The sequence below is a fragment of the Lacerta agilis genome, chromosome 2, assembly GCF_009819535.1.
Source record: "Lacerta agilis isolate rLacAgi1 chromosome 2, rLacAgi1.pri, whole genome shotgun sequence".
Classification (NCBI taxonomy): domain Eukaryota; kingdom Metazoa; phylum Chordata; class Lepidosauria; order Squamata; family Lacertidae; genus Lacerta; species Lacerta agilis.
In genome coordinates, this window is record NC_046313.1 from 81,650,533 (window position 1) to 81,770,126 (window position 119,594).

A 119,594-nucleotide genomic window follows, 5' to 3' on the forward strand; every position below is an offset into this window, starting at 1 on the left:
TGGCTAGCAAATGTCATGGGTAACTAAGACAGATATTTAATGGTATAGTTGTTGTTTTACGTAATAATTTTATGAAGCGTTGAAGATTTTGTTGCATATTGCCATGTATGTTAGCACCCTATGAGTTAATGACTTGTAAATAAAAATCTACATTTGCAGAAGAAGAAGAAGAAAATACACATGGTTGCAGCAGTTCAGATCCAGGTAGGAATAATTGCACAGAAAGCTAGTGCATTAAGAGGGGTGGGGTGGGGATTCTTGCCTACCGACATGCAAGTTTTTGACTTGGAAAGTTTCTGCCATGGAGGATCTTTTATTCATACATTTGCCACCTGCATTCTGATGCAGTACAGTCTAGGGAATGTTGCATGATGCACTTTTCTTTATGAATGTGCAGGTCACCCCTCTCATATCCCCAGCTGGTGGGGCAGGCATCCAGACAGGTGGAAGAACAGTATCAGGGCTGGTTTCTGTAAACTGGGAAAACACCCGAAAACACTTAGGAAAAGGGTTTTTAAATTACAACCCTCCCCTGAAGCCAGCTGGAGTCAGCAGCTAAGTATGAACATGACCCTCATGTTGCTTCAAAAATTTGTCAGGAGAAACCAGCACTCACTGCTGGAACAGAGTTCAAAAGCAAACAAGTCCCCCCGCTTTCCCCCCTCTCCACCCTGGGTCTATTAGATCAGTGGTTTTCAACTAGAGTGCCTTGAATGATGGTCAGGGGTGCTGCAGGCAACACTGGCCTCTGCCCCTCTTTTATTCCCTCCCTTCCTCTGATGCCCTCTCGCGTCTCTGCCTCCCAAAGGCTTGCACAGCTGTTGTTGCAGCAGTCCTGGCTACAAGCTCCCCAGGCAAATGGTGCCTCTGGGGCTGCCCTGTGGGGCAGTGTTGTGTGAGGATGCACCTTTCTTTGGGACAGGGGACAGGGGAAGCAGCTCAGAGACCAGGGGCAGCAGCTGCGGCTGCCCAGAGGACTCCCAAAGGAGAGGGGAGAAGAGAGGAGGCTGAGGGCACACTCCACAAGGGAGGGTGTTTGAAAAAGGGTGAGAGTCTGCCAGCTCTGCAGGCAAGGGGTGACATCACTGGGCTCCTGAGCCCCACAGGGGTGCCGCAGAAAGAATGCAGTTGGTCAAGGGAGCCATAGACCCAAAAAGGTTGAAAACCTCTGTATTAGATTGTGAGGCAGAATGTCCCATCATAATTTAAAAAAAACTGTAGGAAGAATGCATAGCATTTTATTTTATTTTAAATAGCCCTACTTGCCATATGTCTGGGTTTTCCCAGACATTTTGCCGATTCAGCAAAAATCTGCCCAGAAGCCTTTTTGCAACCTGATTCCTGGATGTGTCCGGGAAAACCCAGATGTATGGCAACCCTAGGAATGCACCACTGCAGCCCTTCTGCTCAAGGCAGGCCCTGGTCCCAGAGTAACAAGCACAGCACTGTCTGAAATGTTTTTGTTTAAACAAGTTCACACTTAGAAGCTTTAAACAATACTGAATGCTTAAAAGATACCATGTTTAATTTATTGGTTTCCCCCCTCTTTGGGTCTAGCCTTCTGTAGATAAAATTCAGTGCCACAAGCCTCTCTTTCAGGTTTGGCAGCACTTGTTTAATTCTTATTTCCCCAGGCTCTATGTCTCCATTTAGATTTTGGCGGAAGATGGATCTACAGATTGCATTCTTGTAGGGAGATCCAGATTAGCAGCAGACTTTGTACCCAATGCATATTTAAGATATAAATATGGTAGAGTTTGGAAATAGTTATTTCACATATTTTGGAAGTGATATAAAAATAGCATTGGAGGATGGCAACACATTTCTTACAGTCATTTGCCATGTGAGGAATCTGCGGAGGGGGGCATATTTTCCCCTATAGGTGAACCAACTCTTTTTATAAAGGTTTTTCCCTAAAAGAATTACAACAGACTCACCATGCCTTGTGAACAACTGCAAAACTATCACGCTATTTGATAGAAATCCTAAATACAGCTGGTAAGCACCCTTTCCCTTAAGCCCAGACCAATAAATATTACGGTAAATAGTAACAAGCTTTGCACTGTTTCAAAGTCCAGAGGATACCAAATCTTACAGAACCTTGTGAATTGTCCTTAAAACACAGAGGGGTAGTTTAACAAATACAGTATGTAGTTTAGCACATGGGGAAAATGTTTAAATTCCTTTTAATCTAAAAAAGCCAAATGCTAAATATAAAGCTTTCTTTATATTTATTTAAAGGAAATGCAACACACACACACACACACACACACACACACACAATCACTCAAACTTACCTACCGGTAGTTATATTTTACCTGGTTGAAGTGGATAATGGGTTTCAGAACATGTGCAGAGTTCCTTGCATGAAAGGTGATATGAATGTGAGAGCATGTTTTGATTCTTAATTTGGGGTGATTACAAGGAGACAAATATTGGGGTGCTTTCCTGTCTTTAGGGGAATCAGAGATTAGTAACAGCCAACCTCTTAATTCAGATGAATGGTTGCTTGAACCAATGGTGAGAGAAGTCCCATCACTGATGCAAATGGTCTAAGGTAGCGAATCAGAACTGAATCTGGTTCCATCTTCTTAATGATTCTGAACTTACACAACTAACTAGCTGAGACCAGCTAGATTACTATGATAAAGGGATTATGATGATAATGTGTACTGGAAAAAGTCATCTAGGAGATGCGTCTGTTCAGGAGTTCAACAGCTATAAAAGAATCATAGACACAGGTAGTGCCATTGGATTACAATAGAATAGAGAAGGTTTGGCACATTTCTCATTTGTCTTCTTTAGCAATACGGGAATTGCTTCCACCACTAATGCAAACCTGGTAGACTAGATCATGTATTACATTCTGACTTGCCAAGTCAAGCTCCATGTTCCTTGTGTGTGATGGGGGGCAGTTACCTGAAGCCTCCACACATCTTTTTATCATGCTGTTAAAACCTAAGTGGACTAATATTTGGGGCCTTGTCAAGCAAGAGTTCTAGGGAGTCAACATTAATAACTGGTTGTGCCAGATGGGAACATGAATCCTTTGTTTGTTTGTTTGTTCATACATTCATACATACCCCACCTATTCCCCTGAAGGGACCCAACCTTCTCAATGGGATCCAGATGAGCATCACAATACTGTCTTGAAGCAATCTTCTCAAAAGGATCCTTTGGATGAGACGCCCCATTTTGCAATGGAACAAAATGCCCACCGATATCACTGCCTACCATGATCCACGTTAGGAGAACACATTCTCGGCTTCCCTTGCTTCTTCTCCTCCATTAAGATAATGTACCGGTACTTTCAGTATCCTGCTTTAAAGTGTGGCTGGGACTTGTCTGCATCTCTGTAAACTGCATGTCTTATTCCTCCTGCTAAAAAGCTTGTCATACCACTTTCATAATGAGGGAACTAAGTCTGCCTGACTTTGTAGGCATTACACTTTCTTCCCTCAAACAATTTCTTTATCCTCCTGTGACCACTTACTTTCACTCCTGGTCTTCATTCAACTCATGAAGTAAAGAGATTGAAATACCCTTTTAAAAATGTGCCACGTTGATGGCAGTGTTTGAAGTCTCATGACTGATGCCCTTTTAAAGCAGGCACCTCCGGCTTATTTAATTATTCATGTTAGTTTTAGCGCTGTTCCTATAAAGCCCTTGAGTGAAAAGACAGTGATAATGGAAGTGCCTTCACCTACTTACCAGCCCACCAACCAGACAGCAGCAGCACTTTTCTCTTTTACTTTTCTTTTTCTTTCATTTGTCAAAACAAAATAAAAAATAAAAAAATCCTTCCAGTAGCACCTTAGAGACCAACTAAGTTTGTTCTTGGTATGAGCTTTCGTGTGCATGCACACTTCTTCAGATACACTGAAACAGAAGTCACCAGACCCTTATATATAGTGAGAGAGTGAGGAGGGGTATTACTCAGAAGGGTGGTGGGAATGGGTGATTGGCTGATGGGTGTGGAAAACCTGTTGATGATTGTTAACGACTGCAAAGGAAAAAGCAAGGGGTGAGATGGCTAAAGATGGCTTTGTCATGAGATAATCCAATGTCTTTGTTTCTTTCATTTGTGTTACTTCCACAGCAGTCCCATGGTTTTGACATTTCTGAAGCACTCAGGTAATTATGGTAACCCTTTTCCGGAAGGTGGATCCACTCAACTTTCCTGGTTTTCTACCATCTATCGATCTTTCTAGCTACACTATCATCTATCCACCCATCCATCCATCCATCAATATCCCTCTTCCGAAAAAAAAAAAAAAACCAATGAAAACAGTTTGAAAATCTGAGTAACACCATTTTGGACACTTCATTTTCTGCTAAGGTGGTTAACTAGTGGGTTATCTTAAATCCACCTTGGAGACATAATTTTAGTTAGAACAAGAGGACATAACTTACAAGTGCTTCCCTGAAACAGGGAAAACCATATATCTGTTTCACACATGTGAACTGCAATGCCATGCCATTTTTATTCCTGGTTTTTCTATTCTGAATACTATTGTTGCTTTCATTACAAAATGCTGTTGGGAGACAGAGTTTCAGCTGGGGCCAAGGTCTAGGCACAAGTTGAAGAGTGCATGGTTGGGTGAGCAGAGGTAAAATATTGAGGTGGTGGTGAAGAATGTATCAGGAGTGCAGGTGTGGATGCCATTCTGAACGTTGTTCTTCGGTAGAAGCTTCCTGTAAGTAACTAACACACAAAATAAGAAATGGTGACAAACAGAACAGTCTGGGCTCAAACCTATCTGCAGGGAGTTTGTGTAGAGGAGAATTGTGTTTTTAATGTACCCTACCTGCCACCCCAGCCTATTCTGCCACCTCGCCCCCACCTCAATTTGCTGCATGTGTAAGCCAGGCCTAGACAGAGTAGGCACAAAACTTCCAGGGTACTTGGTGGGAGGGATGGAGAACAACAGAGAGAGGAGGCTGAAAAGTATGCCAGTGAACAACAAACTGAGAAAAGATCCAAAGTTCAGAAGAAGCTCTGGACGTGCAGTGATGGCAAACTCTGAAGGCTCCACAAGAGCAGGCAAGAGAGTAAACAAGAAGTGGAGGCAGAACTTGTCCTAGCTAGGTTTGCAATGACAAGACATTCTCAAGGTGAATGTAGACAGCACATTCTACGGATATACGGATAAAGGGCAGTATACAAATTTAAATAATAATAATACAAGAAATACTTGAGTGCAACTCATATATGTTAACAGTGTTTTGGAAGACTCATTGCAATGCCCATGTTTTGTCCCTTCTGTGTTAGTACATGCCTTTTTGGTAGTTGCATTAGAATATACAATAAGCAGCTGACATTTCTTCTTCCCTTCTCCCCTCTCCCCAGTCATGAAGTCCCTGCATTTTCATGGGCAAGTTGCTTTCACAGACTAGCCAAATTCAGTGCTGCTGTTAAAATAAAATTAGGCAAATCCATATGTGCTAGGACTAAGAAAATAAACAACTGTTCAAGGGGTGTGTGTGTGTGTGTCACACGGAACTGTCAGTACTGTGTTCAGACTACCAGTGGCATGTGATCACATATATTAGGCCTAAATGCTTTCACTGACAGGACAAGGTAAAGTGGTACCTCTGGTTACGAATGGAATCCGTTCCGGAGGTCCGTTCGTAACTGGAGGTGCCATTAGTGAAAGTGTGCCTTCCACTGTGCGTGCGCTTCTGGCGCACAATTTTCACTCACATTCCAGGGCAAAGTTCACAACTGGGAGCAGCTACGTCTGGGTTACCGGAGCTCGTAACCCACAGCGTGTGCAACCAGAGGTACCATTGTATTGTAAATCCCTCTTGAGTGACTCACACCAACCTCCTTTCTTACTCCTACCCTGATTGCTACCACAGGCTGTGAGTCACGGGAGGAGAGCTGCATGAGGTACTAGAATTTCAGGAAGGAACTATGAAATTATGCAAATACTCCATCTATAGGTAGTATGTTTACCCCAGGATCATTACTAGAAGCATGGAATTAAATGGTGTCAAGTCACCACTATTAAGCACCCAGCTCTTTGCTCATAACATGAGCAGAATATTAATCTGAAGATGGCGCCAGGGTGGAAAAACATTTGTGTGGCATTTGACAGTTCCATGTCATGACAACCACAGCTTCTGCCTGGGAAGGGGGTGGGGCGTGTAAGAAACCTCTTTAAGCACTCATTCATGTAATGAATTAATGACACACAGCCAAACCAGATCTAATGAAATAAACTCTTTATTGCTGCACACATGCTTATATATTAAGCTTTTAAATATATTATTATATTGCCATTCTGAAAAGCTTTACATTCTCTTTATTTTTAAGAAGTAGCAGAGGGCAGAACCAATGTAAACAAAGGAAACAAATTACATTTAAATTGTCTTGCAATATAACTACAACCAATAGCCAAGAAAAACAAGTTCAATAAATATTAGAAATCCATTAATTTCATTTTTTTTTATTTAAATAGGCTATTTTTCACTTGTAAGTGTGGCTCCTAGTATCTGTTTCCTCTTGCAAAGGGCAAGAATCTAAATACTACCAGACAGTTAGTTGGGAGTGATGGGACAATTCACCAAGGAGCTGAACTCAGAAATGCAGCTACAAAACTCATTCAGACTGGCAATCCATTCTTAATTTCTCCAGCATATTTAACAGTCTGGGCAAACCTTTGTTACTAGGCAAGAAAACAAAGGCCACCCTGACACTCTTTCACTGGCTCTACAATTAAAAGAAAGAGTCGGAAGTCATTTCACCGGAAGCACCCAGGTGCCATGCTTCTTGACAATTAACTAATTATATTTCATATTTACTTTACCAGACCCTTGAAAGAAGAAATATTTGTGTGCCTTTAAAAAAAAAGCTTTCTGTGCTTCTGGTTTGTTTTTGCCCCAATAATTCAGTACTGTATTGGCATAAACTCTAAAAGGTTAAACCTCATTTGTTTGCTAAATTCAGCAGATAGCCAACTGAATCCTTTTTCATGATAACAGGAAGACTACGGAACAGAATGAAATCAGCAGCTCAATAATAAAGTTGTGTCCCTTTCAATATGATGCCCTTTTATTCTGTGAGGTGCCCTTCCAAGTTGTTGCCATAACATGACAGAGAGAAATTAAGCCTAGCCAATCCAGGTCCCAAACACTCCAGCATCAAACTTAACTTCTGTGCCTACTTTTGGTAAAAAGTAGGGAAAATAATATCTTGGCCAGGTTTTTAGTTTGCTGCCCCTGCATAACAGAACTGTTCCACATGATTTTGAACAAGTACCATTCTTTTAAGAGATTCTTTCCTTGGCACAAAATCAGGAGTCAGAAGTGTCAAAATTCTACATCAAGTTAGTTTCATTTGTCAAATACTGCATGGACCCTTACTGTAGATTTGTGACGGCTCAAAGGGGACTTGTTTAGAGACTGGGATGGCTGTGTATTCCGAAGCAGAGACTGAAATAAGTCAGAGTTTAAGTGCCTCATTTAAGAGCCTGCAAGGGAATAACATCACATGAATATGGATGATATATATGCCTTGAGACAGAGCCAAGAACACCAAAAACTCAGTCCTGCTACTGTACCTCTCTGGGGACATGAACTACAGGTGTAGAATCTGGGACACCCCCATCCTACCATTTCCTATTCTATCACAAAACATTTAAGGGAAGATGAATCTCCAGTGTGGCAGGCAGTAACTTCTGGTAAGCCCTGACTCTGCTTACATGGTTATATGATGTCATCTATCTTGCTCAAGTCAAGAAACCAGAAAGGAAAATGGGAAAAGACCCAATGTAAGTTTCTCACTTCACACCAGTCAATGGAAAGTGAAAAAAAAAGTTCTTGACCTCACTTTGATTGTGAATACTTATCAGTGGAAAGCTGAAGGCCCAGTATTACATCAGCCAGAGCAACTGCATCTACTAATGCAATTGTATTCATGCTGAATAGTATTTGTATATATAATTATCATCCTCACATAGCCAAGATAATCCAAAGTGGGCCTCCTTGTCATATTTATATTTATACAGCACATAATTCTTAAGGTTATGTGGTACAGAGCCACTGCATTATGTTAGCTAGGAAAGTTTCCATGTTAGGCAACACACCCCTTTCCCCACCTCCTCCCAAAATGTTCTCCAATTGCCAAAGTCTCAAAGTAGCGTTTACTAGGAAGATTTTAAGAGGAGTTTGTGTTAAAAAACCTACTAACTTGTGGCAGCCTTAAAGGGCATGCCTTGATAAGCTTTGTTATAAGCAGATGTTTCACTCAATTCATTAGTTTAGTGATGATGGGATGAGCACTATGCAAGCCCAGATTGTAGCTGCCTCCAACTCCTGCTATTTCTAAAGGGAGGGGCAGGGGGAGAGGACACACTACACACACTCGAGTAGTGGTGAAACACTGCTTTTCTTGTCTGTACACCAACATGCATATACCAGAATAATGTGATTCACAGACCCTAATTTTGCAACGTGTTGATCACGCTATTTGGATCTATGCCAATATGATGTCAAGTGCGTTGGCACTGGGTGGTCAGGGGGTGGAGATGGTTGCATGACAGTTCTACCCCACCCCACCCCATACCACTACCTGAATAGGGCAATAATTTATGCTTCCGTGAGAAGGGGGGAAATGCTGCATGCCACACATACACTCACATACTCCAAACCAGGATTTGAAGACTTTGCGAACCACCTGAACTAAACTTCCAAGCCCAACAATATCTATAAAATGTCACAACTATGCTTGAAGTAGAACAGACACATGACTAAAGTTCCTGCTAAATGTCAACATTTGAGCATCCTCTACAAAAGTAACATGTAAAGAGTAGGTGGCCAAGTGTGTTTGCACTCGAGACAAAAGTCAAGCCACGCAATTTCGTAAAGTACTACTGTATTCCAGTAAGTACTGCAGAAATGGGGAATAAAAAACAGATGGGACACCTGAATTGAACAGGAGCTTGCTGAATAATAAGGCATCTGGGTTAGAAAGCCAAGGTTCTGCTCTGACCCCACTGTGCAAATCTGGAAGATAAGGCTGCAGGATGAATAAACACAGCCATTTCTGCAAGGCAAGCAGCAGGCAAATGCAGATGTTACTGCACAAGCACAACACTCCTGTAGCCCTGTAGAAGTAAAAGTGCCTATCTCCCTAATTATCCTATAAAATATGGATCATGAAAGGCAGTCTGATTCATTCCTTAACCAGCAACTGCCTTGAATTTAATCTGCTTGCAGGAAGGTGTTGTGTGCCAATGTTCTTGCAGGCTGCACCAATTTTCACTAGGCATCGCTGGCCTGCAACATCTGGCAGCCTCACAATATGCCAATTAATACATTCATTAAATTTGGTTTGCAGATCACCCGTCAGCACTATCATGTACAAGCAACAATGTTTTCAAATCTGAGCTGCTTCCGGGGACCTGGTTCTCAGGAGAAGAAAGGTAGATCAGTATGCAATTGTCAGAATGTTAAGTTAGAAACTGAAATTATGCATAAAAGGGGGAAGCAGCTACAAAACCCAGGGAACGATGGGAGGGAACTCTGAGCTGATCTACTGTGAAGTCACACAGGGTGATGTCCCAGATTAGCATTCAAGTCCTATGCTGGCCAGAAGATTATCCAGAGCTTCCAATTTCTGATTGGCTTCTTCAATTGCACTGTATGTTTGCACGTTGCTGGTTATGTGGAAACGGATGTCGTCAACAAGAGGGATTGAGTCTGTCTCCTGCCGTTCTTCAACTGCCTCAGCATTCTCCTTCACTGCCACAGCAAACTCCTCAAACTCCACTAGCTGGATTGGAAAGAGAAGCGGTGAAGGAAATTGGCAGACTGATAAGCACATTAGATTCCCCAGCATAATGATGTCATTTGGAATTTTAAACAGCGGTAGTAGTACAGAAGAAATTCTGATTCAGTGTGTACAATTATGCATCATATGGACATGAGTCACCAAAAAAAAAAAAAAAAGATTCACACTGAAAGTATAATATTAAATTTCAGAATAGCAGGAAGAAGAATCACTCTATTGTAACACCACACAAAAGAGACCACCTTTTCCATAAGGAGGCCTAATTCAGTTCAATATTTTGATGAAGAACTGGCAAGCAAGAAAAGCATCTCTCTTAAAAAAATGCAGACCTAGGTGTGGGATGCAACTTTGCCATTAAAAAATGGCAGTACAATTATCTGAAACCTAAAAACAAAACAAAAACATGTTTACTACGTAAAGGCTTTCTGTTCGGAACCAGCCATCCCTCTTGCTCCCTCCATCCCATCATTTACTGAACATTTACTGATCATTTAACCTCAGAAACAAAAAGTTACCCAACACAAGGTCACTCTAGAACTGGTGTTTTAGCCATTACATAGCACCCACTTAATCTAAGCAAGCTTAGTCAACTTATTCACTAGCTGTCCCAACCCCAACGCCTTTGTGTGCTCAGACATTTAACAAAGCTTCTCATACCCTGTAAAGCAGGAACAGGGATTTGTAACAATTTTTCACAGAAGCAAAAAAGGCTGATGACGTAGGATACTCACCAAAGGCTACAAAAAGCATGGTTCCACAGGCCTATGCCTCTATATTCCAATATAAATTCTTCATCTAAAAAAATTATTGGTACTAGCACAGCGAAGGTGCAGGAAAAACAGAATCCTTCTTAACAGCGGTGCAGTTAAATTGCAAGTCCTGATTTTTGTTTGGCTAACAAAGGGCTCCCCACTAAGAACCACTTCCTGCTTGTTTTCACTGGGAAAAAATGGGAGAGGAACTTTTGTATAAGAGGATCTGTTAAGAAATCATTTTCTTCAATGTGCTTTCACAGTCAAGAAAGAATTTCACATCTTTCTCAAAGCCTGTTAAGAATGTTGCAACTTGTGTGGGTGTGTGAATTAGAGCCATTAAAAAAAATAATCAGTGAATTGCCCAGGCTCCCAAATGCCCAGCAGAGGCAGGACTGAACCTGTGTTCATGGGACTGTAGTATGGGACTGTCAATACTACAACTGGTCAAGCAGGAGAGGAGATGGAAAGAAGGCAGCACTCTTGCTCTTCTCCTGGGGTAAACATTGGCATAAATGCATGTTATTACTGTCCAGTTAAAGCACAATTTAGATTTCTGCACCAATTTAGTTGGGAGATATTTCAAATAATCCTTGCCTAAGCATTTCTTGGGGAGACGGCATGATATAATATGGGATTAAAGTAGCAGGATGTATGTACTCTGCACATAACTGAGGTCTGCATGTAGCAGTTAATGCTTAAGGTACAACCTGGTGGGGTTGTGGGACAAACTGATCTTTGTAACCAAGATTCAGTACAAGAAGATATGGCTTGTACTATTAGGCCAATGCTCCTCCATGGAAACTTACAGTAAAGTCATTTAACAGTAAAGCAAAGAAGAAATAGACTGAATCTGCTACAGTTGATACCTATCAACAGAAAGTTGATATGTATGAGAACTTTCTCTAAAATGCAAACCGTGCCACCATATTTTAGGACTACTTAGGATACTGAGCTCTTTCGTGTGTTACGTCTGCACCTGAAAATCCTCATATTTCAAATAAACTAACCAAGCAACTAGTTCAGGCAAGCAGATGATCCACAGTCCTCCACATAAACAGCCCTTGCTGTTCTACAGGCACTCTCTTCTACAGAGAACATGATGCCTTGTTTTTAAGAAATGTGGGCAACTATACATACATCAGTCTTAAAAGGCCTTGAGAGAGATGAACACTGGTTACTTGTTGGCTGCTGCATACAACCCATCCCTAGGGAAAACTCCCCTCCTTACCTTCTCAATGATCTTTGCCATGTACTCCGTGCACTGGTCCTCCAGCCGGGTCAGCTGGAAGAGTTTTGCGATCTTCCAGATGCTGACAACACTTTCCTCATCGAGAACCTGGGCCAAAGTCCTCCCACAAAGACGCTTCAACCCAGGTAACAGGTACATGTCTGCGACGCAAAGCACTTCGTAGGCATTATCAGGAGACAGCTGCCGTGACAAAAGGGCATCCATCAAAATGGGCTCGGTATCAAAACTAAAACCCTACCTGGAAATCACATCTGACTGCAACAGTGACACTCATTTATATGATTAAATGCAATTTATTTATATTCTGCCTGAAGACTTGAAGTTCATAACTAGTTTAAAAGTCTAGGCGCAAGCACAACCAAATCAAATACTCACAGACAAGACTTAGCTTTGCCAGCTCAAACCCATACCAGTGAAAATATTTTACAACACCACTTCTGAAAAATTCTCAGGCCTGGATAAATCTTCAGTTTCAGGTCAGTCACCAAGTGCAGCACCGTCTGGATATCATATGATATATCCTGACAATGCACAGAAGTCATCACTAAGATGCTCTAAGATACCTTGGGTATCTAAATATTTCTTATTTTCACAATAATTCATTTTGGTATACTTGCTTTTTTTAATGGATCTTTTCAGTAAGCACCCGTATAAATATAGGTTTTTAAATTATCATCATCATCATTTTGCGCCCCCTTGCCTTGGCAGGGGAACAGGGGAACCACCTGCATTAAATCCAGTGCTGGGTCATCTTTAGTAATTATTTCCACAAATGCCTGTGTGTGCCTTATGTTGGGATGTGCCATTCACAGAGCTTTTGCTGAAGGAGTATTTTGTGAGCTGGATGCAGCAGGAATCCTTTACCACTACACCACACCACTCGGATCATTTCTGAAAGTTGTACAGATGCACCATACCAACAGAGTCTTTAGACATGCATGCTTCCAGCAGGATCATTTTTTAAAAGTGCTCTCAAATTGGACCACTGCTTGTTTTGCTTAAAGATCAAAGGCAAGTGACTTAAGAGACCTTGTTCATATGCTTCACAAAGCCAGTTAACTATGGTTTAATGCCTGTAAGTTCCTATTTCACTGCTCTTGGCCACACCATACTGGAAGCAACAAACCACAAGTCTTGGGCTTGTTGTCGTGTCAGTAGAACCTGAGCTCATGATTTGTTTTGAGGAAACATGTGGACACAGCCAGTGTGCAATGGTGCAATAGATAATACTCCTCTCCTCCATCCTCCATTAGCTCCTTGGCCCCTGCAAGCTGCTAAGCCCCATGCCACGTACACCGATCACCCTCTTTCAAAAAATTTAGGCCCAGGCAATTTTTCTTAATATTTACTGCAAGTTCACTGCTATGGTTTGAATTGCCTGGCTTTGACATTTCTTCCCCCCAGACACTTTAAGCCACTCATCCAAGCACAAGGCAGTCCCGAAACATAACACCAAGACAAATCTGACTTTGCCATTCCTCTTTGCCTCGTCAGTTCAAATCCTTGATGTTCATTTAATTGGGAGCATGTGTCAGCAACATGAGATTCTTTAACTACAGGGGATTGGACTAGATGACCCCCAGGGTCCCTTCCAGCTTTACAATTCTAAAATTCCATGATTCTAGGAGTGCCATTGCAAGTAGTTTTGCTGCTGTTTGAAAGTGAAAGCAGCAATGCTCTAGTGGATTCTCTGCAAAGATTTGCTGGACTTTAGTTACATAGAACTGAAGAAACTAAAGAGACAAGGCATGTACTTTTGTAAGCCAAGAAAATCTTTAGAAAAAAAGAACTGAAGAAACTAAACTAAATTATTCTTCTTTGTAAAGAACACTACAGTAAACTGGCACAGCACAGTTAACTGGCCATTACAGCCAAGAGCCTTGCTATTTCCACTGCCATACACAAATATGGAAACTCATTATGTTATGTCAATGCTAACCCAGGGCATTCTGCTGCCTGAAGAACAGCTTAAACACTTCTTTCTTTCTGCATCCTTCAGACACCAAACTATGGCCTCATCTCTTCTCTACCACTACCACCTATAGTGTGTTGCTTCACTCTGCTTAAAAGCAGAGCCAGCCCCAATTGTTGTAGGTATTATGAAGTCTGGTGTTAACAAGCTAAACATTGTACCGGGCTCAGAGGGGAAGATCTCCCTATTTGTTTCTTCAAAAAGGTGTTTGGAGAAAATCATGAATGTCTGATACACAGGTCTATTGCTTTTGCCCATTTTACTGCTATTCCAAGGATAAAGAGTTTGCATTGTTCAGGTCCCCCCTCAGTCACAGCATTTTCAAACTTCTTCACATGGCAAACATTTACCAGAGATGTGTCTTTAAAAAAAAAAAAAAAGAAATAACTGATTTAGGAGGAAGAGGAGGACTAAAACCAAAGTCAGAGGGAAGTGAACCTAAGGAGAGTACAGATGTACAGGCCACATTTTAGGTGTACCTAAAATGGTGTACACATAACTTGTGTACCTTTTAAAAAAAGAATTGTTTCAAGGTGGCCAACCATGAAACAAAAACATCAACAGATGGCACAAAACGAAGAGCCACTGAAAACAAAGACATGCCGGGGGAAGCAGATAGCATAAAAAGGAAAGGCAGGTGTCATTAAATGCCTAACAGAGCAAGAAAGGCTTAAGAGATAATAGCAAAAAGTGCCAGAAACAAATCAAGAGGTAATCCTAGAATGTGTGTGTCACCCCTGACAAAGCAATCTCTCTCCAGCCACCTAACCTCAGAAGGCAGGGAGCAGCCAGGAAAGGGTCTCAGACAGGCAAGGAAATTCACTGCTGGGCGAGTTCATGTGGAGAATGTTGCTTCAGATGCCCCAGTCCCAGGTTGTGCTGAACTTTATAGGTAAAAATGAGCCCAGTAACCAAGGAAGAGGCAATACAGCTCTTTCGGCAGTGGCATAAAATGCTCATGACACCCTGTCCCTCGTTATTACTATTCACACTTCTATCATACCCTTTTTACAAGGAGCAGATGTAACACCAGTTTTTAAACCAGCAGAAGTTTCTGGACATTTTTGGAGGGCATTCCCATGAACACTAGCCTGGGCATTACTGTGGGAAAATACAGAAACAAAAAGAGATCCCACTTCTAAGTGGAGTATATAGGGAGACAGATTCATACCTCTGAGCAGTGAATCTACAGTAGTGAATATGTGAGACTGGTCTGGATGGGCTTGCATGTCCCTGGAAGGAGCAATTCTTTACGTTGGGTCTACACCTGGATCACCTAGAGGTCCAGGTGCCTCGGTGGCTAGGGGTGTTGGTTTGCCAGCTGTTTCTCACTGGTTTGCCAGCTACAGCCAACTTTCGTGACAGAGATGTTGGCCACTGTACTCCATGCTCTGGTAACTTCCAGACTGGATTATTGCACTCTACAAGCAGCTGCCCTTGAAGACCACTTGGAAACTTCAGCTAGCCCAAGTGCGTCAGCCACATCACTGGCTAGGGTCGCATTTGGAACTTGTAGAACCCTGTCTTAAAACAGCTGCATTAGTTGCCACTTCATTTTCAGGCCAAAATCAAGGTGCTCATGTCAGTGTTTAAACCCCCAAATGTCTTAGGCCCCAAATATCAGAAATGCCACCTCCTTTCCTACAAACTCTCTTGGGCCCTCTTGGTCGTTCCACTGCCTTCAGAAGTTCAGAAGGGGTGGGGAACTGGAGAGGGCATTCTCTGTGTCAGCCGCTAAATTGTGGAATACCCGCCTCACAGTGGTGTTTCTGGTGCCCTCGCTATGCAGTTTTCATCATATGCTGATGAAGATGCACCTCTGACCTTTGACACTTGATATATGTATTTGTAGGACCCATCCTATTTGCTTTAAACTGTTTTTAGTATTTTGTTTTAAACTGTTGTGACCTGCCCTGGGACGTTATGGTGAAGGGGAAGTAATTAATAAAAATAACATCTGAAACGCAAAGAAGTTCCGTAGTAATCCATACCCAAATTTTGGAATTACTCAAGAACAGGAACGCTTGTGCTAAGTGTCATGATTTTTAAAAGAAACTTCCCTAGCAAGGGACTGTGTGTGTGTGTGTGTGCGTGTGTCAAGAAGAAGATAATTGTTTCAAGAGTTCCTTAGCTAACTAAAAGAAAACAAGGACAGATGGCTTGGTTGGCAGCTTTGCTTCTTGCCCTGCAGGACAACAGATCAAGGGGGGGGGGGGGGAAGAGATTCATGGTCTCAGAGAGTATTCTGCACAGCAAAGTATGCTTTCACTACATTCTATCCTTTAGCATCTCGTTTCCCTACAGTGTGAAATGCCTTCCAGATGCAATGAGATTTAGGGGTAAGACTCTGACAACAACTAGCTGAAACTAGCTCTCAGTTTCTCCCCCCCACCCACCCAAGTGCAACATGTAAGTATTCTAAGGCAGGAGTGGGGAACCTATAGCCTTCAGTCACACTCCCACAAGTCCCAGCCAGCACAACCAATGGGGTCCAGAAACATCTGGTCCCCCAGCCCTGCTCTCTAAATGAACAGCACACAAAACAAAGCAAATGGCAGCTCTGAGAGAGTCAGCCAATGTATAATTCTGCTGGAGGAGAGGGAAAGCTGCAGCTATTTTTCAGTTCTGAAAGTGCTCTTGCTTTCCAGTTTGCTGCGTTTCTGAGCTCAGAGCAGTGAGCTGGAGCTTGCTCACTGCATGACAGGGATTCAATTTCCTTGGGAATGAGATTACCACCTCCCACTTCACCTGTCAGTCCTGTAGATGACGGGAGACTGCAGCCAAAATGCATATGCACTTCTCAGGATATTAACAAGACATTTGACAAGCCTTTCTTTCAGTGATGGCTTCATCCCCCAAACCATTCTTGCTGAGTGTTGCTGCTGCCGTGTTCATTTTCCCACAGATTTGCCACTAACTTGCTTAGACAGCACTACAACAGACTGCTGATGTTGACAGCGGCAACACTTTTGCTCCACAGTGACCAAAAATTCTGTGTCAACTTTTGGTCGACAGGCAAATGCCTGTAACCATTTTGACAGCATGGACACCACCCTGAAGTTTTGCATCTCCTACATTTGCAGACCCTCTGGTTACTCAAAACACAACACACACTCAACAATTCCTTAAACACCCTATGCCAAGTCCTGTGCAACAAATGCAGGATTTACACACTCCAGTATTCAATCTAGATTAGGACTTCTGGGAAAAGTGCAACCACGCCTTTTGTTCTGAATGAGACAAGCAGCAGTACAAACAGGAGAAAACAGTGCATCTCTAGCCAATTCACTGTGTATTGGCACTGCCCCCTAGTGGCAGATTGACCGCCCTGTCACAGCATTCCTCAGATGAGTGAGTGCTCCCAGTTGGCATCAGAAAAAATGTACCACATGCCAGTCAGTATGAGAGACATGTTGACTTAAGAGGATATATTTTTATCCATGGTGGTTGTTTCTTGTCATTTACGGATGGCTGCACTGCAGTCTTGTAAATAGAAGTTCACGTCTAAACTCAAATAAAATGCAAGCATTTGGGGGGGGAGGGACGTAAGACCCACTAGAAAAGGCAAGAAAATGGGGAAAATGTTTACTGAACCAGCAAGGAACTGCTGCATGGCTTTTTATGGTGATGTATTAATATGCAGTGAAAGATCCAGGGTAAGCTGAATAGCTGTTGGCTACAGCATGGTGCTGATAACACCATGGTTGCAGGTTCGGCCTCCATATGGGACAGCTGCATATTCCTGCATTGCAGGGGGTTGGACTAGATGATCCTCAGGGTCCCTTTCCAACTCTATGATTCTATGATTTCACAGGAAAAGATAGGGTTCTTTTATCCCATGGTTGGGACATTTGCGGGTTAACAGGCTTCATTAAATAAGCTTAATACTCTGTTCCCACCACACAGTGGCAATTCTGGCACTTTTCTCCCAGGATCACAGAAGTCCTTGCTAGAACCAACGTTCTAGAAAAGGGCTGTGCTTAAAAAGGGTGAAAACTGAAAACTCACCTCTGTGTCATCACTGTAGATGTAATAGAGGACCCTGATGAAGATTTCCTCTGAAATGTCATGGAGGGTAACTACAGGGATGCTAGGTTGGGTCTGCAGCTCCTCGCTTTCAGAGAAGTGATCCTCTAGGAGTGCTTTGAAATAGTCACTGCGGCCACAGAAAAATGCCTGCAAGAAGAGAAGAAAGCAGGAATCTCCCTGGCTCAGCATTGCCCTGCACACCAGGAGAGCAACCAGATATGAATGATTTCTATTGACCCTCCTAGCTTTCTAAGGTTTATTTATTACATTTACATCCTGCTCTACCTCCCAAGGGAGTCCAAGGCAGCTCACAAATCAGTGATATAATACAGCTTAAGAAACCCATACATTTAAAGCATGTAGAAACATACAGGCGATTCTCAACTTATGCAGCTGCACATGTGCTCAGACTGCTGGTCCCAGCATAGCAGGTACTGGCAGTTCACACTAGCTCATTTAGTAGACCTGGGAACGTGAAAAAGCATGCAGTGAGCTTCTCATTTTCAGGTGGAGGCTCTGAAATTGTCGTCCTCGGTGTCACATAGCACTGCAGCCATGTGGCTGAGAAAAGCAATCAGGCAGAAACATTTAATACCAATCACCTCCAAGAGACAGTGGTACAGTTCGTACCAGGGACTAAATCCCACAAAACTCAGTGCGACTTACTTCTGAGTAGGCAGGCAAGGGATTATGTTGTATATGTTGTGTACTAGACAATCAGCATGCTCATGAATTGCACTGAGGACTTCCTTATAATCCCTGCTCTGCCCCCCCCCCACGTAGTTTTACAAATCTGTCTGGTTTTAGAAATATACCTTGGTATGTGCCAAATTGGAAGATGCAAGCAAAAAAGCTGCCCTAGTAAATTAAGTCAATATGAATACATACCTTGTGACACAAGAAATTGTATTCTGCCACCCGGAAACAAACGTCAGGACAGCTGCTAAAGTTGTCAGTGCTGTCAAAAGGCAACTCTCCAAAACCTACCTACACATAAACACACAGGGGGGGAAAATATTTGTTATGACACCTTCTGTATTAGGACCCCTTTTAAAATAAATACCTATCACCAGACAGAAACATTCCTCCATATTTAAGCAATAAATCCTAAAGTATTCTCACAAGGCATTAACCAAGCTTTGTAAGACTGAGGATGCATTCGGACAACCACCTCTACTTTTTTTTAAAAAGCTTTAAATTTCATTTCAGTGAATCTAGCAAATAAAGCCATCAGTAATAACAACTTCAAAACATTAAGAGCTGCAGAGCAGGATGTAAACAATAATTTGGATAAGAAGATGAATATACAGAAGTTTACAATATCCAAATCTCTTAAATCTGCAGAACTTTAGTTCTGCCAACCTGCATCCTGATTCCAGGATTTATTACATTAAGAGATAAAGTAAAGGGCATAAAAATTAACACATGACAAGTCCTTAAGTAGAAAATTAAACACATTTATACCTATTTTCATAATAGGTAGAGCTGTAATAACTATAGATCGGGGATTGGGGAGAGAAAAGATGGCTTTGGGATTTCAGTGTATAATTTGACCATCATGGCGTTTTGCTATCGATGGGGTCTGAAAAACAAATCAGGCTAACATAGTAAAATGCAGAGAACTGAGATTACAAAGATTTGTTTTTAAAGAATAGTAAGTGAACTGTAGGACTGGGATGTTTACATTTAGTCTTAGGAGATTCGTTCCCAAATATTACAGATATACACAGCTGCTGTCACGTTATTCACTGAACAAAAATTGTGGGACAAACAGCAGCTTTGTCTTCTTGTTCCTGTTGTTTTAGACAGTGAAGATTAACGCACAAACCAAAACTAATGATTAATGACTAATCTTGAGGAAACATGATAATCTGGGCATGTACCAAAGCCTCCTGAAAGAAAGCTGGGCGGGTAAATATGCCAAATTTCGATATTCAATATTTCGGCAAAGAGTGGAAAAACAAACTTCTTTTTTATAAAGTGCTAAAAACAACTATAATCCTGTAACAGAGAATATTCTACCTGTTGTTGTCTTTTTTAGGAAAAAACATCACAGGAGGTTGACTATTTGGGGGAAGGCGCACATGCACAAGGGCCGCCTCTCTATATGAACTGACGCAGACCCTGCAATCATCATCTGAGGCCCTTCTTCATGGGCCCCTCGGCGAGTGGTCCAGAGGGTGGCAACATGAGAACAAGACTTTTCCGTGGTGGCTCTCCACTTTTGGGGTGCTCTCCTTAGGGAGCCTCAGGTGCCAGGAGAAAATGTTTGTTTGTGGGAGGGGGGGTTATTGGTTTTTTTTTATTCTGTAGTTTGTGTTCTCGTTTTGTATTTTTATGCTGTCGACCACCCTGTAGTCTTTGGGTGAAGGGTGATATATAAATTTAATAAATAGTAAGAGTAATGATGCGTTACCAATTTTTTGACCACATTGAGGGTGAGCGTGCAGGAACCTATGTTCCTTTTCTTACCCCCTCCCTTATGGAGCCCAAATTCTACCAGTAGTTCTTAACCATAATTAACCGTCACGTCATTAACCAACGTTTTGTTAAGTGACATTAACCATAGTTAAGGCTCACCAGGGTTCTGCATGACCCAGGTTCTGAAGCCAGTTTCAAACCGCACTTCGGCTTTTGGGCAGGTGGCAGGGAAGAGAAGAGGTGAATTTGGGTTCTGAAAGGGAGAGGGTAGGTGAAGGGAACCCATGATTCTGCAGTGCAGTCCCAATTTGCCTTAACTATATTTAACTACATTAGCTGCGTTACATGTATAGTTGTCCTGAAACCAGGAAGATAAAACAAAACTGTTCAAGGCAACAAGAATGAAAATGTGTTTTAGAACAAGCAGTGAAATGGGCAGGTTTGCTTCACTATATACTTCTGAGGTGGGAGCAGGAAAAAACAGGGACAATTTTTTTCCTATGCTTGGCATTTTCCACTCCCTACCAGCAAATGTTTGGAGGGGGTAGAGAAGATTCCCTCCATTTATGGCCAGTGGCAGCAGCACAGAGGTAACTTGGCATGTGCCAAAGAGACAACCCAGTAGAAGAGAGCTCCCTTTCCTTGGTGTGAATTTATAGCATGGAATTGTCTTAAGCACAGGAAAGCAGGAGGTTTTAAATAAACTGTTCAGATTTATATTAGTTTACTTTAGTTACAAATTCAATAAAGGGACTGAACCCATGTAAAATGATTTATTTTTTTTGAAAAAGGGTTCTACATATAATTCACACATATGCACACAGAAAAACTGAGAATTAAAACATCGATCAGTGCAGTCCACATGCAGTGATAGGGTATCTGTTCATGGGCTTCACCACAGTGGCAAATGGACACGCTTGGGTTATCTGTCACAAATCTTAAACAGAAACCAGGCATTTTCCCCATGGGCACGTATCCATCCGATTCCGAGCACAGGTACGTTCCGAGCCCCTCCAAGCCAAAGGCCCAAAGGCAGAAAGCCCAGCCAGCAGCCAAACGAAGCCTCAAGCGGTGGTTCCCACAGCGCAGCGACCCGGCAAAGGGATACAGCAGCAAGGAAACCACACTGCTGGGAAGCGCTGAAGCAAAGGTGAGTCCCCAGGCAACGCGGCCGATTTTATCGGCACAAGGCATGTAAGCTCCGCCCCCCAGTGATTCTCAGACTCCTTATTGGTGAGCAACGCAGCCAAGCAACGCAGCTGAGGAGCCTCCCTGGCCGGCAGGGAGGGAGAGGAGCGGCTTCCTTTGAAATCCGGGAAATTTATGGGATATCTAACAATCCGGGATAGCAGCAGGAAACGGTGCTGGAATAAGGGAATTTCCCGCAAAAAAAGGGAAGGTTGACAGCTATGCACTGGACTCAACTCATGTCTACATTTGGGTGTCCAAAATTTTCCCTGTGGGTCATTCTGAAATTCGAGAACGTGCAACAGAAAGCCTAAGCACAAGAGCACTTCCTGCTTCCATGACCTGCACCATGTTGCAATGGGCAAAGTGCCAAGCCATAAAAAGCAACCATGTTGCACCAGGGAACCATAAATCAGGATGATCTGGCACTCAGAATCCAAAATATCCAAGAATCTCATTCCTAACACCAAAGCAAGTAGAACCAGAAGATAAAGATACATGCAGCACACCCTTATTTCCCCCACCTCACTGTTTTCATATCATTAGAGGCCAGAAACACTTTCCCATGAAAATAACACCTTTTGACCAAAAGTTGAGGACTTCTACAATAAAATGATCTGAGCAGTGCTATTAATTACCGGTAATGACCAGCTTATATGTCACCACACTTCATGTTCTGGTCATAGGTGCTCCTGAAAGTTGAGATAGTCAGGATAGTTTAGCCACACTCTTACAGAAGACCAACAATGGAACAGGCCAAATCGAGAGTATTCCTTCATGGAGAGACTCACAAAGAAGAGCGAAGAAGGCAAATGGCTGCTTCAGGACCAAACAAGGCATGGCATTTGCCACCTCCCTTTCACACTACCAAATATAGGAGAATAACAGGCTGTAAGAGAGTGGAATAGCCCAGACATAGCAAGGCAGACCACCCCGGTCTTTATTATTGTTGTTGTTGTTGTTGTTGTTGTTGTTGTTGTTAGGGGAACCTCTCTCACACACTTTCAGTTATGTGCCGAAAGTACAGAGGAGCATGGAAGCTCCCATGCAGATATTCCGCGCAACTATCTCCTCTTTCACACAGCAACGTGGATGCCTGAGAGGGAGCTGAAAGAAGTAGATGTAAGGGAATCCAGCAAGATTGGTGCCCTGACACCATGGAAGCAGGAGCTGTCAACGTTCAACACTAGCAGAGTGGCTGTTGCACAATCTAAAGAGAGCAAGGCAGAACAAAAATGCAGAAGTGCAGGACTCCTGGGGGCTTAACTGGAAGAACCCTGCAAGAAGAGGGAGGGAAAAACATATACTTCCTACCCTGAGTTCGGCTGGCAGGGCGCAGTCTGCTAGCAGAGCCAGGTCTTCCTGTAGCCGTGAGTTACCTGGGGGCTCAATCGTCAGCACCTTCACACAGGTCCCTGGCTTGGAAGAAACTGGAAGAGGCAAAAAAAATAATTCCAAAGTATAGAATCCTGAAGACTGTATGGGACATCCTCTTGGGAATGTGATGGATAAAGTTATCTGGGGATATTTTTAAAATTCAAGGATGACCCACACCTCTTATATGCAAATGTTAGGCAAATAAATGAAGCATTAAAAAAAATTATGGAAGAGACTGCTAAGCATTATGTTTTCCTCCTTCTTTGAAAAGCTCTGGCTACAGAAAAACAAGTAGAATTTCCCCCCACAAAACTCATGCTCATGACTGCTTCCGTTACTGCTTTCACAGAGCAGTAGGCTTTCCTTTGTAAGAGATTTGCATGCATTTTGAGATTTAGATTCATGACTACACTGCTGGGGGGGGGGAGGGGAGGGGGGAATCATGCCTACTAGTTGGCCGAAAAGGCATCTTGAGAGCCAAAGGGAAGTTCTTATTTGCCATCTTCCCTACATAGACATCTTCCCCACAAGACCACAGAGTATGCACATGCTCTGCCAAATTAATATCTGTGATCAGGCACCAATGCACACACCACCAATACCACAGCTAAAGATCGGGGGAGGGGGGTTAATCAGTGCCCAACAGCATGTAGCGATTCAACTGGACATGTGCATTTAAAAAATGGCAAACTCTATTGATATCACCCATCACACATTCGTACATTAAACAGATTACATGTGGTAGGCAGACAAACAAGAACAGTTCTCTTCAGCAGCATTCACACCCCCATGAAGATGCTGGTATTAAATGACACATCTTGATATGGTTAATGAATATGAAACTGCTTCCAGATCGGAAGTGGGAGAGTCAATGGCTGCCCTCCAGATGTTGCTGGACTGCAGCTCCCATCAGCTCAACCAGCATGTCAAATAGTCAGGGATTATGGGAGATGAAGTCCAACAACGCCTGGAAGCCCTCAGGTTCCTCGTATCCCTGTTCCACAGTGACCTCTTTGGGGCTGTTCATGGACATGTGAAAATAGTTTCAGAGAAAAACACTGTAACACATCTGACCTGGTAATTGCCATGCAACCACTTAGTCATTTCTGGAATAAGCCTTTAAACAGAATTCCTCTATCTATGCTAGGGATCCAATATCTACAGGGAGCAGAGAGAGAGAAATCAGGCAGCTTATCATCATTTAGCATGATTTTTGGGAAGGACACTGTTCACTCCCAATCTCTCTCCTACATAGTAAAACCACAACAAAACATTGGTGTGCACTGGTTAAACATGCAAGTTGTAAAAACTCTGGCTACAATTTTACGTCAGCCCTCACTATGGGGGCCTTGAAAAAGCCACTGCCTTCAGCTCTGTAGTGCAGTGGCTCACACTGACCCACTTTTCGGGGTTGTTCCAAGGACTGCAGAAGGAATGTAAAACAAGAGTGCCCTAAATTCTCAAAAAGGCTATGTAAATGCCAAGTAGGATTACTACTATAGTGAGCTTTTCTTCAGAAAGGGGAAAGAATACTTGAACACCCTCCTAGCATAAGGACAACAAATAAAATAAAAAAATGTCAAGTGGTGCTGCTCATTCCCAAACTCTGGGTGGCTTAGGGTTGGATGGGCCTTCATAAATGCTGAGGGGATCAAATACTCTTAGGAAAGAAAGGATTGCTTTACTGTATGAGCACTGAGCCACTTCACTGCACTGCATGAAAACAAGTTGGCACTTGATGTAATGGTCCAAAGGGGTGGGGGAGAAATACACCACAAAATCTATGTTGGGAGAGATCAGAATGGAGCCTGTACCTGCCCTGTACCTGAATGTCCTAAAGGAAGCCTGTCTCACAAATATGGAAATAATGGCCCAATTTGAACACAAAACTAAAGCATGGGTCAGCATAAAATCCAAGAGCAGGAAGGATCTATTGGGACGCTCAGACATTCCCCTACCCTTGCCTTCTCACTTTTCCTGCATGGTTTGGAGAATGAGTTTCATCAGAATTTAGTTTCCCTTTCTAGGGAACCTGACTTGGCAATATGAATGAATGAATGAGAAATAATGGTTTAAAACAAGCTCTGGTTAGTTTCGAAACAAGCCAACTTCAAACTATACAGTTAATGAAACTGGCTTGCTTAAACTAACCAGAATTTGCTTTAAACCATAATTTTGCTGTTGTGTATGAACTGGAAACCATAGTATAACACAACTGTAGTTTCATAAACCATGGTTTGAAGCTGGCTTGTTTTAAAGACTAACCAGAGCTTGTTTTAAAGAACAATCTCTAGCTCATAACAGCAAGCCATGTTTTGTGGAAAGTGAAACTAAGCTCTGCTTAAATCCACCTCTTTGCTATGAGAGAGGGAAGGGAGCATACAAGTATGAGGCTCCTGACTGCTTTTTCCTTGTTCATTTTAACACAGCCATCATCTGTGTTCATCATCTATGAACATTTCCTTGTTGTTCATATTACATAAGAATTAAAGTAAGGGAATATACATCAATAACTGTTGATGAAGAAGTGGTCATTTAGTGCATGTCTGGGCACTTGTTGGCATGTACACATATATACCATAGCTCCTTACTTTAAGTGCTGCCTACATATTATTAGTCTCCAAAGCCTTGCTGTATGAAGAAGGAGCACCTGAATAGCTTGGTACAGTAAAGCAAGCTGCTGTGATCAATACTAAATCATTAACAAGTAGTATGTATTTATGATGCCATATTGATTTCAGCTTGTGATTATTACACAGTGTTATGTGTCTCCTCCTCCTACACCCAGCTCACATGGTCTTTATTTTAGGGAATGTTATTTATATCTTTTGTTAATACAGAGAACTTGTTTATAATAATATGAACAAAACTGCTATTTCAGCACCTTTGGTATTAAGTGGTTTATCGTGGAAAGAGGTTTTGTAACCAAGAGCTGAAAACTCATGCCATGATAAACAGTCTCAATCATGTTCTTTTAGCATCTTGTCACAGGAGCCCGTGCGGCTTCGTTTTCAAGTAATGAGTTTCTTTATCAGAATTGTTTAGGTTAGCTAACCTGGGTTTAAATAACATGAAATAGTTTGGGAGGATTCTTCCCTTACTGCTCTTTATTCTTATTCTTTTGGTTTATTCTTTTGGTTTGACCTTTGTAACTTTCTGAGTTTCTATTATCAATTTCCCTCTGAGGAAACGGACTCTTATCCAGTGAAACGAGGAAGAGCCAGCAACTCGTTAGGGTTTTAGTTCTGAGGGTTTTCATTTGAGTAGTATATATATATTTTTGTCTAATTCCACTTAGTTGTTTAGGGGCCCTCACCCCATTTTTTGGAGTTGTTTTCAGTTAAGTTTTGGGTTATATCTTTACTATACCTTTACCTCGTTTTAGGGATTAGTCACGGCTGAGTATTTTACACTTTTTTCCTTGGTTATTACATCCCGTGATTGTCTTTCTGTTTTTTCGCTATGATAAACTAGTTAGCAATATACAAAACGTCTTCATTGGTTTACACTTGGGAGTTCAGCAAGAAAAGGAGGTTACTCCTGAGCTGGCTAAGTAAGCGTGACTCAATGAAACTTGTCTCCAAATCTCAGGTGACTCACATTGCCATAAGAAATTGCCGCTCTTGACATTTTGCAGATTACACAGGGATGTCATCATACCACAACACTGAGTGGTGGGTGAAAGAATACTGCCACAGTACAATATCTTTCTTCCCAACCCTCCTGCCCCAAATTAACGAGTTGTATATGCCTCAGAATTGTGATTCTAAACAGGCAATATAATGCCTTTCAACAGATACACCATTACTGTCAGCAGATAGTGAAATTATACCTTTTGGCACTTGAAACTTTTCTCCAACATATGAAGGTGGTGGATAGGAGGAAAGACTGTTTCTTTCTCACTCTTTCCTTCACATGAGAGAGTATCAACTTCTCAACAGGAATCTCAGGAAATGGCAATTCCCTGCCCCTCCTTTGTTAATTGTGAGGAGCTACATCAGGATTACGTTATGGTAGAAGACAGAAGAGGAAGGGAGATAGATTAGATCTGCTGGCACAGAGTCACTAGATCAGGCATAGGCAAACTCGGCCCTCCAGATGTTTTGAGACTACAGATGATTCTATGAAGTGTCTGGATGAGCATTAAAAATTGGAAAGCAGCTGAAGAGTGTGGACACTCAAGCAACATGTGTTTAATGGTAAAACACATACTGTACTGGGATCATTTGTATTTAGCAAATACTGCCAAGTATGATCCCATGTCCACTTCTAAACTGAGTCTAAACTGAGTAAACTGCCTGAAGTTCTTGGGGGATACATCTGACTATGAATTAACTTAATTTTGCAAGAATGGAAGGGAAAATCAAGGGGCTCTAGTTTCTATAGGATGTTAATTCCCATTGAAGGCAGCCCTGTTTAGGGAAGTTTTTAATGTTTAATGTTTTAGTGGGTTTTTAATATTCTGTTGGGAGCCACCCAGAGTGGCTGGGGGAACCCAGCCAGATCAGCAGGGTATAAATAATAAAATCTGGCTGACCACTGTGGAAAGTATGCTGTAGTGCTAGATGGACTATTGGCCTGACGAAGCATGTTCTTAAGACGGATGCAAAGAGACTGAAATGAATGCCTGTGTGCCTAGTGGCAAGTCTGGTTCCTTTACAAATGGAAGTTAACATCCTCTCCTTATGTTTTGCAATGGTAACAGGCTCAACGCGAACCAAGTAAGGCTCAGCACCTTTTCAGTCATCAATTTAACAGATTACCTAGCATGCCCGCCTGCCTGTGTGTGTTTATGTTTGTGTGTGTGTGTGTGTATTGGGAACAGATTTCTCCCCTACTTGGTGGGTGCATGCAATTTGTTTATTGTAGTTTTAACTTGTAGAATCTGTTTCAGGTACATTCACAGAACCGTTCCAAAGGGAAACTGGCAGTCTGGTGCCAATTTAAACTCCGAAGCCAAAAGCATATACAATTTTCTTTCAAAGAGGACTGAGTCAGCCTATATTTCCTATCCAGGAGACACTAAGAAGCAGCAAGACTGTCTTTTCTGGAAGAGGAAAAAGAACATTGTCAGAGGGCTGTATATGGAGATGCATTTGTTTGAAGTTTCTAGCTCATTTAGAAGATAGCAATTTTCTGCTTGAAGTGCTTAGATAACACAGATGAAGTGCAAGCTGAAGAACAGAACAGCTGAGCGAGGCAGCCTCTTCCTCTCAAGACCGCCCCCCTCCAGATGTGTTGTCTATGGCATAGAGAGTTTTTAAAAGACCAATTTGTGTCATGTGTTTTGGTAAAGCACTTTATCACAAGTTTCTGGGAAATGGACCACTATGATGGGCTGCATCTTTCAATCTATGACAGCAATATTGCACTAATTAAGATTTCGGAACAGATGTAATACAAATGTGAGCATGGTCAGTCAAAAGTAAACAGCTTTTTGTGACAGCAGTGTCAGTAAGATCAACTCACATCTATAAAGTGTCAAGAAAATTGACAAGACAGAAGCAACAATTAACATTCATTTAGCACCAACAATGGTCCAGAGTCCAGACGCATGAAAGCAAGGGACTTGTGCCTCTAGGACAACAGTCCAAATGCTTCCTTCTTCCCCAGTGGGAAAAGTGGGAAGCTGAATGGAGTATAGTATATTTTGTAGTTTTTGCAACATGGCAGGGTCAAAGCTTAAGTTTTACCAGTACTAATGGCAGCAGTGGCAGAAGATGATGTCAAGAGGGGATTGTCAATAAAGGATGCTCTAGCACCTTCAGTTTTGAAGACAGCAGCATATAGAAGCAAGCTAAACTGTTCCTTTCATCACTTAAGGGTTTCTCACAAATGGTGAGAAGCAGAGTACAAAATAATCCTAAAGAAGTGTAAATTTATGATCTGCCCGGCCAACTATTTAAATTCTGATGTCTAGTATGAGTGCTGTGAAACAAACAACAGACTCAGCCTTTCAAAGTGTCCAAGAGAGAAAGCAACTTCCACTGGTGCAATGGACCTTGGTGTGTGTGTGTGTGTGTGTGTGTGTGTGTGTCAGGGATAACACCAGGTGGTAGTCTTAGCACACAACCAAGGCAGCAAAGCAACTTGTGTTAACCACCAGACTTTTTCCATCCGTGAAGAAATCATAACTATGCATTTCTGGGAATAAGAGTTTACAGTATTAGCATCAATCAGCTTAACCTCAAATAAAAGAACTGAAAAACTATGTAATTAGAGATGTTGAAATATAATCAAGCATTAACACAAATATAGCTAAATTAGTTATTCATTATCTATTTAAGGTGATGAGAGCATGGTTTTTATTAAACTATGCACATGGGATATGAAATTCTACTATTTTTAACACACTTGCAGAAAACATACAGGGTGTTCTGTGAAATATCTATCTGCATCTATCATGCATTACTGCAATATATTATTGTTTGATATCTAAACAGTTAATGTTACAAAACAAACAAGCAACCTATATATTGTATTTAAGCCTGGGAGGGAGCTCTTCAAGTATCCAATTCAAGATTAATCATATCTGGTTTAGAGACGTACTTTTTGCTTGCCTCATTTTCTGCAACCTATATCATCCAGTTTAGAAATGGCCCGGAGCCCCACTAAATATTTAAGGTTGATTTCTAGTCTGTTCTTCCTCAATTCATGATCCCAGGCTGGGTTACAGCAATAAAATACATTTAAAACCATGGCCATGTCAAATAATGTACCATTTCGGAATATAGCACTACAAAGATGGATACCTAAGCCATTTACAAGTGAGTTGCTTATTATTCCAAGTATTTATATTCCAGATCATGGAAATGGTCCTTAGGCAGGTAATATTCAAGTAGCAGATTGCTGGACCATACCCATGTGTCCCTGTTATGACATATCACAACTCTTTCTAGAAAACAAGAATGCTGCAAAGGCTTATGCTAAAAGCACAGTAACTTGATGTACAATGGAGACAGAACTTTGTCACCAAATCAAGGGCACATGAATCACCTTAGCTCTCCTTAGTCACTACGCCTACATCCAAGAAGCCTGAAGACCTTGCCCGTGCTAGTGCAAGACCTACACAGTTTCTAAAAACAACAGACTTGGCCTGTTATTTACGCTTTGATTACTTCCCAGATAGACCTCTGCAGTACAGCATGTGTGTCAGGGTTGTGTAGAAGACTCCCACAAGTCAATGCACTTGCCAGGCTGGCTGTGTCCAAGTAGTCTTTATTATTTACATATGTACAAAAACAGAGCTCAGTTCTCATGCATCCGACCCCTCACTCTCAGTTGCCAGCAGTACAGACTTATGGGACCGCCTCCAGCAGAGCAGTCTGAGTAAGGCAACACACTTACACTGCTCCCTTCTTTTCCACTCCCTCCGTTCTGTTGCAGAGGGTGCGGTCACCACCTCTCCATCCGGTCACATCTCCATCCCATCCGTTCCTGAGCTACTCCACCTGACTGTCTGTCTTCCCTTAACCCTTTCTCTTCCCTCTCTCCTTGTTCCAGCCTACTGCTTTCCACAGTCCCTTCATCGCTCCACTCTGCCCCCTCCCTCTGCTCCAGGCCTCTTTCTGACAGCCCCGTGACAATGTGGGACATTGAAGACGATCCTAGATGGCCTAAGACCAAATAACTATTAAGAACAATTACTTTGTAGCCAGCATGGGCTTTAAAATCAACTTGGAAGTCCCTTTTCGCTGTACCACTTAAAAATATTCACTGGGTAACTTACAGAAGGCAGGACATTTTCTGTGGGTGCTACAAATCTAGAATACCTCAATCAGGAAATCTTTTCACTATGTGTTTCAAGACATTTTTGTTTGGTTGGGCTTTCACTGTGTAATTTTAGATCTTGCTCTTGACTGATTTTACCAACTTGGAGATCCATCTTGGCTGCAAATCCTGGAAGACCTGCTCCCTGCCTTGCAGGCCTTTTCCCACCTGGCCTGGGAGGGCAGGGAAGACTGACTCCAGCTACAAAAGCTAGGGCTGCTGAAAAGGCCAGAGACCATCTTGGCTGTCTCTTAGTATAAGTCATCAAGCCTGAGCTTTCACACCTGCCAACCACCATGGGCAGGACTGGCAGCAATAGCAGCAGGTATGTTCTAAGCATATACCGGTAATTGTATTTTATATTTTATTCTCTAGCTAATTATGCAGTTTTAAATATGCATATTATATTTGACTTCCTATAGTAATGTTTTCTTTTGAAATGTTTAAGTTTTGAAATGTGGAACAGTCTCCCTTGGGAGGTTGTGGACTCTCCTTCCTTGGAGGTTTTAAGCAGAGGTTGGATGGCCATCTGTCACGGATGCTTTAGCTGAGATTCTGGTATCGCAGGGGGTTGGACTAGATGACCCTTGAATCCCTTCCAAATATTCATATATTCTATAATTTTTTTGTTAACTTCACTGCACTAAATGTGTATTCTGTAGTTGAATTATTTTGTAATATTTCATTTTGAAATCTTTAAGATAATATTTTAGTTTCCTGTTAATTACATTGCTTTGAATGTATACTTGATATTTCGTTGACTCTCTTCATTTATGCTTTATTCTGGATTGTTTTATTTGATGTTTTAATCTGTTGTAAACCACTTTGATAATTTTTTCTTTAAATTATAAAGCAGTATAGAAATGGAAAGAAAATAATAATAATACCATGTTAAAGAATATTTCATATTGTTAATTGCTTATCTGCATGGTGTATTGTGATTGTTTTGAGCACTTCAGGAGAAGAGCGGAACAGAAACAAGTTGTTACTAGAATATTTAGCTAATTAATATAAGCTGTTCAGAAAAAAAAGGCAGATTTCCACTTTCTTATATAAAGTGCCAGTCTGAGCAATCTGGACCTTACCAAATTCGTGCACCTTTTTACACTTGGTTTCCAAGTCTTCGATGAGATCCTGGAGCCGACATTGTTTTGCCAATCTTTTGCAGTCGCTCACATATTCTACATCTAGGTCTAAACGGCCTGGCAAAAGAAAAGAAAAGAAAGCCAATGACCCTTTCAATTCTCCCTATTATTTAGTCACCAACATGTAAAATTCATCCTTACATCCACAGCTGCAATTTATGTTTCAGCACCCCCCTGTGACTTAAGGAAGGATTGCATTTATATTTTTGAGAACATCACTTGTACAACTAGTACAGCAACTTCTTTTGAGCCTTAATGTATGATGCTTTTCAGATATTCTTATTTTTTTTTTACCTTTTGCATCTTTATTATTTTAGACTGCAAACCACCTTGAATGGATTAGCAGTATAAAATTGTAGTAAGGGTGACATCCAATGTTAGCGATACCGGTATAGGCCTATTAAAGTCAATGGACTTGAGACCATTAATTGCAATGAGTCTACAAAGAATATGACAGAGATGCATGCCGCCCTAAGTAAACAAATAGACTATGGATACACAACTTGGTTGACCATCATCCAAATAAATAAAATATGGATGCACATGTCTACATATGACAAAGCCAAGAAATGTTACATACAAGTTTATCAATTCTGATAACTACAATAATGTAGCTATTATTTCAATTGGTATGCCACTTTCCCACATACATTTGCCCAAAGCAATGAGCAAATGTATAGAAGGCTAATCCAGAATCCCTTCTATAGGTTTAATCCACGTGTCCCACATGTTAAATAAAGATGCATGTGTCACTTTCCGTATCCTTCTGTAGTTCAAGGTACTCCTGTCTTATAAAAGCAAAAAGAGGAGCAACTTCAACAGCCAAATTCATACATATTCCTGTGCACAAATATCCAGAAACGTATGGCCATTGTCTAGTGAAGGATAAGGACCTTTGTTCACTAAAAACAAACAAAAATAAGACAAATTTTATTCTTTGCTATTTCTTTGGTAGCTCCAACCCAGAGTTGTGCTCTGGAATTGGGAGGAACCCTATTGGCATATGCAAATGGAGGTAGAAAAACATGTTAGCAAACAAATCTTCTAGACAGCAGAATCCTTTGCACGTCTACTCTAGAGTAAGTCTCACTGAATTCAAGAAAGACTTATTCCCAAACAAGTGTCTTTATTCCCAAACAAGCCTTAAAGTTTCAAGTAACTATTGCTGAAATAAAGAGGATTAATGCCATAGCGCTTTTAGACTTAAAAGTAACTAGAACAGTGCAGCATGCCAGGAATATGCCCAGACACAAAGTTGTGTCACTCATGACTAGCAATGCCAGTGCCCTTATTGCATTTGATACAGCACTTGCAAAACAAACAAACAAAGCCATCAGCTGGGTGGTGGGAGACAACATTTTCAGGCAATAAAATACTGTTGCTTGGGTGGGTGAGTGGCTAACCCCAAAGCAAAAACACAATGGTAGAGCAAAGAACCTGAACCCCCCATAATCTCACTCTAGCAAGGTCCAACACAACTTGTGCAGCTCCATGCCTCTCCATCAATGCTGTTATTCTATGCCCCAGTATCTAATGCCTTCCATCAGTATAGTCCTTGCAAGAGAGAGAGAAAAAGTACGTCACCCCAGCCATTTCTGACAAGCTGAGTTTTGAAATAATTATGCAAAGTATATAGATATATGCAAGATGTTATTCTGAATCCAAATGCAGCAATTGTAAACACTACAATGCAGCACATGCCCACATTTACCTGTATAGAGGTACTGGAGAAGGGAACCAAAGGCAGCTGGGTTGATCTATATAACGAATGAAAGTGGTTATTTACAGATGTTGCATTTTGCCATGGCTTGAACTACACAGTGACATAAGTGAGAAAGAAGCTAGAACAGCAGTAGCTAAGGTGTTTTGGACTACAACTCCCATCAGCCCCAGCCTGTCAGGTCAATGATCAGAAGTCCACAACAACTTCTGGAGGACACCCCATTGGCTATATTGAAACTAGAAGGTAATGAGGGCCCATGAGATTCTGCAGTAGTGCTAACTCTGGAGAGGCAAGCAACAAAAAGAGCAATATTTTAGCTGTAGCTCCCTTTTCCTCAATGCCAGCTCTCGATTCACACCATGTGACAACATTAAATAATGTCACTCAAAAAGTAATTAACATGTGGAACTGACCACAAGTTGTGATAACCACTTATATAGTTAGCTTAAAAAAAACAAACACCTGTTTTGTGAGAAGTTGAATAGCTTGTGTGTTACGTTTACCAGTAGGAACAGTCAGGGTCGATTCAATAGTCACAATGAAATCTCAATACAATGTTCCAGATCAACATTGATGAGATAATCCAAGTAAAACTGTTTTAAAGAAGCTTTAAACATCAGGCTTGGTACTCGTGTAGCAGAATAAAGTAGCAGAATGGACTGTACCATTCAGACTGCAAGTAGGAGAAGCCCATCTTGAGTGTTCCAAATTTAACAAAATTCACTACAAGTGAAAAAGAAAAAGAAAAAAAAAGGAGAATAGCAGTGAGAGGACTAGCCCAGAACCACTTCCTCTCAATGAGCCAATTCAGGGAGTTAGTTGCTTTTTATGGTTTTTTTTAGTTAGTTGATTTTTTATGCTTTTTTAATGTATTTGAAATGACATCCTCACCCACAGTCTTAAGTGGTACAGTCCACTCTACTGTCTCATTCTGATGCATGTGTAAATCAGGGTCTAGACTTAGCACCTGAAACCTTAAAGCAAGCACCAACTGCAGACACTATTCTAGTTAAAACAAAGCTTGAGTCTTCTCACCAATGGATGCTTTAGTGCGATGATATTCTTCCCCTTCCACTTGGTTTCAAACATTTCTGCAAAATATGCACTCCGGGCACCAAGAATGCAGCGATGGGCACAGAAAGACTTCCCATGCACAATGAATACAATGTCACTCTGGTAGCCCTGTTCCAGAAGTCTGCAAGGAGAATGAGAACAACAAGTCTGAAAAAACCGGACTGGAGGACTCAGCAACTGCGAGCATCTTGTTCCTTCAAAATCAAGGTTCTAAAATAATTCTCTATTATTTATTTATTGGTTCCTTTCTTACAAAGATAACTCAAAGTGACTTACAACATATAAACAAAGAAAAACATACATTAAAACCAGCACAAAGAAAAACAATGAAAAAATGAAATGACAATCCTGTTCTTTAAAAAGGCAGAATCTGAACCACTCAAGGAGGCCACAGGAAATTATGATTCAACGCCATGGAGAAAAAGTAATGTTTTTGCCTGATGCCTAAAGCTATATAATAATGGCACCAAGTGAGCCTCCCTGGGGACATGTGTGCGTACAATCCATAAACAGGATTGCACACACACACATATATTAAGTAGTCTTATTTACTTCTGCCACTTACGCAGTAGATTGTGATTAATCAGTTTTTATCATGCATTCCATATGAGAAGTTTTTTCAGTGGGGAGGGAATTTTATATATATATATATATATATATATATATATATATATATATATATATATGTGTGTGTGTGTGTGTGTGTGTGTGTGTAAACTTTCAATGTACTATGAACTAACAGTGGCTTGGCAGACTTGTCATCATCACAAGCAAGCCTCCATAAGACAAGAACATAATAGATCTTTTGAATCTCCTTGAACAAAACAAGCAAGAGGGGTCAGTCATCCAAGGAGTGGGCGTGGCAGTCCAATGGAAACAGATGCATTTTAATGCTTAACAGCCTGCAATGAAGGCATCCCTTCTCTCTTTACCGTTGAAGGAAGACATCATAGTAGTCTCTCTTCATGCACTTTGCTGTGATCTGCTTGTACTCCTTTAACACCCGCCGAATAGCATCACTCAGGGCCCCATATAAACAACGCTCGCCATCAAAGGTATTTGCTTCACATTTGGCACCTGTAAACCAATACCAACTGGCATTTAGGTTTGAAGCCATATTACAAGAGACATATCATTTACATATGTGATATTGTCTTTCTTTGCAGAACAGAACTAAGAACTGCTTCTACTAAACAACTGAAGCAACCTTCATCCCTCATTACAAGTACTTTCATATGTTCTTCTGGTCTAAAGCAGAGCTCATGAAGTAAAATTAACATTCAACCATAATATCCAGTCTCTTAATTTCTGCCTTGGGACAACTGTAAGACTACTCAGTTTAAAAAAAAAATAGCTGCATGAAGCTGCATACATTCTACAATATTTTACAGAAAACGTTTCTGCTACACCCACACCACTGCGATCCAGTGTGCTACACTATGGCTGGATTGTGGTTAGAGTGCTGGATGAGGAGCAGGGTTCATATCCACACTCAGGCATGAAGCTTGCTGGGTGACCTTGGGACAGTCATTGTCTCTGAGTCTACCGGTACTTCCCAGGATTGATGAGAAGATAAAACTGAGGAGGAGAACCATGAACACCACCTTGCGCTCCTTGGAGAAAAGTTATTATAATTTAAAAACAGAGAAAAGAATCTCTTTTAAAGTACACTGTAAATATTTTGTAAAATACAAGTTAGAAACAAGCTAAAAAGCTTCCCAGAAAAAATTAAAACAACTTTTCGATTGTGTGTTTAACTACAGTTAGGAATATAAACTTTTTTGTCCAAAATCAATATAATTCTCTCTTAAGTCTGTGCCTGCATTGGTTGGAATATACCCATTTCTAATAGAGCCTGCATGTAGCTACTGTTCACATTCAACATTACCCCACCAAAGCATGATTTGGATTTCTTATCCCTAGAAGGATTATTATTTGCTTTAGCTGTAAGCTATGAATTATGATCTAATACAGTAGACGCTCGGGTTACGGACGTAATCCATGACAGAGGCATGTCCGCAACCCACAGCGTTCGTATCCCGCAGTACCGCATCTGCGCAAGCGCATGACGCAATTCGGCGCAAGCGCTGAAACCCGGAAATAACCCATTCCAGTACTTCCGGGTTCAGCGCGGAGCGCAACCTGAAAAAACATAACCTGCAGCGGCCGTAACATGAGGTATGACTATACCAAATTTGGAATGCTGTTCCTATGGAAATCTGAAAGGCTCCCACGTTCCTGATGTTTTGTCACCTGGTGAAAATGTATTTGCTTCACCAAGTGTTTATAAAGACTTAATCTGATTCAGTCTGGGTCATCTTATGATTTTATAATTGTACAATTTTGTTATTTTTAATGATTGTATTGTATAGCACCTCAAAAATAATTGTGTTGGTAGTTTATAAATACAGGTATTCTGATAAATAAAGTTAGAAACCATACTTTTGTTTCATTTCTCTGACCGGATTTATATTCTTTGTACCTGTTAAACAACAGACCTAACATTGATTAAATGAAATCAATGTATTTTGATGGTGTGGGTGAGAGAACTAAGCTTATCTCACCCTACATCAGAGTTCTCCAAACTGTGTGTCGCAACACATTAGTGTGTCGGGTGCAGTGTGTAGGCGAGTCACACGAATGCTCCCCACGGTGCTCCCAGGGCTGGAAAGGGGTTAGTTTAACCTCTGGTTTACTAGTAAAACTGAATTACTGTGTTGTGAAATCTTGCATGTCTTAAAAGTGTACCACCAACATGAAAAGTTTGGAAAGCTCTGCCCTACATTATTGCCTTTGTCCTTTTAGCCAAGTTACTAAGAAACAGCGCAACAATGCCCTTGGGAGCTGGGTAGTTCAAGAATGGATGCTGGCAGACTTCTTACTTGGTAACCTAGATAGATCTGCAAGCGAAAGCACATATTCCTGGTGATAACTGTTCCTACTAGTCACTCAGTAAATGGTGGCAGCTACTGCTTCAGTGTATTACAGGTGAATTTATTCCTTCTAGTAAAGCCAAACACTAAATCCGTTTATTTTTGCCCTGTTGGGTGCTATGATGAGAACAGAAATATTAAATGTACCAACAAGGAGCCTTGACTTTTGCTTTTTTAGTAAAAAATGAGCTTAATAATAATAATAATAATAATAATTTTATTATTTATATCCCACCAATATGGCTGGGTTTCCTCAGCCACTCTGGGTGGCTTACAGCATATATAAAATGTAGTAAAACATAAAATGGACATTTACTTTTATGTGCATTTTATTAAACAAAATGGCAACAAGCAGACTAGATTAAAAGTAGCAGCTCTTCACATTGGCTAAGATCCAATGTTAATGTCACTCTAGTGCTAGTACTGTAAACTTTTAAAAAACTGAGCCCTGTACTAACACCATTACCATGAGAGGAAAAGTTTCCCTTGCAAAATAAGATTTTAGCTGTTTGATTAGCATAACAAGTCAAAAGCAGCTATGCAGTTTCCCATCAGAGCAGGATTATACAGTGTAGCTTCAGTGACAATTCTAGAGACACACAGGTGACCATATATATTGGGCACACAGTCTCCAGGAGAAGAAGAAGAGGAGAAGGAGGAGTTTGGATTTGATATCCCGCTTTATCACTACCCTAAGGACTCTCAAAGCGCCTAACAATCTCCTTTCCCTTCCTCCCCCACAACACTCTGTGAGATGAGTGAGGCTGAGAGACTTCAGAGAAGTATGACTAGCCCAAGGTCACCGAACAGCTGCATGTGGAGGAGCAGGGAATCAAACCCGGTTCACCAGATTACGAGTCCACCGCTCTTAACCACTACACCACACTGGTCCTCAGAAGCATATCAGTTTTTCTTACCATTGGCTAAAAGATACCGTACGAGCTCTTCATGTCCACAGAGACAAGCATAATACCTGTTAACACAAGGAAGGAGTTAAGAAAGAGACACTTAGAAATGAAAACTTCTAAGTTTTGCTGATTCAATGTATCAAGGCCTTCAAAAGTCCTCCCACAGCACCAACTTTGCAATCTAATTAAGATCCTAAAATCACAATAGGTTGGGACAGCGAATGTGTTGCCCTCCAGTTGTTGTTGGAGTGCAAACTCACAGCAGCCCCAGCAGCATGGATAATGGTTGGGATGATGGGAGTTGTAGTCCAACGTCATCTGGAGGGCACCACGCTGGCTCCACCCATGGTGTTAATTCCTTACAATAAATTGATCCAGTCTTCTCCATAGCATTCTCATTTCTTTCTGTTGTGACAAGGAGAATAAGAGTCTTTTCCCACTCCTTTTCTACTGATGAGATATGCACTTGCTTCGTGTGCAAGCAGAACAAAGAAATGTGGACTAGGGCTAGGCAGATGAAGGGGTGGGACCATCCAAACAATGCTGCCTTGGTTTTCAGTGCTCCCATCAAGTTCTATGGGACAACATTGAGAGAGAGGTGAAATCTGCACAACAGCCTCAACACTGTATGATAGCCTTACCAACAAGAACTTTAGGGTACATGCTTATTATTTCTATTGCAAGTATCTACATCCTGCTCTATTAGTCAAGACTTTCAGAGCAGTTTCCATTAGCGAGATAAAGGCAGCAGTAACTCTCATGTAAAACCCAATCCCAGATTTTTAAAAACTTCTAAAAGCTGACACTAAAAGGTGTGGGTGAATAAAAAGTCTTCCATCTGTCACTGTAAAGACAGACTAGTTAGTGCTAGGTGGGCCTCCCTGGAGACAGCAAAATGAAAAATATCCCTTTCCCAATTCCCACCCACCTCACTTCAGAAGGCAATAGAACTCCAGCAATGATCACAGGTGATAGGAAAGTTCATGCAGGAAAAGTAACCTAGGTCCTAAGATGCTTAGGGATTTCAACAAAAAATCCAGTACTTTGAATTTTATGTGGAAATAGATCAGCAGCCAGTGCAATCAAATAAAGGCTGACATGACAACATCCCAAGGACACATTGTACAACTCCAGGGATTCCCATTCTATACTTTCTTTTATGACAGACATAGCATGGTGCTGATGAACATATATTGGGGACAAACAAGAGTCTATTGTCTTCATGTCCTGTTTGCAAACTTCCCAGAACATTATGGCTAACCAGAGCTAGACAAGATGGGCCAAGGGTGCAATTGGAGCAGGTCTCTTCTTAGCATGCTAGTAAAATGGTTGCCACAAATTATCCCAAAAGCAGTGGCAGGCATTCAGCTGCCTTTCAGAATATTGTTCTGAATGAGGAAAATTATTTCCAACAGCAGGCCTTGTCAACAAAAGACAGCATGGGCACACTGAAAACTTGAGAGAATGGGGAGCACACTGTAGGAGAAGGATATAAGAAACAATGTTTTCTTTTTTGAACACAACAACAACAGAAGTAAAATGAGGAACCGCTGCAATGCCTGAAAGCATTTCTTTAAATCCTGTATAAGTTACCAAACAGCATGTATGTCTCAAGGCCAAAGCACTCACAAAGGGGTACTGTCCCATTTATCCCGGACATTGATTTCAACATCTCTCTGTTCAAGAAGGTATCTGAAAGACAAACAAGGGCACAGCTTTAGCACTTAAGAATTAATCTAACTCACTTCAGCTACAGCTTCATAAATTATCTGGTTTTAAAGCCCCTTTCCCTATTATTATTTATTGTTTTCATTTATTAGATTAGACTGCCCTTCATCATAATATCTCGGGGCGGTTCACAGAATACAGTACTCGAGTTTGGGAGTGCCCATGCAACCTTTAAAAGAAGGGACACAAAATAGCAATGCTATTTCCACCCACTTTACATTTATTCTCCTTTACCCCCACCACTGATTTTTAAGTCTGTGTAATTTCCTAAATATCAGAAGAAACCAACATGCTGCCCTCCATGTGTTTTTGGATTCCCCCTCCCATCAGCCCTGGCCATTTGAGGAATGATGGACAGTTTAGTCTAACATCTGGAGGCATCACATTGGCTACTCCTGCTCTACATTACAGTAGCACACACCTCCCCTCTTTTTTTCTTTTTTTTCTTTAAAAAGTTAGTGACAAATATCCCCACCAATTCTATGGGGGCACAACAGTGCATATGCAGATTATCAGAAGCACAGAAAACACAAAGAAAAATAGTTTGTGTTTCTATTTTGCTTTCTGGAAAGGCCCTAAAGAAGCAGAGTTAGTATGGTGCAATGGTTAAGAGTACTGGACTAGGACTGGGGATAAAGTCAGTCCCTGTCTCTGACTTTAGACTATCTCATAGGGTGGTTGCAAAAATAAAATAAAAGGCAAGGGGGAGGGTAGAATGAATTTAAATATAAATGACATTTTTAAATCATGAGCAAAAATTAGCCATTATTTAAAAATCTTAAAACAACTGGTTGATGTTCTCCAAGTATGTTGCTACTGTTGTCCTTTTTGTGATTCTGCTTGCAAATTTTGTTGCAACTGAAGGCTATAAGTGTTGTGATTTTTACTAGCTCTTAAGATTGACACTGAAATTGATGGATTAAACATTAGGAAGAACTTCCTGACAGTAAGAGCTGTTCGACAGTGGAATTTGCTGCCAAGGAGTGTGGTGGAGTCTCCTTCTTTGGAGGTCTTTAAGCAGAGGCTTGACAGCCATCTGTCAGGAATGCTTTGATGGTGTTTCCTGCTTGGCAGGGGGTTGGACTGGATGGCCCTTGTGGTCTCTTCCAACTCTATGATTCTATGGATAGCATCACTTATGGTGATTATGCAGATCACAATGAATTTGAATTGATATAATATTGTGATCAACAGTACTTTTCTGGCTGTTACTACATCTTAATGCAGTGAATCAGGAAATTAATTAATATATTTTTTATATACGATTGGTATATATTTATTCTTGTATTCATGAATTACTGTCATGTTAACTGTTTTGTCTTTGTAATGATGTGTTTTGTGACAGTGCTTGTATTCTGTTGAGTCACGCTGGGCACACGTGTGTGGAATAGTTTAAATTTTACAACATCTTCAGTTTTAAAAAGGAGAAAATGTGTTTATAAAGCCTTAAAATACCATTTGCCTTTTTGTGCACCTGTTTCTTTTTGGTCCTGCTCTCAGGGGATATCTAAAGTAGTCAGCTGTTTCAGGATAGGAAGCTGAGCTGATAGGCAGAAGAGGCAAAAGTTGTTTTCCTTTTTAAAAACACAGCAAGAACTTGGGGCCTCCCATTAGGGACATGAAGCAACACAGTAGCAGCCATTCTATTGCCAAATATGAGTAGCTTGGGGAGGGAAGGTTGGCAAATACAGGCAGGTGAAAAGAATTTCTGAAAAGAATTTTGCTTCTTGTTTATCTGCCTCCTAACTTTTTCTCTGCCACAATAATCTCCAATGTTCCCAGACCTACGACTCAACTTTTAACCAAAACATGCATTTGGAAACCATTTTTTTAACAACAACAAAAAAAACACCACTTATTTGTATGATGGTATTGGTGCTGCTGCAACATGTTAGATGAGGCTGCGACAGTCGTGGGTTCCAACCCACCAGTTGAAGACCAAAGAGCTGCCACACCCAACAGAAATCTTTAAGTTGTCCAGTCCATGCTCGTTCCCTATTCCCCTCACAGATCTGTGACCTTCTCCCTCCAAAATATCCCTGGTTGTGCCCAATATTCTCCATTCTATTTTTTTCAGCCCCAGGCAGTACTCCCCCTATGCCCCACGTTTGCTTTCTAAATGTAGTGTGTGCCAGAAATCTGCCTTGCCTAGAACTTCGAAGCTCCTATCTGGAAGTCTCTTCTCCCTTTAAGCCTAGATTGGTGGAGAAGACATTATCTGGGGTTACCGAAGGCACTTTGTACATGCCCAGAGCCCTCTCACCCATGTTATTGCTTTCATGTGTGCAAACAAGCCCAGAAGCTTGTTCTAAACAGCTTCCCAGTTTTACCTCTCAGGCAGGCCTTTTTGCTGCTGTCTAGAAGAGACATATAAACATCCTAAACACATACAACAAACTTCGAGGAAAGCTAGGAAAAAAAATAGACGACGAGTTTACCTTAAGTCCCAGTGCAGCCCTTAAACCTCCACCTGCCATTCAGGTGCTTCCCCAAACCGGAAACTCAAGGGACAGCCCCCTATTAAGCTCCCTAACCCCAACCTCTGCCAAGGCGCAGCACCGATGGGGTGTGTGGCCCTCTCCCGGCCCCGGGGGTCCCCCCACCCCATAACTTGGGCAAGGGCCTCACCGCACTCGGAAAACATCGCCCTTCTTGCAACTGGTGAAGAGGTCGCTGGTGTCCATAGCCCGCCGGAAAGCGCCGCATTGACCCGGCCTAGGGGAGCGAAGGCGGCTTCAGCGGGAGCAGGCCGAGGCTCAGGAGGAGGAGCAGGAGCAGGGCAGCCCAGCGGCGCCGGATGTAAACACGGCGCCGGAGAGGCTGCTCCACACCAACGAGGAGGCCGGACCCGCTCCCCGCCCTTTCCTGGGGGACCCGGCGGCGCGCAGGCCCGCCCACCTCGCCTGGGTCAGCCTAGAATACCGGGCAGCGGCGGCGGTGGCGGCGTTCAAGGGGGTTGCGGCTGCGGAAAGCCGGCGTCATGCCTGTGCAGCTTTAATTCCCCCCGCCGCCTGAAAGCCCCGGACGGGCGAGCAGCAGCTGCCGCTTCTCCAGGCGCCGCGCGCTCTTCTCCTCCTCCTCCTCCTCCTGCGCCCCGTTTACACGAGAGCCCGCATCGGTTCGTTCTGTGATTCGCCCGCGATTAGATGCCGCCACCTCCTCCTCTCCCCGGTGCCAAGCGAGGATTAGCATATATATATTTATATATAAATATTTATATATAATTTTCAAAAGGGTTAGGGCTTCGCGTTTTTAAAAAGTTCGGGCTCCTCCAGCGCTCCCCGTGCCGCTTGCAAATCTGTGGCCCGGAAGCCTCGGTCGGAGCAAAGGGGACGAGCGAGGCTGAAGCGGACAATTCCTTTGTCCGCTCGGGGAAGGGAGCTTCCTGGTTTCTTCTGACGCCGTGTTCTTCTCGTGGTGGTCTCTCCCCAGAGGAATTGAAAGAAAATATATTAAAAAATGTCAGGAGACCGGGAGGAATAAACCCCCAGTATCTCTCGTTGCAGGGCCGCAAACAAGTAGGAGAAGCAGAAAAGGGAGGCATCCATCCATTCGCTTTCCTACTCAAGTTTTTATTGTATGGAATGGAAGGAAGACTGTTCGGTTCAATTCTCTTCGTCTCCAAAATAAGAAATGTTGTCGAGCTAGAAAAGACGCAGAAAAGGGCGACGGAAGTGATCAAGGAGCTGGTTCAATTCCTTTATGGAGACAGGTTATCAACGGTTTAGGTTGTTGTTGGGTGTTTTTTTTTTTTAACCACATTATCCTTTTCTCTATCTCCAATGCAGGCTCCCACCCTTTTTTGTTGAATCCGTGTGTACACAACCCAGAGCTATCTTGTAGTTAGGATCCTGAGAAATACCGCAGCTTGATGTGTTTCCCGAAAGACAATCTTAAAACCGCATGCACTTCGCAGTTAAACCGAGGTGTGTACATTTGGGACGCCCATTGCTTACCCGCAGATGACAGCTTCACAAATAGTTGTGGAGGCGACGGCTTCGTTGCATTTTTTTTTCTCAGATATTTTTTATTGATTTTACAGATCATAGATACAAAAAATTGTTTGCACAAACTATACCTTGAAAAATAAACTTGAAAAAATAAAAGTCATATCACAAATAGTCTTGCTGGATCTTGAGTCTTGGACTTCCCTTCTTTCTTGTTATGCCTTCTTTATATCACATCATTATTTACACGTTTTTTATTACATTACCTCATACCTTGCTCCCCCTTCTACACCTCTTTCCCTTTCACCCTTTACAACTTATGAAATCCCAACTTCCATTTGATCTCTTCTTTGTCATTTCATTAACTTATTTGACTTGTTAAGTCTTCTTTTTTCTGTTTCTTTATACGCCTTGAGTTAAATGTCAAAATTTCGCAATTTACAAACCTTGTCTAGATAGTCAACATATTTTCCCCATTCTTTCTTAAACGTTTCCTCCCCCTGTTGTCTGACTCTCATGGTTAGTTTAGCGACTTCCATGTATTCGGTGACTTTTTGCTGCCACTGCTGCGTCGTTGGTATTGTTTTTTGCTTCCAAACCTGAGCCAGCAAAAGTCTCGCCGCAGTTGTAGCGTATAGGAAGAACTTTTGGTCAGTACTCTGGATCTCATGACCTACCATGCCTAGAAGGAATGCTTCTGGTAGTTTTTTAAAAGTATATTTTAGTATTTTTTTAAGTTCATTATAGATATTTTCCCAAAACTGTTTTATTGGGTCGCATGTCCACCATAAATGATAGAACTCCCCGTCCTTTACCTCACATTTCCAACAGGTTTTACTGCCTGTTTTATATAGTTTCTTTAATTTTATCGGTGTGAGGTGCCAGCGGTACATCATTTTATAGAAATTTTCTTTCAATGATGTACATGCTGTAAATTTCCAATTTACGTTCCAGAGTTTGATCCATTTTGAAAGTTCAATATTGTGACCGATGTCCATAGCCCACCTTGTCATTACACACTTGACCTCCTCATCTTTCAGATTCCATTCTAACAGATAATCATAAGCCTTAGAAAGTATTTTGGTGTTGTTTTGAATAACCTCTTTTTCTATCCATGACCTGTCTGGTTTAAAACCTTTCATTTTCTTATCTTGCACGAAAACACTGTTCAGTTGGTGATACTCCAGCCAACTTGTTATTTTTCCTTTAATTTCTTCATATGGTTTTATTTTTAGGATGTTCCCTTCCATCACCAGAAGGTCTCGATATGTTAACCAATTTATTTCCATATTTGGTTTTTTAATTGTAAAGGCTTCCTGTGATGACAGCCAGCCTGGTGTTTTGCCTTCAAACCAGTCTTTATATCGGCTCCACACTTGGTATAATGGTTTTCTGATTGTATGGTTCAGGAAGCTTTTATGAACCTCAACCTTATTATACCAAAGGTAGGCGTGCCACCCATATCTGTTATCCACCCCTTCTAGATCGAGTAGGTCAGTATTCTTTAGCCTAAACCAATCACCCAGCCAGTCAATGCACGCCGCTTCGTAGTAAATTTTAAGGTCAGGTACCGAGAATCCCCCTCTGGTCTTTTTATCTGTTAGAAGTCTATATGCAATTCTCGGCTTTTTACCTTGCCAAATGAATTTCGAAATTATTTTCTGCCATTCTTTAAAGCATTTCTGGTTGGTTATAATTGGAATGTTTTGAAAAAGAAAGAGTATCTTTGGAAGGATTGACATCTTGATAGCCGCTATCCTTCCCAGGAAGGATAAATTCAGCCTTCCCCAAGTTTCCAACTTTCTTTTGATTTCCTTCCAGAGCACTTCGTAGTTATCTTTAAACAAATTTAAGTTCCTTGTTGATAGCCAAATGCCGAGATATTTGATCTTTTTTACTATTTCAATTTCTGTTTCTCTTTGGATTAGTTTTTTTTGTTGTTCATCTAAATTTTTTACCATCATTTTAGTTTTATTTTTATTTATTTTGAAACCTGCCAATGTGCCAAATTCTGATATTACCTTTAATGTCTCTCCGATGTTTAGGTGCGGGTCTTCAATAGTTATAACAATATCATCGGCGAAAGCTTTGATTTTACACTCTTTACTCCCATATCTTATGCCTTTTATTTCTTCCGATGACCTAATCCTTTGCAAAAGCACCTCTAAAGTTAGAATAAATAATAAAGGAGAGAGTGGACACCCCTGTCTTGTTCCTTTAGTTATATTAAATTTATCAGTCAAATCGTTATTTACTATTAGGCTCGCTTTTTGTGCCTTGTAGATCGCCTCTATACCCCTCCTAAATTTGGTGCCAAATCCTAAAATTTCCAAATTAGTTTTCATAAAGGACCAAGACAGGTTGTCAAATGCTTTTTCAGCATCCAGAAAAATTAGCGCGGCTGGTTTGTCTATCCTCAGATCCAAAAAGTCAATAATATTTAACATCATTCGCATATTGTTTTTCACTTGTTGCCCTGGGAGGAAACCTGCCTGGTCCTGATGGATTAAATGAGTCAAGATCTTTTTCATTCTTTGGGCCAAGATATTTGTGTATAACTTATAGTCATCATTTAACAATGATATTGGCCTAAAATTTTTGACGTTTGTAAGATCTGAATCTTGTTTCGGGATAAGCGTAATAAACGCCTCTTCCCATGACTGGGGCAGTTGTCCTTTTTCCATGATATTGTTCATCACCTCCTTCAATGGCGGGACCAGCTGTTCATATAATATTTTATAATATTTTATAGAGATACCATCTGGTCCTGGCGCCTTATCATTTTTTCCCAGCTTTATCGCTGCTATAATCTCTTCCTCTGTAATTGGTTTCTCTAATAGGTCTGTTTCTGCCTGAGTCAACTGTTTAAACTTGTATTTCTCTAGATAACTTTTAATTTTTTCGCTACATTCTTTTGGGGCTTTATAAAGTTCTTTGTAATACTTTAAAAAACTATTCTTAATCTCTTTTGGTTTGCCGCGGCCCGGGAAGGAGCGCAGGATCGATCGCGTCAGATGATCCTGAGCTTTGGAAGGCTATTTGCGAGGTTTTGCGAAGGCGACGCAAACCTCAAACCCCAGAGAGGAGAAACTCTGGGACTAAAGTTTCCCACTGCACTCTTGGCGATTCTCCTGGTGAAACACCGGACCGCAGAGAAGGTCCGGGAGGCACAGGATTGAGTCGCGAGTTCAGGGAACACGCTAGCCTGCAGAGCGAAGCCTCAAGCTCCTCAGGAGAAGCGGCAAAAGCTCCCGGGATTTACAAATTATTCCAGACTCCGCTGCAAGAAAATAGACGACTAACAGAAACTTGGGTCAATATGCAGGAAGGAGCTGGAAAGGACGGTAAATTTATTTAATTTCACTAAGGTAAGGGAATTCTTTCGGAAAATGCCGGAAAATGGCGCACGGACTTGAACGCGCTGAGTGAGCTTGATTAGAAACAGCTGTGAGCAGCGGCGACTGGAGGAGACGGCTCCGGAGTGGGAAGGAGCAAGGGCGAGCGCTTTACAAGTCGGAAAAAAGGGACTGAAGAAGTTTTTTTTTTTTTTTTTTTTTTTAGCTTCCGACCCCCTAGCCTGACTAAGACATTGGATTTTCTTTGATTTATAAAAGACTGAGCGGATACAGGACTGCAACTGTAACAGTGACTGAGCGGAGCAACTGCTGCAATAGTGTGAGTCTTTCGAGTAACTTGATACAAACTAAGAAAACTAAGGGGTGGGAAGGCAAATTTCAAGTCCCAGGACAATAAGAACAAAGCCGAAAAGAGAGTTAAAAATTTTTCTTCTAGTGGTGAACTGGCGAAAGACGGAGAGCCCCTCGAGAGAGTGAATACCAACAAAGTACAGGGTTTGCCAAGTTTCTATCAAGAAGAAAAGGTGGAAGACAAAGGTGGAAGATTTACCGTTATTACCCGTTCTAGAGCCTTGGAGAAGGAGTGTTCACTACTGTGTGGGGGAGACTGTTGGGGTGGTATGCTAACGGAGATTTAAAATCTTAAACTGGAAACTGGAAATGTGGTGAACTGCGGTAAACTGTGTAATAGCTTTGAAGGTGAATCTTAAAGTGGGAAACATAGTAAAGGGTTTGGTAAACATTTATATAGAATAATGGCACATAAACCCCAGAAAGTGACGACGCCAGGAGATAGAAGACCTTCCAAAGCAGATATAGAAGGGGAAGGAGAGTTGGCAAAAATCCTGGCAGAAATAAGGGAAATAAGAAGAGAGGTTAAAGAGACGGTGAAGGAAAGTGAAAAAAATATAGGAGAAAAATTGGCAGAATTAGCAACTGATTTATCTGGGCAGATGAAGGAATTGCATAATAAGGTGCAGGTAGTCGAGGAACAACAAAAGCGGGTACAGAAGGAGATAAAGGAAAATAAAAAAGATAGAGAGAAAATGAAAGATCAGATTGAGGAACTCTCTAAGGTACAAGAAAGTACACTAGACAGTCTCGCATTTCTGGAAATGAACCAAAAAGCTTTGAATCTAAAATTTAGAGGGGTACCTGAAAAAGAGGGAGAGGATGTTAGAAAGAAACTCATAACAGCGTTGGCAAAAATGTTAGAAATAAAGGAAGAGGATCTTGACTATGGAGTAACAAGTGTATTCAGAATTAGACCCCCTCCCCACCAGAATAGACAAAAAAAACTCTACCCAGGAGACTGCCTAGCGACCTTTAGCTCAATAGAGGTAAGAAACACAATACTGCAAAAAGCCAGAGAGGGCAAGCTAATTATAGATGAAAAGAAAATAATAGTTTTTCGAGACATCCCGAATCGTTTTTTGAAAAAAAGGAATGGCTATAAAGAATTAACTAAAAATTTAAATGCAGAGAAAATTAAATTCCGCTGGGAATATCCTGAGGGCGTGTCTTTCTACTACAAAGAGAAAAAACACAAAATAAACTCCGAATTGGAACTAAAAAAATTTGGAAGAAGGTACAAGGAATTTCGCAGAGAGCTAGGGGTAGAAGAGGATGAGGAAGATGAAGGAGAAATTATTGAGGAAGAAAAGACATTAAAAGAAAATGGAAATTAAATATTTAATACCGAAATAAATATATTTAACTAAGCAAAAAATGGCTATAAAGTTTATATCTTGGAATACAAAAGGCATGAACGACAAGGTTAAGAGGAACAGGGTGACACATGTATTAAGCAAATTGAATGCAGACATAATTTGTTTGCAGGAAACCCATATAACAAGAAAACACAAGAGGGTATTAAAAAATTTCAGACTAGGCAACGAATTCATATCTTCAGATATACGAAAAAAAGGGGAGTGGTTTTGTATGTTAAAAGTAAATATACGGCACAACAAAAATTTAAAGACAAAGAGGGTAGGATAATAGGTGTGGAGGTACAGTTAGAGGGTCAAAAGATTTTAGTGGTGGGGATTTATGCCCCTAATGACAAAAAAGCGGAGTTCTATGAAAAACTAAAAAAAATATTGTTGGAATATGTGGATTACAAGATCATGTTAATGGGTGACTTCAATGGAGTCCCATCAACGGAAATGGATAGGTCAGGCAAACAACAAAAATTAAATTCAGGAAAACTTCCAAAAGTATTTGATCATATAATCGACCAGAATGAATTAGTCGATATTTGGCGTTTTAAAAACCCAATGGTAAAACAATTTACGTTTTACTCGGAACCTCACCAAAGCTGGAGTAGGATAGATCAGATCTGGCTAGCTAAAGAACTATCAATCCAAACCAAAAAAGTTGAGATACTGCCGAAAATGCTATCAGACCATAACGCAGTTATATTAGAGTTAGAAATTCAGAAACCCAAACAATTTAGATGGAGACTGAATGAGAGTATACTAAACAATAAAGATGTTCTGGAAAGAACTAAAGAACAGCTGAATTCCTATTTTGAACTAAATATGAATAAGGGGACAGATATAAACATAGTCTGGGATGCCAGTAAGGCAGTCATGCGGGGCTTTTTTTTGCAACAAAACTACATACTTAAAAAGAAGCGAGAGAAAAACAAGGAGGACTTATTACACAAAATAAAGGAAGTGGAGAAACAAATGATCCTGAAACCAACTGACTTAAAACTAAAACAAACATACAAGTTATTACAAATACAAATAAATAACTTGATAAATCAAGAGGTGGAATGGAGGATTAAAGCATTAAAACAGAAAAACTTCGAGAATGCAAATAAGGCCGGAAAATGGCTCTCCTGGAAACTAAAAAAAAGACGGGCACAGAACACGATTAATAAATTAGTAGAAAACAACGTAACAGTGGCTTCGTTGCATTTTAAGCTGCTAATTGCCTGAGACTTTTTAATTTGGTAAAAAACTAGGGTAAGGGGAGGCGTGTACAATTCTTCATAGTAAATAGAGAGACGCTTTGCTCCCTCTCATAATTTTAGTTCCTGAGTCCACTGAAGCTAAGTGGTCCAAGCTTCAGGAAAGACAAAAGGAAGTACTACTTCATACAGTGTATGGTTAAACTCTGGAACTCACTTCCACAAGAAGTTGGGATGGACACCAATTTGAATGTATTTAAAGATGGGGTTAGACAAATTCATGGAGAATGCTTATCAAATGGCTGCTAGTCATTGGGGTGTATGGTATCCCCAGGATCAATACCAGCTACTGGGATTCCAGAAGTGTGCATGCACACAAAAGCTTATACCCAGAACAAACTTAGTTGGTCTCTAAGGTGCTGCTAGACAAATTTTTAATTTATTTCGACAGTGTCAGACCAACACAGCTACCTATCTGAATCTGGGATTCAACAATAAGAGGGCTATTGTGCTCATGTCCTACACTTGAGTTTCCCATAGGTCCATCCAGGAGGCATTTACTAGCCTTTGTGGTTGTGCAAATAGCACTCGTATATTCAGAGCCTAGGGCTTGCCGATCAGAAGGTTGGAAGTTCGAATCCCCGCAATGGGGTGAGCTCCCGTTGTTCAGTCCCTGCTCCTGCCAACCTAGCAGTTCGAAAGCACGTCAAGTGCAAGTAGATAAAATAGGTACCGCTCTGGTTCGCCAGAAATGGCTTAGTCATGCTGGCCACAGACAAACACCGGCTCCCTCCGCCTATAGAGCGAGATGAGTGCTGCAGCCCCAGAGTCGTCCGCGACTGGACCTAATGGTTAGGGGTAGCTTTAGCTTTATGCTCATAGCTATATGCATGCTCATAAGTGTTACCGACTTGTCTTGTGCCTTTAAAATACCTATTCAGTACACAGAGCCAAAAGCAGGTGAGCTTTGGTGGTAATGGGACAGAGCCACCTAGTGAGCTTTTGGTGGATCAGTTTGCATGGGGTGCTTCAGGCAAGCAGGGACTGGTGGTCTTTCAGTGGTAAGAGTCCTCTGAATTCTATAGAAAATGCATTTTTAAAGGCACCTAGCTCCAGTTTAGTTAATAAAATAGGTGATGCCACACTCAAGCTCCCAGTATAAAATAGGAAGATAAAACACTTGTTGTTCTTGGCAAACACAGTTTTTATATTAGCGGTAGAACTCAGTCCTGATATTGAACAGGTTTTTTGTTTGAGTCAAAGTGAGTTCTTTGGTTCAAAGTATACCATGCTTGTCTTTTCTGCATGGCAAAACATGACAGGGCAACAGAAGATAAACAACCCAGCTTGAGTCACCTTTCTTGCACATGCAGTTGAAGATAGTGTGAGTCATAGAAATTATTTGTTTGGTGTATTTAGCATTACAAATGTTAAAATGATAAATTAACAAAAATTCAACTGTCTTCATTAAACAAATCCGTTGATGGAGTGATTTTGATAGTGTAGGGTTGCAATCCTCCAGTTTTGAAATGTTAACTTATTCTACCAAATGTCTGTTCCTGAAGATTCAAACCTGGGGGTGGTGTGGGGGTGCCCCACATGCAATAAAGCAACTTTTGAAAAATGAACTTTCTCATCTTCATTCTTCTCAAAGAATGGCAACACTGAACTTGATTTAAAAGCTAAGCCTACCTTTTAATTTAAAGCTGACTGTACTTTATGGAACTATATATTAATTTTTTTTAAACATTTCTCTAAAATTGGGATTTAGTCTAGGTTTCTGGTTTACTGTGGCCCCTCTAAACTTCACTGCTTGGCTAGAGCTGAAAACTAGCTTAAGAGATTTAACACCCCTAAGATTTAGCCCTAGCACATTGAGCTCTTGATTGATTGATTAAATGGGTGGCATTTACCCTCTAACTCGGGGGTCAGCAACCTTTTCAGCCATGGGCCAGTCCACCATCCCTCAGACCATGTGGTGGGCCAGGCTACTATATGGGGGGGGGGGGATGGACGAATTCCCACGCCCCACAAATAACCCAGAGATGCATTTGAAATAAAAGGACACATTCTACTCATGTAAAAACATGCTGATTCCAGGACTGTCCGCAGGCTGGATTGAGAAGGCGATTGGGCCACATCCAGCCCATGGGCCTTAGGTTGCCTACCCCTGCTCTAACTGCTTAATAATTTATTACCTTGACACTATCACTGGGGCCAAAATGTTTCATTAGATGGGACTCCCTTGCTAGGTTGTTCCACATTTATAGCCCTGGTTAGCGTCTTCCAGCTGCTAATGCAGCCAATTAGATCAGGAGGTCTTTGTTTGAGGAAACACAACTAATCAAATCCCGGATTCAAACTTTGCTGCACTATGAAGCTGGTAGAACAGTTAAGGAAATTACTTTCTCTCAACCTAATCTACCTCTCATCACTAAAATATCACTCCGTATTTCTGGAAGGACAGGATATAAATTGATAAATATATGCCTATTGTTCCCTTGGTTAATTCCAAAACCTATGTTCAGTATGCTCTACAGTATGTTTCAACCCTCACCATAACATATGCATCGTGCATGTACAAATATTGCACACATACAACATAGCAATCTTTTTCTTCAAGCTGAGGCTTAAGTCAGTAATGCATGCTTAAGAGGGCTGGGGAAATGAACACAGGAGATTCTGTATTTTGACCAGAAACTTTATTTCAAAAAGTACTACTGGTGACTAAGGAACATTTGCTAGCAAGTGAAATGACAGATGATAAAACCATCACATTTTGGAGTATGTAAAATTTCCATCAAGAAAAGAACCCTACGTTTATGTATATTAAGGAAACTTTCCAAATGAAGGCCAACTTTCTCAGTCTCCTTAGAAAAATAAGACTCGGGGATGAGAGGAAGCAATCGTGCAGCGTTTCCCAAATGTTTAAAATTTATCAGTACATTTTATGCTGTGCATGTTTTTTCAGAAATATGTCTCAGTAAGTTCAATTAATTTTATGAGGGAGTAGGGTTGCAGTCTGTCTTTCTAATGGGATCATCTCAATCAGAATAATTTGATTTATAATTCTTCCCCAACCATTCTTCCTCAGCTCTCTGCTGCAATCTATTCATCCCACCCTTATCCAGCTGATTCTCAAGCCCTCATTTGGGAATCACTGCAATGATTTGGAGACCCACACTATCCCATTCATATCCTTAATGTAATATAGCAGTGTAGGAGCCAGGATAGTAAGGCTAATAGTAGTATCGGAGGCTTTATCTTCACAAGCATGTAACAAAAGAACTAGGACAGCAGATTCCTCAGCCTTTATTAGTTTTTTTTAGTTGGGAGGAGGGAGTTGTGTTTGGTTGTGGAGAGTGGAAAAGTATGCTTTATTTTCATCAGAGATTCATGAGAAATCAATGTCCGAGGCAAGTCCTGCTGAGAGACATCTGTGTAGTAATCTGTACTCTGTCTACTGCTGGAACAATCAGCAGAGAGGCTTCTGCACCAGATGCTAAGTTAGGAAGCCCATAGATATTTTCTGAGTCGGTGGTTCTGAAAGCACAAGGCTGTCGCCACATGACCATGCTGAGTTGCCAAGAATTCTCATATCCTCCCTGCATTTCCTTACATATTGACCTAGAATGTCATAACCATGCATCAAGTAAGGGCAGGAGTCCATGAAGCTGCGTGAAGCATCTCTCATTGTGACTATTTGGCTATATTCAGGCGTAATATAAATCCTTTGTAAACCATTATATCAAACCAACATTGGAAGCTGGTTTGTAAACCATAGTTTGTACCAACTGTAATCTGCCCTTATGTCTGAATTCACAAACCACTGACAAATCACTTAAGGACATTGCTCTATGGAGCACTATGGTGAAAGAAGCGAATTTGTGAAGTTCAGAAGCTGATTTCAGAGTAGATAGAAGACAAAGGAAGGCAACCATGGTTTACTGGTTGTACATTTGGAAGCTGAAACCATAGTGTGGGTTCTTAATTATGCTTAGCATAGATAATCGTGTGGTGTAGTATCTGGACTAAGACTATGCAGTCCCTTCATTTATTTTAACGTCTCTCAATTGTACTCTACATCCAGGGGAATGGTAATTTCTCATCTCTGTAGGAACACACATTTCCTTGTCTGAAAGTGGTTTTGAAGAGGATTTACCATCTACTAGATGATCCAGTCTTTAAAATGGTGGGCTTACAAAGAGTTATTTTATGATAGCCCGCAACTTAATTTTCTAGTACTGTATGACACTGCATTAAATCAGAAGGTGACTCAAAAAGTTTTGTGAGGTCATTCTAACTGTTTCAAGAGTTTTACCATCATTCTAAAGCTTGCATACTTCTCACACCAACAAAAGAAGCTGGTCCAGTAAAACTTATCTCTAGTAATAATTAAGGATTGCTCCCTTTCCTCTATTTTTTCATACAACGAGTAGTGAAGCCATAGGATTATAAAGGTAAAGGGACCCCTGACCATTAGGTCCAGTCGCGGACGACTCTGGGGTTGCGGCGCTCATCTTGCTTTATTGGCCGAGGGAGCCGGTGGACAGCTTCCGGGTCATGTGGCCAGCATGACTAAGCCGCTTCTGGCGAACCAGAGCAGCACACGTAAATGCCGTTTACCTTACCACCGGAGTGGTACCTATTTATTTACTTGCACTTTGACGTGCTTTCGAACTGCTAGGTTGGCAGCAGGGACTGAGCAACGGGAGCTCACCCAATCGTGGGGATTCGAATCACTGACCTGATCGGCAAGCCCTAGGCTCTGTGGTTTAGACCACAGCACCACCCACGTAGCTCTATGCTAATTTTTAAATCCATGTGATTAAAGACTCAGGGTCTATCATCACTATTCCCACAAGCTTAATTCTAGATGTCACTGGAAAGTGCTCTGCTGGCTTCCTTTCATCTACTTTGGAGTAGAGTTGGCCTGTAGTTTCATTTCTAAACACCCCATCTTAAATGCTAACCAGTTAACAGTAGGTATTGTGTGTTTGAAGGTGGCGCAATAACAAAGCTATTTTTCCTTGAATCCATTTTTCTCAGCCACCACCAGAGGTCGGTGTGGCTCCATGTATATAACAAAGATGAGTACAAACCTAACTCATTGTAGAGAGGAAATTGTGTATGTGTGTGTTAAATCTTAAACAAGTAAAAAACTACAGTAAAGAAGATAATGACTAACTGCTCTCATAAACCCTAAGATAGGCAGGACAAAATGGAAGAAGCCTCTAATGTAGGGGGAAAGAAAGCATAGAGTAAAATAAATAAATAGGGGAAGATGTAAAAGATCTCTAAAATCCTGAATGAACTCTGTGCAGCAATATGACTGCACAGAATCCAAACCATGAAAAAAAAGAAGAAACATTTAGAGATAGTTTTCCTGGCACAAATCTCCCCTGCAGAGAGAAAATGCAGTCCTGACATTCACATAAATTGAATATTCTAGTTTGAATTTGGCTAGGGAACTACCGGTAATACTGTTGCCTAACATCTGAACAATTTAAAAAAAACAAACTTTGCAATACTGTAAGATTTATGCAGTATTTATATGTGAAATTAAACTCTGCTGACAAGATTGTTTTATGTCTTTGGGAGATCAGATTTCAGTGCTCAGAGAGAGCTACGGATTGGATACTAACAGATTTCCATTACAAGTTCATCGGCAATCTCCATTAAATATACATGAATCTTTGTTTGTGATGGTTCTGTTAAAGAGCAAATATTATTAATGGCAATTCGGTTGAGCCAGACAGGCAATCATAACAAGTTTTTGTGTTGGTCATTTTCCTTTTGAAGTGAGACAAGCCATGAGATGTGTGTAACGGAGTAACATTCTGGAGAAAAGGAAGCAAAAATATGTTGAGACCAGCCATCAGCACTGAAAATGGGAGGTTCTGCATATGCAAGTGCTTCTTAAGAAGAGCCTCCAAAGAAGCCTGGGGCATTCTAGTTTGCCCAAGGCATGCTAACAAAGCATTCATATGGCAGCCCTTGAGTCTAGTTTTGATCCCAGAGGTATTACTGTACTAAGGTACTAACCTCATTTGTTTAAACTGACCTATTCCTAACATATAGCTGGGTAGATGAAATCAAAATTTACTCCACAGGTACAGAAGAGGACTTTTTAAAGTTTTCCATCTGTTTCATTCAAGGTCAATCAAACAAGACTTGCACAGCAATCAGCATAGCTGTTATAGTAAGTGCATTAACTAAAGTGAAGGAGACTTCCCAGCTGGCTTCCCTGCCCACTGCCACCCCAAAATTCTGATTTCTAATTGCCAGTCCAGGAACCTTGTGAAGGTAACAGCAGGAATTCATTCTGTATTAGAAAAATACTTTTCTGGATTCAGATCAACCAAGCTAGATCAGTTCAGGGCATGGTCATATTCTGTAGTTTCCATTAGGTTTGGATCCACAAAAGGTGCTGTTAATTCAAAATGTCATAGTAAGGGAAAGGGCAATGCAATATCATGCTAGCACCTAAAATTAGGGCTCTGTCAGGTACCTGAGCAGAATAGATTTGTTCTGCCTAAATAGCAACCTTACAGAAAAGTTTTTTAAATTACCAGCTCACACAATACATCTGTCAGCCCAGCACTTAACAGTTATTAACCACTTTGCAGCTTGAGCAGAAAATCCTGCTGGTCATTCACTAGAAGGAAAAGTTTCTCATGCTGGGCAACAAGGTGAGTGGTGAATTGCAAGACTGTCTTAATGCATCATATCCCAAGCCTAGACAATAAATATTCAGTCTTTCCTTGCTGCCACTATACCTTTTGAGTCAGGTTGTGAACCCACTTTTTCCTGTGCGAAACTGACCTGCTGCCTCTGTGACGAATCCTTCAGTAAACACCACTCTGGGGCAATGCTAAGCCTTGATACCATTTATTTTTCAAACCTGGCCATCCTCCACTCCTACCAAAGAACTAGAGCAAGTGCATTTAAAAGTGATTAAACATTGGCGCTACTGACAGCAACACACAAACACGCCCCACCCCCCACCCACTCTGCTCAGGGTGGCCCTTCCGACTGCAGGACTGTGATGGTGCCTCAGGACCGTGATGGGCAGATCCATTCCAAACCTGAAAAAATAAGTTCCTGAGGAGCCACCCTCACCAAATGGCCCTTAAGTCAAACAAGAGTGCAATCAGAAACACCCGACTCCTCTTTTAAAGGTGTGTATCTTCCTCAAACACATCTCCCTCTTCGCCTGCCCGCTTGTTAATGAGGACATCCCAGCTCTCAGGTCCATTAACAGCTCCCCCACCATTCACACTTGGCTTCTTTTCTTGCATTTCTGATTGGCTGTCGCTGGCTACATCCAAGGTCGGATTGTCATGGCAGCCGTTCTCGACAAACCGTAGCTCCTCCCCATGTGACTGAAAAAGAAATGGGATAAACAAGATGCGAGAGAAAACATTTATTTATTTTTAAAGCCTGACATTTAGGAAGGAAGGTAGGCAGATCAGGAAGCACTTCCTACAATCATTCTCCATCCTTCGAAGAATAAGAGTTCAAGCCAGATGCCACACTGGGACTCACCATGTTCTTCATTTTGGGCAAGCGCCTCTGCCAGCAGTTGTAAATCAGTCCTGTTATAATGATGATGACACAGATTGAGCCAATAATGACCAGCACCACAAAAAGCTTTCCATAGTCACTATGGGTCTGACTGGGACGTGACTGGCAACTTGATGTAGTTGTGTAGTTCTGAATTCCAATCTAAAAACAAAAATAGTTGCATTTCCAATCTGTTCTCAGGACTTTGTTGCATAAATTGTCTTCTTCAGAGGCAACTGTTCTAGAAATGTTTAGACTGTTTTAAGTGAATCACTGCAGTAAGATGTGGTATTTTATCCCCAAAGATGACTAAGTCAATATGAATTATGAATACTGCATTCCACAATAAACTCAAATCTTTGGTTACTGAAAATAAGACTCTTGGCCTGAGCTCTAGCACAGTGTAGCCCTGGATGGGGGCAATGAATGGAGGGCATATGTGTTCGGAAATGGAGGCAGTGTGTTGTAGGAAGGAAATTCTGCTAGATTGTGGGGAATGAGTCAATAACAGAAGATGGGGTGCATATTATGTTGGCAAAGAAGGAAGAGGCAGTTCTTTTGATATCTAAAAACAGGTTCTAAGGCTCAGGTCTGTGAGACAGATCATCCACTGGGGGCTCCTTTTAGCCCCTACTCTCCAATTTTGCTCCCAAAGAAGAGCCTTTCTAATGAGCCATCAGAATTGGCCTCTTTCAGCCATGGAATCAAGCAATAAGGTTTCTTGCTGAAGGGTTTTGGTGTTCAAAGAAACTGATCAAAGGGGAGCAATTCTTTTTTGAGTCAGCTGCTTATGCATTCCTACAGTGTAGGCAGGCACATGTGGATCTCACCTGTAGTGAGTTCTGTGAACTCTGTAGGTAATTTCCATCTCACAGATATCATTCCACTAGTCTCTGCCTTATACAGTGCAGAAGTAGTATGTCACATTTTCTGAACAATCAGAGCACAATACTGGGGAAAATGAATTCCTCCAGGCAGCAAGTCCATTGTTATTGTGATTATTGGGTGGAAAGTTACAGACATCAACTGATAGTGTTTGTGATTAAATTTGTTGCAAGTGGGAGCAAACCTCCTCAATGTCTAAAGCATTTTATGAGTCATTTCTTTTAGGGATATTTTTGTTTGTTCTTCCTTCATTTCTTTTAAAGCTATGTTTGTCTACTAACAAATTTTTTTGTAAAGCTGCAAACAGCAACACAGCTATCCAAATACAGTGAGGTTATTTCACACAAAATATGTAGGATATCACTTCGATATCACTAAGAAGTCACTTGAGAGAATATTACAAATTGGTTGATGTGATCATGCAGAAAGGCCCTCTGCCAATTTCTAAGTTCTTGTGACCTTGATTAAAGTTCTATAGAGCTTCACATTGCCCATGTAACATGGTAGATTGGGTACAAAGCATGCCCAAGGACAATTTAAGGTCATATTTTCATTTGATCAGAGAATGAGATAAGCTTCCTAGACAACAAAGGCATTTCAGAGATCAAATGTGAAAGTTCAGCTGCTCCAAACAAGAAAACTATGAATCCCTGTGCACAGTGAATAGAAAAGATTTATAGGTGCACCATGCCTTCAAAAGACCCCACAGGCAACATCTTCAGAAAGCTCCAACTGATTTCTGGTGTGACAGATGCAGAAAACAATTTCTGCATTTCTCTGTGCTCTTCAGCAAGGACATGCAGGATTCCAAAAGACTATAATGGTAATTTTTTAAAAAGTGCACAGTGTAAAGAGACAATCCACAGAATCAGTCATAGCTAACAGAAATTGGCATTTGATGACTCAGCAGTTACTAGACAGGAAAGAATGGATTTCTGCACTGAATGCTGAGCTATTGCTTTGCCTATTCCGGGCTCAGAGCCCAGCTAGGCTAGAGCATGGGGCTAATTTTCAAGGTGGCCAATTTAACTGCATTGTCTGCTGTGTGACTGAACAAGGTCTTACCTCAGCTAAGCTCCTCCGCATGTCACCTAGTGCCAGGAGAACATCATTTGTTGGGACAACTCCTAGGGGATGAAACACATTGGAGAGGTGGGGGGGGGGAATAGAAACATTAGTTCAATGTGCTCTTCTTTAACACACTTGCATTTCTGGAGAAGAAGAATACCTGTATTCAAGAAGAATTTCCTGAGTATATAATAATACAGGATACCCCTTTCAGAGCACTAGATCAATTTCAGAACTCAAGAGTATCAGCTGCAATGTAAGCACAGACAGAAGGAGGAGAGGAACAAAGCAATCCAGAAAGCAGGAAATATAAAATGCATCCCTCCCCAAATCAGTGCTTCCACTTCACATCTGATCTGCTGAATCCACTCTTTCCCCACTGATTGTTCCACTGCCAAATCTGCCAATACCTCAACCATAGCTTATGATTCTCAGAAATGTGGGAGGGTATCCCAGTGAAAATGATCAATGGCTTATCAGCTCTGCTTTGTTCCCAGACCGGCAACATCTGTAGTAGTGACCACACAGTGAAATGTCTAGAAAACCATTTGTCAGCTCTCACATGGCTTTCTTGCCAAACATGGTTATTTTCCCAGTCAGTTGGGCATAAGCCAAGGAGAATGTGGACAAGAAGAAGTGTGTTGAACTTCATCTCTTTTTCTGCCTCTTTTATACCAACTGATTGTCAATTTGTGGAGATTACTTTAGCTCACAATATTGCTAAGGTCTATAATTTGACACATAGTCCCGGTTCTGGGAGCTGCCAAAATCACCAGTGATTACTAGAGTGGCAAGCCCTTTTTGATTACAGAGAAATTCCCTTACTGAAGGATTAATATACATTCCATTGAAAATTCAATCCCAACCGTATGAGATTGGAAAAACAAACTGATTCATATCAATTGTGCAGAAACTCATCATTTAATGAGCTAGTTTATTTAACAATGACTGTGATATACTTTTATTATCCTTTTTACCATCGGTAAATGTCTAGACTCAATCTTAGTGATTTGTATTAAAAAATGAAATGTAAAATACCACATGATGTACTATTGTTCAAAAGTTGCCTCCTCCCCTTTTGTTTGTTAAAATAAAAAGCTTTTTTTAAATAAAAAAAAAACCAACAACAAATCTTAGGCAAACAGATGAGACCATTCCAAGCTGCCCTGAGATAATTATTTTAGAATACTAGAGATACCGCAACAGAAGCATCTATCAAAGTTTTCTGCAGCCACTTTCAGCAGCATAAGGAAAGCCACACATGTTTCCAGGAAGAAGGTTGCCCATGCCCAGTTATGACAAAAAATAATGGGGATCTAACCAACGCTTCTCTTTCCCCTGAACTGCCTCAAGGCAGGGATGCAGGGACTATCTTGGCAGTCCAAGGCTAGTGTGTTTCAATATTATTACATATTGTTATATATCATACACAGATCATCTGCTGCATTTTTCTTTTTATGTTTTTATTTTCATGTAGATGTTATGTCTTCAGCATTTGTTTTATGCTGTCTCAAAACAGATGAAATGTTCTAATGAATAAAACAAAATAAACACCATATGTCCTAGAGCATCCTAGGCTTATTGGCAGCAAAGGAAGCACATTACTGTGTGTTGTTCCATAGAGACCAAAGTGGACTGAAGCCCCAGGCCAAGAGGCATCGAGACACATAACAGGGCTTCTCAGATTGAGTAGCAGCACTGGTGGCTTCTTGGTCTCTCTACAAATCTCAAGAAAGGTAGCCACAGTGTGACTGAAATATTCTAAGTTGAGTAGCCTTGGAAGTAATCAACTTGGTGGTGGTAGCAAGGCAGAGTGACTCTTCCTCTGTGCTCACTTAAAAGGTTTCACAAAGACCCACCACTGTGACAATTCCACTGAACAAAGACATTGCATTTGGTGTGGCAGTAACGGTGCCAGTTTTGTCGAAATGTTGCCCATTGCAAATTTGAAATAATAAAGCTTTAGGAATTATACATACATGCACACAGATACATGCAGCTGTGTTTCAGTGGGGAAACACTGACATCATGTTCCACTGTTTTGCCCTACTAAATGTTATGGGGGAGATTATAGAGAAAATGTGACATGGGACACTGCTTGTGGTGCCATTCATACATTAACCATAACATGTTCCAAACTTGCATACCCAATTATTAGCTATCTTCTCCCTGTTTGGATGCCTACTCAGTGTGACCCTATCAATATGTCTTTGCAACTGGGTTCTTCTTAAAATAAGAAACCTCTGGCAACCACAGCACCATATAACTAAGGGAAGGGTGTTAGCTATCACATTCTAGAATCTATTTTTGGCTAGCCACCCACAAACTGTTAGTTATGAGAGTAGGTCATAGAATTGTAGAGTTGGAGGGAGCACGAGGGTCATCTAGTCCAACTTCCTGCAATGTAGGAATCTTTGCCCAACATGGGGCTCAAACCAACAACCTTCAGTCTCATGCTCTACTGACTGAGCCAAGGTGATTGCTTTAAGAATTTTAAAACTGTTTTTAAAAAGTTGTTTTCAACTGTTTTTAGAATTTTTATTGTAATGTTTTATACTGACAAGTTAGCTGCTCTGGGCTCCTTTGGAGGAAAGGTGGTATAAAAACTGAATAAATAATCATTATCAGCATAATAATTTTCTCTTTAAAGGAGTGGTAGTTATTTTAAATGCACTGAGTAGAGTTCAGAATCTTGGATGGAGAGACAAAAGTGTTATGTGTGAATAGAACTTCACAGTTTGCCCTAGGGAAGGAAATAAGAAGCAAACATGAAGGAAGATTGGGAAATAGCACACAAATGGGAAGATTGGAAACATCAAAAGTACAGTGAGACATTCTTCAGCTCTTTTGTTAGAAAGTAGTCTCTCTCTCTGCCCTTCCATAACAACTTACCATGTTCTCCAGCCAAGGTCATTAGCAGATGTTTGTCGTTCTCATTGGGTTTGCTTAAGGAGATCAACCATTGGCTCTGCAATCCATTTTCATACCTGGAGAAAGCATCATCCACCAGTGCCAGCAACTGAAGGCCCCTCTCCACACGGAAGTCCTCCTGCAAAAAAGAACATTTGTCAGTCTCTTAAACAGAAGCTGATGCATCCCATTGAATGCAGACACTGCTCCCACCCTACCAAACCTGTTGGCAGGGGGAAAAGCCTGTGGGTTTGGGTGCAGGATTTCAGGAAAGGAGACCTAGGTCAATCTCAAGGCCAAGCCTATGGAGTATATCGGATAACAGCAATGACACTTTGCAGACTGAACCACTCCTTTACTACAATTCCCGTTTTCTTCCTGCAAACACCTACTGTTCAAATATTTTCCTCTTGTGCTCCCTAATAATGACCTCGTGTAGTATGTCCATCTTGGTTCCTGCCATTTTCAAAATGCAGATTTACTTGCAACCCAGTTTCATAGTCCTAATTTCACCAAAAATTCATTTAATTCATTTCATACTATCTGGTTGCATAATCTTGGCTTCCTGTATGAAGAGAATTTATCTTGTGAACCACCTTGAAGTCACATTTCAGGTGACAATATTCCATTTTGATATAAAACCCATTTCTGTAACTGGAAAACTCAAACTCTTATTTATTTATTTTTAATTTGAGTTTTCCAGTTACAGAAATGGGTTTTATATCAAAATGGAATATTGCCACCTGAAATGTTGGGGAGAAAGAAAATCAAATAGAAAACCAACAACTTTCCTCTTAAAAAAAAATCTTAAAAATTCAACCCCCACTATAAGGAAAGAAATAGAATCAGAGTAAATGTATAGGAATCCAGAGGTGCCTGATGCTTTGAGTTAAACAAGCAGGAGTCTGGCCAGAAATCACTTGGATCCCATGTACATCCCCCAATGAGCTCCTTGGAGGAACAGAAAGATACACAGAATAATAAAAGTGTTTATAAAAGTCCAGGGGCCTCATCATTCAGCTCAGATTGCAGGTCAAATAGGAATGGTCCTTTTCTACTGACATGAGGCACATCGCTTGGCAGCACCTCTCCCACTTCTCCCTTTCTATTCTTGTTCAGTTGCTGTGCCAACCTAAAGGCCACCCAGATTATTAATACGAGCTAGCAGTGTTGGTTGCTATGGCAACCTCAAGCGCTCAGGGCAGGCATAGGCCTAATTGGGAAAGACAAGAAGGAGTCAGGCCTGAGTCACAAAGGCCCATCAGCACCGCAGCTCACAAGGCGAAGGTTATGGACGCCAGCTGAGGAAAACTTATGTTGCCACGGCTAGGCAAGTAACCTGTCAAAAGGGGAATGGAGAGAGGACATAGGTGTTAAGGCCCCTCAGGGGCAACAAGCTTGGGGCCGCACAACTATAGCCATAGCAAAAATGATGCCTCTCCAAGCAGCCACCCAACAGGCCAGAGTTCAGATTAACCATGCAAAGTTATTTAGCATGAGTTAAGAAAATTTGCATACAGGAAAAATAGTCTTTCCATTCACATGAGTTGCACAGAAAGAAAAGAGGGGAAAGCACCAGTGCTTTTATGCGTGTCGATGAATAATAATAATAATAATTATTATTATTATTTATTACATTTCTATGCCACCCTTCACCCAAAGATCACAGGGTGAAACACAAAAATATATATAACAATATATAAAAAATATATAACAAAGCAACAAACAAAAACAGTAACCCCCACAGAAACAGTTTAAAAGGCCTTGGATTGTTTAATTAGCCAAAGACCTGGGAGAAGAGGAATGTTTTTTGCCTGGCACCTAAATATATGCAATGAAGGTACCAGGTAAGCCTCCCTGGGGAGAGAATTCCACGAATGGGGAGCCACTACAGAAAAGGCCCGTTTTCATGTTGCTACCCTCCAGATCACTCATGGAGGGGGTCACATGAAGAAGGGTCCCAGCCAGATGATGATCACAGGGTCCAGGGTGGTTCATATGGAGAGAGGCAGTCCTTGAAGTATTGTGTTCCTGAGTCGTTTAAGGCTTTATAGGTCAAAACCAGCACTTTTAATTAGGCCCAGAAACAAATTGGCAGCTAGTGCAGTCAGGCCCATGATATATCAGACAGCATAATGTATTTAGAAAGTAACTGAACAATTGTTTGATGGGATTTGGTGATCTTTAAAAGGAAATTTCTACTGCCACTGGCTCCATATGACATGTACTGAAAAGATACAAATGCTCCATCTTTTAGACACCATCTTGATTTGAAGTTCGTTCTGTTTTAGCCAGCAAGCCATGACTCCTTTCAGGTTATTCCATGTCTTTCCACCTCACCCCCTGGTTTCCCTTTTCTCCCTCCCCTCCAGCAGTCAAACAAATTCTGTTTAGCATATTCAGTTCTCCTTGAGCTGTTTTGTGACTTCTACATTTTCTCCACTTTTGCAAACCTTGGGCTTCTCCAAAACCTGCTGCTACCTATCTCCTGTGTTTATATATGCACTCTAAGAACTGAGTTTTCTATTAGGATTGAGATATGATAACCGAGAAATAAGATATTTCATTTCTACCAAGCAGCTCAAAATCGGCAGCAGCCACAACCTTGGCAGAAAAGGCAGTTTAAACAGGACCCGCACCAATCTATTCAATCTATTCTTCACAACCATGAGAAAAAGAACTTCCCTACTTTTTTTTTTTTAAAAAAAACCTGAATATAGTCAGAGTTCTGTATATACTACTCAATTCTGTGGCAGACTGCTAAATATGACATGCAGATTTCTAAGGTCGTTAAAGACAGTAATAGTAGATTGCCAGGGAATCTACTATTCACAATTTTTTAAAGGACTTCATCACCACTACTATAAAAAGAGAAAGGTTTCTCATAAACAGCTCCATCACATGTTCTTATGAATGGAGATCTTTAACAGGAAAGGGACTTTAGATCATCAATTAACTGCAGCTTTATGGGATTGATGGAAGAGTAATGGATTAGAGGAATGTGTCTGGTTAACAGACACTAGATAGTAAACAAGATAACAGGGAAGCAAAAGAGGCACTTAAAGATTTAGTGGCAGCAGACTGGAACTCTGAACTACTCACACTGGGAATTATTTGCTTTTATTTCTAGCATCATTGATGACAGAAGCAACAATAAAGGAATACAACCCTTTGGCGCAGAAGTGTGAATATGTAAAAATGAACATTATCTGATTTTTTTGTAACTACCAGAGAAAAATAAGCCAGGTTTCTTTCTATAACTATTAGAACAAAATTTGTTGTTTAGTCGTTTCCGACTCTTTGTGACCCCATGGACCAGAGCACACCAGGCACTTCTGTCTTCCACTGCCTCCCGCAGTTTGGTCAAACTCATGTTAGTAGCTTCAAGAACACTGTCCAACCATCTCATCCTCTGTCGTCCCCTTCTCCTTGTGCCCTCAATCTTTCCCAACATCAGGGTCTTTTCCGGGGAGTCTTCTCTTCTCATGATGTGGCCGAAGTATTGGAGCCTCAGCTTCAGGATCTGTCCTTCCAGTGAGCACTCAGGGCAGATTTCCTTAAAAATGGATAGGTTTGATCTTATTGCGGTCCATGGGACTCTCAAGAGTTCCTCCAGCACCATAATTCAAAAGCATCAATTCTTCGGTGGTCAGCCTTCTTTGTGGTCCAGCTCTCACTTCCATACAAAATTAGCGAAGTCTTAATAGGTTTAATGAGCCAGTTATTACAACCAGCCAAGTAAATGCACATTTTCTCTCTGTCTCTCACTACAGATACCTGGTATCCTTCCATCATGTGAATTTAAAATTATCTGAATGCCTGCAGAAGTTTTCTATTTGTTCTGAATCAACAGCTGATCACTATTTATTTTCGCTAACTAAAACTCTGCAAAAATAGAGCTCTAAGTTAACATCTCCTTTATGTTTCAATAGTTTAAATTTAAATAAACTTCAAATACTAGGTATCTACATAACCAGCCCCAAATAGGAGAAACAACTTTAAAATAATAGAAAAAATAATAACCATATTTTTTCTCCTTCTGGATGGTTCAGGAAAAAATGTCTGTTTGCTATTATTATTATTATTATTTTGTTCTTGGTGTTACTGTTGTTTATCATCATCATAGTGTTATTTTAGTAATGTAATTCCAGTGGCTTCTGCTTACGTGTAAGCCCAAACACATAAATTGCTGGTTTTCATACAGGAGGCAATCCACCACTATTAATAAAAGCTTCACCAGCTGAATAAGCTTGTAGCCCACTTAGCTAACTGCCCACCAATCCAGAAATTCTGTCAAATCTGTTAAGATTATCATCCAAAGCCTTGCTCCAGGTGCTGTCACCATCTGAGGTGTGGAAGTTGGTGATTCCTCACCATTATAATACCCTTCCCATGGCTTGTCTGTCACCTATGTGACACCTTTCGGGCACAAACATATTTGTTTTCCAAGGCTTTTAAGAATCATTAAAACCTGAAATTTTAAATGGTTTTATCTAAATTGAATTCTTAACTGATATGTCCTTTGCTGCTTTTATTTTGTACATTTTCATATTATGAATATTGCATTTATTTATTTAGTATTTGTGAGCTACTGTGGTAATGAAGGTGCAGAATAAAAAACCATAGAAGTAAATAAATAAGCAAAGTAAGTTTAACTTGCTATGCCAGCTCAATCAGCCAGCAGTCCAGTTCATTCACTCACCAGTTATGTTTACCCACCACCACTTAGTCAGTTTGTTGCCCTCTGGTCCACCTATGCCAAGGCACTAAGATAACTGAACATGTCTAGGTACAGATGGAGACTGGAGCAAGGGCCATATATTACTGGTTCGTCTGACTTAGGGTAGCCAGTGTGGTGCCTTCTACATAATACTGGACCACAACTCCTCTCATTGGCCATGCTGATGAGGGTTGGTATCCAACAACATAAGGAAGGCACCACAATGGCTACCCCCAGAACACCGGCACTTCTTTTTTTGCTGACCATGGCAGCCATTTTTGGATGGCACCCACAACACTGTTATCAGTATAGAAGTACAATCACCTCATTAAAAAAAACAAAACTAAAAAAGCACTGGTTACCCCTGATCCAGATCCTTTGGAACTACTGTATAATAAAGGTTAAGTCCAACCGTCCAGCCAGGACTGGTCAAATGGTTTCACGTGTATGTGTGTGAGCACACATAAAGATTAATTATGTTTTGTTTGTTTTTGCATTAAAACAAGAATATGCGTTTGTATGTTGCATGCAATTGTGTACAGGAAATACAAGATAGGGTGCTTGGATTCACATATGGGCTTATTCCTCTTCTTTATATTCTGCTGATGTATAAGAAGACTAAAGGTGAAGACAGAAATTCATTCTATGGGCACATAGAGACAGAAGAAACTGAAGTTGCTGTGCCCTGGAAGTATACTGACAGCACTGATGAAAGACAGACTTTCTCCCCTCCTAGTCAAAGCATAAGGTAAACCAGTTCTGTGGGTTTTGCAGTAGAGTTCATTTACACAGCATTTATTGGCTAACAGCTGTAGCCCTTCCTTCTGGGAGCTATTTAACAATGTTCTCTAATGGATTGTGCTTTTTTTAAAAAGTGCCAGATGAACAGATAATTGTGTGAATTTTCAAGAAGCACCCTTTTTAAAAAAGAAAGAAAAGCACAATGTAGGTTTGTAACTGCTCCAGGGAGGGGGTCAGGAGGGACTACAACTGTAAGCCAATCTGCACTGCATGCAGCCAGATCTGTAACTTATTGTACATATATTGTGAAGATGGGAATAATCTGCAGCAACTGTTATTTACAGGTACATAAGCACCTTAAAGTTAGGAGTCCTGTGGTTTGGAGATGGTATACCAAATATTCTACACATTATGCTTACTGGAATAAATGTTTGCTATGCTTGACAAAAACAGAATCTTACTGCATATTAGCCTAAATTAGTTATCTGGTCAAACCTATCAAATATCTCCTCTGGCAGCACCAGGGTATTATTTTATACTCCCAGATGTACATCATTGTAATTACCTAGAAAGACAAGTTGCAGGGTTGCTTCTCACAGCACTTCAAATAGACATAAGTACACCTTCTAAAGTCTCAGTTATGTGTCTGTAAGAGATGTGAGAAAGCCAAGATCCACATCAAAATTTCTAAAAGCCTGATCCATGCATTCCCAGAGGGGTGTATTTGCCACTTCCTCAAGGCTGGATCCCATGCTACTCCAATAAGATACAGGTGACTATGGCTGCAATCCTATGCACATTTACTTGGCAACAAAAACCTACTAAGTTAATGGGACTTCCTTCCATGTAAAAGTGCATAGATTTTCATAGGAAATCATGTGGAGTTGCTAGTATCAGTAACTTATTATTCTAGTACTTGTTCACAGTTCATTGAATGTTGGCCATCTGGATTCAGCTTTAAAGAAAAGAGGACAGAAATGTAGTAAATAATGTTAATTAAAAAAGCAAGCCACTCACGCAGTCAATGTTGTCAGACATGTTCAAGATTATGTAATTTTTGCCTGCCAGGTTGCTCCAGTCCTTGCAGGTCACCTGAAAAACATACACACAGAGAACCCCATGAATTTAGCAGGAAATTATTTGGGAAGTAGTATAAGCCTGTGATCACATGAAACTGCCTTGTGCTTCTAGACCATTTCTCCAACTGGCAGCATAATTCCAAGGTCTCATGCTGAAACCATGAGGAGTCTAAGGCTGTGTAACCACTAACCCATTTATAGCACAAAAAGTAGCTTTCCTCAATCCAGAATATTTCATGCTCATTCTCACAATGCTGCTTTCAATCTAGATTGATACTTGTTTGAAAACCTTCCATGCCTTTTCCTTCCAGCACATGTCCCAGGTGAATGAAGAAGTTATTGTGATCTTGATAAACGGCCACCCACAACATCACTGGGCAGGTGCTGATACACACACACACACACACACACACACACACACACACCTTGCTTACATCTCTTTTCAAATGGGCACACTCTGCAGGGTAATGTTGAATCATTCTGCAATGACATTCTGTTTTCAGAATGAAACCAGTTTCTCAAGAAGAGCTGCAGGGGGAGGGGGGAGAGAGTCAATAGATGTAGATTCGGTGTGGACTATGTGGGGAAAAACAAGTGCTTATTCTCCATTGTTTCTAGAATAAAATGTTGTGTGTACACAGCTTAAGAGTGAAGATAGATGTATGTATGAACAGGGGCAGGTGTGGCTCCAGTGGGCTGACAAATAAGCTGCACTCCCTCTTGCCTTCATTCCTGAAGACGCTAGTAGAGATTATGGATCAAATCTTGGTTGTTCCTTCCTTTTTGCCCTTCCCACACATGCTTCAGTCAAGCTTACCCACTTCTTTCAAGTGCCGGCACATTTATCTGATCAAATGTTTTTTGAGATATTTAAAATGCTTTGGGAAGGAGGTGGGAGGGCTCTAGGACCCTGCCAGAAACTCATGCCACGTTTCCAAAGCCTGGCGCCTTGTAAGCAGTGAGCGGCCCATGGGTTTCATGTCAAAGTTCTCTTGTGGCCACTTCGTATAAAAAGTTGGACCGCCCAAATCTAGTAGAAGAGGCTACTAGTTTGAAATATAATGGTATTAGCTGACTATTTAAGTGCTCTCATCAGGATCTCAAAGAATGAGCTAGTGATGGTGCTGTCCAGGAGGGGTTAGGCATTTCTTCTGCTCCCCTCACCTGATTGGTAGGAGGGTCTGGCTGATGCTGGATGCTGGAGACAAATACATGTCTGCTCTGTCAAAACAAAATAAAAATAAAAAAATCCTTCCAGTAGGACCTTAGAGACCAACTAAGTTTGTTCTTGGTATGAGCTTTTGTGTGCATGCACTTACGAGGGAATCCCGAGAACAGGACGTCGCAATGGGGCCCGCTGGAGAGCCCTGACCGCGGGACGCTCCTCCCGCGGCTTACCGGAGCCCGCTGCGCGGTTGCGGGACTCCTGGCCCCCGGGGAAACCGGAGCTGTCTCGGGACCGAGACAACTCCCAGCCGCCGACAATGGCGCCCTCGCCGGAAATGGAAAGGAAAAGGGCCTTCTCAGTCAAAATGTCTATTTTTAAAATTCCCTTCCTAGGGAAACTCCCTGCGGCCAAACCTCATGTCCTACCAGCTCTGAGTGTGAGTGAAAATTATTTTATTTGTCCAGATTTCCAGAACGTTATCCAGCATCTTTTAACACTGTGGATTATTATTTTTTGATGCTGCTGGTTTTTAGCTGTATTGTATGAAATGCTTTTATTTTTTTTCTGCTGTTTTTATCCTATGGTTGCAATTATTGCTTCTATGCTTATGAGCACCTAGTAGTTGTTTTTTTAAAGTGAAGGGCAGCTTACAAATATTTAAAACAAATGTTTGTGTGTTAACAGGGAAAATGACACAATTCTTCATGGTCTCCATATAAAAAAAAATAAGAGACAAAAGCAGAAAGCTTCCTCTGCTCCTCTCTTGTCACGGACACACACTTTAACTGAAAGACTGGAACTACCCCTTTGGGAAGGAGTATCACTTATTTCTGTAGTGCAACCTATCCTTGGTTGGCTCTACCGAACACAATAAGATGATGAGGCAGTTTGTGCTAATTGCTGGGGTGGCATTTCACCACCACCCCCTTTTCTTTTTTGACAGAGACAAGTCTAGTCTGCTATTTTCCAGATGGAACTAAATGCTAGGATGCCTTGCCTGATCACAGGAGTGGCCCATTGAATGAATGCATTCTCACTATGGGGTCCTCAAAGACCCATCCACATATAAAGCTACACACTCGTCATAGATCACTAATTGTTCTTATGCACAGTTATGCACTTGAAGGCCACATTGCTCCAGTAGGGAAAACTTCTTCCACACAATACACCACAAGTGACTCATATTCATGGCATCTTCTTATTGTCTACCTTTTAGTACCAATTGACTTTTTCATTTTGCAGATTAGAATATTAGTTTCTGTATAAAAATAATAATACTGTGCATTCACCAGAATTAATTCCCCTGAAACTAACTTCAAGGTTGAAATACAGCTGTTTGTCAACATTATTTTTCTAACCTTTAACTATGGAATAAAATATGTTGACAATAACCACATAAAATTTGTTTCGATGATTTAAAACGCAGCAAATCAAGGTTGATTTCCCACAGCTCAATGGAAGAAAAAAACATTCCCTCTTGTTTAAATGAGGAGCCTTTTATACACGAGTACCATTTACTAGATATTGGATGAAACAGGAGTGTATGCTTTATAGAAGAAATCTGAAAAAGATCCAGTTGGAAGGAATCAATGAGGAAGAGGGGATGTCTCCTACAATTCAGGAACTGAAAATTAGAATATAAAACCTGGACTCAAGAGCTGTTACTCCTAAACCTCAGGATCTCAGCACAGCTATACTTCTACAGCATTTCAGGTTCATGCCTTTTGTGTTGCTGTTTAAAAATTTAAAGGCCATTTCACACTCATACTAGCATGAAGGCAATTTAAGTAATTGTATGCAAGTTGTTTGCCCTTGCCTTTGAAACAGTGGATTATAACTGAAATATTCAACACACACACACACACACGATTATTACCTGTGTCAAACTCCAAGGCACTCCTGTGGACAGCACAGCCGTGCGGACATCTTCAGTTTGCAGTGCAAAGCTCCGTTCTGCTGCAGTAGTTGCTGCGACTGGCAGCTTTGTTCTATTCTGATTGGGAGTGGAAGTAGGAGCTGGGTTATCAGTCCAGTCCCAGAAACCCACTGAAGAGCTGGGGTTGGATGGGCTGCTAGAAGACCTAGGAAACGTCTCAGCAACAAGAGTGCTGTCCCCATGTGATCCTGCTCTTAGAAAATCATCTCCTGTCTTCTCCGCTGTAGCCATTTCTGTGGCCACTGTCCCTTCTGTGGAATCTCTTTGTCCCATTTCAGCTCCTGATATGGGCTTTTGCCTCTCCCCTCTTGTGGTTTCCACTTCTTTTACATCACCTCCCACTGTACCTATTGTTGCTACGGGTTCTCTGAGTTCCCCCCCTCCTCTTACTGTACCTTCTGAAGAAACCTCAACAGGAACCTCTGAGACAAGCTGAGGTCCTTTCGGAGTGGCTGACAAAATGGGGGACAGAGGCAAGAGGCTGGGTCCCATACTGCTCCCTAGATCAAAGCCTGAGGAAACATGTTCAGGAGCAGATTCTTCCTCTTGCCTGTCTGCAGCTGTTTCAGTCATTGGACCCATTCTGCTGGTTGTTGTGGAGAAAAGAATTGAGAACAATGAGTCCTGGCTAGGTGCTTCAGGAAAAGCCTCTGGTGTTTGGCTGCTCTGAAGAGGTCCCTTTGACTGGTTTATAGGAAGTAATCCTTCCTCTTCCTCAAGGACACTGGTGGAAGGAGCTTCAGAGTCAGGTTCAAGGGAATCAGATGGCTGATGGAGAGTGGATATTTCCCAAGGATTTTTAGCTTGTGTCCCATTTCGTTTAGGCAGGGCCTTCTGGGAGGCTAGTGGAAAACTGTAATCTAAAGAGAGGAGGAGAAGAGGTTTCATGAATGAACAATCCAGGAAGACTGGGAAATAGGAAACACACTCCTGAATTCTTCTTCTACCTTATATGACACTGCACAATGTCTAGTTAAAGGTAAAGGTACCCCTGACCGTTAGGTCCAGTCGCGGACAACTCTGGGGTTGCGGCGCTCATCTCACTCTATAGGCCGAGGGAGCTGACGTTTGTCCACAGACAGCTTCTGGGTCATGTGGCCAGCATGACTAACTGCTTCTGGCAAACCAGAGCAGTGCAGGGAAACAGTGTTTACCTTCCCACAGGAGCGGTACCTATTTATCTACTTGCACTTTGATGTGCTTTCAAACTGCTAGGTGGGCAGGAGCTGGGACCGAGCAACGGGAGCTCATCCCGTTGCGGGGCTTCGAACCGCCGACCTTCTGATCGGCAAGCCCTAGGCTCTGTGGTTTAGACCACAGCGCCACCTGCGTCCCATAATGTCTAGTTAGCAACCAATTATTCTACTTGATCTACCATCCTTATTCACCTGAAATTTTCCTTCTGTCTTAAAAGACTTCACCAATTTTCTCTCTCAACTCCTTCAAGCTGAACTTCCCCAGGCAGCTTTATCCTCACACTTTACTTCAAATTGCTCATCAAAACCCATTTTCCCAGCAAAGCTACACCCTGCTTAAAATCTTATATTCCCGTGTAGAGGGTACATGCAAATTTCATTCACCCGCATTAGAAACATTCATTCTTTTCCCCTTGACATTTTTCTTCTTTGTTCAAAATGCTCCCCAGAGTATGAAAAAACCTCCATTTATAAAGCACAATGTACATTGGTAATCAACACTTAAAAATGAATTATTGCCAATCATTCATGCTCAGCAAGTTGAGTATCTAAATACAGACATTGTTTGTTTGTTTGTTTATTACTCACCTTCACCCTACAGTAAAATAACCTTTATTGATTATATTATACTAATAATCCAGGTGGTATAGCTTAGGTCAAGGATCCAGTTTTCAGACAGCCCAACTGCTGGATGATGCTGGATGTGGCAAAAGCTTATACCCAACTTACATAGTTCTATGATGAGAGTGAAAACCTCACTACATGACCACCAAGTCTTGTAAAGAGTAAAGTTCCTGTAAACCAGTAGGCAAAAGGAGCGTCTTTTCACCCCAGCACCCATCCAAAGCCTTGTCATCCATGACTAGCTCCAGCCAGGCAACCCATTGCAGTGCCCACATTGGCTCCTTCCCCCAACTGCACACTTAGAAGAAGCAAGTCCATTGTGAAAGGGTGATGAGTAAGGGTGGGTGGGTTGCATTTAATCAGTGTATCTAATCCCTGATGCACAGCCAATGTTGATATACTGTAAGTTCACACAGAAGATACAGAGAATCTCAGATGGCACCACATACTCAGGGGGAAGGAACTCTGACACCATGGCGAATCCCACAGCATCTCTCTCTCTCTCTCTCTCACACACACACACACACACACACACACTCCTCAGCACTACTTCCCACATTCCAATTTTATGGAATTTTAGGAGGGTAGAGTTTCTCCCCCAATCCAGTTGAATGCACATAGCCCAAGTGAATAAGAAAAAAGAAGTGATGCAGCCAAACAGCTGCTCAGAGGGCAGCAGGGGGCTTGATTTAGTTTCCCCAACAACAGCTGATCAGCACTATCACTAAGTATCTGACCTGAGCTTAAGTGCACATGTTGCTGGATCTAGAATTCTGGGGTGTTGTTGTGTGGCAGTGAATGCCACCTCCCTGGATAAAAAGGCATGCACTCTATAACATCATCATAATTAATACAAATGCTGCTGACTTGCGTTTATTGTGAATGCAGCTTTAGATACCTTAGAAGAGAATGGTTTATATTCTGTTGGTTCCTATTTGTGGGTCATTTGATCTCTCTAGACTATGTTAATATGCTGTATCTCTGCTGTTCTATTTGCAAACTCTAAACCAGCTCTAGCATCATATTTTGCCTTAAAAGCACCTCCATTTGCACCAGAATCAAAATGTGTCACGTAAACACAACCTACCTTTGGGGTGTTTCAACATCTCTTTTAGTGCAAGCTGCTGTCTTCACTTCAGTGCTGTTCACATGCCATACTTCCTCCCCCCCCCCCCCAATGATCTACACAGCTCACAGGCCCAGCATGTTAGTTTAGTCCTCTGAACTGGCAGGCACACACACAAGCCTGCTGCTTTATCCAAGGCTGCCCCTGCCAGTCTTTATTCAGATGGCCTACTAACTTCAGATGAAAATCTTAATCCCAACGGTGCTGGCCAGAGCACAGATGCGTTCCACGAAGTACCGGTAACTATCCTAAGTCTGAGCCACAGATCATGAACTGAATATTATATGCTCTCCTAAGGAAATGATGTACTCTTTTTTAAGGTCCTCAGGATGGACATTGGATAGCTTGCTGGAAAAAACAAAGCATAACCTGTCCCCAGTGGGAAGGAAAACCCTACCTAGGGTGGGAAGGAAAGGCCTGCAAAGACAATGATTTAAAGGGTAGGTGCAAGGAGATGATTTTGCTTGTGCTCCTTTTTGCAACTCATAATACATTTTATCTTTGAGTGAATGGAGATACTAAAACAAATGCATAAAGGGCAAAACAGGCTACCAGTTATTAGATCAATTAGATCATAAGAGGAAAATTCACAAGGTAGGAACAGCCATTTCTTGCTTCCTAATCTTCCTTAATAGTTTAAATATAAGAGGCACAAAACAGTGTCCCAATCTTTCTAATGCCACTAAAGCCAAGAGTTTATTTCTTTAAAAAGGGAAAAGTCAGCCATACGTATATTATGGCAACCAAGCAGCCACCTGGAACCCACCAAGAAACACTTCTGTGTAAAGTCTGTTCCATACAGGAGCTAAAAGGTGTTCAGAATCTGGTAAAAATGCAAACAAGTCACTGCTGCAAAATGTAATGATAGTCCTAGTTTAGATAGCTTTAAAAAGGGATTAGACAAAGTCATGGAGGATAGGCTATTCATGGCTATGAGTCACAATAACTATTGCAATCTTTAGGTTCAGAGGCATACTGATGGTGAGCAACAACAGGAGTGGGTTGGTGCCTTAATGTTCTGCTTCTGGGCTTCCCAGAAGTACCTAGTTTGACGCTGTGGGAAAAGAATACTTACTGGTAACTTAGGGAACCTTTGGCCTGATGCAGCATTTCTCCTATGTTCAAGCTCCACCTATTTTGTCTGCAGTCTATACAAAGACTGCCCACATGGTAGTGCTAATATAATAATTATTTTTTCCTAACCACCCATGTATATCTGTGGGTAAGCTTAAAACAAAAACAAAAACAACAACAACAACAACAACAACAACAACAACAACAAAGCCATCCTTAGAAAAGGGAGGGCCCACTGTCTTACTTTTAAGAGATGCAATCTGGCTGTAACTGATTTATCTGATTAAACAGAGGGAAATTATATTAACTAGCAATTGAATTACTGCTAAGTAGAAGCCATCTTATTATTTTTTAAAAAGGTTTCTCTTGCTTTTCCATCAAGAGAACATTCATTTCTATTATGGCCAGCTTCCAAAATGGTCCATCAACTTCATAAAACAATTCTAAAGTCAGTATGCCTACCTCTTAACACTTATCTGATTATAGGATCAAATAAGTACCGATGTCATTTATACTACACAAATGGAGGAGGAATGAGAGCCATTTCCTACATCACACTGCTGATACACAAACTATCTCCATGTGGTGGTGGTGGTGGTGGTGAGAATGTATACTGACACCTGTAAAGTACATCAGAAATACATGTATTCATTTTGTGGTAAGCACACAATCCAGGAAGGCTTAATTCTTGACACATCTGCTCATAGAATAATGCTGCTTGTGCTGTATTTCACAATTATTAATGCAAACAACAGTTATGTGTTCCGTTCTTCACAGATTCCTATGTAGGAAAAATGCCACATGTAAAGAGGCCTTGAAGATGGGTGAGAGGATGATATCGAGGAAACAGAAAGCAATTATCAAAGTTGGAATTTGGCCAGAATGCTAGTGTTCACACTCTAATATTGTGTTATAGGATCTGTAATAGCAATCAGTGAGATTACCCACCTCTTGTTTAACAGGACCTCTGGAAGAAGCATCTATATAATGAAACAAGTGTCCCATCAGCAACTGCCATTTTTGGTCATCAATGAACATTAACCTTTAAATTGGGCCATGCTGGCATAGGGAGAAAAAACCCAGCATAAGAATGATCAATTTAAAATGCCATTGTCCATTTCAACCCAGGGCACAAAAGAAACTACAGACACACACCAGCAGTTCCCAGGCAGGGTGCTGATCAGCACTAAGCCTCTTAGGTGTTGTCTTTACAAGACACTTAATTTCATTAATGCTTGGCTAAAGATGAGATTAAAAGATGTAAATTTGTTGTCAGTCTGTGCACAGAAACCAGATGCTTTCAGTACAAGCTTGAGAGAAGGAGTGTTGCTGAAGGCACCTATTGGATAGTGCTCAAGAGAAGTAATACGCTTTTCCTTCTGCTCAGAGCACATGCCCATGTATATGTTCAGATAACCTTTTATAAAGAACAAGTTCAACATTTCCCTTTGGGAATGACATTTATTAGACCAGTGGCTATGTAGAATGTGATCTAGGCTGGATTTACACTGATTTGTAAAAACGCTATTAAAGGCTATTAAAAAAACCCATGTTATATAGCTCTCAATGCAATTTCCCATTGCCGACGGATCACTGCTCTGCGGTGGCCTCTGGCATCACATTTTTATAATGCATTTTTAACATTATAACCAACCAGTGTAGATTCGCCCCTAGTCAATTTCAATGTTCCTTTAATGTATCTGGAACTAAGCAGAGAAAGTGGCTGAAATTAGCAACCAATGGCTTATCAGCACCGTCTCCAAATTCACCTTGTAGATTTCCTGTTCCTGCATTTTTGAGGTATGAACCACATGACATTTCTATTGCCTGGGTGACATTTCTGTTTTTTTCTGGAGCTAAAACCTGCTTTTTCCTAACCAGTAGTAACACCAAAAAGTTTTCTAAAATGATTACATGCCACTGTGCCGTGCAACATGCGTTTGCCATACCATAGTTTGGGGACTACCCCATTTCCCTCTTTCTCTTAGCTCCTCTTCTGTGCTGCTCCCCGAACCTCACCCACCAAACCTCACCCCTCCTTGCCTCACTTCTTTTTCATTGTTGCTGCTGTTCCTTTCCGGGTGAACATTTCTCTCCTTTCTAGGTGGATTTACCTGGGAGGAAACCCCCTTACACTCAGTGGGGCTTACTTATGAGGAAGAGGTGACCCAGAATAAGTGAGGGTACAGGCAGGAAGGAAAACATTTACCTGAGAAGTCCCTTTGCACTCAGTAGGGCTTACTGCTGAGTAGAAGTGCCTGAAACGGAGTTTGTTAGTTGTGTTAGTCAGTAAGCACCACAGGCTGGATTTTCCTCTATTCACTGAGTGGGGGGCTGTTGTGAGACACTCTTCCTTTCAAAACGCACAATGTGCTATTCCTCTATGTATGCACTCAGAGCCATGGAGGGCTACAACGAATAAAAATTGGAAAATGACAATTGTGGAAGAGCCCTTTGAAACACAAGCCTCTCGCACCAATTCTAGTTCATGACTAGTGGCACTGCAGTAGTGGTTGTGCTGAGAGAAGTGTTGGTCTGTGCCCTCATATCCTTAGGTCTTGGGGGGGGGAACAATCATTTTTTGTATAGTACTTCCTAAAAGAACTGTTATGTGGTGTGTTGGAAAAACACCAATTTATTGCTACAACACTGGCATATAGGCGGTGCTTAAAAACCTGTCTTGCTCTGCTTATGGAAGTCATTGTTACAAATTTCTGATTTAGAACCACTTATTATAATTCATTGCAAGATAATAAGCAGCAGGGTTTCTAATTAATTTTTAAACAGAAATCAGCACTCAACCTGTTGAATAATTCAATATGTTGTACAAACTAAGTAAATTAAATGCCATAAAGACATTGAGTTGGTTCAGAGGCCATGTTTCCAGTCCTCCAAATCATGGTGTAGACCATACAGTAGAGGATCAAGAACAAGACCTTTGCTAACATGCTCCCCTCCCCCTCCCCACAGGACCCGATTAATGAACATTTGATCCTCCCATAGTCTGTGTGAGCCCTCCAAACTTGGGCTGTAAATCATAGTTTGTTTGACCAGTTGGTTTGGTCAGGCCCGTCTTAGAGGGATCGGCCGCCCTGGCGCAGCGATCCCTCGGCGCCCCCAGCCTGCCGCCTCTCCGCCCGCCTCCCTCCCGCGCTGGCCGCCCCTCGGGAGGGGGGGGTGGGCGAGGCGTGGCGTTGGAGCGGGCGCCCGCGCTCCGGCGGGCGGAGGATGAGGGGCGGGCGGGCGCTCGCGCACCGGCGGGAGGGCTGCAAGCCGGCCGCCCTCGCCTCCCAGAGCCCCAGCTGGAGTGCTGGAAGGTCGCGCAAAGCCCCACGCCGCTTCAGCGCTCCAGCTGGGGCTCCGGGAGGCGAGGGCAGGCGGCTTACAGCCCGCCCGCCCGCCCACCCGCCGGCGCGCGAGTGCCCGCCTGCCCGTGGGGGCGGGGGCGGGTTGGGGAGGGGGAGCCCGGTATGCCGGTGGGCTCGCGGGGGCGCCCCCGGGGTGCCCTGCGCCCTGGCGCGCCGCGCCACCGGCCTCTATGGATGAGACGGCTCTGGGTTTGGTTTAGGGGGCTTCCTGATAAAATAATAACTTTTTGTTTTGTTTTTTTAAGTGATCACATGAGGGGAAGCGTGAAATAAGCATGACTGGATATGTTATGTCTGAAGCATCCAGGTGTGTGTGGATGTATAGGCATTTGGAAGAATGCAGCCCTTAAAAAACGCTTCACAGTTAGAAAATGAAATGAAATAAAAATATAGGTAGGAAATAATGCCCAAAATGGAGCACAAGCGTGGAAATATTTATGTACAAGTGGAAATGGAAAGCATGCACCTAAGCAGTCCAAGTCTATTCAAAGCACATAAAGTTCTATTCACTTTTCTACATGTATTTCTAGTAATATGCATATTTTTCAGCTACTGGGTTAGCATGCATGGCAAGAACTTGTCAAAATACTATGACAGTTGCACAGAACACCAGAACATGGAAGCTTTTTGTGGTGTTGCACATAAGAAGAATCACAATTAAACTGCCCAATGCTCCAACACCAGTACTGTCTAAATATCATGACAGGAAACCTTTCTATCCCATCAGTAAATATGTAATACGTACTAAATTAAAACACAGGGGAGATAACAAACATCTTGATAAATGCTGTATTTCACAGCTCATGATTCCTCACAGTTATGCCAGGACCTCCCTGCCCCTGCTGCCCTCTCTCTTACACTAAGACTCGAGTGTTACACTTCGTAATATCCTACATTACAAAACACATTACTATATTTTGAATGGTTTATTCAAAAACTTAGGCCTAGTATGAAAATCTTAGCTTCCCAGCTCAGGGATGCCTCTGCAAGAGTGTTCCTTTTTCTCTTCATCTTCTGACAAAAGATGGTTGTTGAACTTTTATTTCTTTCATCCAAAGCTACCCAATGATTTATATGCCAAAGGTGCTTTCAGTCCAGACACAAACAGCAGCAAGGAGGTTGTGATACTGCTTTTGCACTGTTTTAGCTATCTACATCTACTATTGATACAAAGAACAGGCATGTGGAAAACACAACAGCTTATTATCTATCTATCTATCTATCTATCTATCTATCTGACTTATATACCGCCCTTCATCATAAGATCTCAGGGTGGTTCACAAGATACCAAGGTAATAGAACAAATAAATACCGTGTTTCCTCGAAAATAAGACATACCCATAAAATAAGCCGTAGCAGGATTTCTAAGCATTTGCGCAATATAAGCCATACCCCGAAAATAAGACACTAGTGGTAGGTGCAGTTCTGGAGGGCACCAAAGAAGAGGCGAGGTTGGACGTGGCGCCTCCCGGCAACAGCTCCAGCCCCGCCGGCAGCGCCCTTAAGACGGCCCTGGATAAGCGTGGCTATGCAGCGTACCAACGCGGAGTGGTTAAGAAGATGGGCAGCAGCTGGAGGGCGGCTCCTCCGGCGGGAAGGAGGCTCGGAGGTGACCACAGAGGTGTGGGCAGCCCCATCAACTAGTGACATAATAAAAATAAGACATCCCCTGAAAATAAGCCATAGTGTGTCTTCTTGAGGAAAAATAAATATAAGACAGTGTCTTATTTTCGGGGAAACACGGTAGTTAAAACAAAAACAACAAAACAACAACCCTCCTCCCACAAATACATTTAAAAGGCTGTGTAGAATATTCATCAGCCAAAGGCTAGAGAAGCATTTGGCAAAATTATAAAAGGCAGACTCAGAAGAAAACATGCATGATTGCAATGCATAAATAGCAGCTTCTTAGAAAGGGAAGAGAGTTATGTTGAAGAGTCAGGGTTCTTTCCTTCTACCTCAATCAGGTTCCTAAATATATGTGGATGAGAATGACATGAGCAAGAGGGAACTGTAAGACGGCTTGCTATTGCTAATGTAGTCTTTATCCTAGCAGAAGGCTAAGTTTTTTTTTCAGGCAGGTGTCTATAGAAAGAGACAACTTGAAAGGATATCGTGTTCTAGTAACAGACTAAACTCAAACTAGGCTGGTACCCACTGAGAGAAAAAATGAAAGCACAGAAGGCAGTAGGGGTGGCAATAAAGGATGAAGGTCAACTTCTTGCATTGTACTTAATATGCAATGCCTGAAAATCAAGTCAAGATTGTACAAGATAATCTCACGAGCTTTGCAGAAAAACCAAATATGCTCACACCCTTTTTCACCTCGTATCACACTCAGCAGGCGTATCAAAAGCACACTTTTAAAATGGTGGGTTGTTGTTGTTTTTTTGGTTTTTTGTTTGTTTGCAAAGGATACCTTTTGAAAAACGAGGCTTCGAGGAAAGGCAGTATTTCTATAAAACACTGGGAGTGGGGAGAGGAGGAATAAAATTTTAGCAACTATTTCTGCCAAGTCCTAATGCAGCAGTAGCTTCTATGCATTAGCTTCTATAGCACTATGGTGTTATATACTGTATAAGCCATACTCGTACATAATATTGGTTGCAGACCTGCAGAATGTGCAGTGCTTATTTAACAAGAAACTCCTGTTCAGAAGCTGTTCCATAGGTCCCCCTGAGCTATCCATCTTGCATGGCAATGATCAGGAGCCTCATCAGCTCTACTCTTCAACAACCTTCTAATCCCAAAGAGGCACCTGTTCACTCATCCCAAACTTACCCAACTCAACCTACATGTTTCCCCACCGTGGATGTTTACTGTAGAATGGCCACGTTTCACACTTCATTTACATAGCATCATTGCCAAATCATTGTCCACCTATGTCTTCCACATGCTACTTCTATCTCTCTCTCTCTCTCTGTTTTCTACCACAGAAAACCTTCTGGTAAAGAATGGAACAGGAGCACAATATCCATAGCTGATTGCTAATCTTCAGTCTTTTCCAAGAGGCATAATTTTTACACATGCAGTAATATCTTTGGCAGCAAATCTACTGGTACTTGGGTGCTCCTTCTCTATTTCCTTTCCAGTTAGCACCATTTTATTGATATTAGCACCATTTTATTGATATTTTAAAATTTGTGGTTTTTATTATTTATTAGCACTAACTGTTAATGCACTAATTGTAAAACTGATTTTGGAAACACTTTGCTGCCACCATTTCAGCCATTTCTGAGCTTCAGATCTGTATTAATAGTAAACCTTAAGAACAAAAAAAACAAAAGTTAGGTTCCTGGAGCAATTGTGCAATAGTAAATTAACACTGAAATGTGCTTCTTAATAAAAATGCACATTGATTTTGATTGAAAAATGGTGTGCTCATGCTCACTGACCCTTCATCACCCACACAGCTATGTCATGCCCACAAGTGTGGACAGAACATAGCATGATACTTACACCCACACCTCTATACCTCCCAAAGTGTGGAAAGTCAGTGGCAATTCTCCTTGTAGCTAACAGTGGAAGAGCAATTATTAGAAAGCCCTGGAATATGCCTGCCTGGAAGCACCCATGAGAGGATTCCATCTCATAGGACTCCTAAGCTTTGCACACACAACTCAATGGAAACAGACACGAAGTTGAAAATGAATCCCATCTTTCTTCAGCCAAAATCACATCAATGTGAGAGAACAGAGGTCTTCCCAACAACATACAAAGGGAAAAAAGGGATAAAACAGACTACCTGATGACTGTCCCACATACAAGCTGGAATCATTTATGTCTCCGCCATCATCCCAAATATACTGGGACTGAAGGATCTTGGAATCTTCATTCTCCTCGCTGGAAAAGCCCGAACCAGGTGAGGCTAGCAGGGCATTGGGGACAAAGTCTGGTTCTGAAACCTCCAAGTTTGGCTGTTCGCTGGTATCTAGAGACTCTAAGTGAGACATTGCTGAGAAATCCACGAAGGAGGTTGAAGTCAGACCTTCAGTACCAGGATCTTCTGAAACTGCACAGTAGATGCACAAAGAACCTACAAACAAGAATGAGAGCATTATCAGTTTTAGTAAGAGTTAGTGATGGATACCAACTTGGATCATGGGCATAGCCAGGATTTTTTTTGGGGGGTAGGCCATTTGTTGGGGGGGGGGCAGAACCTCAGTTAGCTATGTATTTTTATTGATTTTTATTTATTGGGGAGGCAGCTGCCCTCCCCCTTGGCTACGCCCATGACTTGGATAACTTTAAAAGAGGATTATACAATTCATGGAGGCGGGGGGTATCAATGGCCACCAGCCACAGTGGTTATGTTCTACCTCCAATGTCTGAAGCATAATTATAATCTGGCAGAATACCAGTTGCTGGGGAGAGTGCTGTTGCATTCCAATGTCATGTTTGCAGGCTTCCTGTATCCATGTAGTTAGTCACTGTGGGAACAGAATGCTGGACCACATGGGCCTTTGGTCTGATCATGTAGAGTTGCCCATACATTCTCTCAAAAACAGTCACATGCTTCTCTGCCTTTACAGTAACATTTTTACTCACTTCGGTATAACTACATTATCCACAGCAATCACACAAAAGTGATGAATATACTCTCTGGGGGAAGAACGTCATTTTCAGGTATGAAAACCACAATGTATCCACTGCAGGGAAAATTATATACTGCTGCAACTGAAGCAACCTGAAGGAACCCTTTTAAACTCTGCACAAACCAGTGGGTAACTATGCATGTATCTGCATTGAAAAATGACTGCCTAGAAAGCCCTTAAGCCTTTTTGAGAGAAAAGCTGAAACACTGCAGATGAATGCATGAACAATCATCTGATGTCTCAGTGACAAAACCTAGATGTTTCCCATTCTCATCTGCAAACAGAGGGGTGGGGTGGGGAATAGTCTGTTTTGTGTATTCATTTCAGTCATAGTGACCTCAGAAACAGATATACTTAAATCACTAAGGAAAAATTCACCCTTGTAAATCCAGATAAATTCCCCTGCCTCAAATTCCTCCAGAGTCTGGGTCCTGGAGTCTAGCAGTGACTGAGACACCAATTCTGAGGCTACTGTACTATCAAGCTAAGGAGTCAAATTGGGATCCTGGCTCTGAGCACTATGTTGATGAACCTCAGGTTGACAGGAAGGAGTCCACTAATTCTTTTTTTTTTTTAACAGTTTCTTTATTGTTTTGCATCTTAAAAACAAATAAACAACAACAAAACTAAACACATAAATGAACAAAAAATATATACACTTTTGTCATATTATATGGTTTGCTGACTAGCTTAAACTCTGCCGAGTTTCTTGACTTCCCTCCACCTCTACATTAGTTTTCCAAGATACCTCATTCGTTCGCTTTTCTTTAATGTTATCTGATTAAATCATTCAAAATATTTCTTCTAAATTTTCCTTTTTCCCTTCTGCTGTTTTGCAAGAGTTTTCGTCACACCTGTAAGTGAATTACACATTTCTATTGTCTTTTAAATATTCTAGGAATTTACACCAATCCACATCTATCTGCTGATCTCTCTGATTTCTTATTCTACTTGTTAATTTAGCCATTTCTAAATATTCCAATAGCTTCCTTCTCCACTCTTCTACCTTTGGTAAATTTGGTGTTTTCCAATTCTGGGCTAGCAGGATTCTTGCTGCGGTGGTTGCGTATAGGAAAAATCTTTGATCTCTCTTTTTGATTTCATTTCCCACCATCCCCAGCAAGAAAGCTTCCGGTTTTTTGGAAATGTGTATTGGAATATTTTTTTTAGCTCATTATATATGGTCTCCCAAAATGTTTTAACTTTTCCACATGCCCACCACATATGGTAGAATTCTCCATCTTTTTTATCACACTTCCAACACCTCTTATTATTTTTCCTGTACATTTTTGCTAGTTTCACTGGAGTTAAATACCAGCGATACATCATTTTCATGATGTTTTCTTTTAATAACGTACAAGCAGTGAATTTTAAATGGTGGTTCCATAATTTCTCCCACGCTTCCATCTGGATGTTATGTCCTACATCTATGGCCCATTTAATCATAACTTCTTTTATTTCCTCGTCCTTTGTGTACCACTCCACCAAATAATTATACATTTTAGATAACAGTTTCTCGCCTCCCTCCAGTATTTCCACCTGAAATTTAGATTTCTTTTTGTCGAAATTTCCCTTTCTTTTCTCTTCATTAAATAAATTATTTACTTGAAAGTATTGAATCCAACCTGTAAATTTATCTGCCACTTGCTGAAAAGGTCTAATTTTCCATCCTTTCTCCGTATCTATTAGCAGTTCTTCATATGTTATCCAGTTGTCTTCGGTGTTGATTTTTTTTAACGTCAAAATTTCCGTTGGGGATAACCATCTGGGAGTTTTCCTTTCTAATAAGCTTTTATACCTCTCCCACACCTCATATAGTGGCTTTCTAAACACATGAGTTAAAAATTCTTTGTGAACTTTTACTTTATTTTGCCACAAATATGAGTGCCACCCGTATCTGTTGTTAAATCCCTCCAAATCCAAAATTTCTTTATTTTTTAGTAACATCCACTCCCTAATCCAAATCAAGCATGACGCCTCATAATATATTTTCAAATCAGGCAGTCCAAAACCGCCTCTCTCCTTTTTGTCCACCAATAGTTTATGTTTTATCCTGGGCGGTTTTCCCTGCCAGACAAATTTTGATAATGTTTTTTGCCATTCCCTGATTTGGCTTGTCCCTTTAACCACGGGTAGCATTTGGAAGAGAAATAATATTCTTGGTAGAATATTCATTTTTATACTTGCTATCCTTCCCCAAAAGGACAACTTTAATCTGCTCCATGTTTCTAAATCTTTTTTGATTTCTCTCCATATCGGGACATAATTGTCTCCAAACAGATTTATGTTTTTTGGAGTGAGCCAAATTCCCAAATACTTAATCTTCTTAGTTGCCATAATGCCATATACTTCTTGCAACTCTTCGGTCTCCTCCTTGCTCAAGTTCTTTGTTAGCATTTTGGTTTTCCCTTTATTTATCTTAAGACCAGCCAATCTCCCAAATTCTTCTATCACCTTCAACAATTTCTCCATACTCCTTTGTGGTTCCTCCAATGTAATCACAAGGTCATCGGCAAACGCCTTTAGTTTAAATTCTCTCTTCCCGATTTTTATTCCTTTGATATCTTTTTCTCCTCTTATTTTATTTGCCAGGATCTCTAAAACCAAAATAAATATAAGTGGGGATATGGGACAACCTTGTCTTGTCCCCTTTGTTATCTTGACATCCTCTGTTAATGCACTATTAATAATTAATTTTGCGGATTGGTCCGAATAGATGGCTTTAATTCCATTTATAAATTTTTCCCCAAATTCCATCTTTCCTAATATCTTTAACATAAATTGCCAAGATACGTTGTCGAACGCCTTTTCTGCATCAATAAAAATCAGGGTCGCCTTTTTATCTATTTTTAGGTCCAAATATTCAATCATATCCACTATTATTCTTATATTATTTTTCATTTGGCGGCCGGGTAAAAAGCCAGTTTGGTCGTTGTGTATCAGCTTATTTAATGTTTTCTTTAATCTTTGAGCTAAAATATCCGTAAATAATTTATAATCAAGATTTAACAACGAAATTGGCCGGTAATTTTTAACATTTGTCAAATCGGTATCTTGTTTTGGGATCACCGTAATAAATGCCTCCTTCCATGAATCTGGGATTCGTCCATTCATTAGAGTCTTATTCATTACTTCCAGCATAGCAGGTATCAAGTGTGGTGCTAAATCTTTGTAATATTTTGCCGTTAGGCCATCGGGACCCGGAGCTTTTCCAATTTTTAGTTTTTTAATTGCTTCCTTCAATTCTTCCTCCGTTATTTCTGCATCTAATTGCTCTTGGTCTTCTTTTGATATTTTCTTTGGTTTATTATCTTCTAAATATAAATCCATTTCCTCTTCTTCCTCGATTCCCCTTTTGTAAAGTTCACCGTAAAATTCTTGAAATGCTTGTTTAATTTCTTTTGGGTTTTCGGTCAATTTATCTTTCCATTTGATTTTGTTTATAATATTCTGATTTAATCTCCTTTTTAACTGCCACGCTAATAATTTCCCAGTCTTATTAGCGTACTCAAAGTTCTTTTGTTTCAACCATTTTAATTTCCACTCTAATTCTTGATTTATTAACGCATCAAATTGAATTTGTAACATTTTTATATCTTGCTTTAATTCTTGATCTTTCGGTTTCTTTACCAGTTGTTTTTCCTTGTCCTCCAGCTCTTTTATAATTTCCTTCTTTTTCTTTTCTCTCTCCTTCTTTCTAATGATATTTTGCGATGTCAAAAAGCCCCTCATTACCGCCTTACTGGCGTCCCACACCACATTTGAATCCGTTCCTTTATTAGCATTTAATTCAAAATATTCTGCTATTGCTCTTTTTGCTCTATCCACCACCTTTTGGTCATAGAACAGACTCTCGTCCATTTTCCATCTTCTCCTGACACCTTCTCCTTTCATCTCCATATATATGGCATTATGGTCAGACATGGTTCTTGGTTGGATTTCAACCTTATTTACTCTTAGCATTACAGCATTTGATACCCAGATGTAATCAATTCTACTTGAACTCTGGTTAGGCTCCGAATAGTATGTATATTGTTTTATATTTGGGTGTTTCTCCCTCCAGGCATCTCTTAAACTTAGGTTTTCTACTAATGTAAAAAATGACTTTGGTAATTTGCCTTCATTGGAACCTAGTCTCCTTATTGTTCTATCCAATATTGGGGCCACTACACCATTTAGGTCTCCCAAGAGAATAATTCTTTGGTCCAAATATTCCGTCAGGCTATCCTCTAATTTTTTATAAAATTTTGATTTTTTATTGTTTGGTGCGTATATTCCCACCAGCAGGATTTTTTCGCCTTGCCAGATAATTTGTACCATCACCACTCTTCCCTCTTCGTCCTTAAAGATCAGCTTAGGTTCCAGTTTTTGTTTTACATAAAATACCACCCCACGTTTTTTCTTTTGATCTGCCGTTACAAAGTCCAAGCCTAACCTCTTATTTATCAAAACTCTCTTATGTTTTTTTGAAATATGGGTTTCTTGCAAACATACAATGTCCAAATTTTTCTTAATCAAAACGTGTTCTACTTTATTTCTTTTGTATTTATTGTTTAAACCGTTTACATTCCATGACTCAATTCTTAGAGTCATGTCCTTGAGAAAATTTCTCGTTAAAACTACTTAAGTATTTACACTGTCTTCCTTTGCTTGTTCCTCGCTTTCTTCTTCTTCCTTCTCCTCCTGGTCACTTTCCTCTTCTTCTTCTCCTTCTTCCTGTTCTTGTTCCTCTTCCTCTTTTTCTTCTCCTCCCACTGCTCCTTCTTCCGGTATCTCCAATTCCTCCTTGCTTTTCTTCTTTTCCTTCTTTTCTCCCTCTAATCCTAACTCTTTCGGGTATCTTCTCGTAAATTTCTTCAGCTCCTGCTCATTTCTTATCTTGAACCTTTTATTTTTGAAATAAAAAGTTAATCCTTCCGGGAATTCCCACCTGAAGCTTATTCCTTTTTTGTTTAGAATTCCTGCTAATAGGCGGTATGGATCTCTTTTTTGTAAAAATCTCGTTGGGATTTCTTTATAGATAAAGATTTCCCTTCCGCCAATTATTAATTTCTGGGTGTGACTTAATCTCAAAATTTCATTTCTTATATCCAATGAATTAAACATCACCAGGCAATCTCCTGGTAGTTTCTTTGCTCTGGCCTTAACCGATTTCACTCCTATTCTAAAAGCATTTAGAATAGAGTATTCCAAATTTTCTTGTTTTACATCCAGCCATCTTGCTAATTCTGTCACCAGCCTTTGCCTGATGTTCTCATTTGCTTCCACAGGGATTCCCCGGAATTTAAGATTCAATTGTTTTTGTCTGAGTTCGAGCAAAGCTAACTTATCCAACATTTCCTCCTGTACCTTATTCACATCCACCACTTCCTCTTTTACCTTCTCTGTCTCTTTCTTTGATTGATTTACCTCTTTTTGTATTCTCTTAACTGTGCTTTCTATTGTTTTGGACTTCGTTGATAACTCTTTCACTTGTTCTGTTAACTCTCCTACCACCTTATCAAATTTCTGATCCATTGACTCTTTTAAATCTTCCAACCTTTTTTCAATGTTCAATTCACTTTGCCTTATTTCCTTTTTAATCTCTGTTAATAGCCCCTCCCACTCTTTTCCTTCCTCCTGTTTCGAAGTCCTTCTTTCAGTTGGGGTTGCACTTCCTTTATGCCCTTTCATCCTGCTATTTATATCTATTATTTATTATTCCTGTACTTATTCTTTTCCCCACCAGGGGGCTTTCTTTTGCACAATTCCGTTCTTATACTTTTTAGTGCAACCACTTTCCCCCCCTATAGATGGCGCTTCTCTACGCTATACAATATACAGTAGGGTGAGCCCTCCCACACCGTTACTTTCAGTTTCTTTGTTCTCGCAAACCCTCCGCTACTTTCGCTTTCTTTGTTTCAACCAGGCTTCCCTTTTCGATATTATGTTTCCAAAATACAGTCTCCGCGCTCTAATTCCGAGGTTTTATCAATCAAAGTCCGAGTCCCAAATCCAACCTAGCAGTCCAGGAGTTCTTACCAGTCACAGTTCGTTTTTTTAAAATGAAAAGAAAGCGATGATCCAAACCTGCAAAGAAAGATCCCCCCCCCAATAAGCCGGCCCTTTGTCCACGCAGCTCCTTAGCTTCTTAACTTCTCTCAGCCTCCGATTCTTTCCGTCCACTAATTCAACTCACAGTACCAGAGCCCACAGAACTGGAGCTAGGACCCTCATGTGCACTTTCACCCCGCCCACATACCATACCTTGCCAGTTGAGTGCTGCTAGTAGCACAGCAGACAGTAAGTTATGATACACTGAACTGCCTGCCTTTTGACCTTGTCTTCCACAAGGGGACAAAGCCTAGGAGAGGTGCACTGGAGGCAGAGCCACAAAAGAGCTCAGTTCAATGCAACCCATGTTGTAGGAAGTTGCTAACCAAGAGCTGTCCTTGGTGCTGTAACAACCGACTAGCCTTGCCCTATGTGTAAATCCCTCAATGAGAACAGGACAGATTCTACATTGAGCACAATTATTTATCCTCCTGTACTGCATCTTCCTCGAGGTCTTTGGTTGGTCACTATGTTAATAGGAATTCTAAAATTCAGTTTCCATTTTCCAAGTCACCCTGAGCAATTACACCCTCACTAACTGCCCACTCACTGCTCATTACAACTTCAAAATGTTCTAAAGAGAGAGCCTTCATTATGAACTAGGGACTGTGTTTTCACTGCACTGCAAAAGAATTTGTCCCTTTGATAAGAAGGCTTTCCCTCATTTTGACATACCAAGTTTCTATGAATAAGAGATGCATGTGCTTATCTCTGCAGGCCGAGACAGAATTAACTCTGTAAAATAAACTCTGTAGAACTAAGAATTGCACCCTGACCCATGACATTTAAATAGCTATGCTGTCTTGATTTCTCACAATCCTTTGTTTTGTTTGTTTTTGATGTGTCTACATTTAAGAGTTTATGTTAATTGAGTGGTCGGGAACCTATAGGCCAGGGGTCCCCAAACTAAGGCCCGGGGGCCAGATGTGGTCCAACTGCCTTCTAAATGTGGCCCGTGGACGGTCCAGGAATCAGCGTGTTTTTACATGAGTAGAATGTGTCCTTTTATTTAAAATGCATCTCTGGGTTATTTGTGGGGCCTGCCTGGTGTTTTTACATTAGTAGAATGTGTCCTTTTATTTAAAATGCATCTCTGGGTTATTTGTGGGGCATAGGAATTCGTTCATTTTTTTTTCCAAAATATAGTCCGGCCCCCCACAAGGTCTGAGGGACAGTGGACCGGCCCCCTGCTGAAAAGGTTTGCTGACCCCTGCTATAGGCTGTGGGCCTAATGACACCCAACAACCCTCAGAAACTGGCCTATGAGGCCATTTTGGGCAAACCACTATCACTTTTCTTGAGCCTGACATCATGCTAGGAATGGAAACTTCAAGCTGCAGCTTTAAACTTCAAGCCACAGCTAAAAAGAAGAAGAACCTGGAGCGCTCCCTATTTTTCCTTTGCATCAAAGTCAGCATGTTTTGAAATTGGCACCTTTTTCTGTCACACTGCACAGCGAGTTGAGAGCACACTTAATTGGCCAGATCCTATTCCCTGTGTTAAAACTATATCAAACTGCAAAGCCTTGCTATTGCTCAATACACATTACTTATTAAAATAGGGAGAAAAAGTAGTGCTGTAGTTGGAAAGTCATGTGAATTAAGCAAGCTAGGTGTGGATGCACTACATGCATCTTACTCCTGGCCATTTTGAATCTCCAGGAGACCATATCTGTCTAGATGTACAGAGGGGTGGGTTGGCAGCAGCTACCCAAGCTAGATTAGCATGAAAGCAAATGGGCAAGTATTAAGAAGGGGCGGTGTTGGTACCCAGAGCAGTCTTTGGATTGGGATATGACTCCATAAACATGAAAACAGAAGGGAGAATTTACACACTATTCATTCTAGAAACTTGAAATCAAAGGGAGTGCCTTTTTTGAGCCTTGGATAATGCTTGGGTCTGCAAGAGCTTTTCCACAACTGATTCATCCTTATTTTTGGAGACTTTTTATTGCCCTATGTGCTTTCTCATTTTAGATCAATAAAACAAAATTAGCTAAAGGAGATCAACTAAGACAAAGGCAAATACCAGAGATAGCAAAAGTATGACAGGAGCAAGCAGCATTGAAAAGAAGTGCACTGCAGCATAAAGCAGCCAACCAAGGCATCTCTGGCCATCCCAAGGGATGGACAACCCTCACCAAGTGTTATTTGCACATAGCTGAGTCAGTCAGTCACTAAAGCCAAAACATCCCAAAATATGCTCCATTATAGAGCATGCAGCATGCCTTTGCAGGTCAGATTATATCTTGCTTGAACACTCTCCTAGCTCAGTCTACAAGGAGAGAGAGATAGAACAGAATTGTGTCTAGGATTTTTATGCCTTCACACAGCAGCTGTCACTGAGCTATTATTAAAACTACAGCAGCATCTTGAGACCCCCAAAAGAGAGGTATATATATAAAAAACATTGTTGTGCTTGGACTATAAACATATGCAAGTGAGATAACACACACACTAGCTGCACTCAGAATAGACTGATCCTGTTTATCTGCTGTGGCAACAGATATGCAAGCTGCCATGACTGGCATGAGCCTTTGATTGTCAAATTGAGTAAAACCACCAGCCACTCCCAATTCATCCATGATCTCAATGTGACAACAGACTCCAATGGGCCTGACAGGCAGCAGAATGCCATCAAACCTACCTCCCTATCCAAGCCATGTATCTGCTTGCCTATGCTGCACTGCTGGTGGTGCTAGGATCTAGTGCTGGCTTTGAAGGCCCTAGTACTAGTACCCTGTTGCCCAGTTCTATGAATTTGCTTGTGTGTAGAAGTTCATAGGATGGGATAGGTTGTTGTTGTTCAGTCGTTCAGTCGTGTCCGACTCTTCGTGACCCCATGGACCAGAGCACGCCAGGCACGCCTATCCTTCACTGCCTCTCGCAGTTTGGCCAAACTCATGTTAGTAGCTTCGAGAACACTGTCCAACCATCTCATCCTCTGTCGTCCCCTTCTCCTTGTGCCCTCCATGGGATAGGTACAGAGGCACAAAGAAATGAAATTGTATGGCAACCTTATATGCTATGCAGCCAAAGATGTATTTGCTACAACACGTACATGTGACAAAACTGTGGCAAACCACAGTGCCCTGGTGCATGTACCTGTAAGATACACATGGCTAAAAAGCACACATTTACTGCTTCCTTAAGTAACAGTTTTATTAGTACATAAGCGCTCCTAGATCTGCTGTGCATATATCTGTTAAAAAAAATGAAAGTGTGGATTGCTAAGACCATGTCAAAAATGCCTAACAGGGTATAATGTCTTAGACACAAGATTCACCTTCTCTTTCCTTCTTGAGGAACTCCCGTTAGTGTTACAAAGAAACCAACACAGATTCCTAGGGGGGGGGGGAGTGGCAAGGTTGCTTTATACCTCTTTATAAGGTAAATAATGTTCTGTTCCATGAACGCTGAACTAGAGAGACACCAATTGGCCATACTGCATAATATAATATTTAAACCAGTGGTTCTTTGGCTTTTACTGTAACAGCAGTCAGTTTATTGCCGGATTACACACAGCTACGTTTATAATGCAACCCTAAGCATGTTTACTCTGAGAAATAAATTCCATTGAGTTCAACAGAAATGCAATAGTAAGTGCATTTAGGATTGAAACCTCAGCCAAGAAAGGTGAGGAGTGGTTTACTAATCTCCTGGTTGAAACTCGAGGAGCATGAACTCTTACACATTGGGCAAGCCTTATACAGTTTCATGTGCTATCTCAGTGTACTGGATATGAAAGTATATCTCCCTCAGTTAGAGAAGAAGGAGGGATACAAACAATTATTAACGTGATCTCATGAATCTTAATTTCAATTCATCCAATTCTTTGGCACCAATTCAAACATTATGGGTTGGATTCAATTTTATTTCTACTCAGAGCAAACCCACTAAAGTAATGGACATTACTTCCCCAGCAGCCTAAGGCTCCTTCATCTTGTCTCTCTTTGCTTCACTTTCTTCGTTTCTCTGTTCTGAGAGACCAGGGAGAAGGGGAGGGAGACTCCCTGGATTCTTCTGCATCATCTCTGTCTCCTACCCACCCCCTTCCTGCCTCTGATTCTGGAATGTTCTCTGCTCCAGCCTCTTCCTGCTCAATAAACCCTGTTGCCTCTTCAGCTTGACACCTCCTCCTCCCAGTCTGCTCCCTCTTCTCCCTCTGACCACTCATCGTCATCTCATCACCAATCCCCTTCTTCTCTGGGGGCTCCCCAGCTGGAGCTTCCCATTACTACTCTGCATCCAGCCAGTCCATGACAGCTGAGTAGAGAAGTTGGGCAATATGATTCCACTAATGAAGGGTCTTTATAACCGTAAGGTCAGCAGTCTGTATGGCGGGGTGAGCTCCCACTGCTCTGTCCCAGCTCCTGCCAACCTAGCAGTTTGAAAGCATACCAGTGGGAGTAGATAAATAGGTACCGCTGTGGCAGGCAGGTAAATGGCGTTTCTGTGCACTCTGGTTTCTCTCACAGTGTCCTGTTGCGCTAGAAGCGGTTTAATCATGCTGGCCACATGACCCAGAAAGCTGTCTGTGGACAAACGCTGGCTCCCTTGGCCTGAAAGCAGAGGTGAGTGCCACATCACATAGACAAATTTGACTCGACTTAACTGTCCAGTGGTCCTTTACCTTATAAGGTTTGGGAATTAATACAATTATTGATAGTTTCCAGGTTGGTGGCAATAAATCTCCAGCTAAGGTATCATTGTACAGTTTAGACATATATGGGACCATTAAGTCTTTAAATGTTTTATAAAATACTGCTGGAGAACCCACCTTTATATTTTTAAGTACCTCTTTTTCTTCTTCTTCTTCTGTAATTGCCTGTGGGGCTTACTTCTGTGTAAGCATATACAGGATTGTGCTGGAAACGTTTCTCATGTCTACTGCCTTCCCCACGCATTCTCTATAAAAGTCCTAAAGCTTAAAAATGCGGTCACCTGTGACGAGCCTGGCCTTCAGGGGAGCTAATCCCATTAGTGCAAGAAGTTGTTCCCAGCAGTTTGTTTACCCTCATTTAACACTGAACTGTTTACCCAGTTTAAACCCTTTAAGATTCATGATCGGTTTACCAGGCTGGGCTACTATCCTCAACCAAAGAAAAGAAATGCTAGCCAAAGCATAAGAATTAGCAGTTGTGAAAATATCAGCAGTGGGCTCAGTCTGACATTTACTTCCCTCTCTGAGTATGAACTTACCTCTGGGAATTTCAAGACCTCCTCGAAAGGAAAAGCTAGGCTGAGCTGCAGAAAATTTGCTTTTGCAAAACTTGGTGGATCTGAAAGCCAAGATTCTTGGATTTGATTTGCGCTACTGTAACTCTAATTTGCACAGCAAATTTCCACCGATGCAAAGGAAACTCAGACCTGCCTTCTGGTGTTTTATTGCTCAAATTGGTCCTGCAAGAAGTACATAGCTCTAACAAAACAGCACTAGCCATATGCAAATATCAATGTGTAAGGATTATGCTTTACAATCTTCATCCCCTGCCTGCCTTCCAAGATTCTTCCCAGTTAGCAGGTTAAAGAACTAACAGATTGTGATCTGTCTAATACTCACTGAGCAATGGTAATGGCAAAGCAGTGATTTGAACTCTGGTTCAGCTTTATCATTGTCATCTAGGAGCCACACCAATTCTACAAAACCTCTGGTATACTACTAATACCATTGCCCTGAGCAATATCCACATATGTTTTGCCTACAACAAACCAAGTTCTTACAAAACACAAGTATAGGCCTGTATATGCGTACCTCAGCCTAGAGTGTGTCTCAGTCCTGCCAAGGACATATAAGACATGAGGCTTTATGAGAGGCGCCAGTGCAATTATACAGAGATATTTGTCTCTTTGGACTTGTTCAGGGAAGTTTTAAAGACAGATAGAAAACTGAGTGAAGACTCAGCGTAGTGTTACCTTTTGATCTTGTTGTAGCCTCCAAGAGAGATGGGAACAAGACAAAGATCTCCTGACTGTACCTACAATTACGATTGGGTCTACACATCATTTGCACTTACATAGCATATTTTTAAACAGGTTTGTTCCATTCTCAGAAATTAAAACCCAAGCATGAAAAGATCCAAGGTAACAGGATTTTCTAGGCCCTGGCCAGATCCTTTTTCGGATTCCACAAGAAGGAAAGACTCCTGACTAATTCTGCATTGAGCCCAGCCTCCTGACTTCAGGCATGCAAGGAGTTCACTCCAGTTTTCCCTTTCTTTAGACTCCTTGGTGCCTTTGTACAGGAATAAAACACTCAGCCTAAGCCTGTACAGCAGCCATCCCCAATCTGACAGCAACTCCTGGCACGCCTGACATTGATTGGGCTAATTGGAGTTGTAGTCAAAAATATTTGGAGAGCACCAGGTTGGGGAAGGCTGCTGTGCAGTCTCCAGTTTACTAGCAAGGAATGCTTCTTAACAGCTGCCACCAACAAGTTATTACAGCCATTGAGACACCTGAAAATAAACACAACCCTCAGGGAAATAACTGCATTAAGGACCAAGACTTCTCTGTTCCAATCTGTGTTCTGAGCTTCCTCTGCTAATCTGGGCAGAATGTCCTTTTCTAACAAAGCATTCAGCAGAGCAATCTTCCAGTAACAGGTGGGTAGCCGTGTTGGTCTGCCATAGTCAAAACAAAATCGAAAATTCTTTCTAGTAGCACCTTAGAGACCAACTGAGTTTGTTCCTGGTATGAGCTTTCGTGTGCAGTAGTCAGTCTCTTGCATAAAACACATTCTAGCTATCTAATAGATAAAACAATTTCGTTGCTTCAAGTATTTAATACAGAGAAACGGCACAAGATTAGAACATGCTCTTTCTTCACTGCTTTGTTTGTGTGTAGTTTATAAATTCCTTGATCCTTTGTTCAGCATACCAAACAATCCAAAATGGCACCAGTTGTGTGGTTTCTAGGCTAGCCCCAACACAGAGCGCCTCAAGCCTAGCCATATGCCCTTATGCAAGCATCAGTTACATTGCAGTACAGCGGACAAGAGAATTTTCTGGTCTCTTTCTGAAGCCTAAAATGTGCCACCTTGCCAAGCAGATCAGACCTGACTGCCTCCACAGCCCTGGGCCAAGTAGAACTGGGCAAGTCATGATCATCATCATGCGCTGGAACCACACTATCACACCTCTGCCAGATGACAAAGTACATTAACATCAAATTTGCTCATATTCTCAGACCAGACAGAAATGGAATACGAAATTCACTTCCTTGGAAGGTCTAGTGAGTGAATTACAGGAATGACAAGCTATTCACTGAGTGGCAGATCAGGGGGGCTGGCCTGGCCCACTTTACCTTTCAGGCCAGTTTAAACTAGGGTTGCCATACATCCAGAATTTCCCAGACATAGCCAGCAATCAGCCATCAGAAGCAGTGTCCTGGCGGAAATCGCTTAAATGTCTGGGGAAATCTGCATGTATGGCAACCCCTGTCAGCAGTGTCGTTTCTGGCAATTTTCCTTAAAAATAGCTCAAAAACTTCATTATTATTTTTTTGCAAAAAATGCTCAACAACTTTGGCCCAAACCCCCCCACAAAAACTCAACAACTTTTCTGTCCAGATTTTCACAGTTTAAAATAATGGCAATCCTAGTTTAGACAGCTGTGAGGGAGCAATGATTAAATTGGAGAGAAATCTTGGGTGGGGTTATGGATTTCATTAAATGAAACTTTCCCCTCCATATTTGAAGCACCGTAGCTGGCAGAGTTAAACCAGAACAAACAGAATACAACACACACACAAACAAACAAACATATATATATATAGTTGGGTTGACCACAACATGGAGGGTTGTACCTTTACAATGGAACCAAGTAAAGTGAAGCTGGCCAAACCTTAAGCATCATGGCCAGCATAGGCGAAGCTTATCGCAAGGCATGAAAAGGTGGTGAATGTGTGGCTCAAATTGCCTTCCAACTATTTAAAAGTCATATCACGGCACAGTTAGGGGGAGGGGGAGGAGACAGGAATGAGAGGAGCTTTATCACAGTTTTAGCGATTGTGGGAATTGCTCACAGAATTCAGCTGGCAAAGTGGGTGCAGCTGAGGTCAGTTCTTCTGTAAAAAATAAGCTACCAGGGAATAAAAAGGAAATCAAAATTCTGCAAACAGCAGCAAGAAGACTACAGCGGTAGGACTGTAGCATACATTTTACACAGGATGGCTGTCAAAGAAAGGGAGACTTGTTCCTCAGATGAACAGCTGTGGCATGGGGGGGGGGGGAACCCATTCCCAAAGGACAGCAGATGCAGGGTGTCCCCAAAGGAGCGACACAGTTAACAGAGCAAAGGACAAAACTCCAAGGAAACACTAGGCCAGTTGTAGATCCAAAAGGAAACCTATCAGGAGGAACCACCTGTCTGGCAGGGGGACTGAATGAGTCGGGAGGCTTAGTGCTGGAGCCATGTCAGGGGGCTGGACTAGGCTGAGGAGGCTAAGTGAGACTAAGCTCAAAAATCCAGAAAAGGCATGGAAGAAAGTGCAGGGCATTAGGAGGGGGGTGGGGGAAAACAAGTTGATTAAAAGCCTGTAGAAAGGATGCCAATAGGCTAGAAACTGAACATCATTAAGGGATATGTATGGGCAAAGGGCCTAGAAGTGTTATATAGTGTACAGGCCTACACTGAAAAAGCCACGTGTTGCGCAGAACAAACACACTTGCCAGCACACCATGGCAGCCCCTTAAAGCCTAAGCATAGAGGGATGAAAACAGACCTGAGGTTGCCAATGCCCATGTTAACTTTTCCATTTGAAATAATTAGGATTGCCTGTGGCATAACACTAAAGCAGAGCTAAAGAAGCAAACAAGCCAAGCCAAGCCAGGCAGCCAAAAGAGAGGGACTAATTGGTTTACAGCCTGCCATATGGCAACCCCAGAATGGGGAACACACTTCAGTGTAATGGAACGTGAGTGTCACTGACTAGAATGTAAGAAATGAGGTTACACAAAGCACAATGCTGAAGAGCAGGACAGCCTTTGACAAGTGAGTTTCCCTGCGAAATTATAAAGACAGACACAGGCATCTGGCAATATATTCCTCTCTACAACTTTAGCACTCTCACCCTGAAACCTCCTGGGCCCAGCTGTGCGAGTCCCCAACCTTTTTGAGATTGGGGGCAGCATCTGAAAATCTGTTACAGAAACCATGAAATATCTATTTCTCAGAATGCACCCCAAAACAGGCAAAACGCCTATACCCTTCCTCTGCAAAAAAAACCCCAAAAACAAATAAAATGCAGACAAAAAAAGGTAGGCACTCTCCCAGAACAGGCAACTAACTGCCCCACAAAGCCTGCAATTAAATAAATAAAAAGAATCATAGAATTGTAGGGTTGGAATGGACCCCAGGGGTCATCTAATCCAATCCTGCCAATGGGGGGTGTCTGAAAGCACCATTAAATCCACAGAGGCTATGTTGTGGCAGGGAGGACCCCAGCATTATTATCATGTGGCAGTGCCATCATAATCCTCTCCTCAAATTCCTCGTCTTAGCTGACTATCTTCATAGCCACCAACCAAGGCATCCAGGACAACTGCAGTCTGTCCAAAAGATGGACTTTTTGTGGGCTGCTCAAAGTGGCTCTGCAGGCACAATTGGTTCAATGTATAATTATAATATCTTTCCCCTACAATATTTCATTGTCCCTTTGAAATTTGCTTAAAAATACAGCTTTAAGATGTTTTTCCTCTTCCTTCTCTCAGCCCCATCCATACAAATATAGAACCCAAATCCTGAAAATGTCACAATCTTTGTTCTGTTCTTACAAAACAAAACCCCACAGTATGGCACAATGGTTGAACTTCTTAACTAAAATACACCCCCAATACTGATTGCTTATATCCTAAATTTAGCTTCTTCCCCTAGCTTGCTGAAATCCCTGACATGTGGGGCTAAACTGCATTTCTCTTATATGGATTTTCTGTTTCCAAGTGAAATGTGTCAAACAGCCATCAAAGTAATAACAAACAGGACCTGAGAAACTCAGGTTCCGTTTCCCACTCGGCTAGGAAGCTCACTGGGTGATCAGGCACTCTCCCAGCCTGACCCAGCTTGCAGGACTGTTTTGAGGACGTAATGGAAATAAATAAACTATGCACCCCACCTTGACTACCTTCAAGGAAAGGTGGATGTAATCATAAACAATGCATTAATAAATAATGAAAGGAGTCCTATAGTAAGCATATACTGGAGAGAATGCCACCACACACAACACACACTACCTCCAACTATAACAATGTAAGGATGAAATGTGCTAACAACATGTCCTGGGTATGAGGGAAGCAGCAGGCATTTAAAAAAATCTCATTTGGCCATGAGCCAGTGAGCAACAGGGGGCAAGCTCCCTCCCAAAGCTTGGAATGAGGATAAGACAAGTCCCTTTCCTAGGGGAAGACGAGGGGCACTTTCACCTATAGTCTCCAACCTACAGCCACGGATGATCACCAGGAACAGAAACGCCTGTGAGGTTGGAAGCCTTGAAACCATCTGCCTTCCTACTTTTCCCAGGGTGATGCCAATAGGAAGAGAAGTAAAGCTTTCCCCACAAAACAAACAGACAAAAAACCCTCATGCACTAAGGCCGCATTGCCAACATCAGGACATCCATCTGGCCGTGCTTTCCAATCAGTTGGTGCAGGGTTCTTCTGACTGCAGAGAAGCTCCCCAACATACACGCACACATATATATTTTTTGAGGTGTGTGGGGCTTCACATGTTTAACTGGATTCACAGATTTCAAGGTATGTCCAGAAGGGTGTGAGCTGACTTTTGGGACACTGCTAGTTGGTGCCATCTGCTCCCCGCTCAGTGAGCTCACTCAACACACACCATGCAGGGAGTTCCATATACACCGTAAGAGTCAGATTGCAAGAGCTGCCAATAATTTTAGGACTGCCTCTTACAAAGGATTTGAGTCTTCTGCTAATAGGAGTTCTGTTGGTTAAGTGACTGAGAACAGAAGTGTGTGTTGTTTTTTACAAACTCATGGCCGGTAAGGATACTTCTGAATCACACATTCATTGGGGAGGAGAGGAGGATACAGTACCAGTATCTGCTACATATAACAAAATGAGCAGGGAACATTTAGCTCATCTTAGGTGCAGAAAATGGGGAACAAAATATTATTTAAGCTGCATTAGAACAAGGGTGAGGAACCTCCTGAGCATCCTTCCAGAGGAAAAGGTGGGTGGAGTAATGAAGGTAAATGTTACCTTTGTACAGCAGGGCCTTTTCCCAACAGAGTTCAAGAACACATTCCAGGCCAGCAAAAACACCCAAGGAAGATGCAAATAAGGACTCATAGGAAATATGGCCGGGGAGGGTTCCATTCAGCCCCCAGGTCTGAAATTCCCCACCCCTTTTTTAAAAAATAAAAAGACTGACAAAGCAGCTTAGGATAATTGTGAGGTTCAAGTAGATAACATGGAGTCTACGATGTTTAGGAGGAAAGAAATATAACAAACAAATGCTATATTAATGCCATTTACAACAAAAAAACAAAAACAAATAGGGGAGAGAGATAGGAATGCAATGGTTTGGAAGGAATGTCATCTGGAGTCTCAGAGATGAATGAGCAACACAGGATAAAAAGTCTGGTGTAGGAAAAAAATAAAAATAATGTTTATTGATTTATTTATTTATTAAAGAGGCTGGTGTGGAAGCACTTAAGCCTCTCTGCCCTTAGCCAGGAATTCAACACATCTTTACCAACTTGGTCTACGAACCAGGGCAATGTCAGAGCAGCAAGTGTAATTAAACTGCCCCAAATACATATACTGTAATAAATAAGGAATTTCCTTCAAGAGTAAAAACATTGTCCTCTGGCAAATTCCTACCACACAGAGATACACAGTATAAAATAAAAGCCATTCTTCTAGGTTCACAAGACAACAAGTTAGGAAAGGGAGAAGAGGCAGGCCTCATTGTCCCAGTTTGACTGCCTGAGGAACAGCAGTTTTAATGAAGGTGACGGAAAACACAAATATTGGTACACTCAGATTTTGACACCATTACTATCTCCTACATACATTAGTTGTTGTTTTTTAATTAGAAAAACTTTATTAATTATCATATTATTACAAAACACAAAATAAGTTAACAGGACTTAACTTAAAACATAACTTACAAAACAAAACATAACTGACAGGTAAAACATCTAATACATGTACCAACTTTATAAATCTTCATATACCCCGTTACCCCTCCCCCCTCTTGCTTCTCAACCTTCTCTCTGTTGCATTCTCTATCTCTTTGTTTCTCTTCATACCTAAATCCATGATTTCATTTTTCTTTCCTTCTTAATTATTTGAACCTTTACAGATTATCCTACATACATTAGTGAAGAATAAATGTGGAGGCAGCAGGAGGTAACTACTGCCATACTTGAGTGTTATTGAGGGGCACAATTTTCTGTGTAAATGAACTCAAACAGCTATTCCTGTTCTTTATAGTACTTCAATATCTGCTGCTTGAGATAAAATACCTCATTCAGAACAAACTACAAGTGCAGTTTTTGCCAATTTGGGGGGGGGGCAGGACCTCACAGAAGAACCCCATGCTAACCTGCTTCAGTTTATATCTGGCTTTCCTTTGAGAGGCTCCCCAAATTTGTGCCCAAGCATTTGTCCAGCAGATGTTATTCAAAACAGGGTCCAAAACGGTCATTTATTGATAATCGCTTGAGACAGGGGAACAATGATCAGTTAAAAGAAGCATCTGCCACTGATGTCCCCTGATGTACAGGCTACTGGTGGAAAAAGGCAGGCAGAGATCCCAAGGAACTTCTGTTACACGTTGCCAGGGAGAAAACTTGAGGGCAGGATAGCAGTGAGTTAAGCTACAGTGGGGAAAAATAGTGAATCATTTATAGAAAATACAGTGGCTCTGCATAGATTTGGTGGAACTGGCAGGCAAAAAGTACAGGAAAAATGGAGCAAATTACTTATTCACACAAATGTGTAATTGGCTTATGGAATCCATTAGCACAGGAGTTTAGATTTTTGCACCCACCCACTCCCCCAGGAGGATTAGGCAAGGTTGTGGAGGAAGGTCTGTCAATGGCTATCAGACATAATAATGAAGAATGGAACTTCCATGTCCAAAGGCAGTATAGCAGATTATGAGAAGCTGGAAAGAAATAGGGTGGATGAACCCATTGCGCTCTTATTTGTGAACTTTATGATAGTATCTGGCCCCTGTTGCCCCAGTACACTGCCTCCACAACAGACAGATCTTTAGCACCATCAAGCAGAACAATTCTTACAGGCAAAGGGCTGCAAAACCAATCCAGAAGTAGCGCTAAAAACAAACACATTGCCAACCCATGATCGTCTTTCCTATGCTATTATCTGTGTTCTTTCATACAGAATGAGAGCAGGGGTGGTTGAGTGTTTCATTTTATTCTCAACTGAGTAGAGGAGGAAGATTTCTAATGGTTAGAAAGGAGAATATCTGGCTATGTGAAAAGTGAGGAGCTGCTTGTGGGCTTTACAATCCTTCCACCCTCTTCCAGCTATTGTTTCCTGCAGTTTATCACAGCTTAACTATATATTTTAAAAATCCCTGAGTCGGCAGAAATTTTGTGCCATCGTGATTTGACACGCTTCTTCCGCAGTCAAAAAAAGCAGGTGCCTGATGAGCCGTTTATCTTGACAAAGAAATGGTGCAGTACGAGGCAACTCCACGCTTAAGCGGCTCCTGCAATCGTGTCCGTGGTGCTTATTGGGCTGACATCCTGCTGCTCCACATTGGCGGTGCAGGGCATAGTGCAGACTGCACGCACAGTGTTGGAGGCTCACCCAGATTGCAGGTTTGCACCAAGAAAGCCACAATTTCAGTGGCTTCCGCCTGTGAACACAGAGAGAGCTCAGAGCACAGACAGAGCCCTTTTGTCTATCTCCCCATGATTATTCCAAAGCATCTGACCCTGGTTCCTTCTCTATAGGAAATGAGTCCTGCACCCCTATATCTAACCCCCCCCCCCCACTTTTGCTGCCAGTCTCTCATTTATTAGTAGAACATTCTGAATGCAGGATTAGGAAGCCCAGCAGAGCAATCACTTCTAATTAGGACTGCAGAAAACACAGGCGAGAGGTCAGCATTCCTCTGGCACAGACCAAACCGGGAGAGAGGCAGGCACCCCACAGAGATTCTAGCACACCCACATTCCCAGGAGTCCTGTATATTTTCTGGGCTAGTAGCAAAAAGCAGGAAAGCAAATGTCAGTTTAATGACCCATGATGTTGCGTAGGGGACAAGGGAATATTGACTAGTGGCACACAAGACTGTAAACCAGCAGATTGTTAGAATTGATTTTGCATTTTTTTTTAAAAAAAAAAACATCCTGTTTTTTTGGAATTATAATCCTACCTCTGTGTCAACCTATGGGAAGAAGCTGCTAGCAGACCTCCCAGATTTTTCCATTGCAAGAGATAAAGGAGCACACTCGTCTATTTATTTCTAAGTAGGGTGTCTATGCATGGATATTCCAAGCACCTAAAGATGAGTGAGGGCAGCAGAGATCCCATACGCTTGCACGAAAATAGAGCGTACATACATGCATGCATGCATACATACATACATACATACATCATTTTCATAGCCACCTTGTCATAGTGAAAACCATGCTCAACGCAGCTTACAACACGAAATAAATTACATAATTACAAATATAGCAACGTCGTCGTCAGTAATAAATAAAGCACATGAAAAAGTACACAACCAAATTGAACAATTTCCACATGCATCAAAAGAAGCTGTAAAAATAGAGACAAAAAATAGTATCAGCAACAGCAACACCCCCCCCAAATACCCCAACCCAAGAGTCTGTTCAGCAGCCTCAGCTTTTGCAACTGGGTGTCAGTCAGGACCCCACCAGGCCAGGTGGAAAGGGGCCAGCAAGGCCAGGGAGCAGGTCTTCCAGGACTCACAGCCAATGAGCAACCTCCACTAAAGCTCCAAAACTGCCCACAGAGGATTGTGAAGGCACCCTTCCCTATTTCTGGCTGAGAAGAGCAATGCAGTGGTCCTCTCCTAGACCTGCAGAGTGCGTTGGCTCGGTGGGCTGCTCAAACAACACAGGGAGTTACAGGGAAGCCAATAGTCCCAGCCACAACACAGTGTTTTTCTGGGTCCTCTTGCCCACTAGTGTCCTGCCAGACCATATGAAGGAGAGTTGGTGAAGAGAAAGTATGTGGATGCTTCTGCAAGTGAAAAGCACAATCCAGAAGCAGTAAGATTTGAAATCCCAGCTACCCCTTGCCTCATGTGTGAATCCACCCAAGCTATATTCATGTAAATGAGATATGTTAACCTTATTCTTTAGGGATGGCTCTTTCAAATTACCATTGAGAACTGAGAGCAAATTGCATAGCCTCTGGGCTCTAGGAGACCATTTAGTTTTCCTTTTGGCCAATTTCAGTGCTCCCATTTTGCCTATTTATCCACAACATTCTACGACGCTGTTCCTCACTTCAAGCACAAGGGAATAATGTGTGCTCTAATTCATACTCTGTCACCTGGAGCTCCCCCTTGGAGTATGAATATAGTTATTTAAACCTCGGGTGCCTATAATTAAACAAACGGTTCCTTAGAAAGACTGACTGCGTTGGATGTGCAGCCATCCCAATTTGCTGGAGTCGAGCAGATTAACTAACAAGGAATTAGTCAAGCAAGATAGCCGAAGGGAGGAAGATGCATTTAACCACCCTCTGGAATCTCACAGCACTGTACACACAAAAGAACAGGGTAACCGAGGAAGGCAAAGAGAAGTCCTTCTGTAGAAAGGTCTCATCTCTAGTGCTCATTCATCCAAACTATGTAGTAAACGTAATCAACTTCCATGTAGCTTAGCTGAGGAATGTCTGCTACTATGCCATCAGACTGCCAGGCTTAAACACAGCCTGCAGCACAACTCATTTTTACCCTCAGTTTCCAATATAACTTTTCCAATAGCAGTGTAATTCCTGTTCCGCTAATTCCAGAAATAAACTTAAGTTCCCAGAGATAACTTGAGGCTACCTATTGCGGCAAGAGAACCCATCCTCACTATAGATCATAGAATCGTAGAGTTGGAAGAGACCACAAGGGCCATCCAGTCCAACCCCCTGCCAAGCAGGAAACACCATCAAAGCATTCTTGACAGATGGCTGTCAAGCCTCTGCTTAAAGACCTCCAAAGAAGGAGACTCCACCACACTCCTTGGTAGCAAATTCCACTGCCGAACAGCTCTCAATGTCAGGAAGTTCTTCCTAATGTTTAGGTGGAATCATCTTTCTTGTAGTTTGAATCCATTGCTCCGTGTCTGCTTCTCTGGAGCAGCAGAAAACAACCTTTCACCCTCCTCTATATGACATCCTTTTATATATTTGAACATGGCTATCATATCACCCCTTAACCTTCTCTTCTCCAGGCTAAATCACATCCACACCATACATCACATCCACACCATACATTTTAAGGACATTTAAAGAACATGGTTTCCCCCAAAGCAATTCTGGGAACTGTAGTTTACCCCTTTTAGTGCAACAATTTCCAGGATTAGGAACTAGGGTTCTCAGGACTCTTTAAGGGGAGTAAAGTGCTCAATAGTGTATTCAAAATGTGATGTAGATGTGACCTCTCGTGAAGTAAAATCCGTGTTCCCAGTAGCAGCAGGAAAATCAGTTCAAGCATTTGAACGGCCACAACCTTCACTGGTTATTAATTAGGCTAAGAATTTAGTTAGCAGCAGATTGCATCTGCTACCTCTCATCACCATAAAATTATTTAGGAGCCATTACGTGAATGAGAACCCCAGGGAGTCTCAAGGACCGATATCAATCTTGTGCCTGGCAGATGGAAGATCTCATTATGGGAAGTTAAAGGCACTACTTTAAGGGAAGGGACTCTTACCTTTGCTGGAATGAACCTGGGCAAACCATCCTAGTAATTCATCATAGTTATTCAGTAATATTGCAACAAAATTCTAGCATTGTGCTATTACAGGGGACAGCAAACTTTTTCAGCAGGGGGCCAGTCCACTGTCCCTCAGAACTTGTGAGGGGCCGGACTATATTTTTTTTGGGGGGTGTACGAATTCCTATGCCCCACAAATAACCCAGAGATGCATTTTAAATAAAAGGACACATTCTACTCATGTAAAAACACACTGATTCCCGGACTGTCTGTGGGCCCGATTTAGAAGGCGATTGGGCCGGATCTGGCCCCCAGGCCTTAGTTTGCCTACCCATGTCCTATTACATTCTAGAAGTGTTGGCTTGGCATTGCAGAGAAACTATGGACAGAAATCCTATTTCCATTTACTTAGGAACAATTTCCATTGATCAAAGCTGATGAAAGTATTTCATTCACGACATGATTGTTGGGTGTCCCATCAACCAGACACATTGCTTTTTCCTTTCCATGGTCAGAAGTAAGGCAAAAAAAGAGGGACTCAGTCTGGATATCTCTCAATTTAATAAGCTGAAATATGAATGAGTTTTCTGCCCCTTCACACAAGCCACAATTAAACAAGGAAATATATAATTAGCCAACCTGGAAAACTATGGTCAGCAGCTTCAGAACAAGCTGGGATATTAAAACCATGAATATGGTATAATATCCCATTTGTTCTGAACCTGATAACCACATTATAGCTATGGATAGAAACTTCCTGATTTGATTGCTCATGTCACAAAGTGAGAAGTGAAGGAGCTGCATGGATGGGCAAAATACCTGTCAATATTGGCTTAATATCATTGTCCAAACACAGCTACAATTTCCCAATCGCTTATACATCTGGAGTCTTCAAACAACAGCTGCTGTGGAGTGCTTTATGACTTTTTAATTTGCTAAATTTAACAACCCTATTAAAAAGCAGGGCTAGCATTTGCGAGGTTAATGCAGTGCCTCTGTAGGCTTTGGAAGGAATTAAGATTTTGGAGAAGCTTATGGGGCGGGGCGGGGCAGGGACTGGGAGAGAAATTACATGTCCTAACACTTAATGTCAGATGCACTTTTTCTACCGTAATGTTACAATTGTCTTGTTCTTCCAGCCTGGCAGGGCTTCTGTCCCAGAAGGACATGCCAATGTTTCCTAGCGAAAGCACTCCCTTCAGTATGACCACCATGTTCCAGGGATGGGAACAATCTTTCCTCATCTAAGTAACCCATAACTGTGGAGGTGAACTTAATTAAAGGCAACCTCAAAACTATGTTAGGTATTGAACTACACCTAAAATACCCAGTTGTTGCTTCAATAAATCTCGTATGTTAAAGGCAACCCCCCAACCTCTTAATAACTTAGGGACAGAAATGGTCTGTACCAATATTTCAGGTGCCCCCCCCCCAATTTGCAATAAACAAACAAATAACTTGTTTGCAAAACTTGTGATGACCAAATGTATATACATTGGGGGAGATGACCTGTGGCTCTTCTGATGTGGATAGACTACAACAGCCATGATTCCTGACTATTTGCCATGCTGGTTGGGGCTGATAGGAGTTCTAGTCAAGCAACATCTGGAGGGTCACAAGATGACGGCATACAGGCCCAGCTGGTCACACTTGGCTGTTTAGGGTGGTTGAAATTAAAATGCAGTCCATCACTCGCTTCCCTTCAGCCTAGCAGAAGCCCCCAAAGTTTCTTTGAGGCCACAGTGGAGAGAAAGGAAGCTCAGTTCTTTCTTTGGCTCCTACGCCACTGAAGAGCACAGAGTGCCTTGTGGGCAAGAGATGAATGCAGCCTGCCATATTGATCCCAAGTCCAAGGCAAAACTATGCATTTCCAAATGGGAAAAGGAGTGAGCTTAAACCTTACAGCCTTGAAGCTAACATGGGGATTTAGGGATTAAGACAGTGAGATGAGCAGCATCATAAATTGGTAAGCAGATAAATACATGTTTTATAATGCAGCAAGAGAGGGAGAACAAGGAAGGGTGGGAAGTCAACTTTTAAGTATATGCATTAAATTCAAATTAATTTGATGTGAACTTGTTAATTTTTTTTTGAAAAGCAATAAAAATTGGCAAAAAAAAAAAGACAGTGAGAGGAAGGACAAGATGGAAAGCCCTTTCTCCCCTTTGCCCTGTCCTGCCGCCCTCAGAGTTTCGTTGCAGGTCCACATTTATTATTTGCCTATTTGTGAAGTTAAGCAAGCTTTGGATAAATGTTAGAGTACTTAATTATGGCTGGACAGAGATGAATGAGATGAAAGGGCTTTTTCAGTAGTGGCACCCCAGTTGTGGAATGTCCCCCCAAGAGAAGTTTACTTGGCAACACATTTTATTACTTTTCTGGGTCAGGCTAAGACCTTTTATTTTCCCAAGCTTTTAAAATCAAAGGCAGCAAGACTTTTTTTTGGGGGGGGGGGTTCAAGGGAATCCATCCATACAGACCAGCTAAAGGGATGTTATTGCCCCCCCTCCACTCACCTAATTGACAGGGGGGGGGAGTGATTTCCATCCCCATCAGGACACTGGGCTTGGTCTACCCAAGTACTGTGCCACCTTTAATTCTTTTTTTTTCTGTCCCCACAGCCAAAACTGGTTGGGTTCTGGGTAGGAAGCAGGAAAATGTTACTGGCTGGCAGAATGAGGCCCATTGAACTAGGAGTTAACCATCCTTGCATTAAATCATTTAATTGAACTCTGCTGATTCCCTCCACACACACTCTCAAATTTATTTTATCTACTTTTGAACTTATTTGATTTTGTTTTAATGCTGCATTTTGTCTTGCTTTGTTTTTATTATTTTGTTTTATCTTCATTGATCTGTTTTATTCTACAAGCTTAAAATCACATAAATGAATAATAAAACAAATTAAGTATGCAAAACACAATTTTTAAAAACGGCTCTAATTTTCAAAAAAGGGGGGGCTGTCTCAGAAAACTGGAAATGGGTGCAGAGAAAGAAGTCAAGTATTATAACATGTAAATTGAGTGAATAGGGATGCATGAATACAAAGAGTAAGTGTGTGCATGCAAACAGAAAGCATTTGTGTCTTTTTTGCAGGCTTCCACTTCTGCCTTTCTGTTTTTTTAAATAATAATAATAATAATAATAATAATAATAATAGACTTTCACTAAATGAAAGAGGACTTGGCACAAGGATTGTATCAACAATTTTATAACTGGATTGCCCACTGAGTTTTCAAATCAGTCTTGTCTAGAACCTGCTGCCATCTATGGAAAGTATCTATTTGTGTTTTGTTAGGCCATCTATCACCTGCCATGAGTTGTAGGAGGACTAAGAAAAATGACATGACTTTACCTATACACAACACAGCATCAAATGCCTTTGAGCAATTTTGTTGCTCTCCTGTCATCCCCTATAGAAAAATACCTATTGCTAGGAACCAGTTAAACTTATTTAAAGGCAACACCACATGAACTAACAGTTTGAGGTCCCAGAGTTCTATCACTCTTTGAGCTTCATATTCTATGATCACACCAAGAAGCATGTGATGAAGACTATTTAGATAGAAGTTGGATCCCAAATGGCTCCGCTGGGTTCTATAAGACTTTATTGTAATGTTTTATAGGCTGTATTTATTTTATTTTTTTACAAAATCAAGCTATAGAAATATTTAAATAAATATTAGGTGGTTCAGAAACTGCAGCTAGAGCAGAATGTCTTCTAGTGTGTGCTTCAGTATTACACTGGGCTTTCACTAACTGTGCTGCATTCCAATTTGTGACCAGAAAATTCAAGGTGTTGGTTCTTACCTATAAAGCCCTAAGTGACTGGGGAGAGAATTTATGAAATCTTTTTCCTGGATGAGTCTGCCTGTAGTGTAATATCTGCTGCAAGGTCTTGCTGTATACTCCTCCTCCAAAAGAGGTTAGGCTGGTGGGAACGTGGCCTTTTCTGTGGTGGTGCCATGCCTAAGGAACTCCTGCCCTAGTTTCTCGTCATTCTCTCCCCCCCCCCCCATCAAGGAGCCTGTGTGCTTCATTAATGGACGGAGATAAACACAGCCAGTTTTTTTGTATTTTCAGAGATGGAGAATCAGCCAGTTATGTTTCTTCTTCCCACTAGGCCTTGGTGAAGCCTGATGCCTGCATAGCCATTAGAAGTGCATCATTTGAGTGGCTGCTACCTTCTCCCATATTCTTTTTTAAAGCCATTACCAGTTGCAGACTTAAAGTGTTACCACCAGGCAGGTTTTCTGTCCTTTCCCCCCTTTTAAAATAAACAATCTAGTCTGATAAAAGATTTCTGCAGGATTTTAAAGATTGCACACTATTTTGTGATATTTTGAACAGCCTAAGAAATATATTGTTCTAACATGGATTTTTTATTTTATTTTTTCCTTAGGGGCCAACATGGCTAACATAACTTTACTTGTGTCTCTTTAGAAGGATCTATTCTCAATACTTATGAGATGAAACACAATTTACAAGCAGAAGGGTGACCATGCTCTGCTCCAATCCCATCACTGGCAGAATGACCAGATGGTCTTCATTCTTCCAAGCCGATTGCTGCCGAGTATTGATTAATTTTATATTTTTTAAGAAAACATTTAATGGTCTGTTACAAAGTTCCATTTTACTTTGTTCACTAATATTATAAAGTGAGCTTGTTCACTCACATTATTAAGAAAAACAGCCCCTTCCAACATTCTTCGTTTTATTTTTTTGAAAGGGGTCTCCATCTTTAAATATCTCCAATGAGATTATACAAAATTAGAAGCACAGGCCTCCTACCTATTCTAATTATAATTACTTCTGTACTTAATCGGCTTTAATTAATACCCCACCCCCCTTTTCAAAATTTACAGACTAGGCTCTTTAGAACTAGAGTCTAATTTGGTGTCAGGCCTTCTCGACAGCATATTTTTGGTGAAATAGAAACAATCAAAACACCCTAAGGAGAAAAAAGTGACAGGACAATGTTATGGGTTAAATGATTCTCAGTGTAGTGCAAAGTAATTCTGGATGCAGTCCCTAGAGGAAAATACAGTATGCAGGAATCCTAACTCAGCTTTGGCACGCAGAAACTGTACTACATCAAGGCTATTTTCAACAATCTCTAGGGATGCTTTGTACATCCCTTAAAAAACACCCCTAAAACAATAAACAACACTACTGAAACATACAAATCCATATTAACAACAACTCTCAGTAGATCAACATTCTGAATATCCAAACACATATTAGGTCCATTAAGTCACTGAAAGGAAACCATCTTCCCTCAAATGTCTCTACTTGCTGCCCATCTCTTAAATGGGTCTATGCAGTTAACTTTGTCATTTCAGCCAAATCTTCACTAGCCATTTTTTCCCAGTGAAAGGGTAATTGAATCACTACATTTCTTAACCACTATACTTAAATTTATTTTTTTGCTGGCGTTAGTAAATTTCATGCTAATTCACAATGCTCATCACAACTATGCCACGCAAATGCCCAAGTGAAATCTATAGTAATCCCCCCCCCTCTCTGAAATGGAGAGGAACAGCAGTGGAAAAATATCACCCACTGTTTGCAGTGTGGGAAGAACTGAATTCGTTCTGGAGGTCCGTTCTTAACCTGAAGCACCACTTTAGCTAATGGGACCTCCCACTGCCGCTGTGCCGCCAGAGCACAATTTCTGTTCTTAACCTGAAGCAAAGTTCTTAAGCTGAAGCGTTATTTCTGGGTTAGCTATGTAACCTGAAGCGTATGTAACCTGAGGTACCACTGTAAATACAACATTTGATGTTCCACCCCCACCCCACCATGTGTTATACGGCTATAGGCTGCAGTGAATTTGTAGTTTCTTCTAGCTCCCTGCTGCTTGTAGCCACATGATATAACACCACTTCCCAATATTGTGTGTGAAGCAGCATTGAAACTGGGCTAGAACTCTCTGTATTGCAAAGTTTTGTTCCGTGACAAGAGAGTTCCAGGTTGCTGGCATACTCCCCGCTCCACCATACAAAGAAGCCATTATTTAGTGCCAGGGCAGGTGCTTCACGACCTTCCATGGCACCATAAAGTAAAACTTAAAATGCAACGGCAAAATGCTCACCCTTGAGACACTCTCACCAGGCAGTTTACTACAGGTAAGTATTATGTGGCCCCATATGACAGCAACACTTTTCCTCATAGGAAGATACCCCATTGACTGAAACATAAATGGTGGTCAATAAGGGGTGACACATCACCTTTAGAATGGCAACTAGTCTTGCTATAGGAAAAGGCATTTAAAATAAGAGAAGCACCTAAACTCCATTGAAGGAAAGGGAGGCAGAAAGCAATGTGGAAGGAAGGACATAAGTTGTACAGAATATACTTTACCACGGTGAATTGGAACAGTGAAAACTTCCAAGAATATAAATAATCTTCCCCCACGCAAAGTGTATACCTTCTCAAACACTGGCACTGGAAACAAAGTTAATACGACCCCCCCTTAATATTTGTATTTCCTTCCAGAATAAGAGGTTGCCAAGGTGTATGCGCCCCCTCCCAGCCCCACCCCCAGGAAAACGGTTTCTATTTCCATTCTGCCGTCCATCTCCTCAATCGCCCAAGCTGCTGTCTCGCACCCGCGCCTTAAACCAGGAAAAAACGCCCTCGAGTTGGGAACCCCGAGGCCACCACCATCCATCCGGGCTGCTTCAGAGGACCAGATCAGCTCGGCAGTCCTCCGCCCCACCGATCCACCCCCAGAGTGGGGTTCCCCCACGGTGATCCCCCACCCACGCTGCAGGCAGCCTCGGAACCCCAGCGGGGGGGGGGTCCTTCCTTTGTCCGGGGCTGCCTTTGGGGACCGCATGATCTGCGCTTCCCGATGCATCCCTCTCGGGTTCCTCGGAAAGGAAACGACTCACCGCAGGCCAGCAGGAGCAGCCTCGGCGCCCAGCGCGGGAAGAAGGGCGGCATGGTGCTTCTCCGTCCTCCTGCGCTCGCCTGCCTCTTTCTTCAGTCGCACCCGGCTTGTGCAGCTGCTTCTGCTTCTGCCGCCGCCGCCGCCGCCCGCGGGGCTCTGCCCCTCCCGGCCGCAGAAAGGACCTCTCCTCCCTGCGGCAGCTCGCGCTCAGAAGGCATCGCCCTCCCCGCCAGCGAGCGGCAACTTTCCCCGCAGCAGCAGCACCCCGCTCTCCGGGCGCCCCCTCCCTCCCTCTGGCCTCGCTTCAGGGGGGCAGGCGGCGACGACGACGACGAGAGGCAGAGCGCGGCGGCTGCTTGCACTGCGTGGCTAGTCAGACGAGCGAGTGGCTCTGCTCCAAAACCAGCTAGAGCCCCCCACCCGCCCGAAGCGGCGGAGAGATGCTGCCTTGGCCGCTGCCCAGGCTCCCTCTGCAAACCCCGCCGCGTGCGCCTCTCCCGCCCCCCTCTCTCAGGGCCAGCAATAGGGGTGTGCGCAAGGAGCAAAATGCAGGCGGCGACCAATGCATGGAGCAAAGGCTAAGAATAATAATGGAAAGGGGGGCGGCGGGGGCGGGCGGGCGGCGTTCAGGTTCCAGCAACTGAAGCCGTTTTCATTCTCCTGCTACAGCAGCAGCAGCAGCTCCTGAGAGCCTTCGCCTCTCCACCACGCCCCCCTCCCTCCTGCTCCAGGACCGGCGGCTACTGCCGACCGAGGATCTCCCCGCTGCTGAATAAGAAATCGTGTGCATTGCGCAGCGGTCTGCATTCCGGCCGCGGCCGGGCTCCAGCTTCCGCCGGGGTCCTAGAGGGAGACGGAGCGTGTACTCACCCCCCCTATTCAGCGAGCAACCTGCGGGAAAGAATGTGCAGCAGCCATAGGTGCCCACGTCTCGCACTGAAGATTGCTGTGTCCGCAATGAAGGGCTTCAACTTTGCCCATTGATATGGGAGGCCCAGCCCCCACAGATATCTTATTGTGGGTGCCGACCCCCTGGAGTTGACTAGTGGCAGAAGCTTCTGTGTTTGCGTGGGCTTGGGCGGAAACTGGGAAGGCCTTGGAAGAGGTGTTGGGAAGGCCTTTGGAGACGCGCTTCTCGCGCTCGTGGGCGACGCTACGATCCTGCGAGCATCGTTATCTGAAGAGATAGCTCAGTCGGTAGACCACGAGACTTTGTGACTTGGGTTTGCATCCCATATTGGGCAAAAGATTTCTGCTTTGCAGTGGGTTGGACTAGATGACCCTCGGGGTCCCTTCACTCTACATTTGATTCTATGATTTTACAGTTTAGGGGGCTGGAGCCTGGTAGAGAAGGGGATCTCCACTGGGGAGCTAGGACATAGGTTTGTGCAAGGCAGTGCTTTTTTCTGGGGGGGGGGGACGCATACCCGTAAACATTTTGTGAATTTAAGTTTGACCTCATTGAGGAGCATTATTATTTTTTTTAGAAAAAAAAGCACTGGCACAAGGAATAGAAAGGGCTCGGCTCCATAACCTAATTGCAGCACCAAGGCGCAGCCCTGGAGATTGCAATAATATTGGGGGAAATAGGTTTATCCATGCATTAGGGAATTAATCATCTTGGCCTCAACCAATTAAGCAATTTACTGAATCTGCATATATGTATATGCAAGGGCTCCTTTGGGAGGAAGGGCAGGATATTAAACTTAATCAACAAAGTATTGCTAAAGCTGGTCAAACATATTTACTAGGGAGTAAGCTCCATTTATTCTCTTCATAAACTGCCGAACAACAGTTCTTCCTGCATGACATAGAAGAGAACTTTAAAAGCCTATAAAAATTATATCTGAAGCAAAGTTAAACATATTGAAGAAGAAAAAGAGTACAAGTCTGAGTTCTGATGAGTCTTGATTTACAAAGAGTAGTACCTATTCATAGGATGAAAAGAACCACCTGACAAGCAAAATATGACTGAAGCTAAAGACTTTCTAGACATAGGCCTTGAACCATTGTTCCCCCAGTTTCTCTGCAGTGGCAGGTTTAATTCCTCAGGCAACATCATTTGCCAAACACTAGCATACTGATACTGGTTTTGTACCCCATGCTGATTTTAGCCCCCACAGTAAGGACATCAGTTTCTTGGTGAAAAAAATCCATTTGGGGAGATTCTTAAATACAGAGGAGTGTGTCAGATTAATGTATCTCAGATTAATGCCAACACCTTTGTCCACGAATCATTCACAAATGGTCACCCATCTTAGAGGTAAAAAAGGACCTTGAATCTTACAACCTTTCCAATGTAAAGGGGACACAGTTTTATTCCTCTGGTGGAGTTTCATCTGGATAAACTGTCACCTGTGTTGTCATTTTAACACTGATTCCCAAATCCTGATTGAAGTGGGCTTGCTTAGATCACACTGCATTCCAGTTTGCTTCTGCTCTGATGGCCCTCTTATCTGTCTCACTAACTGTGCAGATTATATGTGGTGGAAGATAACCCTTTTGTCCTGTTGGCTAGAAGCATTGCAAAAGAAGCTTTGCACATCAACATGCTTCAAATTGCACCGCACATCCCAATTATACATTTCTGAGGACATTAGAAAGGCACAGTGTCCCTTGACCACAAAATTATAAAAAAACTACCACACTTTTAAAAGAGGAAGACCCTTGCAATAATTTCTATTAATTTTGGACTCTGGCATATAATATTATTGGGGAGATTATTTGAAGGGCTGTAGTTTGTTGGTGGAGCTCACGATTTTCATGCAGAAGGTTCATGGTTCAGTCCTTTCCATCTCCAGGGAGGTCTGAGAGAGACCCCTGCTGAAAGAGCCATTGTTGACAGTGCTGAGCTTGATTGACTTAGTATAAGGCAGCTTCCTATGTTCTTCCTATATTGCAGTTGGCAGCAGCCCTCCAGGCTACTGACCGGGAGGCATTTCCTAACAGGAGGTACTGATAAACTGAATCTGAGACTATGCACATAAAGCACATACTCTATTGGGTTATGGCTTCTTTATCTTGAGCTGAAGCAATAAAAACACAGACACACTCCATGTAAGCAATAATATAGAGGAACCAGTTGCCACCTACTTCTAACAACATGGCAATGGTTCAAGTTTGACAATCTTGGCATAAATATTGGCAGCAGGGCCAGCCCAATACGTTTTTCAGCCCAAAGAGCTGCAATTGTAAGCCTCTGTGTATAACTTTGCAGGAGGACGCAGGGCACATCTTGAATGCGGGCAGCAATCTTGTTTGGGTGTCAATGCAAACCTCTGGTTCTGAAGCTGAGCCAGCAAATCCAGAGCTGTTCCTTTTCCACTTTGCCTTCAGTGACTACAAAGTGCATGCACTTGGAAGAAAAGCATATCCACTGTGGCATCATGCATGGCAACACAGAGACTTAGCCGTAATAATTAAGCTCCATGAGTGCTGCATAACTGTTACAGTACAGTAGCAAAAAGTTCCTGAATGGTTTTGGCCAAATTGTAGGACACACACTTCAGTAACACAACTTGCAGATACTGTACTGTCATTCTCAACCATTTACAAATATTCCAACCTTATTTGCCAGCTGCACAAATACGTTGAATGTGCAGCCAGAAGTCTTGCAAGGTGAACAGTAAGAAGATGGCCAGACATAACCTCTGTGGGTTTACTTAGCCAACATACAGCTTCCTTGCAGTCGAGAGGGCAGCTCTGAGCTGAGCTCCCGATGGAGCTTTAGTTCGGAGCTAGGGCTGTGCTGAAGCAGCAGCAACACTGCAGAGAAGCTTTTGCTCAGCGTAATGGAGAGCTATTAAATCATGGCAGTAACAACTGCATAATTGAGAAACGATACGGTGTGGGTCTTAACCACTCCATGCCAATTTCTTGATAAAAGACTCGCTGTCATGAACTGGCAGGACAAAGGGGAGGAGGAAGAGGATCCTGGCGAGGGGTGCAGCTGTGACTGGGACGGGACCCACTGGGGCAAGCTGGGGATGGAAAAGGACAAGTTGGGGTTGTGGAAAGTACACACGGGATGACAGAGGATGGCAAGGGGATGGGGGGTCAGTGTGCAGGGACCAGAAGAGCAGGAACTCTCATCAGAACCAGACAGACCTGTCTCCACAAACAAGGCAGGCTCCGAAGTGTTGGCAGCAGTGAGAGAACGCTCTGGGAAGCTGAGGCTGGCCAGGTGGGGCTCACTAGCTTAAAGAGGAGGTGTACAATTCCTCAGATGGAGTAGGTTCAGAACAGGTGAGGGTCACATGCCTCATCAAGCCCAGATGCTGCAATCGGCAGGCAAAGTGCAAAAGGGAAGCAGAGCTGAAGTGCTGTGTCTGCCCACATTGATGGACCTTGGCTTGGATGTTCCAGGACTTCTATGGGAATGTGCTTCCTGAATATTCAAGTTTATGTCTATATACAGTGGTACCTCTGGTTACGAACAGGATCCGTTCCGGAGCCCCGTTCGTAACCTGAAAGGCCCGCATCCTGAAGCTCCACGCCTCTCTATGTGCCATTTTGCACGTCTGTGCATGCGCGAACCGCCGAACCCGGAAGTAACCTGTTCCGGTACTTTTGGGTTTGGAGGGTTCGTAACCCGTGACGAACGCAACACGCAGCGTTCATAACACGAGGTACAACTGTACAGTATGTCAAGTACAAACGACTATCTGACTTTTGGAAGACATCTGAAGGAAGCCCTGTTTAGGGAAGTTTTTAATGTTTTGTTTTATTGTGTTTTTAATATTCTGTTGGGAGCTGCCCAGTGGCTGGGGAAACCCAGCCAGATGGGCAGGGTATAAATAAATTATTATTATTATTATTACTGCCCCATTGACACTCCCACATGACACTCCCACTCAAAAAAGGTGTGTGTGTGGGAAATAGTGAGAGGTTTGCTTTGAGGCCAGACCATGGTTGGGAGATGGAATTGTGCCCATTCTGCTCCAGGGACTGAAGAATTAATGTTCCAATATTTTTCTTCTACTTAATATAAATAAATCAGTTGATCAGACCCATCAAGAGCTGGCATCTTACATGATTACTGTGTCTAGCTTATAATTTGAAGTCGAAAAAAGGGGGGGGACATCTCAAACTTTACTTTCTTTGAAAGATTGGCTGGGCAAGATGGAGCAACTCCGTGTGGGGAAAGGTTGTGGCATTTGGGATCTTTTTAGTTTAGAGAAAAGGTTTATTGGAGGATGCCTTGGCTTGGCCTCCATAGGCAGAGGAAACGCTGCTTCTGAAAACCAGTTGCTGGAAACTGCGGGGGGAGGGGGGCTCTTGTACACAGACCCCCGTTTCTCTTCACCCAGGATTCCATCTGACCCCTAATTTGGAAGATTTTAGGTATTTGTGGCCTCTT

At 41.8% G+C, this 119,594-nt stretch overlaps 2 protein-coding genes across 2 annotated transcripts; both read right to left on the reverse strand.

The window, feature by feature from the left end:
* Nucleotides 1–6,211: 6,211 nt before the first annotated feature.
* ABTB1 (ankyrin repeat and BTB domain containing 1) lies at nt 6,212–42,850 on the reverse strand. Its single transcript, XM_033141055.1, has 12 exons — nt 42,697–42,850; nt 39,970–40,032; nt 38,350–38,405; nt 35,432–35,576; nt 34,461–34,620; nt 33,414–33,459; nt 31,643–31,759; nt 22,725–22,840; nt 18,690–18,788; nt 17,781–17,948; nt 11,780–11,980; nt 6,212–9,778 (listed from the first exon to the last, which is right to left on the reverse strand). Exons 1-12 carry the CDS (start codon nt 42,750–42,752, stop codon nt 9,572–9,574), a joined length of 1,434 nt encoding a protein of 477 aa, XP_032996946.1. The 5' UTR covers nt 42,753–42,850; the 3' UTR covers nt 6,212–9,571.
* Nucleotides 42,851–57,163: 14,313 nt separating this feature from the next.
* PODXL2 (podocalyxin like 2) lies at nt 57,164–114,475 on the reverse strand. The gene is made up of 8 exons (XM_033141056.1): nt 114,237–114,475; nt 83,495–83,785; nt 72,302–73,221; nt 69,196–69,270; nt 62,700–62,856; nt 59,805–59,866; nt 57,837–58,016; nt 57,164–57,673 (listed from the first exon to the last, which is right to left on the reverse strand). Exons 1-8 carry the CDS (start codon nt 114,286–114,288, stop codon nt 57,464–57,466), a joined length of 1,947 nt encoding a protein of 648 aa, XP_032996947.1. The 5' UTR covers nt 114,289–114,475; the 3' UTR covers nt 57,164–57,463.
* Between the last annotated feature and the right edge of the window lie 5,119 nt (nt 114,476–119,594).

Coding starts and splice junctions, on each gene's coding strand:
- ABTB1 (XM_033141055.1), bottom strand. CDS start 42,752: ATGGACACCAGCGACCTCTTCACCAGTTGCAAGAAGGGCGATGTTTTC. Junction 38,406..39,969: donor AAATGGGACAGTACCCCTTT/GTGAGTGCTTTG, acceptor TTGTGTTAACAG/GTATTATGCTTGTCTCTGTG. Junction 22,841..31,642: donor TAAAAAGGTGCACGAATTTG/GTAAGGTCCAGA, acceptor TGCCTCTTCCAG/TTTCTTCCAAGCCAGGGACC.
- PODXL2 (XM_033141056.1), bottom strand. CDS start 114,288: ATGCCGCCCTTCTTCCCGCGCTGGGCGCCGAGGCTGCTCCTGCTGGCC. Junction 62,857..69,195: donor TGTCTGACAACATTGACTGC/GTGAGTGGCTTG, acceptor TCTTTTTTGCAG/GAGGACTTCCGTGTGGAGAG. Junction 57,674..57,836: donor TGCCCAAAATGAAGAACATG/GTGAGTCCCAGT, acceptor TTTCTTTTTCAG/TCACATGGGGAGGAGCTACG.